At 41.0% G+C, this 129,323-nt stretch overlaps 1 protein-coding gene across 4 annotated transcripts; it reads right to left on the bottom strand.

The window, feature by feature from the left end:
* Positions 1–9,256: 9,256 nt before the first annotated feature.
* znf217 (zinc finger protein 217) lies at positions 9,257–71,094 on the bottom strand. Of its 4 annotated transcripts, none has more exons than XM_078555365.1 (7): positions 71,000–71,094; positions 60,742–60,840; positions 35,937–37,781; positions 27,133–27,258; positions 20,500–22,227; positions 15,536–15,664; positions 9,257–9,790 (listed from the first exon to the last, which is right to left on the bottom strand). In XM_078555365.1, the coding sequence occupies exons 3-6, from the start codon at positions 37,642–37,644 to the stop codon at positions 15,555–15,557; spliced, it is 3,672 nt and encodes a 1,223-aa protein (XP_078411491.1). In that variant the 5' UTR covers positions 37,645–37,781; positions 60,742–60,840; positions 71,000–71,094; the 3' UTR covers positions 9,257–9,790; positions 15,536–15,554. The 4 variants fall into 4 exon arrangements, with proteins under 4 accessions (XP_078411491.1, XP_078411492.1, XP_078411493.1 ...); XM_078555366.1 differs by lacking the exon at positions 71,000–71,094 and adding an exon at positions 70,897–70,978; XM_078555367.1 differs by lacking the exon at positions 60,742–60,840 and having other exon boundaries at positions 70,897–71,026.
* Positions 71,095–129,323: the final 58,229 nt, after the last annotated feature.

Here is a 129,323-nt window from a genome sequence, read left to right as displayed (position 1 = left end):
TACGTAGGGAAAAGAAATTCCATATTGGGTGCAGTGATCTGGGTGTAATTTGCACCAGTTTTGAGATGTGTATCTCTTCACCCACCCACCTCATCCAACCATCTACCTCACTCCAAGTTTTTATGGAAACTCATTTGCATATCACAACACACAAAAGAAATGTAAAGAGTCAGAGGTTTAGGAAGAGAATTTAAAGCTTTTTCAGTCAAAGTCATGGACTCTAATGGTGGAGCAATGGCTACAATCAGATGAATGCAGGTATCTCATGGGAAGATTATTGCAGAGATCGGGAGGGGCGAAACCATGGCAGGATTTAAAAATTTTAAAAGGTGAAGTGCTGCTTAACACAGGGGCAATGGGTGAATGGGACTTGGTGCGAGTTAGGAAACAGGCAGCAGACTTTTGGATGACCAAGTTTGCAGAGGGAAGCACATGGTAAGCCTGCCAGTTTTGCATTACAATAATCAAATCTAGAACAACAAAAGGATAGGTGAGTGTTCAGCAACAGGCAGAGATGGAGTCAGACAAAGTGGAAATAGGCCTTTGTAGTGGCAAATGTGTGGACATGCAGATGTGGTCAGAAACTCATTTCATGGTCAAATATAGGGCCAAAAAATGTTAACAGTCTGGTTCAGCCTGAAACAGTTGCCTGGGAGAGGGATGGATTCAGTGGCTCGGGAAGCGTTTGTTGTAGGGACCAAAAACAAATGGTTTCAGTCTTCCAAATATTTAATTGGAGGAAATTTCTGCACATCCAGTACTGGATGACAGACATGCAGTCTGATGATTTAGAGGCAATGGAGGTAACATGAGCACTAGTGATGTGGTAAAGCTTGTACATATGGAAATTCATGCTGTTTTTGGATGATGTTGCCAAGGAGCTTCATGTAAATACAAAAGAGGATGAGGCCAAAAACAGATCATTGAGAGGCACCAAAGGTAATGGTGTGGGAGTAGGAAGAGAAGCCAATGCAAAAACATCTCTGGCTACAATTAGATAAGAATGGAACCAGGCAAGTGGAGTCCCATCCAGTTAACAGCTGGACAACAGTAGGGGGGAGGGTGTAGTCAACCCTGACATAGATTTTAGACAGGTCATGAAGAATGAAAAGGAATCGTTTACATTTGCCGGCCACATAAGATGTCATGTGATTGTGAAGAGCAACCTTAGTGTTATTGCAGGGCAGAAACCTGTGATCTGAAAATGAAGCTCTGGGAAAGATGGGCATGGATTTGGATGAAGAGTATGCTCAAGGACTTCAGAGAAAGGGTGGTTGGAGATGGTCAGTAGTTTAAATGGACAGAAGTGAGAGAATTGTTTCTTGTGAGGGGCGATTATCGCAGATTTGGAGGAGGACTGTACAAAAAGAGAAAACTGTTAAAAATATATGTTAACATGAGAGCAAGGAAGGTAAGTTGGGTGGTTTAGGTAATTCACCCTGAGGGTGTGGCCAACTTCTAGAGCAATGTTTTAAACTGGTGCAAAAGGTCACAAATTCTATTTGCACTGAACATTAGTTGTAGTTAAAATTTTGCAATCTTTTGCATGGGTTATACTTTTTTTGGGCAAATGCACCAACAAAAATCAGCCTAATTTTGATAGGCAGAACAAGGAGATGCAATATAAGAGTTAAACTTCTAGAGGGGCTATAGGGACAGAGACATAGGGAGTATGGCCAGGAATTTTCCTACGGCAGGCAGGCTGGGCCGGACCAGATGGGAGCGGAACCGATTGCCGCCCATGATTGGCTCTGTGCCATTTTACGCAGGCGGGCCAATTAAAGCCTGCCCAGCGTAATACTTGACCGGTAGTGCTCAGCGCTACCTGTGCGGGCGTGGGGAGGGAGAGAGAGTCGGGGCCAGCGCGAAAGAATGCAGCAATCTCCCTGAGGCACGGAACTGCCTCAGGGAAATTGAATGTATATTAAAATAATGAAAGAAATGATTTAAAAATGTATTTAACATGTCCCCTCATGAGTGGGGACATGTTTTTATATTTGAGGAAATGTATTTATTTATTTAATAAAAGCTTCAGGGAACCTCATCCCACTCATGGATGAGGTTTCCTGAAAAACACGAAGGCTACTTGGGGCTTTTCGCCTGCCTGCCAACCTTAAGGTTGGACGGTCAGCGTTCACAAGTGGCTCAATTAATTTCTTAATGGTCCTCAATAGGCAGTTTACATTTCAATGGGCGTGCAGCTGACTCTGGCGTGAGCCCGCCGAACGAAATATCGTGATGCGCGCAATGATATCAGGATGCACACTGGACGTCATCGCGTGTCATTTTACACATGGGTGTGTCGGGCCCGTCCCCGCACACCGACCAGGAAATTCTGCCGTGCATGTGTAGAAATCATTGAATGTGGCATAGTAGATTGAGAAAATTGTTAAAAATGCATCAGGGATCCTGGCAGGGTGACCACTGTCAGGGAAAAAAAAAAATAAGGGACAATTTTAAGGGGCATGGACAGGGAGCAGCTGTGCCCCTCAGTTGAAGGGTCAGACACAAGGGGGCATAAGTTAAAGGTGAGGGGCAGGAGGTTTAGGGGGGATGTGAGGAAAAACATTTTTAGTCAGAGTGTGGTGACAGTTTGGAACGCGCTGCCTGGCAGGGTGATGGAGGCGGGTTGCCTCACATCCTTTAAAAGTACCTGGATGAGCACTTGGCACGTCATAACATTCAAGGCTATGGGCCAAGTACTGGTAAACGGGATTAGGCAGGTAGGTCAATTGTTTCTCACGTGTCGGTGCAGACTCGATGGGCCGAAGAGCCTCTTCTGCACTGTGTTTCTGATTCTGGCTTGGGGGAACCGTATGAGCGGGCAGGGGTTGCTGGTGAGCCTTATGAGTGTGTGGGGGGTGGGCGTGGGGGCAGTGCATATGTACGTGCTGACATGTGCAAAATTAGGAGGTCTGAAATTCAGGAAAAACAGTGCCCCAGTAACATACAACCCAGCTGGGACAATCATCTCAATTACGGGGCAATCCCATAAAATCTGGGATGGTTGGTCACCTGGATCCTGGGCTTTATAAATAGAGGCAGAGTGTGTTAAGGTGAACTTTTTATAAAGCACTGGTTTGGCCTCAACTGGAGTATTTTGACCAATTATGGGCATTATACTTTAGGATGGACGTGAAGGCTTTGGGGAGGTACAGAAAAGGTTTACTAGAATAGTTCTGGGGATGAGGGACTTCATTATTCTGGAGAAGCTGGGGTAGTTCTCCTTAGAGAAGGCTAAGAGGAGATTTGATAGAGGTGTTCAAAATCTTGAGGAGGCTAAACAGAGTAATGAAGAGAAACTTCCCATTGGCAGAAAGGTCAAGAACCAGAGCATACCGATTTAAACTGATTGGCAAAAGCACCAATAGCTACAGGAGAAAAAAACATTTGCACACAGCAAGTGGTCTCCTTCTGTACTGTAACCATTCTAAACTTTTTCTGAACTCCAACCCATAATCCAGGCTGATATTCAGTGCAGTACTGAGGGAACATGGCACTGCCTTTGGAAGAAACCTTCAAAGCCTGGTTTTGCCTCTTGGATAAACAAAATATCCAATGGTACTATTTGAAGAGGGGCAGTTGAGTTCTCCCAGTGTACTGGCAAACATTTATCCTTCAATCAGTAGGCACTATAGAAAGAACAGACTTGCAATTGCAAAATAACTGTAGTTTAAGGTGTAAGACTGTCACATGCAAGCAGAATGTTTTTTGTAATTATTATAATCTAAAAAGCTGTTAAGTCAGGCCTCTTCTGGCCCCAGTAAGAATATATTAAGCATTTTAAAGCTCTAATCCTGTTTACAAGCAGTTTTAAAAGTTAACAATTTTTAAAGTAACATCCATGCAATGCTTTTTTCTTCCTCAAACAAGCTTTTGACAATTCCTGGCAGCATATATCAAGAGCTCAGTTTCATACATCGTAACTGGACTTGAAACAAAGCCACAGAAGTTCCACTAGCATTTAAGGTGTTGTTCAAGTAACCAAGTCTCTCAATCCATATCTTTACAGTGGGTGTAGAGGGTGGGGTGGAAGAGACCAAATTAATTAAAATTATAAATTAAATCCTTCAGTGTTGAATTGATGGACCAGCACTTCTGGATCTTGGAAGCAAGCACAGCTTAAGCAGAGAATGTTGGTTATGGAAATCCCCGATGGAAGTAATTTGGGCAGTCTCAATCCAGTTCGTATTGTCCAATAGAACCTCAATTTACATTTTTTATCCAGTGAAGCTAGAAAAGGATGCTTAGCATGGAAAACGGGAAAGTAAAAAAATATCACTTGGGTAATAGACTTAAGGGTGGCCAGGTGAAGTAATAAGCATCTGCTGTCTCCGCCAGTGTTCTCTTTCAAGGGACTGTTGATGTTGTGAGTTAGTGCCAAAATCTCATTAATTTTCCAATTACTGATATTCTTAAGCTACTTCATTAGAAAAAAACAGCAAACGGAAGGGAATGCAATGTGCACAAGTATACATTGTTTTCAAAGCTCAAGATCGTTATACATGCCAGAAGTTAAATTTACATGTTCCCATTTGCATCATTGTAAAACCAGGTGGTGGTCTAAAGATGGTCTTGACTAGGAAAAGTTCACTGCAGTTTTACAATGCTTGATTCAGATGTCAATACATGAAGATCCTTATTTTCTAACGACAAGCTTCTGCAAATCCCTGCTTTGATGCACACTTCATATTACCAAAACCTGCTGTTCTAAATTTCTTTTGCAAGTATAAAAAACCTGCAACTTTGATTTTCTGATGCACCTTCCCCCCCACCGCCTTCAATTTTCTCCTCTCATGTTTCACATAATTGTCAGATACCAATGTTTTATTCAATCAGTGAAGATGGACTCTGATGTCATCAGCTCCACACAAGTGCATTTTTTCAGAAGAAACCAGTGGCTAGAAGGAACTCTCAGAGTTCCTAGCCTTACATCCAATTGCTGAATTGTTCCAGTGCAGGACGACGACATTTGGCCCCATCATGTCTGCACCAGCTCTCCGAATGAGCAATTCACCTAGTTCTATTCCCCTACCTTCTCCCCGTAACCCTGCACACACTCTTTTTGGATAACAGTCTGATTCCTTTTTGAATACTTCAATTGAACCTGCCTCCATCACACACTCAGGCAGAGCGTTCCAGACCTAAACCACTTGATGACAAAAAAGTTCTTCCTCATATTGCTTCTTTTACTAATTACTTTAAACCTGTGCCCTCTTGTTCTTGAGCCTTTCACGAGTGGGAACAGTTTCTCCCTAATCGCTTTGTCTAGATCCCACATGATTTTGAATGCCTCTCATCAGATCTCCTCTCAGCCCTCTTATCTCTAATGAAAACAGTCCTAACTTCTCCAATCTGTCTTCACGTCTACCACCCTTCTGGAAAATAGTCATTATTTAATAACTTAGATTTTATCCAGTTATGTACAAAATCAGTTGAAAAGAAAATATAATTGCATAAAATTGGCAGTTTGTAGCCACAGCTATCCGCAACATAACACAACTTTTATTCTTGTGCAATATTCAGTTTCATTGGAAAAGGGATAAATATATTAACAGACTGTGTGCGCAATAAAATGTTTCCAATTAAATGGAGTTGTTGATTGTGTGTATGAATACTTTAGTGCAAATTTATTTTTGTTGCCAAATTTCAGAGAACTGCACTATAAGGCAACAAACCTGATTAAAAATGCAGAATTATATGCTTTAGAGGTGAAGTTGTAGGAAAATGTAAGCTTTGCAAAGAGGCAAAAAAAAACAGCAATAACTTCTGGAGAGGTAAAAAAAGAACTCCAACAGAACCAGGAGATGCAAAACACCATATATATATATATATTCCAAAACTGGATGAATGTACATCAAACAACAGTACATCATAAATTAGAGACAGTTTGAAACACTATTGTATGGTTGAACATGATTTTAAGGAAATCAAAAAAGAACCAAATATGTAATAAATACAAAAAAGAAAAAACTGAATTAAATAAGATGTACCTTAATATGCATACTACAGTGTGCCCAACTACAACACAAACTTTTTTTTTCTAATATTGTAACACTGAGGGATCCAAAAAGCATGGATGAAATTCCCTATAAATTGCATTGTAAATGAATATATCCAAAATTCAATGGAATAGGAATTAATGAATACAGCATGCACCCTCCAGCAACAATTTTATATTCAGATCAAACAAGCAACTTTTAGCCCCTGTATTTGATGCATAACAATTTCAAAAATATGCATAAAAGTGCAACTATAAAACATTTTCTAGCACATGTATATATGGCTCAGTCTTCTCCGGGAAAATAAAATTAGAATCCACAGTCACAGGAGGTCAGTAGTGTCAATATTACAAACCCCAAACTAAAACACAAAATGCTCAACATATTGAGCAGTCTTTTTCTCAGAAAATTAAGAGTTTGGTTTCTTGGTAAGGCACACGTCACAATTCAGACACTCTGCTTGAAGTATTAGAGCAGACTGTAAGTCTAAAAAACATACACACACATCCTCTTGCTGCATAGCTAGTTTCTCATTTGTATATCACCAGGATGCTTAAATGGGAAATAAAAAATGCTTTTTTTATATAAACTTTAGGAGCCTAATAGTTGAAACACCACTATTAGGTACAGCAGAACTATGCAAAGTTCAGTCTTCCAATGGTTCCATTACCAAATTTATGTTAGCAGCATTTGTGGAGAGCTGATAGACCATGTACCAATGTTCTGTGCCTGCTGTGCACCAAAATGTTTTCACACATGAATACAGATTGCTTTCAACTAGTCAATTTAAAAGAAACACAAGTCAGAATGTTATCCAATTTTTTAAAAAAACTAAAGCTAGCCAAAAGCTTCATTTACTTCATAAAAACCACTTGGAATCCAACAAAAATAATCCCCTTCACCTAAAATGTTCAAAATGAATAGCAAATACTTTAGCAGCCCAACTGTACTGAAATGCAATATTAAGGTTATTGTATTTACATGTGGGAAAATCCAAGCAATTGGAGACTAAATATCCAGCCTAATTTCACAACTGAATTGAAAACAGGCTCCTTCTCCATCTCAAAACAAAATTGCCTGGAATTTTACTTTTATGTACACAATTTCTTCCTCAGGGTACAGGGCTAGTACATTAATACAGTATTCCTTTCACTAGTGCAGTATATACAAATTGCCATTCCTACTAATATCCTTGGTCAGAATTGTCTCTTGAAATTCAGGTTAGACAATGTTAAGAGAGAGAAAAGAAAATTACTAAATTCTTCCATAGTCTCACTCATTTGTTGAATTCCATTTGAACGTTACAATAATCACAGTTCTGTTCATTCTGTCCTGCCCTCAAAGAACAGTAATTTAGTGCATTTCATTATTGTAAATTTGATAATTTTGAATCAGTTGTTGCAAAAGTTTATTTGCAGCCTATTTGAAACTTCCCGGTACCCTTGGTCCCAGCCAAAACTATAAATCATAAAAAGTGAGTTGAGAAGCTCAATTGTCAGACAAAAAGGAACTACGGAAATCGGCCCTTACGAGTCAATCAAAATGCAACATCATCTTCACAGAACTAAAGTACAACGTAATGAATTTTAAAAATAGGATTTTCCCCTTCAGGATACTGCATACAAAGATGGCAAGTTCAGTAAACAGTCTTCAATAGAATTATGGATTTAATCTTTCAGCTACACAAACTGCAACACTTCTATTCAACTAAACATTTAAAATGTAGCAGATCAATGCATCAAAAGAGTTCAACTCATTGAATTTTGCCCAATGCAACAGATTTAAGCATAGCTGTGGTAAGCATTACTTATTCTGGTATATTAAAGCTTGAGCTGTTAATACACATACACTCACCAAAAAAAAAACAGGTACATCAGATGTGGTTGCAGGGCCAATATAATTGATAGATAAACTGCAGGAAAAATTGCACTGATTTTGGTAAATATTGAATATGACTATAACACAAATGCACTTGTACATCCTTCCCCCCTCTCAGTTGTCTATTGGTAAGATTCTAGCAATAACTTTACAACTAAAAAATGAACTAGTGCAAGGTGTGACTAACCAACAATTTAAGGTGTACAGCACTTGTCAATTATGCACCATTTCTTTCAGTTAAGAAAACTAAACATTATGATAAAGTGGGAATGTTCAAATTATAAAAATCAGTCCCACCACACTCTACATCCTAGTATATCGAATGTGTAGCTTTATTTTGGAAAAATAATTTGGGAATTCCTCCTTAGCTGGACCATTAAGGTTTTGTTCTTTTTCAAAACAAAACAATGAAAATGTAAACCAGCTAGAGTACTCAGTGTAGTCAGTAGCCTACACAAAAAGTGTTATTCATCCAATCTGGGCATTTTAGCTTTAATGATTAAACTTCCCATTCTTCTTTATGATTTTGCTTATTCTTAAATTAATTAAATTTGTGTTCAGTTACCATCTGCAGATAAGAACATAATTTTTCTGAATCTGTGACTCTTGAAGGGCTGTTAAAACCAGAGACACCACTATGGCACATTACTTCACTTCCTGACCTGTTACCTTGTAATTATCTAATGTTTCACCTGGGGAACGGGGAGGCCCAAAAAGCACTCTGTTTGTCTACAGTTAGTCTGCCACTTATGGCAGAATCAAGAAACTTGCATAATTAACCTAATGAAAAGTCAAGAGTGTATCCTACAACAGTGCATCGCGCCCCCCCCCATGATCTTAGGTGTATCCTATGGATAGGACATGGTCTGAAATTGAGCCAGGAAAAGAGAAACTATATACATATAGGTCACTTCAAATTATGTGAATTCAAACATGGTTTAGCATTAAATTTCCCACTTTGTGTTGTCAAATTTTATATACAAAATGCACTTCTGAATCATTAGTAGACCTGATATGACCAGCATGTGTTTTGCTGCAGTCTGCCAAGTTTGATTTTGAAAAGATTCCTGTCATATTCCAACACAATGCATTATTTGTCTACCAGGTAGCACTCATGATCTTACTAAATGATAATCCAACACTGCTGCGTAATTTCAGAGCACTGTGCAATGGACAATCATATTTAATGCACCTCATGTACACTTATGAATAAATACAACATAAAGAATCAAGGTTCTGTTGCAGAGGGCTAGTGTTCCAAATAAAAGATTTAGTAGTATTATAACGTAAGTGTAAAGGGTACCAAAGTATTGCTTGCCACAGTTGTGCTACCAAAGACCAAATGGAATATAAAGAGACTATTGGAAGACTGATGCTAGAAGCATTACCACAGGTCTTACGATTTATTGCTCATTTTTCAATGTAAAGAAAAAGGTCAATGACAGTTACACAATTTCCCAGAAATGTCAATATCAGGTACCAAAATTCATTTTCGGTTTGAAAAATTTATAAACAAAAAAAAACTAGAGCCTGGCATTGCAGAAATAATGGCCCCCAACTCATTTATTAGTGCCAAGCAATGTAGTTATTGCAAAAACAGGAACAGTTGACAATTAGAAACAGTACAATTTCAAGTTCATAGTCAAAATGGAATACAAGGCATTTTGTGTGTGTGTGTATATATAATATATACACACACAGTTTCTGCTTACAACTGTAGGTTTGAACAGACGAAAAAACGTAACCCAAAATGAATGGAATAGTAGTGTTCTATACATGTACAAATCACAGCTTATTTGAGGTGGATCTTGTATTTCAGGTGTTGTCCGATTTCACCAGTGGGTCAGCTGGCACCCCCAAAAGTCAACTCTGATGCAGAAAGAGTATTCCATTCACAGCTTTCAACAGATCTGGGGTCAAGAACATACAAAAATGTTGTTAAAAAACAGTTGGACAGCCAAGACTACATCAGCAGGCAACTAGAAAACAAATAGAAAAATGCAAGACTGAAATTGGCATTTTATAACCGTTCTGTTCTGTAAATTGGTAGCACAGAAACCTTCCTCTTCAGCAGTAACATTTGTGAAAAGTCTTTCAAGTTTGGAATTTAGAAATGGGGCACCTTTTTTCTAAAAACTGAACTGCCTTGAGGAATCATGCACTCCACTTCTTCCACCTACAACTGTTTGCTTCATTTAATCAACTCTGCAGATTAGGAGGTCTGCATCAGAAGGATCCCCTGCATAATCTTGACATTTATGCAGAGTTAAATGGGAAAAAAACATCAAGCCCCTAATGCTCTTCATACTCCAGTCCTGTAGGTACTGTACTTACTAGAAGATAAAAGTTAGCAAGCCAAATTAAAATAAATTAAAATCAAAGTCAAAAAATGTCAGATAATATTTGATGCAAGGCTTCCCCATTGAAGGTCAACTTTTAGGGAACTTTGCAGCTGTGCCCATTTTTCCCTTCGCTATCAGACAACAGTGACTGCAATCAAAATATTCCATGGTTGTTAGGTGCTTTGAGATGTCAGATGGTCATGAAAAGCACTGCATAAAAGTGCAACTCCTTTTTCCTTTTAATTTCAGTTTTGTACAACAATGCAAAAACACTAAAAAGTAAAATCTGTCCCAATCTCTTGAATGAACACAAGATCTAGAGAATACTAGTGTTGGTTAAACCTATGTGGCTGATGGGAGTGTGGTGTACTAGCTGTTCATGGCATATTTTCTGCTAGCCAGGTGACATTGTGATGTCCTGGAGTAAAGAGTGCCATAACACAAGTATATATAGTGTGCAAATTGCACCGACTGAGCACATTTTGAAAATAAGAAAAGGCAAACAAGACAAAGACATTTGAACTTAGATAGTTCAAATAAGTCAAAAACATAATGCTTAGAATGATTAGCTTTCGCTCAGTGCTAGCACTCAACTCTGATTCGGAGGACACAAGTTCAAGCCTCACTCAAAGCTTAGATTAGAACATGAGAAATAGGGCAGTGAGGGGAAGAAGTGACGACCAGTTTTGCCCTAATCTGTTCTCCCTCTCTACTGTAAGATCAAAAGAAAAAGGAGGCGGCCATTCGGCATCTCGAGCATGCTCCGACATTCAATACGATCATGGGTGATCCGACTGTGGCCTTAACTCCACTTTCCTGACAGCACCCCCATAACCCTAAACTCATTGTAAATCAAAAAACTGTCTAACTCAATCTTACACATATTCAATGACCTAGCCTCGATTGCTCTCTAGGGAAGAGAATTCCCAAGATTAACAAGCCTTAGAAGAAATTCCTCCTCATCTTAAAATAGGCGGCCCCTCATGCTGAAACTGTGCCCCTTGGTTCTAGATTCCCCCATGAGGGAAACTATTCACTCAGCATCCACCCTATCAAGCCTTCTCAGAATCTTGCATAACCTCTCATTCTTCTGAACTCCTAACAGTATAGGCTCAACCTTTTCTCATAAGACAACTCCTTCATCCCAACAATCAGCCTAGAGAACCTTCTCTGAACTGCCTCCAATGAAAGTAAGACCACCAAAACTATATGTAGTACCTTAGTCTCAACAAGATCTGAACAGTTGTAGCAAGACTTCCCTACTTTTATACTCCATCCCCTTGCCATAAAGACCGACATCCTATTTGTCTTCCTAATTACTTGCTGTTCTTGCAAGCCAACTTTTTGTGATTCATGTACAAGGACACTCAGATTCCTCTGTTTGCAACATTCTGCAGTCTCGCTCCATTTAAATAATATTCTGCTTTCCTAATCTTTCTGCTAAAGTGGACAACCTCACATTTTCCCACGCTATACTCCATCTACCATTTTTCCCCCCCATTCACTTAACTTGTCATTTTCCCTTTGCAAACTCTTTGCATCTTCCTCACAACTTGCTTTCCTACCCATATTTTTAACATCAGAAATTTGGCTACGTTACACTTGGTCCCTTAATGACTGTAAATAGTTGAGGCCCCAGCACTGACCCCTGTGACACTCTAGTTACAGTTTGTCAACCTGAAAATAACCCATTTATTCTAACTTGCTGTTTCCTGTTAGTTAGCCAATCCTCCATCCATGCTAATGTATTACCCCCAATGTCATGAGCTATGTTCCGTAGTAACCATTTATGTGGCTCCTTATTGAATGTCTTTTGGAAATCCAAATACACTATACCTACTGGTACCCCTTTATCCAACCTGTTATGTCCTCAAAGAACTCTAATAAACTGCCAAACACAATTTCCTTTTCATAAAATCATGTTGATTCTACTTAATTGCATTGATTTTCTAACTGTCCTGCTACTGCCTCGTTAATAATGGATTCTAGCATTTTCCCAATGACAGATGTTAGGCTAATTGACCGATTGTTTCCGGCTTTGTTTCCTTCCTTTCTTGAATAAATATGTTACATTTGTGGTTTTTCTATCCACGGGGACCTTTCCAGAACCCTGGTAATTTTGGAAGATTACAACCACTGTATCCGCTATCATTGCAGCCACTTCTTTTAAGAGCCTAGGATGCAGGCCATCAGGTCAAGGGTACTTGTCAGCCTTTAGTCTCATTAATTTTCTGAGCATTTTTTGCTCCAGTGATATCGTGCTTTGCCCCATGGTTTTCTCCTACGAGTATTGGGGTGCTTTTTGTGTCTTCTACCATGAAACCAGATGTAGAATAGTTGTTCAAATCCTCGTTATTTCCTTGCTTCCCATTATTAATTCCCCAGTCTCATCCTCCAAGGGACCAATGCTCACTCTAGATACTCTCTTCCTTTTTATATACTTGTTCAAATGGTCTGTTTTTTGTATTTTGTATTTCTTGCTAGTTTACTCTCTCATTCTTTTTTCTCCTATTTTTTTTAGTAATTCTTTCCTGGTCTCTTAACATTTTCCCAATCTTCTGGCCTACCAGTAATCTTCAGCATTGTACGCCTTTTCTTTCAATTTGATATCATCCTTAACTTCCTAAGTGAGCCTCAGTGCATCCTTCTCTTAGTCTTTTTCAATAGAGCATAGAACTTAGGTCGTCACCCTCGCAAAATGGAGGGAGCACTGCACTGTTGGAGAGGTGCTGGCTCTTTGATGTTAAACATCCAATCTCTCAAAATGGTCTTGAAATAACCTCATGACATTATGTGAAGACTGGTATCCTCGTAATATTAAGCCCTCATTACCAAAACAGGTTTTCTGATCTTCATTTCTGTTTATGGGACTTTGCTGTGCACAAATTGACTGCTGTTTCTCTTTACATTACAACAGAGGCCACATTTCAAAAGTACTTCTTTGTCTAGCAAGTATCTTTAGATGCCCTAGGCCAAAAATAGCACTATGCAAGTGCAAGTTCCAGCATTAGAATTGTTCAAAATCTAGTTGTGCACAACATTAAATATATGCTGCTGTAAAAAAAAATTTGAATGAAAATAGTTGTATAAGTGTATTCAAAAGACCAACAGGGTATTGATAAGGGTGCAAGAGCTCAAAGCAATCCTTGCAGGTATTCACACTGCTCAATTGATTGCTAAAACAATGATAGACAAAAGATCAAGCAATCAGGAAAGGAAAGAATTTTATCTATTCGAGAAAGGAGTAAAGAAGGCAGGGTGAGCCAGGGTGGTGCCAGCAGTGTTGAATTACAAAGTGAGGAAGCAGTAATCTTAGGCACTGGGCATGGGTGGAGAGAAGAGGTGTGGTGCAATGGAAGGGGTTACCAGCTGCCAACTACGTCTCCAGACAAAGTTTCTCAGGTGAGAAAAAAACTGAACTCAATTAAATTGTCCATCCACAATTGAAAAGTATGCTCATGAGGCAACATACTGTACAGCGAAAGTATGAGTGCAACACCAGAATAAATCGATGACTTCAGGTGGGGATAACAGGAGGGTTGGGACAAGGAGCTAAAACATGCCCTGAGTGTTAAACCACAATTACAACTGTACAGTTACCAACTAAGATATTCTGAAGTTGATAAGAAAATCAACTCCCAAAAAAAATTGCAATGAATCAATGGTCCAGATCTTCTGAGAAGTGGCAATTGCCATCAGATTGTCGCTAATTTTCTACATCATGATGGAGCTCCATATTTCTGGCCAGGTCTTCTGACCTGGCATGTGGAAGGGTCCTCCATTGAACTGCTTCCTCCTGACGTTGGATCATTGGGTGCGGGTTGGAGTGGAGAGACAAGGCCCCAGCTGTTGTATTCTATAAGTGTTCACTAACACACTGGAAAGCTTTGGGGCACTTAAACAGATTTCAGTGGGTGAGCAAATAGGTGTGGGTGGCTGGTAGATGGGTGATAGGGTGGGTGCCTGGGTAGGTGGGTGCAGGGCTGAAAGTCAGGTCAGGAGCTGTCTTCAATTCAGGGGCTAGTCAGGTCAGGTCTGGGTGGGCTGTCAAGGGTGTCAGTTGTATAGTTATCCAGGGGTTAGACTAGGGTTTTTCTGTCTAACCTTTCCTGGTTAACTACAGGCAAGTTCGTCAGGACTGTACAAAGTGTCTGACTCAGTCAGAGACTTTTGCGGAGGGTCCAGGGTAGTTGCTCATCGCAAGTTCAATTTTCCTGGCAATTCCCAGAGAGTAATTCCATCTGTTGGAATCTCTGAAAATCCGGAAACTGGAAGATCTGAGCCAATGCTTGTTTGCTACTTATTCATAAATTTAGCATGCTTTTCTACCCACAGCATTGCTCAGTTAATAGCCTGTACAGAAGGAACTCCTTACTCTGCATCATTCTTCAAGATGTAGAGGCAGAAAATTATAAACAACTGATAATTTTTGTTTGTAGCAATAAATTTATAGCATAAAATCATGTGAATAAAGTTAATAATGGTCATTTGAGGCTTAGGCAACATTCAGAAAGCATATACTTGAAAGGTAAGCAGAGTGGATGACACGCTGCACATAAGATAAAGCAAACTACTATGCTTCAAAAAATCTGTTTGCATGTTGCTCATAACTGCACCACTTAATTTCCTATAGTCATGTCCAACCTTGCCCAATGATTAGAAATTTCTATATCCACATTTATGATATATTTTGCCTATATGAATCTGTGATGCTGACAGAACAATTACAGGTAGCTACGGTCTAAATTTAGAGTTTAAAATTAAGACTTAAAGTGTTTCTTTTGGATCCTCAAATCAATAGTTTTGTATATTTAATATTTCTACTAATTTCAGCGGCTTGTTCTTGGTCTCTAATTTGCTGCCCTGTGGCCCATCCCACCAACCCTCCCCCCACCGCAGCCCCGGACTTTAACTCAACTTGACAGTACATGCAGCCTACTTTCAGATTCAGTCCCACTCCTCTCATGGCTCTTCTCCAGAATTGAATTTGTCAAATCAGTTTACTAAACAAACTTACGAAAGCTGTTGAAATACTTCCTTAAATATTTTCAATCATAGCTTCACCTCAAAAGGTGTACTTGCAATTCTTTGAATAACCCAGTCTAGCAAAAATGCAAAATCATTATGCAACTTTCTTAATTACATAAATAATAAATTTAGATGTTAGTGTCTGGTTATATGTCACTTTTATTAAAATAGATGCAGCATAACAAATTTGGTTTAATACAGCCAATTTACTGGATACAGCTACATTACAAGATGCGTGGTTTAGTTCTTTTGCAAGAAGCTAGTGCATTCCTTGTACATATTTACCTTATTCCATTGACAGGTTTCATTGGCTCATGTACTCTTTCTTATCTAAAGATCCACTGTGAGAATGATTAATGCTCCTTTTTTGCGACATACTGTTAGAGTGCTGCAGAAACTGGAAAGGCCTCTTCCCTGTGCAAATGTAAAATGAAACACAAATACATTAAAACACAACAATTTCTATTCTTAATTAGCCATCATGTACATGCTTCGATGGTACAAAATAACCCATCAAAATACTGAGACAACTGAACAAAATCTAACTTGCTTTTTGAACTTTGTTTTCTTTCTCAACCTCCCTCCCAACCCTACCCAAGAGAGATAAATAAATATGCCACAAATTCACAAACAGCAAAAATGATTACTTCACCTAGGTAGCAATAGTCACCTCATTCCAAAGTTCTTTGTTTTGTGCATGGACCACTTATTTGCAAGCAAGACATGGTAAAGGTGCTATACAAGTGCAAGTTTTTTTGGGACACAGCAAGCAAGGTAAATGGTTCAAGTAACACTAGATGAGTGCTAAACATGGCTCAGTGGCAACAATCGTGCTCAAGTCAGCTTCACTCAAGACTGCACAAAATCTAGGCTGACATTTCTGTGCAGTACTGAGGGTGGTGTTATATGACTGATGAGGTGCTAAACCTCTTTAAGGGAAGTTGTCCTAGTGTCTTAGCCAACATTTATTCCTCAACCAACTGGTGGTTTATCTCATTAATGTTTGTAGTATGTTGCTGGACACACATTTGCTGCCACAGTGGCTGCATTTCAAAAAGTATTTAATTGACACGTGCTTGGGATCTTATGTCATAATTAGGTACTAATAAATGCAAGCTCACTCTTTCATTCTGTACAACTCAACGCATTACCATTGATCCTAGTGTTCCTTTACATGAAAGCAAAGGTAATCTTTTTTAATTCAGATTGCAAACTTAATAGATTTCCTTGACTGATCCATTTATACAAAGGACCTCAAACCTAGGTTTTCCATGCGTCACAGTATAATTAGAATTACACTCATTCAATGTGCTTTCTGGCATAATCATTTCTGTTTAAAACAACTGCAAGAATCAAAGAAAAATAGAGGACAGGTGCTCATGTGGCTGTTAAATGGTAAATACCACTTCATATGGTACTGGCCTACACTGACAAGATATCTCAGACTTAATCCTAAACCTACGTATTGGTAGCTGATCTCAATCAGAGGAGTACTAGACTTCAGTTAGATGGGGAAGGGAAAAAAAAACCCATCTATCCACTGACTATCTTGCTAAAAAATTCACAAGGCAAGCACAAGAGAAAACTATGTTAGAACACCCCAATGGCTAAAAGGATTATTGGGCACTCAAATGACTAGGTTCACTTAAATATAGCCAACCAGGAATGGTATCCTGCTAGGTTCTACGGAATAATATCCCAGTATAAACAAAGAATGAAGACAAAATGAGAATGAAGAAATTCCTAAATGAACTCAAGTCCCAGGGTTGTTTGCCCGGGCTTGGAAGCAGAAAAAGTCTGGAGTGAGAGCCAAAAACTGAAAGGGCCATTAATCATGTCAGCACTGAAAGCCTGATGCTCCCTATAACCAAAAACTATTTGACCACAAAGGCCCAATTCTGTCCTCAACCAAGCACCACCCATACTCACTCTCAGCAGAGTTAACTCACCAATTCTGTCTTCCTAAATGTACTTAGTTAACTACCTGTGAACTCAACCTCACTTGATTTTCACTCTTGCTGTGCCTGTCTTCATTAAAACAATATAGGTAAATTTGCATCTTCAGTTACACCATGATGTATGAAAAATATGTGGTGGCGGGGGGGGCTTGTTCATGGTATGAATTGATCAGTCAAGGATAAATAAAAGCAAGACCAATTGGAGATTGAACAGAGGACTATCTTTGGCTCAACTATCCACAACAGTCTGAGTACCCTTTTCCTAAAATCTTAAAGTTAGAATATTGGTATTGTTAATTTTATTCCAATTTAAGGGTTACAGTTCCTTTTGAAGTTACATTTGATTATTTTTTAGGCACACTAGTGAAAAAAACTCAGATGCCCAACGCACTGTGAAACAGTAGATAATTTTTTTGTATTTTTGGCTAAAAGTTGATAGATTACTTCTTTTTGACAGCAAGGTGGCCGAGGGGTGGGAGTCTCTTGAATAAGCTGATCTGAGTGAAAGAGACAGTGAGGGGAAACTACCTTTGGCTTGTCCTTCCAATTTCTGGAAAGGAGGAGAAAACGAGGGATTAATTTGTACTCACTATTCAGCAATATCTTACTAAACCTCCAGATGTGTGGTAGTTGATCGAGGACAAGACTAGGATCAGTTGCAGGACTTCATCATAACGACACTATTTAACACCAACTCTAATGTCCTGTTAAAGAACAGGGGGATAGATTAAAGGGCCTCCTTCTGGGCCATAGGGTGACCATTATTTGGCTGCAGTGAAATCTTTTTAATGAAATGTCATAACATTAAGTGGGCATGATTACAATAATGAATCTTGTAAAATATCAAATGAATGAAAATAGGCAGGCAAGTCAGCCATCATCCCTTTAAAAAGTTGCAGATTTTGTCCCACAGACTTATCCCTGCATAACAATGATTGAGCATGTTGCTCCAGGAAGGTAGCATGCCCAAGAAACTCGACAAAAAACCCCTCAAATTCAACAAATCCCTCAGACTGCAGAACTCTTGGTGACTAATCCTTGCTCAGCTGCTGGATATAAAAAACATACCTTAAACTACGGAAATTTTGCAAACATTTTTCCAACCATGTCCTTGAAAGCTGATTTCTTATACATAATAAACATACACCTCATCAGCAAAGACACATCTACCAATGGCATTGTATGTTTTTTTTAGCCTAAAAATATCCCACTTAAGTGCCTGGAAGGTGTGAACAGTTGATGAGCAACAATAATCAGTTTTTCATTGTGTCTGACACAATCTCTATGCCCTGTATGCATCCCAAGTAACATAATGACCAGAAAACAGCCAGAGAAATGATCATGTTAAAATTCAGGACAGGAAGATATCATTAGCATTTCTGATATGCCAGGGCCCTCTCTGGCTACTATAAGCCTCGGCATGACTACTTGTCAGCCTTCATTGTCATCAGTGCTGGCAGCCCACAAAAAGTGCAAGGCTGCAAGTATGAATAAATTGCATTAAATTAAAAGCCACAAGCTTGATATGTCTCTACAGTAGCATCACACTCTTGTCAGGCATGATCCTTTAAGCAGCTGGTTTTATTTTTCAGACATCAACCAGCTTCATCAAGCAGAAAAGTCAGGCAAAATGGAACAGCATCACCTTGATAGGGGCAACTGATGCAAAAAACAACAAGGAATGAGTGGCACCAGAACTTTCATGTCTCCTCTGGGCAAAAAAAAATCAGCATGATGAACAAGCAGTGATTGGAAACATCATGGGCTAATCAAGTTTGCTGAGTGTAATGCATTTCCCATGTCACTCCTGATCTTCCATCCAACACAACACTCTGCCCCAGAGAATGCTGTCACAGACCAACAAGACCTGCTTTGTAATTCAAAGTGCTCAAAGATACTTTGGGCTCAAAGACATTTAGTATTTCCCACTGCCTACATTATCAAGTGCAAAGTGAAGGTTGGATCAGTGACACCTTCTCATTCAAAACCCATTTCCCCTGGAAAGAGTTAAAAGATTTAGCAGGGTAATTATTCCTATAGTTTACATGCTACCAAATTTTCAATCCTGTAACATTAACACATAGTATAAATTTAATCCGAATCTTCATTTAACCTGTCATATTTGCACATCGATAATTGACTTCAAACACAATTAAAGATCAGCAGTTTGTAGACAAGATCAGAAGAAATCATAATGAGGTTGCTGGTCCAAAGCAGATGGTGTTGTCAGAAGTTCAGCCCATGTAAACATTCCTTCACTCTGTGAACATGTTCTGTTTGTTCAAACAAACCTTGCCAGTGATATTTTACAAAGGTTCTAACAATAGAAGCCCAAATTGAAGTGGCTGGTATGTAGCAGGTGATTGAAGCATTTATTGTTTAAAGTCAAGTTAGTTTGCCGGAAGTGTAAAAGCACTTAGCCATTTTTCAGTTAATTATATATTCTTGTGTGTGAGTCGGTGCACGAGTCAGTGTCTGTACACGAGTCGGTGTATGTGTATAAAAGTGAAAGAATATCTAGTGAAGAGGGTTAGTGACATCATTAAAATGTATAAAAGTTATTGATCTACTAGGCAGCATTTAAACTTAAAAAATACATTTCAAAATTGTGGACTTTTGGGGAGGGACTTAAATGAACATCTGGAACCAGCAAAACATAGGCACTCATTTTATCCCCATTTTGTGAGACATAGAGCATGTCTTTGGGGATGTGGGCAGACATCTATTTGGTTCACATAACCCAACCATGTGAGCTGAATGGATGACAACCACATCTCCAAAGGCATGCTCTATGGTGAGCTTGCTACTGGCATGAGACCAGCAGGCTGGCCACATCTCTAATACAAGGATGTCTGCAAACGAGACCTCAAGTTGACCAGGATTGGAGTCGATGCACGGGGAGTCCTTGCTGTTACCCAGAGTGCCTGGAGACAAGCAGTCAGGATGTGGAAAAGCAGAGGACAAAAGAAATGACCAGACTGCAGAAAAGACAGCCCACTGGATGGTAAAAAAAAACATCAGCTGACCTTGGGGGCAATGTGCCTGCTGCAGAAGGGACCGCTACTCACAAATCAGCCTCGATAGCCAAAACAAAATGCTGTCCAATACAGAAGTGACCAACACCCTGGGCGCAGTCCATCGTCCCCCAAGATCGATGGATGCCATCATCCCTATGGATCACTATTTTAAAAATGTAAACCCTAAGCTATCAGATATGATGTAATAAAACCTTTTAAAAATACTGATCAAACTGCAAAAAATGCATTCACATTAAATTTAAAAAACACCTACCTTCTTGACCAATATTAGGATCTCTACTATTACTGGGTCCACAAGTATTATACAGCGAGGCAAGATCTTGCTGGTTGTAGGACTTCAAAAGTTTCAATACATTCCAATGCGAGTCAACTCCATTTGAATCCAAGGCTGATCCTGACTGAGATGATACCCCGGAGTTTCTTGCCTGAACAGGGGGCATCTCCTGAGATAATTTTACATTTCTTCCCTGGACACCTCTCCTAGCTCCAAATGCAAGGTGATCATTTCTTAAAGGACTGTTCATTTTCATTTTTTTAGCTGTAGGCTCATGCGAGTCCAAGCCTCCCTGATTCTCAGACACATTAGTAAGACACATTTTGCTTACATTTGGAGCCCAAAAACTGTCAAATCTAAGTAAAGGTCCCCGAGGTCCATCAGATTCATAGTCCAATCTGATACCAGGCCTTTCAAACATATTTCTTTTACTATTGCTAGCTTCTGACGATCCACTTCTTTCCATTTTTTGCACTACATCTGGTGTCTGTCTAAGTTCAGTATGCATGGATCCGTAATTATCTAGGTGTACATTAGGATTCTGGGTCATCTTAAACGCTTTAAAGTCACCTGAAGATCTGGATCCTGCTGCAGAGGGAAGGAGATTATTGCACGGAGACTGGTGTGATGATGAGGATGATGATGATTTTGCCTTCCCAAGCAGCAAGTTTGAAGCATCTGGTGAAGCTGCTGGTAGTGGTGACTTGGTCCGACGAGAAAATTCTCTGTTCGTTTCTTTGGTGGCAAGTAAAGAGGAGACATCTTGACCTAATAGTGCAGGGGGGCATCCAGTGCGTCTGCTTTTAACTGACCCACCACAAACAGCACTTCGAATTCCATTTATTGGACTTGGGTCAGCATTATATTTATGTGCCAACCTTTGGTGCATCACTAAGACCTCTGGGTACAAAGTTTTGTAAGTACAAAATGGGCATGTGCTGCTCAGTAAGGCACTCTTGGAAGTTGAGGTAGATGCTTTTCCCCAAGGAATACCATCACTACACAGGCTTTGTTGATATATCATGGTGCAGAGATTCAAGGGCTTTTCCAATAAGCTGGATTCAGATTGATCACTGAAGTCCTCTATATTAACTCTAGCACTAACATAGCATTGGTCATTTATTGAAGCAGGTTCCTGTCTTATGTTTTTAGCATTATTCTGTTGTATATCAACTTCTGACAATTCTTCCATCGAACATTCCTCCAAAATCTTGGAATTATCCAGGTCGACAGTCACCTTTGGATCAGAGTCAGTCCTGTGTAACTCACCTACCACTTTTTCGTTCTTTGATTTATCATGGTATGGCAGCACTGCATTACAGAAGATCCTGCGACTGTCATGCAAACTAGTATCCCTGCTCAAGTCTGGGAACTCTCTACTCACATTTGGAAACAAAGCATTTTGAAAAATTGAACGAGAAGAATGGATTGGTTTGTGTTTCCTCCGAGAAAAGTCTGCATCCAAATCTTTGGCACTGCTCAAAGAATCTGTAAACAACCTTTTTGAGTCCACAGGTTCCTGAACAGGTTCATCACTTCCTTTTGGTACAACTTCCAATTTTGGAGATGCCAACGAACTCTTCGGAGGATCACTCTTTTCTTCAGCCTTTTTCTGCTCGCCCTTATGGTGTCGCTCCAAGTGATATTTAAGTGAGGTCTTCTGAGCTGCAGCATAGTCACAGAGAGGACATCTATGGGGCTTTTCACCTGAAGCAAAAACACACACAAAAAAGTTTTAAATACACCATTCCAATAGTTAGAATGTACTAATTATTTGCATTATGATTCATGATCATATATACATAAAACAAATCATTTTATCACAAGTTGTACCTCCTCAGAGTAATCCTACATCATACCCATAATTGGTTGAAACGCCATTTCAGTCTTGCATACTTTTTCCCCCCTTGAGAAGGGAGGAAACGTCTCTCACTTCATAAACAAGAAACTCTCTAAAAAATGAAAATTTAACCACCAGAGCAAACCTCAAGTGGTAAAAAGTAGCATGATGGTGGTGGAGGGTAAGAGGGGGAAGAATAGATGCCCCCTTACCCTCTCTTCTCCAAGAAAAGTCCCAACTTCTCCAATCTATCCACATATATCCACTTAACTGAACTCCTTCATTCCCGAAACATTCTTGTAAATCTTTTCTGCACCCTCTCTAAAGGTTTCACATTCTTTACGTCTGCTGCTACTCCAGGTGAGAATGAACCAGTATTTTATAAAGGTTTATCATAACTGCCTTGCTTTCGTACTTGATGCCTCTATAAATACGCGCCTTTTTAAAGCCACTTTCTCAACAAGTCTCGCCACCTTCAACAATTTGCACACACATACCCCCAGGTCTCTGTTCCTGAATCTTTTTTTGTTTTAAATTATTGCCTCTCCTCATCCTTCCTACCACTCGACTCTTCTCTGTATTAAATTTCATTTGGATACATGCCCATTCCAATAGCCTGTCTATTTGTTCATGAAGTTGAATACTATCGCCCTCGCAGTTCACAGTACTTCACCGATCCCCTAGGGAACCCCACTGCGCACCTTCCTCCAGACTGAAAAGCAACGTTCACCACCCCCTGTCACTCAACCAATTTCATATCCATGCTGCCACTTTTCCTTTTATTATAGTGGCTTCAAATCTTTGCTTCTCTGATTTCCTTTTTCTGCTGAACATTAGCCTGGTTCTCACCTGTATTATCAACCTAACATCTGTTTGATGCTCCTTATTTTTGCCTGATCTTATTCTCCTGGGTTCATTATCCCAGGAGCTCTGGCTTTGATTGTTCTACCTTTCTCCTATTGTGGGAATGTAATAGATTGTAGCCAAACCAACTCATTGTTATCTTTAAGTTTTGCCTACCAACCTTTGATTCCAATTTACTTGGAACAGGTCTGTTCCATCCCACTAAAAATGGTCCTGGTTCTTTGTTTTTGCCTCTGGCTAACCTAAACCTAATGATACTATGATCGCTGATCACTAAATGTTCCCCAACTGACACCTGACCCACCTCATTCCCCAGAACTAGACCCTGAAATGCCTCCATCCTCATTGGGCCAAAAATACACTGGTCAAGAAAATTCTCCTAAATACACATGTCTGTCCTTTGTACTACTATTATCCCTGGCTATATTAGGATAATCGAAGCCTTTCCAACATATGCAGCATCAATCTTTCAGCTTAGTGTACTGAAAAACTTTAGCGATATGTATCACTATGCTGCTTCATTTTACAGTCAGTCAGTGATTTACCTCAACCAACTTCAGATCCCAATGTAAACAAGTATTAAGTCCATTATGGAGATAGGGATTAAAGTTTTCCAGATATATCATTTGATTTGACCAGCTCAGAGCTTGAAATGGGCAAGTTTCCTCTCTAGGCCATGTTGCCTTCTCAGGTGGAACTGGCTAACTGACTTCACACTAGTCTCTTCCCTCTTTTTTCCCCCGTCTGCACTTTCATAGAAAGTAGAAGGAAACCCATCTCTGACTCCTCCTCATTCAGGGATGTGCCAACAGGTCAGCCAGCCAAACTCACTACCACATTTCCCAAGTATATATTCTCAGCAGACACATCACGAATAGAATCAGCCCCATTCATACATACTTACACAGCAGGTATGAATGTTTGTTTAGATCACCCAGAACAGATAATGATTTGCTCAATATTGCCAGTCATTGGGTTAGCCTCTACAAAGCTTGGTTCGTTAACACTTTAAACCCCCTCTGCCTCAGTGGCTGCATCCGGTAGTTCTTTTAAAACCTGTGGAAATTCAGTTTGTGTTTTAAAACATAGCACTTAAAAATAAGTTTCCCAAATCCTTTTACTGGAAATAGAAAATAAAAGATTCCAAATTGTGGCATGAGGAGCAACACAGTAACTCACTAATTGAAGACTGGTTATGCAATACGAATCATGGTACTGCGGTGGTGGGTGGTGGGGGCGTGGGGTGTGCGTCAGGAAGAAAGGAAAAAATTCTTGGAGATAACTAACTTGGGTGATTCTCCATCCCTGCCTCATCATCAATGAAGACTCCTTCAGTCATCTTCACTCAATTCTGCTATTTCAACGTCCTCCCCATCTCCAAAGATAAGTTCAGTTTTCCCCTCCTTACTCTCTCATTCCCTTATTGTCCACTCAAAAAGTGCTTTGGGATGTCTCTGTGCACATTGATCATTATAAAAATGCACATGACGACTATTTCCTTGGATGCCAGGTTGAGAATACAGGCTAATGCTCAACACAGGGCAAGTGCAAAAAGAAATTGAAGAAGCAAAGGTTTGAAGCCACTATAATAAAAAGTGGCAGTGTGGATATGAAAATGGTTGAGTGGCAGGAAATGATCAATGTTTTCCCTAGATTTTCAGAAGCAGGTCAACAAAGGATCCTCAAGACACTAAAAGTTAATGCTCATAGGAATAATTAAAAACTGACCCTGGCTTAAAGAAAAGCTAGATGGAACAGATGGAAAATTCAACATGCAACTGTTTACAGATACGGAAAAGTGTGTTTGTACTAAATTGGCTAATGACACAAAGCTAAGTGGACAAGTAACAAGATGAAGAGAGAATAAGAGAGGGGGGGGGGGGGAATTAGTCCAAGAGTATAATGGGCAGTCAATCTGTGACTGCCAAGAATTAATGAGCCCTTGATTATTTTCAACAAGATTTAAGTACATAGATTGATGGGTTTTAATGTGGATAATAGTAGGGTAATGAAATATGAAAACCTAGTATCAGTAAATATACATAAGATGGAAGAGTCTTATTTTACCATTCTACTGGCAGAGGCTTTAAATAGGATTTGGGAGTAACATATAATACATTGAAAGGATCTGGTCAGCAATAAGCAAGTTGGGTACTGGATGCATCTGAAGGGTCAAAATAAGTTGTATTGAAATTTGCACAATCATGGAATATGCCACGTAGTTACGGTCACCACAGGCTAACGTTCAGCAGAGGGCAAGTAAAAAAGGAAATCGGAGAAGCAAAGATTTGAAGCCAATATAATAAAAGGAAAAAGTGGCAGCATGGATACGAAATTGGTTGGTTGAGTGGCAGGAAATGGTGAACATTGCTTTTCAGACTGGAGGACGGTATATAGTGGGGTTCCCTAGGGGGTCGGTGAAGTATTGGGAACTACGGGGGTGATAGTGCTGAACTTCACGAGCAAATAGACAGGCTAGTGGAATGGGCATATATCCAGATTAAATTTAATACAGAGAAGGGTTATGTGGTAGGAAGGATGAGGAGAGGCAATAATTTTTTTAAAAGGATACAATTTGAAAGATGTGCAGGAACAGAGGCCTGGGAGTATGTATGCGCAAATTGTTGAAGGTGGCAAGACTCATTGAGAAAGTGGCTCTATAGGGGAATCAAGTACAAAAGCAAGGAAGTTATGAAGAACCTTTATAAAACGCTGGTTCCGTCTCAACTGGAGCAGCACTGGACGTAAAGAATGAGAAGCCTTTAGAGAGGATGCAGAAAACACTTACAAGAATGTTTTGGGGATGAGGGACTTCAGTTAAGTGGATATATGTGGATAGATTGGAGAAGCTGAGACTGTTCTTCTTGGAAAAGGGAAGGTTAGGGGGAGGCTATTCTTCCTCCTCTTACCCTCCATCACCAAGTGGTGAAATTTTCCTTTTTAGCGAGTTTCTGTTTCATGGCGTGAGAGATGTTTTAATCACTGTTTCTTCCCTTCTCAGAGGGAGGAAAAAAGTATGCAAGATTGAAATGGTATTTCAACTAATTATGGGTATGATGTAGGATTACTCTGAGGGGGTTAAAACGAATATGCAAAGGGCTCAGAAGTGCCTAGAATTATTTCACGCCTTAGGAATTGAAGCCAGCAAGAAAGACTAAAGTAACTAAGGTTTACAAACAGCACAACAGAGACATATAAATGACTTTAAAAGAGACAGGATTGAAGTGTGAAAAAACTAGAGGACAGTAGCACAAAATTCACAAGTTTTGAGCAAGGTCAGATAAGTTTTACCCAATAGGACTGCACATGTGTGAAGCAGAGTTCCAGAAAAGTAGGATCAATTGACATTTAGATGGTGCTTTATCTCCCTTTTATTGAGAAAATACATTAAAGAATTTCAGCACTGCCATAGGCATACCCTAAATGAAAAATGAGATTAGAATTGTAAAATAATCAAAAATTGAATTAATTAATTAGACCTTCAGCAATTGCTCAGCATGGCAGTAAACTTAATTCATGCAGCCCTTGGCTCAAGCCATTATGATCGAGCATTTTTCAAAACTCTCCTTCTATGCAACACTGAACATTGGGGAAAGAACATTGTTCCTTAAATTAGGGCCAGGGTGGTAAAACAGAGGAAGCAGTCCATGATAAAATGATAAATGGACTCTGAGTCATGAAGCATAATGCATCCAAAGGCCTGTTTCCACTCAAGACTTAAATGTTCTTAAGCACTTAGATATTCTTTGTAGGCCTCAATCCATATAAAGCTTAAGCCTGGTTTTCATTTATGGCTCTGTAATAGACGGTGATATCTTGTATCCTGCATCAAGTCAACAATAATATTAAGCCTGTTTAAGCCACTTATAAAAGACTCAAGATTTCTTACAAGCAAAAGGCAGACACACCTGTGTGTATCCTGAGATGAATATTGAGGTAATAGTTTGAGCGAAAAGACTTTCCACAGTAACTGCATTCACCGGATGAGCCAGCCTCTCTACTTCTTCCTCGTTCTGAGCCATCTTCACTTCGATCTATGGAGAGAAAAAGCAAGAGCCATTTTAAAATGCTATTTCCCTCCATTCTCCTATACAATTCTTTTTCTGGCAATCTTACGCTATTTCACCCTAATCCAAGAGGGTGAATGATTTACCAATTATACATTAATCCACAGCAAAATTGTGCATATTCAATATGATAAAAGTACTTAAAATTGACACATTTGTATTTTAACAGGTGACAGAAATCTTTTGAAAATGGGATGCAAGAAAATTAGTGTTATTTTTAATAGCAGATGCACCTGGATCCCCAAAAATTAGTAACTGCAATGAGGCAAAAGTTTGCCAGATCACTACTCAAGGCCAAAATTCTTTTATTACCTCCGGTTTCTTTTTTTTCTCCCCACCAAACAAAGCTAAATGTGACCATCAGGATCAGTAAATTTGGAAATCTGAATGTTGATTTTAGGAATACAGCATTGTCTCAGCATAAGATATACCAGCATATAGCAACTATATATAATCAATACTTGGATTACCAACTCTACAATGCTAACCTACAGTGTCCAATTACAATTTGCCTCTCAGACCAATTACATTCATTTACCATCTGAGAAATACGTTCACTGTGGTTCATAATTTGCTTCAATTAAATTGGGAAGTGAATGAAAATGTAAAAATCATCCAAAGTCCAATTGGAAAATTCAATTTATGCATTACATAGGTCTAGATCTCATCGGTTTGAGACTTCCCAATGCTAAGAGCAAAGCTCTCCTTCTATGCACCAGTCTAAGGGACACTGACGATTTCAACAAATTCAATAAAACAAGAAAATGAGAGATGTTGCACTGAACTGAACATGGTGATCCCAGATTGAATCTCCTGTGGATGTGCCAAGATAGCCAACACAAGGCAGATGTCGTATTTTTTTAAAAATCTTTATGTACTAGGAGAGCCAGGAATGTTGCTGCTGAATGCTATCCAATGATAACTAATGGAAAAATATGAAATACATGCACACACTCCTGTGGCATTGCACATAAGAGCAAATGCAGTGATATCGGAGTTGAACTCTAGTATTGACATATAATGACATGTAAATTTCTGGGGTTCAAGGTGGCCCACTGTCATCCTAAGGGCAACTAGAGGATGGGCAATCAATGTCAGCCTCACCAGAGACATCCTATATTTCGAAAATGGAAAAAAAATCCCATTCAATTTTTCCATTTTAATTCCCATGATGCAGTTGCACATTGTGGCCACTGGATGGACCCATGGACAATTCAGAAGCTTTTTCCAAAATAAGGCATTATTCATCTGGTACATTACCTGACCCTGAATACCATTATATGTCTTTTACTAGTGTGTTAAAATAAAAAGGGTGATTACTTGAAGCTTTAAACATCAATAGAAGCCATACTAAAGGGCATTTTGCCCATAAATTGAAATATTAAGCTTCAAAAATGATCAAAATGTCCTTAAGTATGATCAGAGCTAAATGTCAGCTATTGAAATTTTCTAGTTAAAAGAAAGGAGCAAAATAATGGAACAGTGTGTGGACACTAACATCTTGGACCATGTCCATATAATGTTCTCACATGCATACATGACCTTTTTATATAAAAAGATGGCTGCAGGAAGTTAAGGCAGAAATTCCAAGGCCATGATAAGGTTCTCAAATGTCATAATAAGCCAATGAGGCTTAAGATTGACTACTGGGCCAATTTCTTTCCAAATTGGTGGGCAGGACTCTGATGTGGAAGTGCGTGAGTTGGCATGGATGGAGCACGGGGGTTGAGGTGGTGAGGGTTAGAGGGTCTCAACTGGGATGAAGTTCCAAAGAACCGAGGCAGTCCTGATTCTGTGCATACCTTAAATTTAATTTTACACTGTGCAGCAAGTCCTGATCACAGAAGGTAATGAGTCCAAATTGGGGTAAGGAAGGAAGATAGAACGGTGTGATTAGTACTAAATATGGTAATTTTCCTATGATCTGCAGTTTTCTCATGATATTCAATGTCATTCTTCACAATCCTACACATGCTAATGTGATTTTTTTTTTTAAAGTTATCAGAATAGTCTATTCACAGTAGCACACAGTCATCTCAGTAATTAGTCATAGCCAGACTTTTATTCAGTTGAAGGTCATTTTATCACATGCACACTGTAATGTCACATGCATTTCTAGGGTATCAGTAATTTAGTAAAGTGGAAAATGCTTTTACTGTAATAAAATAGCAGAGCACTAGATGGTGCAATTCTACTGTAATATCAATCTGACAATGAACATGTATTTAACTAATAAAAACTAGTTATCCATAATGAAAATTTGGAAATATGAAAAGAATGAGTCAAGACAGTGCATTGCTTAAAGGTAAGCAGTAATTTTAAAATTATGACAGGCAGCTGAATTCTGAAAATCCATTAGATCAACTTCCTTGCAGCAGCACTGGCAAATACTAGTCTGTAAGTCACACAGTAGGTGACATTTGAAGTGACTGCCTTCATAGGAATAAAGTACAAAATATACACAAGGCATTTTTAAAAACCCCAGTGTGTGCATCTTTAAGATGAAGGGAAAAAACATCAGTTTACACTCATCTATTTTCAGAACATTCTACAAAACCATTAAAAAGGAGCATACGAACAAGGAGCAGGAGAAGGCTATTCTGCCCCTCAAGCCTGCTCCGCCCTTTAATAAGATCATGGCTGATCTGATAGTAACCTCAAATCTGCATCCACCTATTCCCAATAAGCAAAGGGGTGATAAAGAATCTATCCACCTCTGCCTTAAAAATATTCAAAGACTGCTTCCACCGCCTTTTCAGGAAGAGTTTCAAAGACTCATGACCCTCAAAGGAAAAAAATTCACCTCATCCCCGTTTTAAATGGGCGGCCCCTTACTTTTAATCAGTGAGCCCAGTTCTAGATTCTCCCAAGAGGAAACATCCTCTCCACACCATTCTCAGTAGCCAAAACCAGTAAAACTGCTTTCAGAGTCATGGGCCTGATGTGAATATTTGAGTAATAAGTTGGTCAGTTTCATCAGTCATTGCAAGAAGGCTCAAGGCAGTTCCAAATTCAAACTACTGATTGAAATTAATTTCAACCCTTTCACTGTACCACTAAAAAGTCATGTCAAACAAGGCATTTCAGGCCTCTGTATATTAAACTTAGAATTAATTACCCAATCCATACCCACATAAAACAAGGGATCGTTGTCCAGTTTGAAGTAGTTGCATTGTTTAACATTGTCAGGCAGGTTTTTTTTATAAAAAACGTACTGTAAACACATGGGAAGGTGATCACATTTCATTGAATTGATGCTGTCACATGGCCATAATTAGCTTCCAGCTTCAAAACATGAAAATTGTTTTCTCAGAGTTAAGCACAGCAGCTCATACAGTAGCCCTTCAACCAGAAGTATCTCAATTACACCACAACTTCTATTATGAAATGAAATTATTCCCTCACTGGCAAGAGATGAAAACAACCAGTTATAAAAGACTTCTTGCATGGCTCTGAATCGGTTATTCAATAGAGTTTCTCCAATACGTACCATATAGAAAACCCTTCTGTCTATATCATAGATTTGATATTAAATAAGCAATACACCACCCCCATGTTGCAGGCAGGTAAAATAGTCCACTAGAAAGTTATACCATAGACACGCACATCTCCATAATTCACATCTCCTTACGAGTCATACATGTCCAACAAATAGTTATATGGCGGGGGGGTTAAATCCAATAGTCCCTGCAATTTCCTTATGTCGTTTTTCAATGCATAATTAACCCATCCCTAGTACTGCACAGGTAGAACACCAACTTTCTGCTCCCTTCACTTACTTCAGCATCTAGCCAGTGAGAACTATGCTGCTTGAATTGCAGACATACGAGAAGGGAGTCAATAATATGAATGGCTAAGACTGCTTAATAGACAGGTCCATTTTAAGCTGGAGCAGGTGCTGGAAGCAAATCGCACCTGAGAAACATTAAATAATGGCATTATGTAGGAACCAGCAGCCTCCAAGGTTTTGTGACACGGATATTAGTGGGCTGAGCTGTAATGGTGAGAACTAAGAGGGATATTCTGTGTCTGCAGGCCGGGAGTCAATCAGAAGGTAGCAGAAGCAGATAATCACGGAAGTTAGTGCCAGGAGACTCGCCCAGAGGGCCTGGATGCAGTACGGCAATGGTTCAATGACATCACACTCGTGGTTGTCAGTGAATGCATCTTCAAATGCCATAACCTACCAACTACACCACCAGCCTCAGACGTTGCTGAATTCATCACCACTCCTTACCTCGCCCACTAACAATATCAATTACAACCTGTACATAAAATGTATGTGCTTCACCGCACACTAACACACTTAGCACTACTGCAAGCCTCACAGCCACATGTCACAGCCTGCAGACAATGCCAGCTACTCAACTATGGCAGTAACACATCACCCACATAACATTGTACCACACTCACCAGACACACTATCCCCGCTCCTGCATGGAAAACACAGAAAAGTGTTGCACAACCAAAGTAACCCAATGCATGTCTGCATAATCCTTACACCCATGGAGGCAGCAGTAGCTCAATGAAGTTTGAACCTACAGTGTGCACAAAGACACCATTTATCTTCCCATCCCTGATACTCCACCAAAAACCCCAGCTGTTGTCTATCAGCCAGTCTGTTCATACTGCTGCCACCCAGGCCCAACCATCTTCAGCTGCTTCATCAATGACACTCTTTCCATCATAAGGCCAGAAGTGGGGATGTTTGCTGATGATTGCACAACGTAGTTGCACCATTCGCAACTACTCAGATACTGAAGCAGTCCATGTCCAGATGCAGCAAGACCTGGACAATATCCAGGCTTGGGCTGACATTTGGCACGTAACATTTGTGCCACACAAGTGCCAGGCAATGACCATCTCCAACAAGAGAGAATCTAACCATTGCCCCATGACATTCAATGGCATTACCATCACTGAATCCCCCACTATCAACATCCTGGGGTCTACTATTGGCCAGAAACTGAACTGGACTAGCCATATAAATACTGTGGCTACAAGAGCAGGTCAGAGGCCAGGAATCCTGCAGTGAGTAACTTACCTGACTCCCCAAAGCCTGTCCACCATCTACAAGGCACAAGTCAGGAGTGTGATGGAATGCTCTCCACTTGCCTCAATGTGTGCAGCTCCAACAACACTCAAGACAACATCCAGGACAAAGCAGCCCGTTTGATTGGCACCCCATCCACAAACATTCACTCCCTCCACCACCGATGCACAGTAGCAGCAGTGTGTACCATCTACAAGATGCACTGCAGGAATTCACAAAGGCTCCTTCGACAGCACCTTCCAAACCCACAACCACTACCATCTAGAAGGACAAAGGCAGCAGATAGATGGGAACACTCCCTCCAAGATGGGAAGTTCCCCTCCAAGCCACTCACCATCTTGACCTGGAAGTATATCGTCATTCCTTCACTGTCACCTGGTCAAAATCCTGGAACTCCCTTCTTAACAGCACTGTGGGTGTATCTACACCACCTGGACTACAGCAGTTCAAGGCAGCAGCTCACCAACACCTTCTTAAGGGCAATTAGGGATGGGCAAGAAATGCTGACCTAGCCAGCGACACCCACATCCCATAAATGAATTTTTAAAACGTTGCAGTCTGAAGCTGTGCCTTCTGGGTCCGGAGCTACTCGAGGTTGCCCTGTTAAGGCCACCTGTGGCCTCCACCCAGCCACACTGCAAACAGTGGGCTAGTACTGCATAGCAAAACCATGAAAGGCAAAAAAGGTACACAAAAGACAGGCACATAGGTTGATTATTGATTTTTGTATGGCATATGGCATGGTTCAATTCATAAATTTGCTTTGGAATTTTTATTTTGTGCTCGCTTTTACTTTTGCATTGTGGCCAAGCCAATGCTGTGGTGGAATTGAGAGGCAAGTTAAGGTGTGGAACTGCTGGTGAATGAAAATTGGGTTTGTGGTTACTGATATCACTCTTGAATGAATGAGCTCTTTATGAACAGCCCGGCCAAAAAGTCGCTGTGTAGGTTGCCTCCTCTCCCTCAATGGCTCACCATATAGCTGGTGATGAGGATTATCCATTCAATGGGGAGTTTGTGCAACTTACAGCATATCGCCATAATTCTTAACAGCTGCTCTGCAGTGTATCGTAGGACTCCTTCTAGAGCAGCCTCGGCAGTGGAAGTGTTATTGCACACCAATGGTTTCTTTATCACATTTCATATATGCATGCTGCACACAATCAGCCATGGTCAGCTGATAGGATGGCTACTGGACAATAAGCTCTGATTTACCATGGTTGCTCAAATGCAGCTGACACAGTAGACTGTCACAGAATAAAGACAACAGGATGGACGTTGACCTGCATGATGTGCTGTGTATGGGAACAAATCAGCTGAACACTGAGGAAGCCGAATCCTTTTCAGTTCCTATAGAGAGCAAGAGTTGACATGCACTGCCCATAGAGCACTGTGCACGCAAACTATGACAACCTGCATCATAGCGAAGCCTGCAATCCTGGCAAAGCCATGTGCTTACTCCACCTGCTACTCTCTGGGAAAAGAGTGAAATATAGTCAGCACTTTTTGAATAGAGAGCATTAGTGTCCTTCCTTAAGCAAGTGGTAGGCAAGCTGCAGGGTATTGCAAATATCTCTAACTCGAACCTGGAGTATTAGAGCTCATTGCCAGAGACAACTTGGCAGCCAGTGGCAATGCAACCTTAGCCCTGCTGAGATTGCACATGTGGAAACAGCAGGTGGTAGATTTCAGGGAGGACCTCTTCAGTGAAGTGCAGACGTTTCAGATCAGATCAGAAAACTGCTTCCTGAACATGCTGGGAAGATAAAAGCAAAATACTGCGGATGCTGGAAATCTAGAACAAAAACAAAAATACCTGGAAAAATTCAGCAGGTCTATTCATAAAGAGCTGGGAAGATGTTTGCTCCTTCTGAGAGCCCTTCTCCTCCCTCTTCCAGCAACTCGGCTTGCTCTGCGCAGCCACTATTCATTTCTCCCATGCCTACTAGTACACCCATATATGAGAGCAACTGGTGTGTTTGTATAGAAGTTATGAAGTCAATTAAAAACTCCTTCAACACCTGCCTGACCATTTCCTGTAGACTTCTGCACTTGAAACAGAAAGTATCAAACACTTGTGGAATCAAAGCAGCAGCCAGAAGAAATCAATGAGCAATTAACCTGTAAGTAACTGATGACCCCTTTAAATACTGCTGGTGGGGTAGAAGGAGTCCTTCCTCCTGATAAACACATATTCAACAAGATTAAGAGGAGGGGGTTAGCTGGAGTGTTGAAACCCACAATGGCACAGTTGACATCAAATCAGCATGATGCCACAATCTGCTTGCTCTGTATATTTCAAGCAGCTATCCACTGTGTGCACCAATACGTCTTCTGGGGCTATTCACCCCAAAGTCTGTGAATGTGCCTTGGATGCCATTTTGAAGGTCTAAGGGTGCTTATGGCACCCAAAAATACAGGTGCAAGCGATCCCAATTTCATGCCCATTATGTTTTTTGAAAGTTAATTTACTCTTTGCATTAGATATTGTTGGCTTGTGTTTGAATGTATATTCATGAGTTCTTGCATAGAGAGGGGGCTTTCACTTGTTCGTGTCAAGGTAAATTTGTAGCATGCCTATAGCATAAAACAGAACACATTCAGTTTATTTCAAGCGCTGTTTCATATTTCAAAGGCATCGGAATAACACAAGAGTTTGACTTTGACTTGAGTTTTGGATGGGTTTGGAATTTATTAAAAATAGCATAAAAGTTAGCAGCAGGAATGCATTTTTTGGGGGAATTGAGCTACTTCGTTGTGTAGGGCAAAAAAAAAAGTTTGCAACTGCTGTGCAAAATCTTACATAAGGTGTTCTCTTCCTTCCCTCCACCTATGGAAGAAATTTTCGTTCACTTAAGCAATACAGCTCGATAAAGGTTCACAGGACCAAACATATTTAAATAGCCTCAAATTCAGAACACACATTTGGTCAAATCCCACAAAATGGATTTGAATTGAATGGCTTGGGCCCTTCCTCAAACATGGAAAAATCAATTAAAACCTGTAATGGGATACATGATATGATTTATAAACAAAGCTGCTTTTAATCACTTACATATATCAGAAGAATGCTGTATTGCTAAGTCAATAACACAAAAAAGTGTTTAAATGAAACAAAATATAACAGTCTTATGACAATATATTCTACTGCAATTACCTGTTATGTAAATTTGAAATGAATAGTAATAAATCTTGAAAAAGGAGTCTTAAATATTGTAGCTCAATAAATTTGCCTCTTATTTATAAAAATACAACTTAAGCTTCATATATAATTGTAACCACTACCCATTTAATTGGAGAAAATCCAAACGCACATTTTAGTAAGAAACTATTTATTTCTCGGCTTATCACTTTAAAACTTATAGAACTTGGGAGACTGCTCCATTTTGTGAAACATTCCTGCATCTGACCACAGGGTCACCGAAAATTTGGGCTCTATCTTACGGCGAGATACTGTGGCAGAAGTTTGCAGATTCTTATCCAAGACATTAGGGACCTACCAGGGGCTTTCAATTTTTGAAAAATGAGAATTAACAAGAAATTTAATAGAGCATTAGATCTAAGCATCCAAACAGTTTTATAACCTTCCTACCTGATGCAAGTCCTTCTCCAAGAACTCCATCTTCTGAGCCCTCTTCAGAACCCTCCTCAGGTTTGTCAGTTCCTGGACTGCGGTCTTCAATTGCTGTAACAGAGTCAATGGGTTGAGTGCCAGCTTCACCGCCATCAACAGAAATTGGAGGATTCTCTACACTTTTCCTGCCTTTCCTGTGTACTCTGGAGTGGAGCACTAACTGGTGGTAGGTTCTAAATATCTTACCACACATTGTGCAGTTGGTCGGTTTAATTTTGTTCTGGGTCAATTTGGGGTCAATGTCCACATCGCCCATAGCAGGTGGTCCATTTTGGCCTAAACTGCTGTTTTTGATTTTAGATTTTTCAAGGTTCTCCAAGGTAGGACCATTATTGCTTTTGTCGGTGGCCCAATGTTCACTGGAATCCTCTTTGTCAGAGGGCTCCTCTTCATTCTCAGAGTTTGCTATATGCCCTGGATCTTTCACATTCTCTCGGCCAACTGCCACTTTTCCCTTAGTGGCCAGCTGCCAAGCTTGGTATGTATTGAAGGGGTCAAGTTCAGGTATCCATTTTCCCAGCTTCACAGGTTTGTTACAACTTTGTGACAAGAAGGGACTTAAATTTAGCATTTGCAGGAATGCTTCCTGCGATACTGCAACTTCTGGATTTAAAGAGTAATCAACCAGTCTATCGTCATCAGGCAGATCTTTGTTGTGGACTTTGCTATGTTCCTTCAAGCTGTCTTTATTAGGGAAAAGAAATCCACAAACCATGCACATTTTATAAGGAGAGACAACATTTCCTGAAAATGGTTCCTGCATAGTAACGTTGTTGACGGTTGCAGGGCCTTCCGAATCCTGCTGAGATTTTCCCCTAGCTTTACTTAAATGTGTTCGACTGTGATTTTTCAGAAACCAGGGTTCCTTAAAACGTCGGCCACATACATTACAGCCATAGGTAAACGAATCCTTGTGCTTCCTCATGTGTGTCTCCAGACTCAAAGCACTCTCACAGGTAAGTCCACACACTTTACAGCTGAGTTCACCATCTTCATTTTCATCATTTGCCTCCTGTTCTGGAGAGCTTACGGTAATGTGTGCCTCAACAATAGGACTCAACCCCTCCTCCACTCGGAGGACCGCGGGCTCACATAGCGTGGGTCTGTGCTGTATCACTACATGATGACGGAGTTCTTCAGAGTGTCGAAAGCCCTTATTACAAAACATACAAGGCAGAGGCAGACATTCTTCAGCTTGGACTGCAACATTTCCTTCCAAACCATCCAGGGACAAAGCAACACCATTTACCGGCTTAACATCAGCCTCATCCATTTCAATGTCATTAAGACAGACGCTGTTCGACAAAGTATTTGGGATTTCAAAGCTTGTAGGCGACAGATTAGCTTTATTTTTTCCAGTTTTTCTACCCTGCTGCAAGTGGTCTACTTTGTGCTTTTGAAGATGAATTTTCAAATTTGCTTTCTGGGAAGTTCTATGGTCACAAAATGGACGCTTTTCATTTGTATGCATGTGCATATGTTGTGTTAAAAGACCACCGAAAGGAAAATATTGGTCACAAATTGAACAATGGTGTTCAACAGAATTTTTTGCATCACCAAGTGTTAAGTTCACATCATCTCTGACATCCTCAGATGTTTTCATTATCGTGCTTTCAGTAGATTTCATCACAAATTCATGAGTAGGCTGGTCAGTAAACCAAGGCATAAGCTCTTCTTCAGCTGTTCTTGATATTGTATTCTCATCACATTATTTGAGACAACAAAGCTTTAGAATTTCAAATTCAATCTCAAAAGCTTGCTTTCCTTGTGTCCTTGTACTTACAGATGCAGGGGTTTCAATTGCTGAAAGCAGAATACACAGAGCATTCAAAATAAGATTAAAAATGTCACCATTTAACTCATTAATATTATACAACAAACAAAAATTGTTTAAACATTATGCTTAGGTGCCAAAAATAACTGAATGGAAAAAAAAGTTCAAAATTCATAAAGATACTCTGCACACAAATGTATAACTGCTTCAAACTGCAAAGCAACGCAAACGTCAAGGACATAAAGAACAATAAGAAAATCAGAAACCCAGAGGGAGTTACTCTTTGGCAGGTTTTATTGAAAACTGTCCAGCTTGAAACCGAGTAAACATTCACTTCTATACACATTTGTTTCTGCTAAATTGGAGACCTGGGTGTCTGCCTCCATTTTTCCTTTGGACTCATCAATTTAGGCTTACCACTATTTCCACGGCAAAAAGCTATCAGTGCTCGCTGTTATTCAAGTGGAAATCCTTTGGTAACCACGCACGTGTAGTTAAACTTGGAAATTATGAGGATGCCGTCTGCTACAATTCTGCTCCCTGTCTCCTGACTTCATCTCTCTCCCAGGCAAAAGTCTCAGATTGAACCAGACTGCTTGCGGCCTTGGTATCAAATTTGACCTCAAAATGCACTTCCGGCCACATACCCACACCATCACTTCGGCCAAGTTCTACCTTGGTAATGATCGCCCGACTCAGTCTCTGCTCATCTGCTGCCGAAACCCTCATCAATACTGTACTTTTGTTACTTCAAGGCTTGACAACTCCAAGCACTCCTGGATGACTTCCCACATTCTACTCCCTGTAAACTTGAGGTCACCCAAAAGTCTGCTGCTTGTGTCCTAACTTGCATCAAGTCCCATTCACCCATCACGTTTGCAAGCCACTGTCGCTCTGCGAGGGCAGTTAAGCAACGCCTACATTTTGAGACTTTCATCCTCGTTTTCAAATCCCTCCATGGCCTTGCTCTCATCTCTGGAAGCTCCTCCAGCACCAAGATTAACTGCGCTCATCTAAATTCTGGTTTCTTGAGCATCCCTTCTTTTAATTGCTCCAGCATTGGTGACTGTTCCCTCAGCTGCCAAGGTCTGGAATTCCATGCCAGTACCTCACCAAGGGATTCTCCAGTCAACGCGCATGGAGTATATGAAGTTACTGAGAGAGCAAGCGCGAGAGCGTTGCAAGAGAGAGAACATGAGTGCAAGAAAAGACAGGACACTGACTCTCTTTCACAACAGTAGTTGCCATATTCAGGTAAGTCTTTAAAGATCACAAGTCTTTCAGTGAGTGAGTGGGTGAGGTAGTTTGGGGTTGGAGGGGAATGGGGTAGTGGCGGGGTTCAGTTGTGGTCCTCAGTTCAGTTACACTGGCTAATCACCAAGTTAGTATAACATTTCCAGGGAAGTATCCTGGTATCCTCCCAAGTGAAATATATTCCAAAGAGGAAAAAAGATGGTAAGAAGGGGAAAAAGCATCCATGGCTCACAAGGAAGTTAAAGATAACATAAAGGCAAAAACTAAGGCATACCAAATTGCAAAGGTTAGCGGCAGGCTGGAAGATTGAGAAACTTTCAAAGATCAACAAAGGGTTACTAAAAAAAAAAATAAAAAGAGAAATGGTAAATTATGAAAGAAAACTAGCGTAAAATGTAAAAACTGTTAGCAAAAGCTTCTACAAGTATATAAAAGGAAAGAGAGTAGCCAAAGTGAATGTTGGTCCCTTGGAGGGTGAGACTGAGGAGTTAATAGTGGGAACGCAGAAATGGCGGAGACGCTTAATCAATATTTTGCCTCAATTTTCACGGTGGAGGACACCAGTACCACCCCAATAGTAACAGGTAGTGCAGAGGGTATATAGAAGGAGGAACTTAGAACAATCACCATCACTACTGAGCAAACTATTGGGATTAAAGACTGACAAGTCCCCAGGACCTGATGGCCTACATCCCAGGGTCTTAAAGGAAGTGGCAGTGGAGATAGTGGATGCATTGACTATAATATTCCAAAATTCCCTGGATTCTGGAAAGGTTCCAGTGGATTAGAAAAATGCTAATATAACGCCCTTATTCAAAAAGCAGGGGAGGCAGAAAGTAGGAAACTATACACCGGTTAGTTTAACGTCTGTCTTTGGGAAATTGTTGGAATCCATTATTAAGGAAGTAGTAATGGGGCATTTGGAAAGGTGAAATGCAATCCATCAGAGTCAGCATGGTTTTATGAAGAGTAAATCGTGTTGGACTAATTTGCTAGTGTTCTTTGAAGATGTGACAAGCAAAAGGGATCCTGTAGATGTAGTATATCTGGACTTCCAGAAGGCCTTTGATAAGGTGCCGCACAAAAGATTAATACACAAGATAAGATCACACGGAGTTAGGGGTAATACATTAGCTTGGATAGAGGATTGGCTAACCAACTGAAAGCAGAGAGTGGGGATAAATGGGTCTTTTTCTGGATGGCAAGCTGTAACTAGTGGGGTACCACAGGGTTCGGTCCTTGGGCCTCAACTATTTACAATGCATATTAATGACTTGGATTCAGGGATAGAAGGTACTATAGCTAAAATTGCAGATTACACCAAAATAGGTGGGAAAGTAAGTTGCAATGAAGAAATAAAAAATTTACAAATGGTTATGGACAGGTTAGGTGAATGGGCCAAAATTTGGCAGATGGAGTTTAATGTGGATTAGTGTGAGGTTATTTATGCAGTTTAGGCCTATACTCGCTAGAGTTTAGAAGGATGAGAGGAGATCTAATTGAGGTATAAGATGCTAAAGGGGACAGACAAAGTAGACATGGAGCGGATGTTTCCCCTTCTGGGGCATTCTAGAACGAGAGGCCATAGTTTTAGGCTAAGGGGTGGTAGGTTTAAAATCCAGAGGTGAGGAAGAATTACTTTTTTCAAAGGGTCGTGAATCTGTGGAATTCACTACCTCAGAGTGCAATGGATGCCGGGACGCTGAATAAATTTGAGGAGCTAGACAGATTTTTAATTAGTAATAGGTTGAAAGGTTATGGGGAGAGGGCGGGAAATTGGAGTTGAGGCCGAAATGAAATCAGCCACGATCGTATTGAATGGCGGGGCAGGCTCGGGGGGCTGAATTGCCTACTCCTGCTCCTAGTTCTTATGTTCTGCTCTTATGTAAGTCTCACATATCTGGCCCAAGTCTCTGACACTGACACGGGCAGCAGAAATCAGCCCATCAAAAGTCTGAACTTCTGAGGCAATTTCAACATGTGTGCACATGTCTGTTAGGCCTTCAGCAGGGTCCCAACACACATCTTCAACTTGCATCCAATCTCAGATAACCTGGATACCGAAGATTTGGGCCATGGAGTCTCATTCTTTCAGCTTTTACTCATTAGAGATAGTTTAAAAAAAATAGAAATATTTGTCTTTTAACTCTCTTCATACCATCTTTCTTTCCCTCACTTTCAATTCTTTCACATGATGTGATGGCGAATTAAATATGCTTAACTTACACTTCCCAGTTCAGATTCTGCATTGCTCATTAACAATGCTTCAATCTGACTTGTTAAGGAGATGCACAGTTGCTCGTCCTATTCAGAGATCCCAGTTCTCCTGTAGGGTTTCCTGTGTTTTCCAATAACAAGAAGTTTGAGTGTAAAGATCTACAGAAAATAAGTGTAATGAATGTTGGTGCCACTGACTGCAAAATCCAGCCCAATGTTTCACTGCAGGCTACTGCTAGAAAAGGCAGGCTGAGTTTCTGTAACTCAGAGGCTAAAATACATATCAAAATTTCTTAAAATGTAAGCCATTGCCCTTTACTATCCCACTTCTGGGTTCTCCAGTTTTGCCTTTGAATCGAACAGCAAAAATTGAGTTAAGGCCGTATTTCTAACAAAGGATTGATTTACTGGAGGGCACTCAGATTATCAACTGAATCTGGGGAAATACGCAATTCTCAGTTTCTTTGTAGCACTACTAAAGAACTCAATAAAATATTTGAAATATCGCGATAAGGTTAAGGTTTGCTGTCTGTCTGCAGGCTTCATTACCAATGTAATAGTTTTTATTTTCTTCCCCCACCCCCACACACAAATTACTTTACACACATACAAACATAAGAAAATTTCAAAACTTCACTGACTACTCACCGGCTGGACCACCCTAAGATGCATACAGTACTGCTTTGCTCTCTGCAACTAAATCATCCCATTAATTCCAGACAGCAGGAGAAATGACCAGGCTCATTTTCACCTCCTGAACGCACTCCGCAACTCCCACTTTAAGAAGGTGCCAGTTCTGAGGAACTAATGCCTGCATTCACAAAATTGAGGCTATGCACTCAGCTCCTCCCGTCTCCCTGGCTATTCCCAGTTCTGACTTCAACACTATACCTTGACTGACATTCCCCTCAAGCTATGCAGGCACACAGCAACCCAAAAGTCCTCCACCCAGGCCGCGTATGAGCCAGCTCCTTTGAAATAGCACGTGCCACGGCCACACAAAAACATTTAAAGGGACCGTGCACTTGAAACGAATTGCCTGTGTACCCCACAAATTAGAGGGAACGTCATCTTCACCCACTTCGCCATCTCCATTTCCACCTCATGTTTCCTCTCCCCCGACCACCCGCCCTCAAGGCGTACGCAAAAAAAGTCTCAAAATCAAATTGTTAACTTACAGTTAAAAAGGACCCCACCTCAAGAGGTCGACTTCAAGACCAGAAAATAAAACAGAACAAAAATAATGTCCAGCCACTTCCATTTCTCAAAATATTGCCACTTGGTAGCACTGTAATAAAATTCTACACCGAAGATCATTATTTTGGGATTAACTGGTTTTTCAGTGTTCACTCCATCCCACAATTTCAGCTCCCAACCTGATCATTCCACTGAAGCTGGAAAAATTGTCATTTTTATAACTTTTCTAAATTTAAAAAACTCCTGTCACTGCCCATATGCTATAGTTAACTACAGCCAAGAAATAACCAGGGGCAATGTAAATATCCTGAGAGCAATGAGTGTAAATCCATTTGATCAAGAAGAGTAGAGCAATGTAAACATTGAAATTTAGAAAAATATCAGTTTCCTTCAGTAATTGACCATGTAACTGTTGGATGTAAATACATGGGGCAGGACTTTGCCCTTGGCGGGGGTGCTCAGCAGAGGCGGTTGGGAAGCTCCGCACCGCGATTTCGCACTGGGCGAGCCAATTAAGGCTGCCTGTGCGGGCGGAGGAGGAGGAAGAGAGAGAAGAGGGGGAGTGAGCCTAGTGCAATTTTTACGCATGAAAAAGTGCTTCAATCTCCCTGAGGCACAGAGCTGCCTCAGGGAGATGAAGTGCTGTTTATATATAAAAAAAGAGGAAATAAAATGGTCATTAAAACATGCCCCCTCATGTGACTCTGTCACATGAGCTGGGACATGTTTTCAATTCAAAAATCTTTGATGTTTATTTGCTTTAGGAAATCTCATCCTGCCCATGGATGAGGTTTCCTAAAAAGTTTAAAGGCCACTCGGCCTTTTCGCCTGCCCACCAACTGTTAGGTTGGACGGTCAGCGTAAATTTGAATTTAATTAGCTTCTTAAAGGCCTTGATAGGCCTTTTAATTGTCGGCAGGTGCGCAGCTGACTCCAGCACCCATTCACCAAACAAAATATCGTGAGACTGCGCAATGACGTTGGGACGCACGCCCGACATCATCGCGTGTCATTTTACGCTCGGGCGTGCTCCCGAACGCCGAGTGTAATATTCTGCCCACAAAGATTATGTTTGGTTAAAAACTCAAAAACCAGAATTATTTTGTGAAATCTATCCATGGCGATGCAAAGAGAAAGGATTTCAGCATCTACCTGCATGCAGTGTTGGGTACTATAACCAAGCTGGTGACCAACTCTTTGGGAATAAATTAAGGGACAAGGGTGATGCTGGCAAACACGTACAACCTACCACGAGCTCTGCAACTGAAAAACCCCAAGCACAAATCAAAGCACTTGCGGAGTCAACACATGCACAAGCAGATGCAGAAGAATAATTGCAGGGCAATTACACATCCCAGGAAGGCATGAGCCAGGATGTGGAACAAAAGGCCAAATTACTGGACAACCCTAGAAAATACAGGATGGTTGGTCACCCTGATTATAACTGTCAAAGGATTCTTTTTCATATACCTTTTCAACGATCGTGACTGAAACAAGACCATCACCTACTACAAGTCACCACTTGCATTTATCCCAGAAAGAAGAAAACTCCCCTGCAGCTTACAACACTTTCAAGCCTGGAACTGCCAAGCCTTTGGCACTCTATTTTCCACAACATCTCTACAGCTGTTTATTTGTTCAACTACTCCCTCATCCACATTGGATACCTTTGCACCCAGTTGAACTAATCTCCCATCCCATTCGTTTATCATCCTATGCTACTCCGCCCCACCCACACTCAAGGCTAAGGGGTGCCAATTTGAGTATTTTGCAGACAACTGGTCTAGTCAGATCTGGTTCTGACACATAAAGCTCTACTGGGCATATGTTTTCTGCCAAAACCACACAACTCTAGAATGATTCTGGAGAGCAAGGATAATAATTCAACTTCAGTTCCCCAGTAACAATTGCCTCAAAAAAAATCCCTCTTCTCTGCCATTCTATCCTCTCTTCTAAAGAATGCAAAGTATTCATGGATTTCCTTTGTAACCATGAATAATAGCTGTAGGCCATTGGTTTCCTGCAGATTCCATTAAGTACTAAGAGAACTACACAACTATTGAATATGAAAAATGGGTGATGTCAGCTGTTGCTCAGCTGGTAGCACTCCGGCCTCTGAATCACAAGGTAGTGGGTCCAGGGTTAGAGCACAAAAATCAAGACTGACACTCCAGTGCAGTACTGAAAGCATGCAGTGCATTTGGAGGAGCTACCTTTCAAATGAGATGTTAAAACAAGGCCCTGTCTGCCAAAGGATCCCATGGCACTATTTTGAAAAGCAGGGGAATTATCCTGGCCAATAGTTCTCTATCAATTAGCATCACAAGAAACAGTTTATAAGATCTTTATCATGGTGCTGTTTATGGGCACTTGCTACGTTTTTTTTCCCCCTCATTCTTTCACAGGGTGTGGATGTCATTGGCTGGGCCAGCATTTATCATCCATCCTAACTGCCTTTCAGAAGTGGTGGTGGTGTGACACTTTCTTGAACTGTTGCAGTCCACGTGGTGTAGGTGCACCTACAATGCTGTTAGGAAGGGAGTTCCAGGATTTTGATCCAACCACAATGATGGAAGGGTGATATAGTTCCAAATCAAGATGCTGTGGGGCTTAGAGGGGAACTAGGTGTTCCCACGCAATTGCTGCCTGTCCTTCTGGGTCACAGAGGTTGCTGGTTTGGAAGGTGCTGCAATGCATCTTGTAGATGGTACACACTGTTGAAACTGTGCATCAGTGGTGGAGGGAGTGAATGTTTAAGATGGCGGATGGGATACCAATTAAGCGGGCTGCTTTGTCCTGGATAGTATTGAGCTTCAAGTGTTGTTGGAGCTGCACTCATCCAGGCAGTTGGGAATATTCATCATATTCCTGACATGTGCCTTGTTGATGGTGGACAGACTTTGGGGAGGCAGGAGGTGAGGTAGTCACTGCAGAATTCCCAGCCTCTGACCTGCTTTTGGAGCCACAGTATTTACATGGCTGGTCCAGTTCAGTTTCTAGTCAATGATATCCCCAGGATGTTGATAGTGGGGGATTCAGTAATGGTAATTCCATTGAATATCATAGAGAGATGGTTAGATTCTTGTTGGAGATGTTACAACAATGACTACATTTCAAAGTACTTCATTGGCTGTAAAGCACTTTGGGATGACCGGTAGTCATGAAAGGCCTTATATAAACACAAGTTGTTTTTTTTAAAAACCTCCTCCAGCATGCGTTGGTCAGAAATTTTGTAACCTGACCATAACCACGTCTGATTATTAAAAAGGACAGGCCTCTCCTGCTGGTGTGAACAGAAAGTGGGATCAAAATCAAAGGGAAAAAAGGTGAGGTTTAAAAAACAAAATCTGAAACGCAAAACATTTACAAATAAGTGGTCTTCAGCTTATGAATGGAGATTGCCTGTGAATATTAGACATTCTGCAATTCTCTCTGCCCTCCCCGAGATAATGGCATTTAACCAAAGGAAGTGTGTTAACATTGCAGAAGCCATTTTATAACTACTGTTGTAAACGTTAGTCTCGCTGTTAAAAAAAACTCTTTTCCTACCAAATTTTCCTAAATTTTAATCCCATTTTACTAGTACTTTTCTGTTGGTGTACAATAGTAATTAAAGAAAAATACAGAAACAGGATGAGTCCCTAATTTGAATCTCCATGCATGGTTATGTTTTTAAGGTAATTCAATTTGGGCAAATAACCCACAAAGATAGGTTACTACAATTCTGTCCACATGTACAATTAACATTTTTAAAATATTGCTGAGAAAGAAAAGACATGTTGAAGCTTTTCATCTTGCATTCATTAGGACACTTTCAAAAATAAGAGATGAGGTGTGAGATCTTTGTTGCCTACATACTGCAAAAGACCACAACCTTCATGGCCCCAAGGAGTCTTGGTTGGGGGTATTTTCTGTGCTGCAGACTGAAGCTTCAAGTGTTACACATACAACACTACAGGTCCCTGATGGAAACTCGAGCAGAGCAAACACGCTCATTTTCAAATCAGGTCAGGGTACTAATCTGCAGTGGAAATACATGACTACTGTGGAGTGAAGCTGGGGTGATGGGGGGCAGGGGGAACAAGAGAGAGAGCTGACTGTAGTATTTCCTTAATGACACATCATAGATTCATTTATGCTGGTACTGTTGGAACCTAGCTGCACACAAAGTGCTTTGTACAGCAGGTGGTACTTGTAGTTGTGCCAAGTCTACTACACAGCCCATTATTATTTTGTTGCAACATACTGGTGCTGTACTTAAAGTTTCAAAATAAGCCACTGTTCTTCTGTAGAGTTGTGTATTTAGTATCTGGCTAAAAAAAAACCACATCCACCCAATTCCACCAGAATACTAAATAAGAGCTATGGGTTGTGTGCTAAGCAATCCTACCTGTACAATACTATTCCACACCATTGCTAATACTGACACTGAGCAAGCTTTCCCAAACACTAAAAAATAATCACATGTGCCATGTATGGTTTTCAGAAATACTCATTTTTACAAAAACAATTCTAACATTATATCAATGGATGACTTAAACCCACTTCCAATCTTTTATTGCAATTGATTCTACATTTGCTATCTGTCTAGTGATAGGAATTGGTATTTTGATATAAAAACACAAAATGCTGAAAATACTCAAGTCAGGCAGCATCTGCAGAGAAATAAGAATTAACGTTTCAGGTTGATGTCCTTTCATCAAAGTGTAATGTTAACTCTGTATTGCTCACCACAGATAATTGTCTGACCTGCTGAGTATTTCTAACAGTTTCTCTTTTTATTTCAGTTTTCCAGCATCCGGAGTATTTTGCTCTTATGTTTTGGTACTGTTTTTACATAAATTGGCAACTACATCATAATCAGAAGCATCAATGTTCTCTCCTTTTGGATGCCTTGCAGTGACAGTTTGAGTTTATGTGACTACACTTCAAAAGTACTCCACTGGCTGTAAAGCACTTTTGAGATGTCTGGTGGTCATAAAAAGCGCTATATAAATGCATGTCTTTCTTTAAAAGAAATTAACGCAATGCCCTAAACTGCAATATTTTGGCTTGTGATGTATCATTATTACTTGTATTAATGCCAACAATATACCTTACAAAGGATGTTTTGGCTTCCTCCAAATCTTTAACCACTGTCATACAATTAAAACGCAATATCATGACATACACACATGCAATTTGATGATCTACAATTCCAGTATAATCTGGCCAACACAAGGTGACAAAACCTGAACATTAGGGGCTTTAATGCTGCTTTTGTGCCAAGTAAAAGATTAGAATCACCAATTCCCCCAAATGTGAGAGACCCGCATTGCTGGAGATAGCCTCCAGGTAAAATTAACAGATCCACCCAGGAAGGCCCAGTAAGCAAATTTTCTTGACAAGTACGATTTATAAATCAGTCAAGCTTAGGCCACAGTTGTAACTGGTTGTTAAAAATCCAACATGTCGAGGAGCAATGCTGCTGGTACATCTCCAAGGTCAATTTAAAAGCAGCTAAAGAACCATCCTGAAGCCCCCATTCTAACATCTGGGCAAGCAGAGTTTAGTTTTGTTTAGGAATTTCCAGATCAATAATATTCATCTGTGATATATATTAAAACAGATTTTTTGTTCCCCCCCCAGACCCCTCTAAAACCTACATGAGAAAACGAAAAACCTGAAATGAAGTATCCACATGTCATACTGTCAGTTGGAAAATCTACAGAGGACATTGCTTCCTTAAAATAAAACCTCCAGTACAAACCATTACTTTTGTAATGAGAACAATACCAAATTCAACACTGCAATCACAAATTTGTCAGGGGAAGAAGTATTGACCACACTTCCTGTAACAACCTCTCGCATAAGAGAATCAACGTGCACAATGACTATAGATGGGAAGCACTGCATTGTATTAACTGCTGCTGTATCACTTTAACAGAAATATAAACGCACGGTTAACACACTCTGGCTTACATTATAAATAGTACAATAAACATGCTTGACAAGTATCCAGTTTGAAAAAATCCTTGCCCTTAGTTGAATATTGTTCACATGTGGCTAGTTGGGAATCCAGATGTGGTTAATCGCATTTTTGATTGATATAGAAAAACAAACAACAGATATCCCTGTTGGTCTTCTGATCTCTCAACCAGAATTGCAAACTTTTGTGAAAGAGAGACTACAAAAGTCTCACACTGAACGGTGGTAAATGATTAAGTGATAATGCACTTGAAATATATTTGCTTCTATTTCATGGTGAATTTGCAACGTGGCCAAAAGAGCATCACCACAGCCATGCCTTTGGCTAGTTTGTAATTTCTGCTGGGCCATACTGTTACAGTATACAGAATTAAATACCCTATATAATTAAATTTATTTCCTCATTTCTGTTATGTGCAGAGTTGTCAGATAAACGGCACATTTAATGGCTGCCAGGCCAGGTCTTTTAAAAAAAAAATCATAGGAAATACAGTAAACCCTACACAGATTGAACATGTGTATATCAATGTCCATGCAATAGAGTACACAAGAATTTCATTAAATATTGGGGGATGGGGAAGGAGATTCCACCAATCCCCCCCATACCCCAAAACCTCCATTTGGAATGCTTTAAAAGAATAATCCAGGTTCAAAATAATTCACAGGATTAAAACTGAAGTTAAAAGCAGAAAAACAAAACAGAAAAATGTTAAACTACCAAGAATATATCTGTCTGCTGATGGCCCCAGATGCTTTTTTTAAAATTAATTACCTTTTTCTTTTTTTACTAGTTATACACAGAAACTTACAATGATTTAGAAAGAGGAAAATAAAAAAAGCTACGGCTCACACCAGCTGCTAACTACATGTAAAACTGAAAGAGGTGCACAGAAACCAAATGGCAAGATTTCAGGAAATTGCATGGAACGAGTTAATCATTAAACCTGAAAACTAAGGGATGTTACTTAGGTTGAGCATGCCCTCATTCACCATTATATGTTCACACAGCAGTGACTGAACTGTATAGTAATTGCACTAATCCCAAGCCAACATGCCCAGCATTGAGGCACTAATAACTCAAAAACTAGCTTCACTGGGCAGGATATGTCATTCGTATGCCTGACATCAGATTCCCAAAGCAACTGTTCTATTTGGAACTGTTGCAGCTGGAGACTCCTAGGAGGACAGTGGAAGCTTTAGGGATGTCCTCAAAACATCTCTGAAGAAGTCAAAACATCCCCGCTGACTCATGGGAGTCCCTGGCCCGTGACCGACCAAAATGGAGAAGGTTCACTCAGGAAGGCACCAAATACAGAAAGACTTCATCAGGAGCATGCAAAAAGGTGAAATAAAGTCATCACAGAGTACACAAACCCCCCCAAACTCCTCATCTGCCCAAACCTTCAAGATGTGGCTGACTCCACAGAACATGGATTGGACTTATCAGCCATCTCAGAACCCATCAAATCAGACTGATAGCAAATCATCCTCAATTCTGAGGGACTGCCTGAGAAGAAGAATTGCACTACCACCATTAACCAGTACATGGTATAGATTTTTTTTACATTTAACCACAGTGGAAAAATAACAAATAAAATGAAATAGCTTTACCAGTAGCCCTACTGTATGAACAGCTATCAAGTAATTCCTACTGTAAATATGGTAATTTGCAAACAAAAAGACATCCATTTTCAATTATAGATTACAATTAATACTGATTGGACAATCTAAATGAAGTGCTAATTGTCTTATCTAACGAAATCAGTTTAAAACAGAATCTCAAATTGAGGAAATTAACATTCTAGTAACTGGGAACAATAGCACCAGAGGCAATTAACAGTAAGACTAGTTACATTACCAACACACAAATATTGCAACTGTGAATGGTTCAAACTGACTAAAATACAAGTACTTGCCAGCATGACTGTGGGAGGCTCAATAATTACAAAGAGGACCCAAAGCTCCGAGTTTATAAGACTAAACTAAAGTAACGTATTAAACTCATGGCATAAAGGTGCACTTCACAATATTTGCCTGTGTTCAGCTCTTTCACAATATGAAAGCCAAACTTGGATTCTGTTCCTCTTTCCATTGCTGCAAAAGCATCTATTTATAATGTTCAATAACATGGCTGCAGTTGAGTCAATTTACAGTAATTTATGGAGACTGCATTTTCCCACAGATTGAGTTGGACTTTTTTGGTCCAACTTTACCGCTCTCACGTCAATGCAAAAAGGAAAGGGATTTACATTATTCTCCCATACCCCTTATTAAAATGATTATGAGTGAAAAACAAGATATTTAATGGAAGCTTATTTGCACATCATCCAGGGTAGACTATCAAAATTAGCTTACACTCCAATTTTCTCCCTCCTGTTTCATAGACTGAGGTATCATGAAGACCCAAGTAGCCATTATTCATATATTAACATCCATGACATAGGGAGCATTACAGTGAACCGGGATTCTGTCCTTATCTAATGCAGTCACTCCTCATCAGGGGTCCCCAGATAGACAGTGGGAACTTCAGATGCTTTTCTCTTCCCTAGCACAGGATGTGGGAATAGCACTGCAAGGCCAGTTAGCTGATCCCAGCTGCAGCAATGAGTGGGTGGGGGTCAAAGCTGGTACTTTCCTCAACTGTATGGTTCAGCCAGTAACTGAATAAACTCACTAAGCCATTACAGGGGCACCAGAGACAAGTTTGTTGAATAGACAGTGATTTAATTATCAGAGAGTTTATAGCTTGCATGCTGTTTCATTAAAATTTACTCCAAACTGAGCCTCTGATATCAGGCAGTTTGCAAAGTTTTGTAAAGGAGTAATATTAAAACCAGAAACAAAAAAAATCCAAAAATCACTTACTACATTAACCCAATGCCACCCAATACTGTCAGGCCCGCTTCTCTGTTTCCTAGTTGAGTTATTTATTTAATATCAATGGCTCAGCTTTAGCATTTTACATTCCTGCTGTAAATTTACTTCCTTCTTGGTCTTGGAACTGAATTCAACAACAACAGCTACAACAAATCTTCCTCTTTCATGTTACTTCACATCTCAAAACAGTGTACTTTGGCTCCAATCTATAAACACTGTCAAAGATTTAATTAAAAACTTCTTATGCAGTACTCTAAATTATATGCTAATGCTTTTGTTTAATCATAGTAGACAAATGTCATTATACTATAAAAGAGGGCAGTCCTACAACATTTTTAGCAGGCCATCAGCCTCTGCAACTTGCTTCCCAGGATATGGTTTGTACATTGTGGCATTCATTAGAGTTCATTCTCTTTCATCACAAGTATTGGAACTGCAGGAAGAAAACAGCTGGAATGGTGCCTGACAGAAATACTGTACACAGATGATATACAGAGAACAATAGACTGAAAGTGAATTATTCAACATATACAAAAGCACACATATCTAATTACACAATCACCCATATATAGAAACAGCACTCCAACACAGGTTTGGAAAGATGTTTTTAAAAACATCTTCCTCACTGGAAGGTAAATAACACAAGAAATCTGGGAGCATCTGCAATTGAGTCAAATGGAAATTAAATAGAAATGTGGATTTGAAGGCCTCAAAAAGGTCCACGCGGGTCAATGCACCCCATGAAGCCCCAAAAAGAATCCAATTTAGGCATTCATTATTCGCAAAATAGATATTTAGATGGCAACTTGTCTAGTAATGCAGGTTAACAAATGATTTTTTTTTTCAGTGCTACGGTCAAACATTTGTATGAAAGCCCATTCAATCTGTTTGCAATCAAAACTAGTTTTTGTACTAAAAACTTCAAAAGAGTTATCAGACAAGAATGATACTGGATAGGAGTATACTATAAATATGTTCTATGAATTCAGGTTATTCTGGCTTATATCCATCTAAGAAACAACCGTCGACATAATAAGAGTTTGAAACACTACACAGGTTCCTTCAATTCTGTTGGAAAACCATGGTTTACACCAACAGCTCCCATCAAAACAAGTGATATCATTGGCACTCCCTCAAGTGGTAGAGTGCAAATATTGCAGCAATAAAATTCTAAAATATTCTACTGATGTTATCTTCACACCAATTTTGAATAAGCTGCTGACATCATATAATGTACAATTATAAATGCACAAGATACTAAATTTTATACCACTGTGACATTTGCAATGCAGCAGTCAATGGGCCATGTCAAGCATACCAGAAAAATCCCTATGGGCAACATCAGCAACTATTTTCATGGAACAGCCACTCTGCCTACAGCAACATGATTTCCTCCATAAAGATTATTCTAAATTACAAGCTGATGGGGCACAGAGGGGGGATTGTTGTGGGGGAGGGTGGCAGTGAGGAGGAAGGAGGGATAGAAAAGACGGGAAAAAAGCCAGCTTTACATTTCAAATATAACCCACAATACCCTGTTACTTCAAATGAGTGACATCCTAGTGATACAAAAGGAGGAAAACATCAATTTTATGCTTTTTAATTATTCATGGGACGTGGGCATTATTGCTATCCCAAATTTCCCTCAAGAAGTTGGTGGTGAGCTGTATACTGTCAGTGTACCCTACTCCACAAATACTTGTTACTCTGAAAGTACAAGGCACTGGTGTAAGTTGCTCAGATGGTGGTTGCGATATTTTATTCATTGCAAAACAATATCTTATTCAATATTCTTGCATTACTAGTCCACTTTGCCCAAAGTTTCACAAAAATAACTGTTTAAAAATGTACATTGCTGATTAACAAGCTGAACTGTAACATTTACTTTGTTTCATTAAAATCTACAAAAATACAAGAATGTATAGTTTAAAGAGGCAGCCTGTTAACTGGCAATTTGATGCTTAAAAATTCTAGCCTAATGATCCTTAAACTAGATTGTTAAGAGATACACAAACGCTATATACAGGCCATCGTGCCCTACCCTAGTGCAACCTGAACAACAGGTGCGAAGCTATCAACATCAGTCCAGAATTTCTGGATGGAGTTGGCATCCTATTTGTATGTGTGTTCACTTCACAAGGGACACCCGAGAATTTAAAAAAAAACTCAACTGTGCACTCAAAGTTGTGGATCTAACCGTCTTATAAATTATTGATGCCATGGGAGAATTTTGTGTAGGATTCTAACAAAAAAAAAGTGCTCTGTAAATAAATTTAAAATCAGATTGACTGGTCTCATTATCATCTGGCAAAAATGGTCCCACTTGGAAAAAATGCAGGCAAGACTTTAACCAGTTTCAACAATCATTGAATCATACCTGTTTATAGCCCAGAAGATACCATTATATTTGTATCAGCATTTTTCTAAAATAGTTCATCATTATTCCAGTTGTCTTGCACCCCAAGGTCCTACTTTTTATGGAAAGGAAAACACAAGACCAATTTTCCCTTAGAAAATTCAATGTGCTGAGCCTCAAATCCTCAATTAATCTTTATTAGCTTTTATTCAGCCTTTGGCTGGTTCAGTATTATTTAGTGAAATCCTGGCACTGTTTGTTCCCAAGGCTCAGCGCTTACGCAAATGAACAACCACCCAAAAGTTGCTGGATTCATAAGGACTGCCACCAACAGGATCCGCTTTTTAATATAAAGAAAAACAGGTTCTCCTGGCAGCCTTAGAAACCCAGGAAGTTTACACTGAGGTCGCTACCAGATGTGAGACACTCATGCACCAGAGACCAGTGACATTAGCAGACCAACACAAAAATCAGCTTTTCATTTTTACAACTAGCAGCTGCAATGTAAATAGTCCAAGCTTTACCAGTAGTTTAAAGAGCTATTTTATTAAAATGGAAAAAATCTCAGTTTAAAGCTGTACTCGAGTTGAACATCTACGGTTCACTCAAAACCATCCGCCTTATATTACTAGTGAACATTACCGAATGGAGGGAAGCTATGAATCTCTTATTCCTTGAATTACAAATTATTAAAAAGGACCAGAATGAAACATGAACAAAGGGGTGTGGTGACGTTAGAGGAAGTGGTTAGAAATTAAAACTTTCATGCAAATTGTTTGTACTAATAACGTCTTAAAAAGATTTTCTCAGTGAATCCATTAAGATGCCAAAACTCAAAAGGTTTTGTTTTTTTTAAAAATTGCATTTTTGAAATTATTTGAAAAATATAATTCAGGGAAAGTTGCATCATTTCAGCAGCCCACTGCTCCAACTAAATGCATAGCTTGACAGAATGACCTGAAAAATAGATTTTTTTGCATATAATTGTACTGTTGTACAGTACAAATTTATTTCACAGTTTCTCTGTATCACTTCCCCTTCTCACTGATTTTAAAACCTCAACATGTTTAACAAAGTATGTGTTAGACCCAATGCATATCTGTGGAGAAAAACAGACAAAGTAACCTTTCTTATGTGGATTCTTCAACAGAACTGAAGGGTCCACACATGAAACATGAACTTGCCCATTCTTGACATGGATTCTACTTTACCGTGTGTTATCAATTTTCTGATTCTGTAGGGAATTCTATTTTGTTCTGGAACAGGAAATATCTGCACTGTTTATATATTTGTTTTATCACAAGGGGTCACTATAATGAACACAGTAGATATTTTACCTGAGTACTTGTAAAATCTCCAAGTTCCTTGGTTAGTTGCATGATAAACAAACACTTCATTGCATTACATGAGCATTTGAATATTAGATACACAAGAGAGTTATGAAGTGGTCCTAGATGACTGGCAGCTGGAGTGAACAAATAGAATAAAAAGGGGCGTCACATCATTTGGTCTTGCTTACAATGGCTGCACATTATGAGTCACAGGCCAGAATTTTCAGGTGGAGAGTAATGCAATGGGAAAGCTATGCATAGCTCTGGACCAACAAGAGCTTTTTGTTCAGCAGGAGAGCAAGATGGCTCTGTGCACAAAAAAAAAAGCAAATACAGAATAAGGAAGGAACAATATAAGGTAGTGAACGAAGTGCAGGATCAATAAAAGGAAAACGCATATGCTGGGTCAGCATTTTCATCAAAACAAAAATGAGGTATACAAGATGAAAATGACTGACAAGCACTTTGTTAATTTATAATAAAAACAAACTGAAATAGTTATTTCTAGAACTGTTGTGGAACTGAAACCTTTTTATATTTTATTTAAAAGGAACTCTGTTAGTGCTTCCCAAATAATGGTAACAAAGGCAGAAGCACCACAATGACTCTTGGGGGCCATTGATGCATCTGTTTAAATTAGTCTTGCATATCTGCATACAGTTTTGAAATATTGCCAAAAGTGCAATCCTAGGGGTTTAGAGATCACAGCTATAATATCATTTTCACTTCATTTGAAAAAAGCAATTGAGTTCAAATTGACAAACTGATTTTATATTTGTCCAACATTAATTCAAAATCTGGTAAACTACCATCTCTGTGAGCCAGCTCCCAGGCTAAATCCAGACTTCTTATTCTGCTGCCAATCTCAGATCAGCAAAACTAGCCTAAGCCTGAAAATTTACCCCAGAATAGAGGCTTGGATCCAGCAATATAATCGCCAGAGGCAGTTTATTGACACCATTTCCAGGAATCTGAATTAGAATACTAATATAAAAAGCAACTTAAAAAAAAACTCGTTTATTGAAGTAGACATAACCAGTTCAACCCCAAGAAACTTATTTCCTACTGGAATCTTCAATTTCCCCATTTGGCAAGCATTTTAGAGTGAAACTTTAGACAATGCCAGCAATAACCATTAAGCAAACAACAGAACACCTTGAAATGATTATTTTAAACATAGCCAAAGCATGATAGTTCTCTCCCTTCCTCCCCACCCAAGCTAAGACTATCACACACTTTGTACAAAAAAACAAACAGAATTGTTTTATGGCAGTTGGTAACTGGGGCTGCGTCTCTGGATATATTTTCTAGCAACGTAAAAAGGACACAATACTTAAATGTGGCACTAAGTGATGAATAGACTAGATCTTAACTATCTTTGTGAAAATTTAGTTTTAAAAAAATTGCATAAGCAATGTGACAAGAATATGACAATATTGAACAAGTTGGCTCCCATAAATAACCACTGGCATTGAGCAAAAGATTCTTCCAATGTACACAGTGCTGTTACTGCTAAATTGGTGCAGAGTGATAAAAATCATATGACCAATTAACTTGGGTTGTAAATATGCCAACTAGTTTCTTTTTTAAAGATGTTCATCTAACATTCCACAGGGCTTTGAACATGGGCTAAGAGAGAAGTGTACAATAGAGCTACAAAGATGTGTAACCTACTGCTCACTTACTAATTTATTACAAGAACAAACAATTTTAGACAAATTAAGAAACTGCATCAACGGTAGCAGACCTTATTCAGCTCAAACCCTCTGGCTGGCTGACTTGAGCTCTATTGCACCTGCCTGCACAACAAGTCAGAACACCTCTTGCCAAATGAACTCTGGACTAAACAGCACATAAACAATGCCGCTCCTTCATCTACAGTCATTTTTTAAAAAGGATAGCACACAATGCAAAGTCAGCATGCTGCATGGTGCTCCTCTAACAGATGTAGAAGTACATGAAGGATGCTCCTACACATGCAGTAATAGTTCACTGTACACTATGGCTGGTGTTTGAAAACTCAAGCAGCACAAGTCAGGGGTTCCCATCAAAAATGGAAGACTGAGTGGGGGTAGATAGCCAGGCAGCTCAAATGTAGCTTACTTGCTTCATAAGGAAATCCTCAAATCCAGGCTGATTTTGAGCAGTATAAAAATGCAAATTGTAGGAGGGTTAAATAGCAATGCAAAAATTAGGTCATAAACCTAAAATTTACTAAATGAGTGCCCCATTTTATGTAACTTAAGTGAATAAGTCTTATACAACTACCTACCAGTAAATTTAGGGTTGTTATAACTAAGTGGTGTGATATTACATTTTCTTACTGAAAACAAGTTAAATTCGAAAATCCAGCTACAATTTCAAAATTTAGCTTCAAAAGTGTAAAGATTGTACCATGCAATATCATTTTACAGATGCTTACTGCAGCTGCCTCAAAACTCCTTTGTTCACTAGTTTAACAGAAATGGTAAACTGGTTACTGGTATTTTAAAAGCATAATATCCAAGCTCAAAATGATTATATCCTGAAGGATTCAAGGCACCCAATTATCCTAGATGCAATAAAGAACAGTTCTCCGCTAAATAAATCTAATCTTTAAAAAAATAATTTGAATTAATGTCAAATTCAATTTCCAACATAAATTATTGGATCAATTAAATCTTTTAACAAGTGACTTCAAATTATCCAGAGTTTACTGCACATGAAACTAAAAGCATTGAGCCAATTTTAGTGGATTAAAACAGGAGAGTTTTTAAAACAAAAATAAAAATACCTGGAAAAACTCAGCAGGTCTGGCAGCATCTGCGGAGAGGAACACAGTAGCGCTGGATAGAGGGCCAGTGATAGGTAGAGATAGCCAAAAGATGTCATAGACAAAAGGACAAAGAGGTGTTGAAGGTGGTCTACTTGTCCCACCCCTCCCCCCTTAAACCAGCTTATATTTCACCTCTCTTCTATTTTTACTTAGTTCTGTTGAAGAGCCATACGGACTCGAAACGTTAACTGTGTTCCTCTCCGCAGATGCTGCTGAGTTTTTCCAGGTATTTTTATTTTTGTTTTGGATTTCCAGCATCCGCAGTTTTTTGCTTTTATGAGTAGAGTTTTTAAATTTGATTTCCCTTGCCCTTTATCATACATTCTTTTCTCACCACTTATTTATCACTACTTTCTGTAAAAAAAAATGTTTATTACTCACCTGGTTGCTGAGCTAGTTTTTCCAAATGACTAAGTAAGATGCAATAAGGGACTAATAATAACCTGTGTGTTCAGTATCAATATCTGATGGAAAGAAAAGTTAAGAGTTTCCACCCTGACAATGACCATTAACAGGTTACTTGGCTTTTAAAACATTTTTAATGGCATAGTTCAATCCCAGATTCACCACACTCTTATACAAAAGAAGTCACTAGCTAACAAATCACATGCGGAAATGCTGCCCAGTCTCTCTCATCCCTTCATGCAGCAGCCAAATCGGAGTTTTACAAGGGAGCCCCAACTAAGATTAACTAACCTAATACTGAAGCTATATAATTCAATACTATAACAGACGACGCACTCAACGTGAGCCATCAGGGAACTAACTTTTTTTAAAAACTTCAACACAAATATATAGTATGAACAGAAGACATTGGCAAAAAAGGCAGGATAGAGTGTAAAATCAACTCTAAACGTGAAGCACAAAAGCCATAAATTCAAGAACAGCTTGCGTCCAATTATTTTAGTACTATCCCACTCCTAAGGTTTTGAGAACTTGAAACGTTGGGCTACAGAGGTAGAGCATTTATATTTGTTTTCTGCTCACACGCGGTTCTGGAAGCTCTAAGTTTTTCAAGTCAAGCCTGGACTAATAACCTAGAGTCAAATTTCATAATGAAGTGAAAATTTTAATAAAAACTGGAAATAAAATTGATATCAAAAAAAGTGACCATGTGGCTATTGGTTTGCTGTAAAAATTCAACTAGTTAATTAATGCCCTTTGAGAAGGAAATCTGCTGGCCTTATCCAGTCTGGCCTATACGTGACTCTAGTCCCAGAGGAACATGGTTGACATGCAACAAAAACAGAAAATGCTGGATAAACTCAGCAGGTCTAGCAGCATCTGAAGAGAGAGAAACAGAGTTAACATCGAGTCCGTATGACCCTTCTTCAAAGCTGAAGAGAAGTAGAAATGTGATGAAATTTATACTGTTTAAGGGGGGTGGAGCAGGTGAAGCTGGATAGAAGGCCAGTGATAGGTGGGGGCAAAGGAGAGATTGACAAAGATGTCATGAACAAAAGGACAAAGGGAGTATTAATGGTAGTGTTAAGGGCTAAAAAAGGTGCTATAGTGGCATAAAGATAAGAAAGCAGAATGTGATAATAGCAGAACAAGGGTAAGCACTCTGTGAAAGTCTATGCTGTCAGACCTGCTGAGTTTTTCCAGCATTTTGTTTCTGTTTCAGATTTCCAGCATCTGCAGTATTTTGCTTTTATCTATGGTTGACATGCAACTTTGCGCCAAAGTGACCTAGCGAGTCATTTAGTTCACTACCCTCTCAAGAAACTAGAAATCGGCAATGCAAGCCTTGCCTGCATGAGAATAAAAAGATTGTGCTTCTACCAAGAAAAGAGGTGGCTTTAAGTCACATGATCTTCCGTCTGTTCCTGAAATTTTGGTCACAGCGGCCATTAGCATCAGGCCATCCTCTAGCTAGACTGCAAAAAGAGCTAGCCCAAACTTAATTGGAGAGCACCTACTACAAATCAAGTGTCCCAATCAAAAAAAGGAGCTACATGTACTAGGGAGTCGTCAGCTACGCTTCATCTCAGATACACCACCAAAATTATGGGGTACAAAGGTTTTGAGGTGTAAGATCAATTGGTTTCTATACACGGACATTGAAAATACTGCATATTCTTTTCGGTTGTCAAATCAAAGCCCATTAGGAACCCCCAGTGATCATCCTAAAAAAATCGAAAGTAATAAAAATAACTGAGGACTGACTTATTTAGCCAAGTTGTAAGAATGTCTCCGTCTTCAGAAAGATACGCTGCATATTGATTTGAGCATTCAGGCTTCAAACTTCCTGGTATTGCAGTTTCCTAAGAAAGTGTGAAGTACATCGAAGTCACTTCTGCTGGTACACCGTGTAACAGTATATCTGAAATCTTAACATACTAGAAATCTCTAAGCAATGTATCCATTCTTCCTGCTGACTCTTCAGCTGTCAAAGGCTCGAATTTACAAAAGCATCACATTCTGCGAGTAACCCTGAGGCATACATTTTGCTGAGGCCATAACCCTCCAGAACCCCCCTCACTCTCATGTCACTGGCTTCATCAACATCCAAAAGTTGGCAAGCTACGGAAAGGAGCCAGAAACACATGGTGCTGCATGCTGGAGAGCCTCAGCAAGTACAACTGCAACTGCCGACAGATTGAAAAATATTGGACAATTTCAAAATCAATTGCACCAAAGAATGTGAGTTATATCTTCTGTAGTTGGCCAACACAATGATGTCTAGTCTTTCAGATCAACCCCTTTACCAAAATCAAAGCTCAAGAGTCAGATGTAACTGTTACGCGTCTGCATGCCTCAAATTATTTGGGATGTGGGTGATGGGAGAAAGGAAGAAATAAAATTAATTCCTTCCTGTACTTCAAGTGCACTTCCTTGCAAATCAAACCAAAGGTGTCATGAATGCAGATATACAGACGAGGTGAGCTTTAATTCACTAAAAACAAAAACAACCACAGGAGAGAAAATAGTACTTTTGAATTGCTTTTTTAACCTTGCATAATCAGGCTCACCGATTTAAATTCTGGACTCTATTCAACTTCCGTAAGCATTCAGGGATAAGTTAACTTCAGCTGTGTGTCCATGATGTTTCCTAAACAGGCATCAATTACCTTATAAATTAAACACAGAGGACTGGTTAGACACCCTCATGCAATATACTGTAATAAGTACATCATCTAGGTTAACACAATGTTTGCATCCATGATATACATATGAATCATTGCACCGACTACACATTGCAACATAATACTATTCCATCTATTCAAAGTCAAATATACCAACAGGAAATCAGCAAAAGACTAATAAATGTTGAATGTTAGTCGAAAACAAAAATCACTGTTGTTCAATTGGCCTTCGGCAACTCATCAGAAATTTGAGAGCTCTTCACAATCCTTATGCGCACTCTTCGTTAAAATACAAAATTAATATGCTCTCATAATATAATAGCACCCATGCAATCGCAACTTAATATAGATCAACACCTTCAAGAGGGCAGTGAATAAACTGAGGGAATTTTTTTTAATATATTATTCGTTCATGGGATGTGGGCACCGTGGCTAGCCAGCAATTCCTGCACATCACTAATTGCCCCTGGTCAGAGGGCATTTAAGAATGCTGTGGTTCTGGAGTCACATTTAGGCCACACCAGGTAAGGACAGCAGATTTCCTTCCCTAAAAGGACATTAGTGAACCAGATGGGTTTTTAACGACAATCTACAATGGTTTTGTGGTCATCAGACTTTTAATTCCAGATTTTTAATGAATTCAAATTTCACCATCTGCCGTGGTGGGATTTGAACTTGGGTCCCCAGAGCATTAGCCTGGGTCTCTGGAATAACAGTCCAGTGACAATACCAATATGCCATCGCCTCGCCAAATATATAATTTGTTTATCTTATTATAGTGGCCACATTTACAATATTCTCCAAGTTATTAAAAAACCTCAATGGTGCTCCACTTTGATCATGCCTGGTATGTACCAGAAGGAGCCAACTTCTAGTTTTACACACAGTTCACAACATTAGCAAAACCATTAGCACAACTTCATCTCACTGTGGCCTATATTCATAGCAGGTATCAGAAAGCCATCAGATTGTAGGCAGGATCATAACCAAGTCCACACACACACACACACACACACACACACACACACACACACACACATCCACACCAGTCAAGAGTGAGAAACCTGCCAAATTTCCTTCTCCTCAGGAATGCAAGAGGCCAAGTTATTGTGTCTTTGTTGTAGAGAGCAGCTAACTAAATCATAGAACTGGGGTCAAACTTGGTGATCATCTTTGTATATTTTGGTACCACACCTTGTGGTGCATTCACCTTGTGAGCCAAAGACACTCCCTTATTGGATTGGCAAACTTTTAAATGCACATTCACCTTTTCAGTTTCTATACAGAATCACTCTGACCTTCACCACATTTCACAATAGATTTAGACACATGCACATTTACACAGGAGTGTGACATTCAGACAAAAACAGTTTAAAACCAAGCTAAAAGAAAAAAATTCCACTACGAAATGTAACTCCCAAAGTTGTTTCATTCAAATTTTTTTTCTTTCAGGCCTGAATTTCCACTTTGCTGTTATTTTCCTCAAATTATTAGGCAATTTCATTTGTTTTGTACTGAAGACAGCACACAAACAGCAAAGATTACAGTTATGGGAGTTTCTTGTTGAATTCAGTGTTGCCTTTATCAAGTGCCACAAACAACATTCACCTCAGGAAATAATTTCATCCATTTTTCTGTTCTCCTTCGCACTGCACCGCCCCACCCCTCCCTCAACCCCATACAATAAAAAGCCCAAGAACAGCCATTTTCTTGTAAAATCATCACAATTAGTTTTACTGCCATAATTACTTCAATGGTGAAGCAACTCTCTCTCCCCTTCTCTTTCTCCAACCCTTGTAAACGAACCAACTAGTCTGGTTACTCCCAACTCTCAATAGCAGGATGCTCTAGATAGCTGAAGATTATTAAATGAAACAGCAAAAGCTTACGAATACAAGATGTTATACTGGATCATGTTCCATTATACTTAACAATTAACAAGGATAACTGAACAGCATTAGTGTAGCTCAGAGACATAAAATAGTTTCTATGGGCGCTGGGGGAGAAAGAGGGGAATGAAATCATACCCTGGCCATAAGTAGTTTGACCACAGTTCCTTTGCATTACATCAGTGCCAGCTGTTTGTAATACTACAGCCAGCACACTATGAATGTAAGGGCAGTCCGCTACACTAATGAAAGTCTGACCAGAAGCAACATAAAAAGAATCAGCTGCCCATGAACCAGCAAACTTTGGCATTTCCACGCTAGTACCAGCATACACCACAAGTCATTAATGTGACCTTTGAGATTGAGTGCCTAGTGCAGTTCAGACAGTGTCCACACTCGTTATTACAGCCTTGCAACATATCTCAGACCATCTACCCTCTGTGACAAGCCTCTCACCGATGAATATCTTTCCAGTCAGCTTTCTCCAGGCAGGAGAAACTTTTCTACAAGAAATGCAATTTTAAAGTGCCAAGCTTAGATTTCAAGCAGCTTAACCTTGAAGTAACACTATCATTTTTTTTGCCTCTGTATCTAACTGTTGCAACTTTTGAGGCATAGCAAAAATGTAGAGATAGCTGCTTAAGTTATAAAAACTATTTAAAATGTTAGTAGCATTGATTTTTAAACCTTCTTACCTTTCAAAAACATCTATTGATTAAACTATGACAGTCAAATATCCAACTACTTTGTAATTCTGCTGATTTGTAGTTTGGAGCCTACAACACATACACTTCATCCGTGCTGGTCCAGAATGCATTGAGCGAAGTACAGCAATTAACTATAGTGAACACAGCAGCTTAATATTTGTTTGTGTAACAAATGAACATTCAGCATAAATTTATTAGGGGTGGGCATCCCATAAAAATAATTATTTTTAAAATTCCAGAATAAACCAAGATAAATGGACACGAATTACATATGTCCACAGATTGCCACAAATTCATCTCACACAAAAGGACTGAATTACTATACAGAGACAATTCAGAAAGACTGTCTTATAAGGTACAATGCTTTTCAATGCTATCCACCTATCAACTAAACTTTATGAGGAATGATATTTACGTTAGCTCAGCGAGTTTAGTCAGACAGAAGGTGATTCAACATTCAATATGCTGGTGTCTCAGCTGGTGTGGCAGGAATGTTACACTCAGCCGTAGTGCCCCTGGGCTGGATAGGGAGAAGGATTAGCCAGGGTTACAACTCCAAACTCGGATCTAGCAAGTCCTTCTGGAACTAAACATATATGAAAGCCAGGAGAGGATAGAATATAAAATCAGGCTTAGCTGTAATGCCTGCCATAAACAAATAGTCTGCCAGTATTCATGCACCCGCCTTCACAAGAAGTGAGCAAAAGAACACCTCAGGACAGAAAGTCCAAGACATTAAGGTAGAACAAGCTTGAAACTTTGGTTGGTTCTAAATCTACAAAAATAAGCAGGAACACTAAGGTTTGAAGTCCGCCAAATTAAAAAAAAATGAAAACAGGAAATGCTGGAAAAACTCAGCAAGTCTGGCAGCATCTGAGGAGAAAGAAACAGAGTTAACGTTTAGAGTCCATTTGGCTTCTTCAGAGCTTTTATTAAAAGAATAGGCATGCCTCAGAGAAATAATAGTTCAAAATAGTTTCAGCGTTGTCTACATATTATGCCAATTATTTTTTTCATTTTCCAGGAAACTACTTGTCTAAGTAAAAAACCTTACTTTAGGCATCATAATTTCTATCAGTATACTATCCTCATCAAGGTTTACAACTGATAGAAAAAAGGATTATGGCTTTTGCATATGGTTCCTGAATATCACTGAGGCTGCAAAGAGAAAGCTATCCGAGCGAGCAAGCTGCTACACTCAAGGAAAGGAAATGTTATAGTAGACAATATCTGAAGTTGAAGATCAAAGAACAGGAGAGGAAGTTGCTATCAAGGCAGCAAGGGAAGTTTAAGTACCTAAACCTACAATGTCAGTCTTATTCACTTATGATGCAAACGGATGAGATAGTGCTAAAGGTACAAAAACACTTTAGCATTTGCTGGTTTAGTGGCATTTAACTGCTGATTTGTTTTGAGAAAATCTCCTGACAACATTTACTGCAACTCTGTGGTCACATCTGCAGGTTTACTGCACATATCTATATAAAATAAAAGGAACAGTGATGGTACTCAAACAGAGGAAATACACAAAAGAAAAAAAAAATGTTTGATGCAGAATTATGCACAAAGACCATCTTGGTTTCCTTTTGTATGTTATACAATAAAGGCCATTTCAAGATCACCATTGGAGCTATTGATTTACCAGAACACTGTTTACTTAGCAGTCTATACGTTCTATTAAACATGCAAGTGCCAGCTCATGGAAGGCTTGTCCAAAACTTCACTGTGCCTATTTTTTTTTAAAAAGGCAGTGATCATGAGGGTTGCACTATAAGCTCGTAGGAGTCCATTGACATACCATTTATATAATAGCTGAATTCAGAAAGGGATAGGATTTCACTCATCAGTACAGTTTTTTTTAAACTGGACTGCTGGTGTTTACTAATGACATTACCATGACTGACTGCAGGACAGGTAAGTAATAGTGTTAATTAGGTGAGTTTTTAAAAATTCTTTCATGGGATGTCAGCATCACTGGCAAGGCCAACATTTGCTGCCCACCCTTAATTGCCCTCGAGAAGGTGGTATCATTTGTAAAGGGTGATGAGATACAATGGTCGCTGCATATCACAACACTGAAAATGGATCAAAACTATTTCACAGATATCTTCTCTCATACATTTGAAAAATTAGCAGGAAAATGAATTGGGTGCCTAAATAATACAACAGCACTACACAGCATTTGCTATTTATTTTTAGGCACACTATCCTTCACACTACCTATATTAAAAATCCACATCGCAAGTTACTGCAGTACAGAGGTTTTAGATTTCAAGTTTTTGTTTGAACTGGTTTTACTGGAAATATTTCACCCATTTCTAGGAATACTGTTTAGAATGGGAGTGAAGCATAAATGAAATTTCAGCTTGCCTACATTGCCTGCCTGCCCCCGCCCCCCACCACAACATTCCACCCTCTCCCCTCTGAAGGCATCAACTCCTGCTGGGGTGTGTTCACAGAGGAATGGTGAATGCAGGAGCAAATTGTTCAAGTATCACAGTTGTTCCTTACCTAACATCCACAAATGCATATTTTCCAGCAAGGGTCATTGGATAGCATCAGAAATATAGAACTGAGTTTATTTTCTCTTCCTTCGCCCAAGAGGCCAATTTAAGCAGCCTTACTGTCACCTTGGCTGAGATCAACTAATTCAGCACAAACTAGTGTCTAATAGAAAAAAAGACTGAACAAAAATTCTGAAAACCACAACCAGAATTGGGATTAGGCCATTCTGGTCTGTATGGCTCAACTATACAGTGGCTTTACCAAATAAGCTATTGGCAGCAGCATCAAATATCGCTATTTAACATGTTAAGAACTGCATGACATATAAAGCACTCCTTTTCTTAAAATAGAACATGTGGACCCCTACGAGAATCACTAGTTAACCTCACCCTCATTAATTAACACTCTTATCTGCACTTATATAAGCAACCTGCAAATGTTTTGGTACACTCCTATTTCACCTTCAGAAGATTCCATCACCCATAGAGAGTTCTTTGGGGGAAAACATTATAGCAAGATTTAGCATCTTTATAAAATCTCTACTATGTTAGATGAAAAAGTTATTTTAGTCCATTAGTTTAATGGGCCCCTTTTCTTGTTCAACCTGTATGGAGTTTGCACAACAGTCATTTCATTAATATAAAATAGGTGGGTGGGGCTGCTTCTTGTCTGTGATATAAATTTCCTCGTGTTGTTCGTAAAATTACAGTGCTAAAGCATAAATATGTGATCAACCATACCTTCCGAGCTTGACACTGCAGACATATTGTGCACACTGTACATTTATCAGCTGCTGTTTCAATCTGCTGGCAGCTAAAACACTAAATGGACACTTTTTTTAAATTGTTAAAGCAAGATCGACTGGAACACACAGTACAAGGTGAACTAGCACAAAGCAATAACACATCACAACCAGCCACCAACTTCCTATAAAGGGACACAATGCTACAAAACAAGATTATCTAGGGCTGTTAAAAAGGCAACCGTCTTATGTCTCTAATTTAGGGAACTGCTTAAACCCAACAACTATGTAGCACAGAATGTATGCGTAATGCAAACATTAATGCAGTCTATTACCAATAAAGACTTATCTAAATTTTCAATAAGTGTACGAAGCCATCAAGGTCACAATCCACAAGCCCAACAGGCAGTCTGACATGCCTAATGTGAAGGACAGATGTGGCTTTTAGCTTAACGGCACAACACAGGAGGCTGCCTGTATATCAAAAACAGTTCTGAAAGGAAGGGTGGGAAACAGCCACTAGCCTAGTAACCACTTCTACTTGTACAAAGCAACCCACTAAATAATAGCCTACTAAATCAGGCATTTCAGAAATTTGATATAATACATTTATATCTAACAACTTTAGATTTTAAAAGCAAGATGTCTGACAGAAAGTATCCACTTTCAAATCAAGCCTTCAACCAGAATGCACACAATATTTTCCCTTTGTAAGTATATCATCCCCATACAAATAAAGGACTGTACTTTTAACAGGCAGTAAAATTGATTCCATACATTCCTTGTTCTTTTACAAGTCTTACCTACAAGAAAAGCTGATTTCTGTATCAGGGTATTTGCTACAAGGCATCACAAAAATCAACTGTACTTGGATACAGTAACAAAGCGCAGGTTAAGTGTGTATAAAACCACACCACAGAAAGCATACTTTGTTTACCGTACTGAAATGCATCCTGCTTTATGACTCAGTCCATTTTAGAAGCCTTGACTTTTGGATTGTAAAATACTACTTCTCAGCAGGAAATCAGGATTTTATATTTACACTGAACTTAAAAGGAGCTAATATAAAAACAAACAAGGCACTTGGATATTTACTATACATTTGTTTACAGCTTACACAGAGATTAGTTGCCCTATATTACATTTAAACAAAAATGGGGACTGATCACATCATACACAGCTTTGAACAATGCAAAACATAAATGGTAAAACAAAAAAAACAAGTGGCCAACTGAATTTTATTCTGAACTGCCAAAAACAGCCAACATTTCAACTCCTGAGCATATGAGCTTCAGGTTAACCTTTTACAGAGCTTCTGCAACCATAGTGCTGCTGTGATCATTATTCTGCCTGTGGAGGATATCAGTTTCAACATCATGATAAACAAATGCAGCACTTCCTTGATCAATGAATCATACTGGAAAAAGTCTGCAAGTTTAGCATGGGGGGGGAGAAAAGAAATTATGACTATGTGCATTGACATTGTTTCTTTCCCCTGAAATATGGTTGAGAACTGATACAATTCAGTGAATGCTAGCTCACAAAATCCTGTTACCTTCTGTACATAACACTGCTTTAAAATTAGGCCATCAGAAAATAAGTGTTCAAGAACTTCCTCCACATATGTCGAAAAGGGGATATTCAGAAATGTTAAGTCATTAAAAAAGGAAATTGAAAAGCTTTACCATTTTAGGGACAAAAGGTTTTACCAATTTTTAGTTACACATGACTGAACCCACAAGATAAAGGCCGTTTTTCACTTCCTGGTATATTTTCTCACTATACAATTACGATTACTTAAAATCCTTAAAGCTGTTCATATCCAATATTTTTTAAGGTGATATCTTGCAGTATTATTAGTTACTAAGTTCTTTTGGTTATTTGTCAATAACATTTTAAATTGACACTATTCTCTTGAATAACTGGTATGCAACAAAGGGCGCAGATCAGAAGCTGAAGTTCATAGATTGCAAAACTTTATGTAAGCATTAGCAGCCAAAGGTCCTTTTAACAGCACCAAACAACTTTTTTGGGGTCTATAAAATCACTGGAAGAGCCTTCAGCATTATTTTTCCTAACTTTAAACACTAAATAAATCGATCTGGCCCATCAAGTCATTCCAGTTTTGTCTAGAGATAGAAATGTGTTAAATTTGAAAATAGAACCCTTGAATGGCCTGTCTGAGCAATTTGATAGGTCTTTCATGTGTACTGCATGTGTGTAGTCAGCAATCAAGTACAGTATTGAAATCTAGACCCACTATTTCTAAAACAAACATTTCAATTAAACACATTAAATAAGCCAATTTCAAAAAGTACACAAAAATCAACCTTGAGACATTTTTTAAAACATTCAGTCCCTGAAGGAGAGCCAGCTAGCTGCCACTGACCTTTGTTAAAAAGACTAGAAGTTCCAATCAAGGTTGCAGAGACAAAGGCAAAAAAATAAGATAAAACTACAACTTCTCTGGGAATTTTCTAGTCTCTCAATTCAGGTAAGCTTGATCAAGTGCTTTATTCCTTGCCTGTGCACATTTGTCCAGCAGCCCTGGTTTCAATCACTCAATTAGTAACTAATTATTAGTTCAATCCACAAATGTAGTCTCGTTTTTGGGTGAGATGTATTCTAAGACAGCCTGTGAATACTGTGCTTGGTGTTTTTTTTTAAATGATTCCTATTTGCAAAAAATTTGGGCACTTTTGTCTAATTCATTATTGGAATAGAAAAGTTGCAATTCAACAGGGATCTATTTAACACATCATATAAAAAAGTTAAGTTGATCACAGAACTTTAAATAAAACTGACGAAAAAAAGTTATTTTCAATAGTTCAAGATTCAAAGCAGAGTTTCTATTCTTACAAAAAGGAATCAAGAATGCATCAACAAAAGAAATATGGAGAGACTTTTTTTGCAACATAAGCATTTTGCAATAAGTTACATTCATCAGTCCTGCTTTGTGGAAAAAAAACTATAAAATGCCTCTATACATTTTTAGTCATTACGTTGAAAAAATTACAGTACAGTTCAAAAGGGACTTTCAGCACACATGTCTAAACATGGCGTGAAGGCATTCCAGCTATTGTCATGTCATTGTGCTTGATACCTTTTCTCCTAACACAACCCCCAACCATACCGTCATGGTATTAGTCAGCAAGTCACTGCCTGCTTCAAGCTGATTAAGTCTGAATAACCTTCGATTTTCAACCGAATTCTTAGATACTATTCAACACCAGCCACTTAAAAGTTCCTTTAAAAAAAAAGATCTTCACAAGATAAGTAAGCGACCAACAGTCAACACAATCCGGGGCCATGTGATCCGGGAGTTGCTGATTAGAATAAAAAAGTGTTAAGAGCGACAATCTTCTCAATCGAACTGCTTCGCGAAATAAAGTTCGACGCTATTCTGATTTATTTCACACAATAAATATCTTGATTGCCCCCCCCCCCCAAAAAAGGAGGAATATCTTACAGTAATCGTTATCATACGATATGGAAGCAATTAATAAACGGGACGTCCGTTAAATCCACCCCCCACCCCAACAAAAAAAATCTATAATTAAAAGTTGTTCGTTTGTGGTTGATGTATTGATCGCCATATACAATCTGCATCGCTCAGAAAACATCGCCCACTGAGGGCACAAGCGCAACCCAAACGAAACAAAAAGAAACTGACAGCGATCAATGAACTTTCATAATGACTAACAAGCCTTCCTCAGACCTTCAAGCCGCAGTTCACTATTAAAATTCCCTTCGTTTTAAACTCTTGCCTTTTATTATCTCTCCATATAACATTCAAACCCGGCCAAATCAAGCTGCCAGATCAGATCCAATGTTTCATTTTCTCTATTCGCAAAAAGTTCGATTTGTTTTATATACCTATTATATAATAGAAACCCGGGGGGGGGGGGGTGGGGGGAGAGAGAAATCCCAGATCATTTTTGTATCTGAGCCGAAGCTCCCGTTGACTTTTTTTTCCTCTGTTCAGAGCTGTTATTGATGTGTTTGCATTCAGTAACTGCATGAAAGTGCTCATTTCGTAATACGGGGTCGACCTTTCCAATAAGAGCGGCTTACAACAACAAAAAGCCGCACTTTAATAGATACGAAAACAAGTTTAAATAAATCCATGTATTCTCCAAGTGCAAAAAAACAAGAACACACATAGACACACACACCCAGTTCCCTTCCTGTGACTGACCTGCCTTTCTCTCTCTCTCTTGTGGTGTTTGGACTCATCCCCTGAAGCTCTTTATTCCAACCTATCTGATTATTGATTGACTCCGCTTGCGCTGCCCTCCTACCTGACGCTGCCTGTGGCTCTAGGTGCAGCCTCCGTGCAGTTGCCGGCTTAATTCCGCGATAATGTTCCAGCACTCGCGCTGGCCCCGCCTCCTCCTTCGCCTTTTGGCGTCACGTGCCCCTCGCCGCTCGTGTACGCGCTCCAAGGATGGAAAGCGGGTGCGCGTGCTGCCGCGCCGGCACGCGACCAGGAATCCATCGCGCGCGCTTCTCTCTCTCTGCTGTCACATTTCTCCCTGCTTCGGAGAGACAACCCCATGAAATAATATGATGTATGACATGAGCCAAAACCTGAGATCACAACTTTTTGTTTCTTTCCCCTCTTCACAGGAACTTGTTTTGAATCTTTGCCCTCTACAAAATGCGTGAGCAAAGAATGGCAAAGGGCAGGGTTACTAGCCTATTCACCAATCAGCAATGGTGGTATTAATATCACATTTTTAGCCTGTGTTTCTTTGAAATCTATGTTATATATACCAAAGTTTTTTAATTGAATTCACTTTTCATTGCTTCTTCTCGGTAAAGATTTTGGATTTTCCTATTCCATTTCCCCTTATTCCAAAATTTGCCTCTTTCCACCTTCACTTTTGGATGTGGGCAAAGCTTTTTGTTCTTGACTGCTTACTCTGAAAACTCATGCAGCTGCCTAGGCCTTACTATGAAAAATCTATGAACCATGACAGCACAGGTGATATCCAGCAGATATATGGGAATTATTGCCAAAGCAATTGGGAGGCGTACAGTATATTAGCTTGTATTAAACATGCACTTATGTAACAACAATTACATGAATTCTTGGAGCAAGTGAACAATATTCCACCATTACATGAATGGACAATGCATGCAAAAAATGATTAAGCTGCAAAACTGATTAAATCATAATCAGACCATTTTAAATTTTGTTTATACACAAAGGTGGCAGAATACCATTCAACTCATCTACTTCACTATTTCACAGAATTCTATAATTCTCTCTTTGAGGATACAACTGCTTATGCCATAAAAAATGTTTCCCATCCCGTCAGAGGTTGCTGGACATAGTCTTGCTGAGACATGTTACAATAAATGTCACAGGGAGTTAGACAAACACAATTATTCTGGCTGGTTCCCTGCTCCCAATTACATAGAAAGTCCTGCAAAATAAACAGGCCATTCAGCCCAATAAGTCCATATATGGATTTATGCTTCATACAAGCCTCTTCCCAACCTTCTTCATTTTACCATCAGCCTAACCTTCTAATCCTTTCTCCCTCATGTGTTTATCTAACTTCCCTTTGAATACATCTGTTAACTTTTTAATGCTGTGTAACATAAAACTTATTCAATGCTTAGGACATATAGAATAATAAATAATTGTGCTTCCCTACAACTCAGTGAGTTTAATTCAGTGAGTAACTGAACCTGTACAGGCTCCATTCATTGTTCATGCTGAATTAGAGCATCTCAGCTAGAGAGGTGTTTAAATTAGTTTCAGCGCCCCTGTATGAGGGAAGGGAAAATCGTGGGAGTTCAAGGCATTGATTCCAATGTTATAACTTCTGTTGGAAGCACAGATGTGGGGTATTAGACTTGGTTGTGATGATCCTGCAGCCGATTTGCCTGATGACATTCATTTGGTTGACATAGCGAAGGATAATTTTCAATAGAATCCTGTTGTATAACAGCCTTGAATTAGTTTCCAGCGATTTATTTTACAGATGAAACAATTTTAAGAATAATTTTGAAAATAAGTTTTCTTTTCTGATAGAAAACTACTAAGCAGTTTCATCTTAAGACTATGGGTATTAGCAGTCTATTGTGAGATGGACTTTAAAAGTTTATGTTACCTTATGAGAGGTTCTATAGCATTAAAAGACTTATTCTTCCAAAGCATTTGCTAACTTGTAAGCTAACGAATGCATATTTATATATATATGTGTAGATTATGAAGTACCTGAAAATGTGCTATATCATGTACGCATGTCTGCTTTCTATCATGGGTGTAGCTGAAGTACCTTATAGTGTCACCTAAACCCCAGAAGTCTGTTACATGTGTCACACTCTCATCCAGATTTTAATATTCATAATAATCTTTTAATTCTGTTTTCTATTGAGTATACTAATTTGAATTTTGCTGTTGGAGCTTGCATCTTCCATTGCTGCTATCGGCCCTTCCTTAGCATTGCAAACCACTGTCATTATGACTACAAATCAGATGTATAGAGCTTGTCTACTAAAGCATACTATAAAGTAGACTTGGTATTCTCTTAATTTCATGGATAGAAGTTTATGAGGTTTCTCTTTTTGAATCAATGCTCAATCCCTTGCCCTGGGATATTAGGTAGGCTGGAGAGGGCATCAAAATCAGAAAGAGTTTGCTTGATTGGGCAAATGCCCTTTTCTAATTCAATGGCTTCTTATGTTATTTTACACTTTGCTGGTCACACAGCAAGATGTGGGGGAGGGGCATGATTATGGACCATCACAATCATAATGTGTGACTGTCTCACATGACAAGAACTGCAGAGAGGGAATTTTCCCTGGGAATACATTATTTTCTCTCTGCATTTCATGAAGTGAACTTGAAAAATAACTTGAACTTTTTAAATGAATTTATGGTTGCACTGTACATAGCGCTTAGAGGGAATTTTTACAATAACTCAGGGTTGCAATTTATAATGTAATATAATTATGATATGCACAAAAACCATTTCAATGAAATCTTGCAGTGATGTCTTTACAGTCTGTTGGTTTAAATTATATCCTATTATAACTATACTGTCTATATATCTGGGATATGCCTTTAATAGACTTAAGAAAAACATTTAAATGCTTCCACACTGACTTTTCCTGGCAAGACATTACTGCATCTAGTTGGTGTGAAATTATTTTTTTCTGCAGCATCTGTAGTACATGTAAACACATTGATGCACTACAGATGCTGTGTCTATCGTACACACATGTGTATGTTTATGGATTTGCGAGGCCAGTTTCTGTCAGCCAATTTAACTGTGACTTAAAGCAGGCCCTTGTAAAATGGGTTTGATGATCAGTACCAACAATCCATTTCATGTATGCCAACAGACTATATGAAGTTGTACTATTGATTTTCCATTACAAAGGGAAAATAGCAGAAGTAATAAGAGATTTTTGTTCTTCCTCCTTTATATATTTCCTGAAAGCATTCTAAATATACATAAATATTCACATTCATACACAATCAACAAAACATAGTTTTATAATCTGTATTTTGTTTCACTCCTTAAAAAGATCCAACTAATTCCTTTGTGACAAACATTTATGAGGATGTTTTACTCGCTGATAAAAGCCACATTACACCTTGTCTTGGTCACTTTTAAAACTGTAATAATACAATCATCGTTGCTGAATGAAAGCAAAACATAAATTAAACAGGTGCTAGGAGTTTTGAATAAAGGAAAGTCTGAAATTTCAGTAGAAAGCTTCAATCAATTTTATTTTCCTTTTTATATATTGCCAACCCTTCCAAAGGTAGATGAAAAAGTTACAGGACAAATCTCCATTCTGAGCTGCTTGTGCTGTACTCTCATATCATTCCAGGCCAGATTGACACAGGTAGCATTAGAACCTAATTTTTGTATGTCCTCAGGCTTTTCATGAGTAAATATATATATAGAGTCAGATAGAGTGGCACAGGTAATGCAACTGAGTTGCTCTTGCAGAAAGCCAGCATGGATACGATGGGGTGAAGTACCACCATCCGTGATGTAGCCATTCTATGATATAAAGTACAAAAACAAAATATCGTAGGTAGTGGAACTGCGAAATAAAAACAGAAAATGTTGGAAATACTCAGGTCATGCAGCATATGTGGAGAGAGAAACAGAGGGTCAATGACCTTTGGTTAGTATCATGTGTTTCCAGGGAAACAGAGAGAGTCAAGTTGGAACTGGATGAATAACTGCTGGTCATCCAGGTGCCAGTAATCAAAATGATAGTCTGCCTGCCTTTCATCTGCCACATTCCTGTGCTATTCACCTTAAACCATTTAGTCCGCCTCTGGACCCATCTTTTGTTCCTTAATTAGTCCCATTATCACCCTCTTTCTGAGCTGCTTGTGCTGTACTCTCATATCATTCCAGGCCAGATTGACACAGGTAGCATTAGAACCTAATTTTTGTATGTCCTCAGCCCTTTTGGAACTGCAAAATAAAAACAGAAAATGTTGGAAATACTCAGCAGGTCATGCAGCATATGTGGAGAGAGAAACAGAGGGTCAATGACCTTTGGTTAGTATCATGTGTTTCCAGGGAAACAGAGAGAGTCAAATTGGAACTTGATGAATAACTGCTGGTCATCCAGGTGCCAGTAATCAAAATGATAGTCTGCCTGCCTTTCATCTGCCACCTTCCTGTGCCACTTAACTCTCTCTGCTATTCATCTTAAACCATTTAGTCTGCCTCTGGACCCATCTTTCGTTCCTTAATTTGTCCCATTATCATCCCCTTTAGTCTTGCACCATCATCTCTTTTGTCATTTAGTCACAACTGCCTTCCATGCTAACATAGACCTTTTCTTTTATTCCTTCTCTGACCGACTCCCTTCTTCCCTGCAACTTTATTTGCCTAAAATCAAAAGCAAAGTTCATCTCCAGCATCTTCCAGTTCTGATAAAAGGTAATCAACATAAATTGTTACAAAAGCAAAATACTCTGATACAGGAAATTTGAAATAAAAATAGAAAATGCTGGAAATACTCAGCAGGTCAGGCATCTTCTATAAAGAGGGAAACAAAGTTAATGTTTCAGATTGATAACCTTGCATCAGAACCCTGATTTTTGTCTTCCTCATTTATATATTTCCAGAAATCATTGTAAATATACACAAATATTCACATTCATACACAATCAACAAAACATAGTTTTATAATCTGTATTTTGTTTCACTCCTTAAAAAGATCCAACTAATTCCTTTGTGACAAGCATTTATGAGCATAATATTTTACTCGCTGATAAAAGCCACATTACACCTTGTCTTGGTCACTTTTAAAACTAATAATACAATCATCGTTGCTGAATGAAAGCAAAACATAAATTAAACAGGTGCTAGGAGTTTTGAATAAAGGAAAGTCTGAAATTTCAGTAGAAAGCTTCAATCAATTTTATTTTCCTTTTTATATATTGCCAACCCTTCCAAAGGTAGATGAAAAAGTTACAGGATAAATCTCCATTCTGAGCTGCTTGTGCTGTACTCTCATATCATTCCAGGCCAGATTGACACAGGTAGCATTAGAACCTAATTTTTGTATGTCCTCAGCCCTTTCATGAGTAAATATATATATAGAGAAAGTAAGGTAGAGTGGCACAGGTAATGCAACTGAGTTGCTCTTGCAGAAAGCCAGCATGGATACGATGGGGTGAAGTACCACCATCCATGGTGTAACCATTCTATGATATAAAGTACAAAAACAAAATATTGTAGGTAGTGGAACTGCGATATAAAAACAGAAAATGTTGGAAATACTCAGGTCATGCAGCATATGTGGAGAGAGAAACAGAGGGTCAATGACCTTTGGTTAGTATCATGTGTTTCCAGGGAAACAGAGAGAGTCAAGTTGGAACTGGATGAATAACTGCTGGTCATCCAGGTGCCAGTAATCAAAATGATAGTCTGCCTGCCTTTCATCTGCCACATTCCTGTGCTATTCACCTTAAACCATTTAGTCCGCCTCTGGACCCATCTTTTGTTCCTTAATTAGTCCCATTATCACCCTCTTTCTGAGCTGCTTGTGCTGTACTCTCATATCATTCCAGGCCAGATTGACACAGGTAGCATTAGAACCTAATTTTTGTATGTCCTCAGCCCTTTTGGAACTGCAAAATAAAAACAGAAAACGTTGGAAATACTCAGCAGGTCATGCAGCATATGTGGAGAGAGAAACAGAGGGTCAATGACCTTTGGTTAGTATCATGTGTTTCCAGGGAAACAGAGAGAGTCAAATTGGAACTTGATGAATAACTGCTGGTCATCCAGGTGCCAGTAATCAAAATGATAGTCTGCCTGCCTTTCATCTGCCACCTTCCTGTGCCACTTAACTCTCTCTGCTATTCATCTTAAACCATTTAGTCTGCCTCTGGACCCATCTTTTGTTCCTTAATTTGTCCCATTATCATCCCCTTTAGTCTTGCACCATCATCTCTTTTGTCATTTAGTCACAACTGCCTTCCATGCTAACATAGACCTTTTCTTTTATTCCTTCTCTGACCTTCTTCCCTGCAACTTTATTTGCCTAAAATCAAAAGCAAAGTTCATCTCCAGCATCTTCCAGTTCTGATAAAAGGTAATCAACATAAATTGTTACAAAAGCAAAATACTCTGATACAGGAAATTTGAAATAAAAATAGAAAATGCTGGAAATACTCAGCAGGTCAGGCATCTTCTATAAAGAGGGAAACAAAGTTAATATTTCAGATTGATAACCTTTCATCAGAACCCTGGAATGTTAGCTTTTTTTCTCTCAACAGATGCTGCCTGACCTTCTGAGTGTATCTGTTTATAAAAATGCCGGCCCAGACGGACTGAATGGAGCAGTACTCAACAAACTTGAAGTCCTTGTCTCTTAATGCATTGCCAGCAATATCTGGAGAGCCTTGGGCCTCACCATTCAGGTGCAAGGGGTGCAAACACTATGCACTGCCCCCACCCCCCCCCAACCCCCCCCACCCCCCTACCCCCATTCAGGTGCAAGGGGTGCAAACACTATGCACTGCCCCCCGCCCCCCCACCCACCCCACCCACCCCCCCCAACCCCCCCACCCCCACCCCCCCCACCCCCCCCCCCCACCCACCATAGTGGTATTGTCGCTGGACTAGTGTCGATTGTTGTAAAAACCCATCTGGCTCACTAATGCGCTTTAGGGAAGGAAATCTGCCGTCCTTACCTACATGTGACTCCAGACCCACAGCAATGTGATTGACTCTTGAATGCCCTCTGAAATAGCCTAGCCAGCCACGCAGTTGTAACAAACCACTATAAAGTCACAAAAAAGGAATGAAACCGGGTGTACCACCTGGCATCTACCTAGGCACTGGAAACAACAACAGCAATCTCAAACCTGTCGACACTGCAAAGCACTCCTTACTTATATCTGGGGGCTAGAGCCAAAATTGGGAGAGCTGTCTCACAGATTAGTCAAGCAACAGCCTGACATAGTCATCCTCACAAAATCATACCTTACAGATAATGTCTCAGACTCCGACATCACCATCCCTGGGTGTGTCCTGTCCCACTGGCAGGACAGAGACCGGCAGCAAAGGTGGCGGCACAGTGGTATACAGTTGGCAGGGAGTTGCTCTAGGAGTCTTCAAAATCGACTTCAGACCCCATGAAGTCTCATGGCATCAGGTCAAACATGGGCAAAGAAACCTCCTGCTGATTACCATGTACCGCCCTCCCTCAGCTGATGAATCAGTGCTCCCCCATGTACTCTGGGTCGGGGACTTCAATGTCCATCACCAAGAGTGGCTCGGTAGCACCACTACTGACTGAGCTGGTCAAGTCCTAAAGGACATAGCTGCTAGACTGGGTCTGCAGCAGGTGGTGAGGAAACCAACAAGAGGAAAAAACACACTTGACCTCACCCTCACCAACCTGCCGGCCGCAGATGCATCTGTCCATGACAGTATCAGTAGGAGTGACCACCGCACATTGTGGAGACGAAGTCCTGCCTTCACATTGAGGATATCCTCCATTGTGTTGTGTGGCACTACCACCGTGCTAAATGGGTTGGATTTCGAACAGATCTGGCAACTCAAGACTGGGCATCCATGAGGGGCTGTGGGCCATCAGCAGCAGCAGAATTGTGCTCAAACACAATCTGTGACCTCATGGCCCGACATATCACCCACTCTGCCATGACCATCAAGCCAGGGGATCAACCCTGGTTCAATGAAGAGTGCAGGAGGGCATGCCAGTAGCAGCACCAGGCATACCTAAAAATGAGGCGTCAACTTGGTGAAGCTATAACATAGGACTACTTGCGTGCCAAACAGCATAAGCAGCAAGTGATAGACAGAGCTAAGCGATCCCACAACCAACGGATCAGATCTAAGCTCTGCAGCCCTGCCTGCCACATTCAGCTGTGAATGGCAGTCGATAATTAAACAACTCACAGGAGGAGGAGGCTCCACAAATATCCCCATCCTCAATGATGGAGGAGCCCAGCACATCAGTGTGAAAGATAAGGCTGAAGCATTCGCAACAATCTTCAGCCAGAAGTGCCAAGTGGATGATCCATCTCAGCCACCTCTGGAGGTCCCCAGCATCACAGATGCAGTCGTCAGCCAATTCGATTCACTCCACGTGATATCAAGAAACGGCTGAAGGCACTAGATACTGCAAAGGCTTTGGGTCCTGACAGTGTTCTGGCAATAGTACTGAAGCCCTGTGCTCCAGAACTTGCCATGCCCCTAGCCAAGCTGTTCGACCACAGCTACAATGCTTGCATCTTCCTGGCTATGTGGATAATTGCCCACGTGTGTCCTGTACACAAAAAGCCAACTACTGCCCCATCAGTCTACTCTCGATCACCAGTAAAGTAATAGAAGGGGTCGTCAACAGTGCTACCGAGCGGCACTTGCTGAGCAATAACCTGCTCACTGATGCCCATTTTGGGTCCCGCCAGGGCTACTCAGTTCCTGACCTCATTACAGCCTTGGTTCAAACATGGACAAAAGAGCTAAACTCCCGAGGTGAGGTGAGAGTGACTGCCCTTGACAAGAAGGCCGCATTTGATTGAGTGTGGCATCAAGGAGCCCTAGCAAAACTGGAGTCAATGGGAATCAGGGGGAAAACTCTCCACTGGTTGGAGTCATATCTAGCACAAAGGAAGATGGTTGTGGTTGTTGGAAGTCAGTCATCTCAGTTCCAGGACATCACTGCAGGAGTTCCTTCGGGTAGTGTCCTCATTCCGATCATCTTCAGCTACTTCATCAATGACCTTCCTTCCATCATAAGGTCAGAAGTGAGGATGTTCGCTGATGATTGCACAATGTTCAGCACTATTCACGACTCATCAGATACTGAAGCAGTCCATGTCCAAATGCAGCAAGACCTGGACAATATCCAGACTTGGGCTGATAAGTGGCAAGTAACCTTCATGCCATACAAGTGTCAGGTAATGACCATCTCCAACAACAGAATCCAACCATCGCCTCTTGATATTCAATGGCATTACCATCACTGAATCCCCCACTATCAACATCCTGGGGGTTGCCATTGACCCGAAACTTAACTAGACTAGCCATATAAATACTGTGGCTACAAGAGCAGATCAAAGGCTAGGAATTGTGCAACGGGTAACTCACCTCCTGACTCCCCAAAGCCTGTCCACCATCTACAAGGCATAAGTCAGGAGTTTGATGGAATGTTCCCCACTTGCCTGGATGACTGCAGCTCCCACAACACTGAAGAAGCTGGACACCGTCTAGGCCAAAGCAGTCTACTTGATTGGCACCACTTCCACAAACATTCACTCCCTCCACCACCGATGCACAGTCGCAGCAGTGTATACCATTTACAAGATGCACTGCAGAAATTCAGCACCTTCCAAACCCACAACCGCTACCATAAAGAAGGATAAGGGCAGCAGATAGATGGGAACACCACCATCTCAAAGCTCCCCTCCAAGTCACTCACTATCCTGACTTGGGAATATATCACCGTTCCTTCACTGTCGTTGGGTCAAAATCTTGGAACGCCCTTCCTACCAGCACTGTGGGTGTACCTACACCACATGGACTGCAGCGGTTCAAGAAGGCAGCTCACCACCACCTTCTCAAGGGCAACTAGGGATGGGCAATAAATGCTGGCCCAGCCAGCGAAGCCCACATCCCGTGAATGCATTAAAAAAAAAGGCACCAAGAGGAGTTCTATACCAATGAAACGGTTTCTCTACAAGGACTCATCTCTTCAGGAGATGATGGGAAGAAGGAAAAATTGGCAAGAGGAAAATAAGTTATAAAAGTAGTGTCGGATTAGCTTACATTAAGTAATTTGAAATGTTAATTCCAAAATGATAATTAACTTTGTCTAAATACATATACGGCTTTATATCGTTGCTGCTATGTGGTACATCTGTTGGCATACAAACTATATTAATCCATACAGTGATGGTCAGACCAGTTCTTCCTATAACCGTTTACATTAAGACAACAAAGTGCTATTATGTTACTGATTGTGTCGTGAGTAACAAGGTCTGATGTAATTTTTTTTTGATAAATCTCCACTCCTGCTTCAATTGTTATTTTATATTTTATTTTTCCATCAATGTTACAGATATGTTTTGGAAAGTCTTTGTGGCAAGGGCAGGTTTACATTACTCACCAGAGTAGAAAACAAAAATACTTCCACTTGATACTGGGACTGCAGTCATGATACAGCAAGTTACAGTGCAAACTTAAATTATCCCACCAGTGATTTTATTAGGCACACTGCATTTAGACACCAGTAAAGTCTATAAAACAGCCACCCTTACCTACTGTGTACAGTTCAGATTGAGCCCAGATATGCAGAGGTGGCATAATCTCTGCAGTCACACACACTGCAGCTCATTATCTAATGCCATACACATTTTAAATGCAGTACACATTTTCTTTGCCTCTTCCATGCTGTCTTAATGATTAACTCTTAACACTCACATTGAATTTCAACTGCTATCATCAGAGCAAGTCTTTTGAGCATCTGTGCAGATCTCACCTGACTAACATTTGGAATGCACTCTGCTGAATCAGATGTTTTCCTAAGCATGTGGAAAAAGCATATTAGCAGCACCTATATTACAAAGAATGCATCATGTCAATAATCATGTACATTTTAGGAGGTTTGGCAAGCACTGCATAAGAACAGAGAAACAATAGTTGCACAATCAAATTGAAACAGATCAGCTGCTTTACCTTTGGCCTATTTAATAAGTTTGCCAATAGCTGCACACATTGTAAGTATGCAACTTGTACATTCAGAAAATGCTGGAAAATGCTCAGAACATCAGTCAGCACCTGTGGAGAGAACAGATGTCTTAACATTTCATGTGTGGACCGTTTATCAGAAGCACACTAAAGCATCTATTTCCACCTCTGTAGTATGGCCGGACTTCACCCCTGTCTCAACTCATCAGCTACTGAAAGCTTCATTCATGCCTTTGTTACCTCTAGACTTGACTATTCCAATGTACTCCTGACAACCTCCCACATTCTATCCTCTGTAAACTTGAAGTCATCCAAAATCTTGCTGCCTTATGTCTTGGGCTAAGTCACTTTCACGTATCACCCCTGTGCTTGCTGACCTACATTGGCTCCCGGTCAAGCAACATCTTGATTTTAAAATTCTTATCCCTTGTCATCAAATCCCTCCATGGCCTTGGATATCTCTGTAATCTCCTCCAGCCCCACAACCCCCTGAGATATCTGCATTCCTCTAATTCTGGCCTCTTGAGCATCACTGATTTTAATCGCTCCAGCTTTGGTGGTTGCACCTTTAGTCACCTAGGCCTCAAGCTCTGGAATACCCTCCTTACACGTCTCCACCTCTCTACCTTGCTTTCCTCCTTTATGACACCCTTAAAACCAACCACTTTGGCCAAGCTTTTGGTCATCTGACCTATTATCTCTGAATGCGGCTTGGTGTCATATTTTGTTTTATAATGCTCCTGTGAAGTGCCTTGGGACATTTTGTTATGTCAAAAGTACAATGTAAATGTAAATTGTTGCTGTTATCTAGATTATAGTAGGGAAAGTATTTAGATTCACACTAGCCACAAGTTGCATTAATTATTTTCATTTATTTTTATGCTGGGACTATTTCCTTTGTGCTCTTGTTCATAGATTCTTTAGACGTCACCTCTGAGTTAACTTCAACATTCCATGATATATTTTCTGCTGAGCCACCAAACTATTTATGCTCATATAATCACTGTATCAATGAAGACTGGGGTCAAACAAGGCTGTGTCAGTGCACCAATCCTCTTCTCCATTTTCTCACTGCAATACTGTACCTCACCCCCAGAAAACTAACCACAGGCGTGGAGATAATTTACAGACAGACAGGAAATTGTTCAACCTACACTATCTTCAATCCAAAATCAAAATCACTCCAACTTCAGTCATCAACTCCAGCATGCAGATGATGCTTGTGAGTGCCCTCACTCAGAAACTGGGCTCCAGGTCATTATCGATTTCTCCTCCAAAGCATGTGTGAAAACGGGCCTTTCACTAAACACCCAGAGAACTAAGGTCCTCTTCAAACTAGCTCCCACAGCAAAACAATTCCCCCCATTGATTAAAATCAATGGCAAGATCTTGGGAAATGTAGATTCCTGGGAAATGTGCACGCAGTATACGAAATAAGGTAAATGAGCTTGTGGCGCAGATTGAAATTGGCAGGTATGATGTGGTGGGCATCACGGAGACATGGCTGCAAGGGGATCAGGACTGGGAGCTAAATATCCAAGGACATACATCCTATCGAAAAGATAGGCAGGTTGGCAGAGGGGGTGGGGTTGCTTTGTTAGTAAGAAATGAAATTAAATCGATAGCAAGAAATAGCGTAGGGTCAGATGATGTAGAATCTGTGTGGGTAGAGTTGAGGAACCGCAAAGGTAAAAAAACCATAATGGGAGTTATGTACAGGCCTCCCAACAGCAGTCAGGATGTGGGGCACAAGATACACCAGGAGATAGAAAAGGCGTGTAAGAAAGGCAAGGTTACAGTGATCATGTGTGATCAATATGCAGGCAGACTGGGAAAATCAGGTTGGTAGCGGATCCCAAGAAAGGGAATTTGTAGAATGTCTACGAGATAGCTTTTTGGAGCAGCTTGTGGTGGAGACCACTAGGGAACAGGCAATTCTGGATTTAGTGATGTGTAATGGGGCAGATTTGATAAGGGAGCTTAAGGTGAAGGAACCCTTAGGAGGAAGTGACCATAATATGATAGAATTTACCCTGCAATTTGAGAGGAAAAAGCTGGAATCAGATGTAACGGTACTACAGTTGAATAAAGGCAACTACAGAGGCATGAGGGAGGAGCTGGCCAGAATTGACTGGGAGATAAGCCTAGCAGGAAAGACAGTGGAACAGCAATGGCAGGAGTTTCTGGGAGTAATTTGGGAGACACAGCAAAAATTCATCCCTAGGAAGAAGAAGCATACTAAAGGGAGGACGTGGCAACCATGGCTGACAAAGAAGTCAGGGGCAGCATAAAAGCTAAAGAGAAAGCATTCAATGTGGCAAAGAGCAGTGGGAAACCAGGGGATTGGGAAGCCTACAAAGACCAACAGAGGACAACTAAAAAAGAAATAAGGAGGGAGAAGATTAAATATGAGGGTAAACTAGCCAGTAATATAAAAGAAGATTGCAAGAGTTTTTTTTAGATATATAAAGGGTAAGAGAGAGGCAAAAGTGGACATTGGGCCGCTGGAAAATGACGCTGGAGAAGTAGTGGGGAACAAAGAAATGGTGGAGGAACTGAATAGGTACTTTGCGTCAGTCTTCACGGTGGAAGACACGAGTAACATCCCCAAAGTTCAAGAGAGTCGGGGGGCAGAGCTGAGTATGGTGGTCATTACCAAGGAGAAGGTGCTAGGAAAACTGAAAGGTCTGAAGGTGGATAAATCACCTGGGCCAGATGGATTATACCCCAGAGTTCTGAAGGAGATAGCGGAAGAGTTAGTGGAGGCATTAGTGGCGATCTTTCAGGAATCACTGGAGTCAGGGAGGGTCCCAGAGGACTGGAAAATCACTAATGTAACCACCCTGTTTAAGAAAGGAGTGAAGCAAAAGACGGGAAATTACAGGCCGATTAGCCTGACCTCGGTCGTTGGTAAGATTTTAGAGTCCATTATTAAGGATGAGATTTCAGAATACTTGGAAGTGCATGGTAAAATAGGGCAAAGTCAGCATGGTTTCATCAAGGGGAGGTCATGCCTGACAAATCTGTTAGAATTCTTTGAGGAGGTAACGAGTAGGTTAGACAAAAGAGAGCCAATGGATGTTATCTACTTGGACTTCCAGAAGGCCTTTGACAAGGTGCCGCACAGGAGGCTGCTCAGTAAGATAAGAGCCCATGGTGTTAGAGGCAAGGTACTAGCATGGATAGAAGATTGGCTGTCTGGCAGGAGGCAGAGAGTGGGGATAAGGGGGTCCTTCTCAGGATGGCGGCCGGTGACTAATGGAGTTCCGCAGGGGTCAGTGTTGGGACCACAACTTTTCACTTTATACATTAATGATCTGGATGAAGGAACTGAGGGCATCCTGGCTAAGTTTGCAGATGATACAAAGATAGGTGGAGGGACAGGTAGTATTGAGGAGGTGGGGAGGTTGCAGAAGGATTTGGACAGGTTAGGAGAATGGGCAAAGAAGTGGCAGATGGAATACAAGGTGGGAAAGTGTGAGGTCATGCACTTTGGTAGGAAGAATAAAGGCATAGACTATTTTCTAAATGCGGAGAGAATTCAGAAATCTGGAGTGCAAAGGGACTTGGGATTCCTAGCCCAGGATTCTCTTAAGGTTAACTTGCAGGTTGAATTGGTAGTTAGGAAGGCAAATGCAATGTTGGCATTTATTTCGAGAGGACTAGAATATAAAAGCAGGGATGCGCTGCTGAGGCTTTATAAGGCTCTGGTCAGACCACGTTTAAAATATTGTGAGCAATTTTGGGCCCCGTACCTCAGGAAGGATGTGCTGGCCCTGGAGAGGGTCCAGAGGAGGTTCACGAGAACGATCCCAGGAATGAAAGAATGAAGAACGTTTGAGGACTCTGGGTCTATACTCGATGGAGTTTAGAAGGATGAGGGGGGATCTGATTGAAACTTACAGAATACTGAAAGGCCTGGATAGAATGGACGTGGGGAAGATGTTTCCATTAGTAGACTAGGATTCTGGGTCTATACTCGATGGAGTTTAGAAGGATGAGGGGGGATCTGATTGAAACTTACAGAATACTGAAAGGCCTGGATAGAGTGGACATGGGGAAGATGTTTCCATTAGAGACTAGGACCGAGGGCACAGCCTCAGAGTAAAGGGAAGACCTTTTAGAACAGAGATGAGGAGAAACTTCTTTAGCCAGAGAGTGGTGAATCATTGCCACAGAAGGCTGTGGAGGCCAGGTCATTGAGTGTATTTAAGACGGAGATAGATAGGTTCTTGATTGGTAAGGGGATCAAAGGTTACAGGGAGAAGGCGGGAGAATGGGGTTGAGAAACTTATCAGCCGTGATTGAATGGCGGAGCAGACTCGATGGGCCGAATGCCTAATTTCTGCTCCTATGTCTGACGGTCTTATGGTCTTATGGATCATTTTCTGCAAAGGCAAAATACTGCGGAGGCTGGAAACCTGAAACAAAAACAAAAAGTGCTGGAAAAACTCAGCAGGTCTGACAGCATCTGTGGACAGAAAGACAGAGTTAACGTTTCGAGTCCGTATGACTCATATGGACTTGAAACGTTAACTCTGGCCAGAAATTTCTCCCCAACGGGGGGGTTGTGCGGGAGCGGGCAGGCGGGCATGAACCTGATTGGTCCTCCCGATCAGGGACGCCGCCATTTTATGTGGGCGAGCCAATTAAGGCCCGCCCAGCGTGATGCTGAGGTGCCTCAGGGAGATTTGTTTCGGTGCTAAAGTTTTAAATAAGGGTTTTTAACAGTTTTAAAACATGTCCCCTCATGTGACACTATCACATGAGCTGGGACAAGTCAAAGAATAAATGTACACAGTTTTATTAGATTTTAAAACACTTCATGAAACCTTATCCTGCCCATGGATGAGGTTTCATGAAAAATGCAAAGGCCCCCTCGGCTCTTCGCCTGCCCGCCAACTTTAAGGGTGGACGGGCAGCTTATTAAATTTAATTAATTAGGTTTTAAATAGCCTTAATAGGCCTTTGACAGTTTGGCGGCTGCGTGCCTGCCGAACTGAAAATCTAAATGACACGTGGTGACGTCGGGACACCCACCCAACGTCACCGGGCGTCATTTTACACATCGGCGAGCGGGCCCGACTGAAGAATTCTGCCCTCGTCTTTCTCTCCACAGATGCTGTCAGACCTGCTGAGTTTTTCCAGCACTTTTTGTTTTTGTATCATTTTCTGTAACTTGGGATGTCTCGATGAAGGCAGACGTAGATGACAAAAGTCATCATTGCCTCCAATATGCCAGCTCAGGCCAAATGAGGAATAGAGTATTTTAGGACCAGGATCTTAAGGTCATGATTTAATAGGCAGCGGTGATCTCCACCCTCCTATATGCTTCAGACTTGGACAACCTACAACAGACACCTCAAAACACTGGAGAAGTACCACCAGTAGTACCTTTGCCAGGCCCCGCAAATCAGGTGGCAAGAAAGGTGGTCCAACAGCAGCATCCTCTCCCAAACTAACATGCCCAGCATCAAGGCGCTAATCACTCAAAACCAGCTCCGCTGGGCGGGACATGTTGTTCATATGCCTTACACCAGATTCCTGAAGCAACTGTTCTACTTGGAACTTGGTCACAGCGGAAGACTCCCAGGGGGACAGAGGAAATGCTTTAGTGATGTCGTCAAATCATCCCTGAAGGGGTCAAACATCCCCACCAACTTATGAGAGTCCCTGGCCTGTGACTGACAAAAATAAAGGTTCATTCGGGAAGGCACCAAATGCATCAAGAGACTTCACCAGAAACACACAGAGGTGAAGTCGCGGTGTCGGAGAGAGTACACAAACCTCCAAACAACTCAACTACCTGACCCTTTAGGCACCACCTTCCCTGCTTGTGGCAGAATCTGCAGATCGCACATTGGAGTTATCCATTGAGGCATCTCAGAACCTATTGAATCGGAGTGGAATCAAGCCATCCTTGATCCTGAGGGACTACCTAAGAAGAAGATGGATTCTGCCAAATAAACAGGAACTTCTCGAATTTTGTACACCTGTGCTATAATATACACGTTCAGGATTAACTGTATGAAGTAATAGTACTCGTGTGCTTGGCAGCAATATCTATTATATACATATTACTATGTTCTGAGGATTTACTTTTGGCTATTGCTAGGTACATGGATTTTTAAAATTCAGTTATTGAGGGATCATTGCTCGGATGACTTCGAGGTTGACCATTTATAAAGAGCCTGATGATTGGGCGTGCCTTGCAGAATTTTGAGGAAATCTAATGAGGAATTTTAATCAGGGGTGAAAAATTGGCTTGTTTCGTAATTATGTAAAATGTGGCCTCTATGTGTAGTTCTTCGGCTTTGTGGCCCTGAAATTCATGTGGAGGCCTCTCAGGATGGGGTTTGGCAGTTGTGAGGAGAGCGAGAAACTTCTGCTTGACCACTGTGGAGAGCATTGACCCTGTCAGATATTTCGAGGTCAGGCTACTTAACAAACTCTGTATGATCTTTCCTTCTAAGAGGCACTGAAACCCATCATCATCCCCAGTCTAACTGGGGCACAACCTAAAGGCATGATACTACAGTGTCAATGGTCTCTGCGACTGGAGATTTGTGGCTGAAGATGAGACAAAAAATGGTTCTGTTTTTGTGTGAAATGCAATCAATTGCTTTGTTATTGAGCACACTACAAAACTGCCCTGGACATTCTGTAATTCCGCACTCCATGTCTTCGCAATGTTTGATACGAGAAACTCATAAGTGCCCCTTACATTCAACAATGCTAAAGGTGCAAATAAGGGAAATGCATCATGTGATGTATTTCTCTCATTAAGACTGGGTTATGATACATATAAGTTGGTATGTGTAGGTAGGGTATCACCCTAAGGTGCCATTTTCCATGGGGCTGGAAAGGGGTGGAACCCTAACAATTCTGAGTTCCACCTCTCCCACAACTATTATACATCAAAAGCACCTTGCCCAGCAGCTCCCAGAGTTTCAGGGACAATGCTCAGAGCTTGCAGGTGGGTAAATTAAATTGAAGTGGTGATGCATGGACAGAGTATTTTGGAAGCCCATTGTGCAATGTCATATGAAATGTTCAGACAAAAACCCTCTCAGATGTTAAGTTTCAAATCATCAGTGTGTCATGCAAGACACCTTTACAAGACCAGGCCTTCAACTCCTCCGTGTAGAGAGTCTCATGGAATCAAATGAAATATTACCATAGGTTGCTCTCATGTTCCTATTAGTGGTCATTTTCAGAGTAACAATTTTTATCTCTGTCAATTTTCTCCATGCCCTATCCCTTGCTGGAATGGATGGACTTCTTGCTGAGGTAAAAGGGCATCGGTTCCCATTTGGCTTGACTGGCCATTGCGTATGTGTGAGCTGAGACAATTACATGCTGGAAACTGCATAAGGTGCCAGTCAACCCTAGTCCTCTCCATACATGCACATTTCCAACTGGTTAATGAGCAGGAGTGGGAACTCTGTACATTTCTCTCTTTTTATGACTAAGGAAAAACAGAGATCTCTTGTAGCACTCCTCGCCCTCATAGCCCTTGTAACACTCATAGCCACCGAGGCTATGATCAGCCAACTCAGCACAGACTGGAGATTGAACTTGTTATGTTCTAGGCTGTATGCATTCATTGCATAAACTCATAAAGTCACTGGGGGAGTAAATAGCATGTAAAATGCCCTTGGCCTGTTATTGTTGTGATACGCACAGGTCTGTTGTTGTAGATAATAAATATTTAGTATCTGGAGAATGAGCAAATTTCCATGAACCTAAAATTAGTCATCTAGGCTTTCTTTTGTATGCCGTACACAATTGCTTTATTCTGTCTTTCATTGTGGTAATCTAGAAGGAAGCTGGATAATTCTTGGAACTCACTTCACTTCAATTTTATAGTGTACAGTTGCCATTTTTTTAAAGTAAGACACTTCTTTTGTGAAACTAGGCAGGCAATTATGTTTTTGATGTTTAATAGTAGCAGACTGATAACAATTCCAACATTCCTGATCACTAGGAAGAAGTCCAGATGGTTCCTTAAGGGCCTGATTTCATGATTTTAAATTACAGTACCAAATATGCAGGTTGTAAACATCACAAGAGTTTACATATGCAAGTATAGTAAAGAGCATTTGGCAAAATATTTATACTTGTATTTAGCTAATAAACATCAGAGCAAGTCTCTTCAAAGCAAAAAGCATTTTTTTTTAACTTTCACTTCAGCATCTTAGTTTTCATATTATACGATAGTTAGCCTTGCATAAGCAAAAATTTTTCCTCCTCAAAAGTAAGTCATTAAGGTTCCCATAATATTTAGATCAAAAGTGTTATCTTAATGTTGATTTAACAAAGACACATATGGAAAATTACATTAATATGATCAGGAATGATAACCTAAATAGAAACAGCAAATCATTAGTAAACTAGGTAGTCCAGTAATATCAGGTTATAATAGCATTTAATATGAACATACGAACATACAAACACACGAATTAGGAGCAGGAGTAGGCTCCTTGAACATGCTCTGCCATTCAATAAGACCATGGCTGGTCTAATTGTAACCTCAGGCCCACATTACCGCCTGTCCCAATACATTTTCACACCCTTGCTTATCAAGAAGGTAGCTACCTCTGCCTTAAAAATATTCAAAGACTCTGCTCCCACCACCTTTTGAGGAAGAGGGTTCCAAAGACTCACGACTCTCTGAGAGAAAAAATATCTCCTCAACCATTGTTTCCAGGACTGTCACTGACCTCATCTCCTCTGGAGATCTTCCCTCCACAACTTCCAATCTCATATTCTCCCAACCTCAGACTGCCCGCTTCTACCTCCTAGCCAAAATCCACAAACAGGACTGTCCCGGCAGACCGATCGTGTCAGCCTGTTCCTGCTCCACGGAACTCGTTTCTTGCTATCTTGACTCCATTCTCTCTACCCTTGTCCAGTGTCTTCCCACCTACATCCGCGATTCCTCTGATACCCTACATCATCTCAACAATTTGGCCCCAACCGCCTCCTCTTCACCATGGACGTCCAATCCCTCTACACCTCCATCCCCCACCGGGATGGTCTGAGGGCTCTCCGCTTCATCCTTGAACAGAGGCCCGAACAATCCCCATCAACCACCACTCTCCTCCCTCTGGCTGAACTTGTTCCCTCACTGAATAATTTCTCCTTAAACTCGTCTCATTTCCTCCAAATAAAAGGTGTGGCCATGGGTACACACATGGGCCCCAGTTATGCCTGTCTCTTTATGGGGTATGTGGAACATTCCTTCTTCCAGTGCTACTCAGGCCCCCTCTCACAACTCTTTCTCCGGTACATCGATGACTGCTTCAGCGCCGCTTCACGCTCTCATCAGGACCTGGAACAATTTATTAATTTTGCTTCCAATTTCCACCCCTCCATCACTTTCACATGGTCCATCACTGACACTTCCCTTTCCTTCCTTGACCTCTCTGTCTCAATTTCTGATGATAGTCTATCCAACAATATTCATTACAAGCCCACTGACTCCCACAGCTACCTTGACTACAGCTCCTCACACCCCGATTCCTGTAAGGACCCCATCCCATTCTCTCAGTTCCTTCACCTCCGTCGCATCTGTTCCAATTATGCCACTTTCCAAAACAGTTCTTCTCACATGTCTTCCTTCTTCCTTAACCGAGGTTTTCCACCCATGGTGGTTGACAGGGCCCTCAACCGTGTCCTGCTCATCTCCCGCGCATCCGCCCTCACACCTTCCTCTCCCTCCCAGAACCATGATAGGGTCCCCCTTGTCCTCACTTATCACCCCGCCAGTCTCCGCATTCAAAGGATCATCCTCCGCCATTTCCGCCAACTCCAGCATGATGCCACCACTAAACACATCTTCCCTTCACCCTCCCTGTCGGCATTCCATAGGGACCCTTCCCTCTGGGACACCCTGGCCCACTCCTTCATCACTCCCTACACCTCAACCCCCTCCCATGGCACCTTCCCGTGCAACCGCAGAAGGTGCAACGCCTGCCCCTTTACTCCCCCCTCCATTGCTCCCAATGCGGTCTCCTCTACATTGGAGAGACCAAACACAGACTGGGTGACCTCTTTGCGGAACATCTTCAGTCTGTCCGCAAGCATGACCCAGAACTTCCTGTCGCTTGCCATTTTCACACTCCAACCTGCTCTCATGCCCACATGTCCATCCTTGGCCTGCTGCAATGTTCTAGTGAAGCTCAACGCAAACTGGAGGAATAGGCACTTTACAGCCTTCTGGACTTAACATTGAGTTCAACAACTTTAGATAATGAACTTTCTCCTCCATCCTCACTCCCCTTTTTGACCCCCTTCTTTCTAATTATTATTATATATTTTTAAAAATATATTTTTCATTTCCCATTTTCTATTATTATTTTTAAATTTATTTCCATCCATTGTTTTATCTCCACCTTTTAGCCTATTTCTATCCTTTCCCCCCACCCCACCCCCACTAGGGCCATCCCCTGCTGAGTTTTTCCAATTATTTTTATTTTTGTTTTGGATTTCCAGCATCCACAGTTTTTTGCTTTTATCTTAGTGTTTAATTGACTGCTACTTCTTTTCAAGGAATGCCTACCTTGAAGAAATATTGCTCTTCTCTCAGACGGGATTTCCGTCTCTCTCTTTTGCCTTGTTCTATCCAGCTCTACTTGTCCCACCCCCTCCTTAAACCAGCTTATATTTCACCTCTCTTCTATTTTTCCTTAGTTCTGTTGAAGAGTCATACGGACTCGAAACGTTAACTGTGTTCCTCTCCGCAGATGCTGTCAGACCTGCTGAGTTTTTCCAGGTACTTTTATTTTTGTTTTGCCATTTGCTTATCTTGCTTTCTACCCTTAATGTCACCATTAGCACATCCTTTAGCTAATATCACCATCGTTAACACCCCTTTGTCCTTTTGTTTACGACATCTTTGGCTATCTCTCCTTTGCCTCCACCTATCACTGGCCCACTTTCTAGCTCCACCTGTCCCACCCCGCTTAATCAGTTTATATTTCACCACATTTCTGTTTCTCTTTAGTTCTGTTAATGAGTCATACGGACGCAAAACGTTAACTCTGTCTTCCTCTCCACGGATGCTGTCAGATCTGCTGAGATTTTCCAGCTATTTTCTTTTTTGTCTCCTCAAGTCTGTCTTAAATGGGTGACCCATTATTTTTAAACAGTGAGCCCCCTTCCCCCACCCCCCCACAGCTCTAGATCCTCCCACAGGAAGAAACATCCTTTCCACGTCCCCTCAGGATCTTAGGTGTTTCAATCAAGTTGCCTCTTACTCTTCTAAAGACCAGCACATACAAGCCTAGCCTGTCCAACCTTTCCTCATAAGACAGTCTGCCAATCCAGGTATTAGTCTAGTAAACCTTCTCTGAACTGCTTCCAGCGCATTTATATCCTTCCTTAAGTAAGGTGACCAATACTGTACATAATACTCCAGATGTGGTCTCACCAATGCCCTAGATAATTGAAGCATAGCCTCCCTACTTTTGTATTCAATTCCCCTTGCAATAAATGATAACATTCTATTAGCTTTCCTAATTACTTGCTGTACCTGCGTACTTATCTTTTTTGCGATTCGTGCACTAGACCAGATCCCTCTGCATCTCAGAGCACTGCAGAGCTCTAATAGTTGTGAACTAACAATCCTATGAACATGGCAACCACTAATCAGGCTTTCAGGATAAGTGAAATGAATGTTCTAAAGTATTGTTGCTGGAATGATAGACTGTCAGTTCTCTCTCTCACTTCCCCAGTTAAAGATCATTATGGGACTCTGAAGGGGCTAAGTCACCACTTGTTTTTTAGCCTCTGATGACATTTATTTTCTTCTTTGTAAGTTAGGGAATAGAAACAATCCAAAATGACATTTCTGTTGTTGAGCATTTGTGTCACCGATAGTAATAGTTTGTGTTTATATAATGCCTTTAACATAGAAAAAAAATCCCTAGCTGCTTCACAAAAGTCATTATGAGAAATTAATGCAGGCAGAGCCAAAGAAGAAGTAATTTGGAGGGGTAACCAAAAAGCTTGATCAAAGAAGTGGAAATTAAGAAGGGTTTTAAATGAGGCAGAGAAGCTTAAGCATGGGGTCTAGATAGATAAAGGCCAGAATTTCTCCCTTACTGGGCAGGCTTGGCGGGAGTGGGTGGGGGCGGCCAGGATCGCGCTGCCCGCGATCAGCTCCGCACCGTGATTTCACGCGGGCAGACCAATCGCGTGGATTGCGAGCGGCAGTGCTGAGCGCTGCCTGTGCGGGCTGGGGGGCTGCAGGAGGGACAGTGGGCCTGGCACGCAGTTCGCGCATGCGCGCAAAAGAGCGCTTCAACCTCCTTGAAGCACGGAGCTACCTCAGGGAGATTGATGCGCTTTTGAAAAAAACTAATAAAGACAATAAAAATTTAATAAAACATGTCCCCTCATGTGACTGTGTCACATGAAATGGGACATGCTTTTAATTTCAAAATAAAGTTTTTATGTAATTTGTATTTGCTTTAGGAAACCTCATCCCGTTCGTGGATGAGGTTTACTAAAAAATGTAAAGGCTGCTTGGCCTTTTTGCCTGCCCATCAACTGTAAGGTTGAACGGGCAGCGTAAATTTCAAGTTAATGGCCTTAATAGGCCTTTCAATTATCGGCGGGCGTGCAGCTGACTGTGACACGCTCCCGCCGAACGAATATCGCGTGAGTGTGCAATGACGTCGGGACACACGCCTGACGTCATCGTGCGTTATATTCGATTCCGGCATCCCTGGCATGCGCCTGCACGCCGAAGATAAAATTCTGGCCAAAGAGACAGCCCCTATTTGGAGTGATGGGAAATGGGGAGGCACAGAAGTGAATTCAGTGGCAGAGGATTTGTCAGGCTGGAGGAGTGCACAGTGCAAAGGAGAGACAAGGCCATGAAAGATATTTCAACACAAGATTGAACATTTTAACTTTTAGCCGTTGGTGCTCGGAAAACAACGTGGGCCAGCAACAGGTTGCGACAGATGAACGGGGCTTGGAGTAGGCTAGGATTTGGTCAGCAGAGTTTTGGATGAGCTGAAGTCTGCAGAAGGTGGAAGGTGGATGGTTATCCAGGAAAGAATTTGAATCGACAAGTTTGGAGGTGACATAAGTGAGGGTTTCAATAGGAGATAGACTAAGGTAGCAGAAGTAGGGAACACTACGCACGTAGAAGTAGGCAGCCTTTGTAATGGAGAGGATGTGGAGTGGAAGATCAGCTTGGGGTTAAATAAGCCTCATTCAACCTGAGACTATGGCCACAGAGGAAAATGGATTCAGTGGTAAAAGTACGGCATTTGTGGTGGAAACTGAAGAGAAAGGTCTCAGTGTTTCCAATGTTTAATGAAGGAAATTACTGGATATTGGAAACACAGTTTGAAAACAGAGACAGAGGAGGATTCAAGAGAGGCACTAGTGGGCTATCGCTAGCATAACTATGGAAGCTGGTCCCTTGACTGTGGATGATGACTTCAAGGGGCAGCATATAGTTGAGGAAAAGGAGGGGGCGCAAGGATAGATCCTTGGGTGACTTTAGGGGTAACTACTGGAGTCAAAAGAAAAGCCATTACTCGAGTTGTTGTGGCTGTGATTAGATAAAGTGTGATACAAGGAAGATGTGCAGACAGCCATATCAAAGGCTGCAGAAAGGCTGAGGATCTCAAGGAAGGATGATGCACTATAGCCGTAGTCACTTATCATTTGACTTTAATTAGGTCCATTTGAATGCTGGGGCAGGAGTGGAAACCTGAATGGACCGATTCAAGCTGCATTGCAGGAAAGCTGAGTATAGATTTGGGAGACAAGTTCGTTTGTGCGGGTGTCCAATAGTACAGCTGTAAAATGAGTGATGTAGTTTTGGGCGAAGTTGCTACTGGAGACAATGGAGTCTCTGCAGGTTATACTAGACATTAAAGAATTGCCTGAGCTAGCAACCATGACCAAATGACACAGTCTTTAGAGTGGAGCCCAAACTTCTTAAATTCTTGCGTTGTGTCATGTAAATATATTTGTATGGACATAACGGGCAGGATTTTGGGACTGCCATGTTGGGGGTCAAATGGGGGTCACAACCCCGCACTGTGGAAAACAGTCACCCGCCAGTAATTTTCCCCGAATTGTCCAATTAGTAGCCAGATGGTGGGTTTGATGAACTGGAGGACCAATAGGAGGCCCTACAGCTCAGAAGGAGATGAAACCTGCTGTTCAGGTAAGGGAAAGAGAGGGCACGTTTATCTTGCATGTCAGCCAGCAATGGCTCAGTCAGTAGCAATCTTGCCTCTGGGCTCAAGTCCCAGTACAAAAATCAAAGCTGACACTCCAGTGCAGTAACTGAGGGAGTGCTGCCCTGTCGGTATTTTGGATGAGACGTTAAACTGAGGTCACTCTGCCTGGTTATTATCATATTACTATTTGTGGGAGTTTGCTGTGCCTAACAGCACTGTGGGTGTACCTACACCACAAGGATTGCAGCGGTTCAAGAAGACAACTCACCACCACGTTCTCAAGGGCAGCTAGGGATGGGCAATAAACGCTGGCCCAGCCAGCAAAGCCCACCTCCCCTGAATGAATAAAAAAAAAATGACTGTCACGCTTCCTATATTGCAAAAGTGACTACACTTCAAAAAGTACTACATTGGCTGAAAAATGCTTTTGAAAGGTCTGGTCGTTGTGAGAAGTGCTATATAAATGCAATTCTTTCTTTTCTTTCTCTCCAACTTTTAAACCTTTAAATTAAAATTGCCTTCAACAGCTTGGCCAGCATTGTGGAGGGGGAGCTAGTTAAGCGGGATGGGCCTCAAAATCTTAAGTGGCCATTTAACCCCCTAAGTGCCTACCAGCAGCTTGTGAGGAGGTACCCCTGTCGATCCTATCCCATCTCCAGGAAAATGCCCAAGGGCAGGATGGTGCTGGCAAACCGGCATGCTGGTCAGCAGTATGAATTTTTGCACCTGCCCATCCTCCCACCAGGCCCCATTCGGGGGCCAAAATCATGCCTGATGTCTTTTAATTTCTATTTCAAATAATTTTGTACAATGTGTTATTTTTGTACTGCTGTAACTGTTTTGTGGGCAAACATAGGGTGCAACACAGGCCAGTGAGCCTGACGTCAGTAGTAGGTAAATTATTGGAAGGTGTTCTGAGAGATCGGATATATAATTATTTGGACAGCCAAGGGCTGATTAAGGATAGTCAGCATGGCTTTGTGCGTGGTAGGTCGTGTTTAACGAACCTTGTAGAGTTTTTCGAGGAGGTTACCAAGAAAGTAGATGAAGGAAAGGCTGTGGATGTGTTCTACATGGACTTTAGTAAGGCCTTTGACAAGGTCCCACATGGGAGGTTAGTTCAGAAGGTTCAGACACTTGGTATTCATGGAGAGGTTGTAAACTGGATTCGAAATTGGCTGTGTGGGAGAAGACAGAGAGTGGTAGTGGATGATTGCTTCTCAGACTGGAGGTCTGTGGCTAGTGGTGTGCCTCAGGGATCTGTACTGGGACCATTGTTGTTTGTTGTCTGTATCAATGATTTGGATGATAATGTGGTGAATTGGATCAGCAAGTTTGCTGATGACACTAAGATTGGAGGCGTTGTGGACAGCGAGGAAGGCTTTCAAAGCTTGCAGAGAGATCTGGACCAACTGGAAAAATGGGCCAGAAAATGGCAGATGGAATTTAATGTGGAAAAGTGTGAGGTGCTACATTTTGGAAGGTCAAACCAAGGTAGGACATACACAGTAAATGGTAGGGCACTGAGGAGTGCAGAGGAACAAAGGGATCTGGGAATTCAGATACATAATTCCCTGAAAGTGGTGTCACAGGTAGACAAGGTTTTTGGCACACTGGCCTTCATAAATCAAAGTATTGAGTATAGGAGTGGGGATGTTATGGTGAGGTTGTATAAGACATTGGTGAGGCCAACTTTGGAGTATTGTGTGCAGTTCTGGTCGCCTAACTACAGGAAGGATATCAGTAAGATTGAGAGAGTGCAGAGAAGATTTACTAGGATGTTGCCGGGTCTTAAGGAGTTGAGTTACAGGGAAAGCTTAAACAGGTTAGGACTTTATTCCTTGGAGTGTAGAAGAATGAGGGGAGATTTGATAGAAGTTTACAAAATTGTGAGGGGTATAGACAGAGTAAATGCGAGTAGGCTCTTTCCACTTAGATTAGGAGAAATAAACATGAGAGGACATGGCTTTAGGGTGAAAGGGGAAAGGTTTAGGGGGAACATTAGGGGTAACTTCTTCACTCAGAGAGTGGTGAGAGTGTGGAACGAGCTACCATCTGACGTGGTAAATGCGGGCTCACTCTTAAGTTTTAAGAATAAATTAGATAGATACATGGATGGGAGAGGTCTGGAGGGTTATGGACTAGGTGCAGGTCAATGGGACTAGCGGAATAATATTTCAGCACAGATTAGAAGGGCTGAATGGCCTGTTTTCTGTGCTGTAGTGTTCTATGGTTCTAACATAATATAAAATTAAAGGACAGATTTTCCTATGGAATGGAAAATCTGGGCAGGATCCTATGGACGGACACACAGTACTCCCTACCTGTTTATTTACACCCAAGCATAACAGAGCAAAATTTATCAAATATGTCTTTAAATTGAGTTACTTTGTGGCAGACCATAGTGAAGTCTGCCTAATGCTGCTGTGGGTCTTGAGCAGCAAATAGATTTCCAGTTTTAGCGTGGAGTCTGCATACGGCACTGCACATACAATCCACATGCTTACGCTCTATTGTTACCTTGCTAACTAATGGAATTCACCAGCACAATTACTACATGTGACAAAGGGGAGGCGGTGGCATAATGCTATTGTCACCAGACTAGGATTGGTCTCAAACCAATAACCAAATTTTTATAACGCATTTTGTGTCAGCTGTATTTCAGTTGGCATCACTCTCACCTCTGAGTCGGGAGATTGTGGGTTCAAATCCCAGAGACTTGAGTGCAAAAGCGTAGGCTGAGGGAGTGCTGCACTGTAGGAGGTGCTTTCTTTCAGATGAGAAATTAAACTGAGGCTCCCTTTCGGGTGGGTGTAAAAGATCCCACAACACTACTTCAAAGTAGAGTAGACTTATCCTGGTATCCCGGCCATATTTAACCCTCAATCAATATCAATAAAACAAATTATCTCATCATTGTCATATTGTTGTCTGTGGGAGCTTCCAGGGTGTAAATTGGCCGCCATGTTTGCTAAATTTCAACAGTAACTACACTTGAAATAAAGTACTTTATTGGCTGTAAAGCTCTTTGAAAGGTCCTGAGGTCATGGAAGACACTATGTAAATACAAACCTTTATTGGAGGGAGGCGGTGGTGTAGTGATAATATCACTGGACAAGCAATCCAGAGGCCTAGGCTAAGGCACTGGGGACACAGGTTCAAACCCCTCCATGGCAGCTGGTGGAATTTGAGTACAATTAATAAATCTGGAATTGAAAGCTAGCCTCGGTAATGATGACCATGAAACCATTGTCAATTGTTGTAAAAACCCATCTGGTTCACTAATGTTCTGGGAATGCCATCCTTATCTGGTCTGGCCGACACGTGACTCCAGACCCACAACAATGTGTTTGACTCTGAAATGGCCTAGCAAACCACTCAGTTGTATCAAACTGCTATAGAAAAGCCAATAAGGAATGAAACCAGACAATCTCCTGGCATTGACCTAGGCACCAGAAATGGCAATGGCACACCCAGACCTGTCAACCCTGCAAATTCTTCCTTACCGGGGGGGCTTGTGCCAAAATTAGGAGAGCTGTCCCACAAACTAGGCAAGCTATAGTCAGACACAATGCTCACTATCCCTGTGCCCATTCCTACTGCCAGGAATGACCCATCAGAGGTGGCAGCACAGCAGTACATAGTTGGGAAGAGGTGAGTTACCCTGGGAGTCTTCAACATTGACCCATGCATCAGGTCAAAAGTGGCCCAGGAAACCTCCTGCTGATTATCACCTACTGCCTCCCACCCCTCATCAGTTTTTGAATCAGTACTTCTCCATGTTGAATACCACTTGGAAGAAGCTCTAAGGGTGGAGAGAATGTACTCTGGGTAGGGGACTTCAATGTCCACCACCAAGAGTGGCTCAGTAGTAATCAAACTGATCGAGCCCCCCCAGTTAGCTGTTTAATTGTCCACCTCCATTCACAACTGAATATGGCAGGACTTTTGCTAGACTGGGTCTGCGGCAGCTGGTGAGGGATCACTGATCTACCTGTCACAGGTGCATTTGTTCATGACGTTATTGGTAAGAGTGACCACCACATAGCCTTTGTGGAGATGAAGTCACATCTTCACATGGAGGATATCCTCCATTGTATTGTGTGGCGCTACCATTGTGCTAAATGAGATAAAATTTTAACATATTTAGCAACTCAAAACTTGGCATTCATGAGACACTGTGGGCCATCAGAAGCAGCAGAATTGTATTCAATAACAACCTGTAACCGCATACCCCAGCACATCCCCCACTCTACCATTACCACCAAGCCAGGGGAACCCTGGTTCAATGAAGAGTGCAGGAGGGCATGGCAGGAGCAGCACCAGGCATTCCTAAAAATGAGGTGTCAAACTGGTGAAGCTACAACACAGAACTACTTGCATTCCAAGCAGTGTAAACAGCATATGATAGACAGAGATAAGCAATCCCATGACCCACGGGTCACATCCAAACTCCCAAGGCCTGCCACATTCAGTTGTGAATAGTGGTGGACAATTAAGTAACTAACTGGAGGAGGACGAGGCTCCACAAATATCCTCACCCTCAAGGATGGTAGATCCCAGGACATCAATGCAAAAGACTAGGCTGAAGCATTTGCAACCATCTTCAACCAGAAGTGCCAAGTGGATGATACATCTTGGCCTCCTCCAGAGGTCCCCAGCCTTCAGCCAATTTGATTCACTTCATGTGATATCAAGAAACAGTTGAAGGCACTGGATGCTGCAAAGGCCAAGGGCCCTGACAATATTTCTGTAATAGCACTGAAGACTTGTGCTCTAGAATTAGCTGTGTCCCTAACCAAGCTGTTTCAGTACAGCATCTACCCAGCAATGTGGAGAATTGCCCAGGTATTTCCTGTCCACAGAAAACAGGATAAATCAAACCTGGCCAATTACTGTCCATCAACCTACTCTTGATCATCAGTAAAGTGATGGAAGGTGTTGTCGACAGTGTTATCAAGCAGCACTTACTCAGCAATAACCTGCTCATTGATATTTAGTTTGGATTCCACCAGGACCACTCAGCTCCTGACATTTTTTTTTATTCATTCATTGGATGTGGGCAACACTGGCTATGCAAGCATTTATTGCCCATCTCTAATTGCCCTTGTTCAGAGGGCATTTAAGAGCCAAACACATTGCTGTGGGTCCAGAGTCACATGTAAGCCAGACCAGGTAAGGACAGCAGATTTCCTTCCCTAAATGATATTAGTGAACCAGATGGGTTTTTACAACAATCAACAATGGTTTCATGGTCATTATTAGACTTTTAATTCCAGATTTTTATTGAACTCAAATTCCACCATGGCAGGATTCAAACATAGATCCCCAGAGCATTATCATGGGTATCTGGATTATTAGCCCAGCGACAATACCACTATGCCATCACCTCCCCCTTATACGGCCTTGGTCCAAACATGGACAAAAGAGCTGAACTCAAGAGGTGAGGTGAGAGTGACTGGGCTTGACATCAAGGCAGCATTTGACCAAGTGTGGCATCAAAGAGTCAATGGGAATCAGGGGGAAAGCTATTCGTTGATTGGAGTCATACCCAGCACGAAGGAAGATGGTTGCAATTGTTGGAGGTCAGCTATCTCAGTCCCAAGGCATCGTTGCAGGAGTTCCTCAGGGAAGTGTTTTAGGCCCAGTTATCTTCAGCTACTTCATCAGTGACCTCCCCTCCACCATAAGGTCAGAAGTGGGGACGTTCATTGATGTTTGCACAATGTTCAGCATCAATCACGACTCTTTAGATGCTGCAGCAGTCTGTGTCCATATGCAGCAAGACCTGGACAATATTCAGGCTTCGGCTGATGAGTGGCAAGCAACATTATTGCCACACAAGTGCCAGGCAATGATCATCTCCAACAAAAGAGAATCTAACCATCTCCTCTTGACATTCAATGGCATTACCATTGCTGAAACCCTCACTATCAACATCCTGAGGGTTACCACTGACGAGAATCTGAACTGCACCTGCCATATAAATACTCTGGCCACAAGAGCAGGTCAGGGGCTAGGAATCCTGTGACGAGTAACTCACCTCCTGACTCCCCAAAGCCTGTCCACCATCTATAAGCCACAAGTCAGGAGTGTGATGGAATACTCTCCACTTTCCTGGATAAGTACAGCTCCAAAAATACTCAAGATGCTCGGCACCATCCAGGACAAAGGAGCCGTCTTGAATGGGACCCCATCTGCCACCTTAGACACTCAATCCCTCTACCACCAACACACATTAGCAGCAGTGTGTACTATCTACAAGATGCACTGCAGCAACTCACCAAGGTTCCTTAGATCGCACCTTTCAAACGCACAACCTCTACCATCCAGAAGGACAAGGGCAGCATATGCATGGGAGCACCACCACCTGCAAGTCCCCCTCCAAGCTGCACACTACCCTGACTTGGAAATATATCACCGTTCCTTCACTGTCGCAAGGTGAAAATCCTGGAACTCCCTCCTGGCAGCACTGTGGATGTACCTACACCACATGGACTGCAGCGGTTCAAAAAGATGGCTCACTACCACCTTCTCAAGGGCAGTTAGGGATGGGCAACAAATGCTGTCTTGGCCAGTGATGCCTACAACCCGTGAAAGAATAAATTTTAAAAATTCAAGTCTTTCTCTATCTGTGACATATTAGGAGGTTACCGCAAAGATAGATAGAATGAGAAAGGCTTATCCATCCATAGGCACTATAATCCTCCACCCAATTATTCTATCATCCAGCTGCTCCATGGAGAACAACATCTACAATGAAGGACTCCCTTGCTGCTGCACCACAGTGTCAGCATAGGCAGCCTAGCTTAGGAAGTTAAGCTTCCAACTTGAAGCTCCTCTACTCCACCTCAAAAAATATTCCAAGCACTGGTCACTTTTATGTGAAGAAGTGTTTTCTGAGCTTGTCTTTTACCAGTTTGTGCACTTGTATCCTTGCCTATCCATGATCTAACTTCAAATTGTTCACTAAGTTAGCTTTTCCTACATCATTCATACCTTTCACACATTTCTGTGAAGAATTCCAGCTTTTGTTATAGTTTCTCAAACCCAGCCCTCTGACATGAGGGTTCAGCCTTATCATCCTTCTTTAGACCAGGTGTACATTGCACTTTTGAAGCAAATCCTTTCATCATGCTGAAGCTGAGGGTCCATTAGAACTTTTCGTAAAAAGAATAACTAACCCTATGTTTGTAGAATTTTCAGATTGCCAACCATGAAATAGTAATTGGTATGAAGAGGATGCAGAAGTAATTCACTAATCTGATACCAACATTCCTCCCCATTGCACTCCTGAATGCATTGACTCATTGCTAGGTTATCATTTCACAGGTGCTAGATATCCTCTGTTCATGTAAGTGTTGACAGGCAATTCATTCTCAATGGGCGACACAGCCATACCTGGTCTGTCCTCACTTGGTGACCACAGCATACATTTCCCATTATGAAAAGTAGTTCGTAATCTCAGACGATGAACCTTGTGAATTTACTCCTACCCAACTCTGAGTGCTGAAAGCAACACAGCACAAAATAAGAATTCACTCTGGCCTTTCTGCTTCCACTATTCACTGTTTTAGTCAGTTCAACCTTCAGGAAGCTGATATGAGATATTCAACATTTTGTTTTCTAATTTCTTTTCTTTTTCTGGCTTCTGTTCTGAAGATCCTGACTCACGCTCAAACCTTGCTCCCCAATTTGTGATGTCAATTCCAATCCTCGCTGTGATTATTTTCTTGTAATCACTCCACTTCACTCATTATTCTATGTGTGACATGACGTTTACCCTAGATATCAGATATAAGCTAACCTTTTATTTCAGTACTTCATGTACTGTAGCTCAAAAGAAAAGAGGAGGAAATGAGATAGGACTCCTTAGTTTGTTGTCACAGCACAAACCAGCAGCCTCAGAGATTGTTCTATTTAGTTATTTTCTATAAGTAACATATTGTAAGATTTATTTGTTTATTGGGGGAGGAAAAGCTGTGATTTACAGCTGAGTGCTTCCAAACTTTGGAAAGTATGATTGACAATACAGCTCAATGCATCGTCTTTGAATAATGGACTTTAAACTGAAGCATTATCTGCTCCTGATGGATATTTAACACTTTGGGCTACATTTTACACTCCCCCACTGGGCATGTTTTTGGCAGGGGCTGGGACATATGTAAACTATGACAGGTGGGTTGCCTGCCACCTTCTTACCCACCCCTAGCCCATTCCACATAATACGCGGTGTGGGTAAGGTGCCCACGAGGTTGCCTACACTGCAGCTGATTGAGGCCCTTTACTGGCCAATTAATGGTCACCTTAGGGCCTTAATATGCCTCCACTGCCATAATATGCTGGGCAGGGGAAGCCAGGTGAGAGTGGGAAGGCTGTATTTTCATCAATGTTTGTGAAAGAATTGGAAGGAAGGGTGGGTACACCTTTGCGGCTGCTGAGCGCATTGGGGCAGCTTCCCTATGATCGTAACCCCCTTTGTGCCATCCCAACTGGCCTCCAAAACTTGCCCCCCCCCCAACTCCCCTGCCCCAGTCCCCCACCCCTGCCCCAGTCCCCCATTCCCCTGCCCCCATCATCCCCACCACCGCAATGCCCACCACCCGCCCCAACTGCCCAGGGTGTCTGATTCCTCCAGGCCCATAAAGCCCGGGACTTACCTCAGTCCAGTCGCCATTGTTCTTTTTTGTGGAAATCCTCCAGCAGTGCCCACTACTGAGTTCTGGCGCTGCTGGGACCACAACAGCTGTCAGCCAATCAGATTGGCTGGCAGCTCTTGTGGATAGGACTTGTTTTCTCTGTGGGACAGAAGGCCCACTCTCTGCTTGTTAAGGCCATCCACAGTGTAATATTGCTGCAGGGCAGCCTTTTGTAAACCTGATCGCCTTTTTGAACAGGAGGTGAGCAATAAGGACAACACCTACAGCAATTCAGCATTCTTTCAGTATTGCATTGGAAAGTCAGCCTAATTTAGGAGCTCAAGCTTCTGGGCTCAAAGCTATAACTTTCTGATCCAGATGCAAAAGTACTAAAAGCTGAGCCATGCTCCGATATGCTGTGAACAAAGAATTTTAAACATACCTCTACAGGAATTACCATTAAACTTAGTTTCCATAAATGCCTCATTTTCACATGTGGACTTTGCTGCATTATATTGATTTTTTTTGCCTTTCCATAATGTTCTTTATCAAGTCACGAAACTTATTCTCATCCTTCCTTCAGCGCTTCATACTTGTGTCTAAAAGACGTGTATGGGCTTCTGTGTTACATTTAAACATCCTTCCATTGACATGTTGTATTAGAACATCCAAAGCCCACAGTAAAATGGTATCAATTAAGTGACGCACTAGCTACTTGACCAATGTGAAAGAAACACTAGTAGATGGGTTTCAATTGGTTGCCATTCGGTTGTAACCCTCTGCACCCACAGGTCTGGTGAACTTCCCACAGGCCTGGCCACTAGCCTGGCAGCACCGCCCTCCACTCCCCCCACACCCTGCACCCTTGGGACTGGCAGATCCACACGCTCTCAGGCCTGCTGGATTCCTCCATTGCTCCCTCCGGACCCCCATCTAGCCAAGCCTCTCAGACACCTGACCATTCCTTCCGTACCGGACAGCAATCCAAATTCTGGGATAATTTTGTAAAATACAGGATGGTTGGTCACCTTGGGTGGAGGCTCAGGAAAGAGTCTGTGCAATCTGACAGCACAGAACTACCTGGCAAAATTTGATAACCAGCACATGGGCAAGGGTATACAAATTCTGTCTAATCTGATAACACACAAGAATGGGGAATGCTAGTCTGATATCAGACATGTGTGACAATGCAGGGGACCATATGAAGAGTAACAATGCCTAGGCTTCAGCCAGTCAGCTCACTGGGAGGATGAGGCCCCACAGCTTTGACGATCCCTTCTACTGCCAGGAGATGAGAATCATGAGAGGGCCGTAAATCTTGACAGTACCAGGTGATGTGTGCTATTATATTTCAGACAACATGGCTGGGTGAGAAAGTAGGCATAAATTGAGAAAATGTGCATTTGCCGTTGACTGCAATGGTGGGGCTATATAATGAACTTCACTTGGTTTCAGCAAGGAAATTGGTGGAGTGATGCAAAAGTTCCAAGAAAATACAGTGCAATATAAATAATGGTATAACTCATTTAAGCTAATTCCTGGAAATTCTATTTTGGAATAATGTGTCGATGAACTTTAGTGTAATTTTCCAGGAAATTTCAGCCTGATATTGATTCACTATTGAGTTCAATGGCACCAGTAAGGTTTAATTTACAAATTATGTAGTGGCTTTACCCAGTACTAGTGATAAATCAATCAAGGTATATGCATATTAGAAGCAATCCACTCCATGTACCAAATTTAAAACGGTCATGTTTGGGATTTCATGTCCAGGGCATATAGCCTACTCCTGCTCTTATTTCTTATGTTTTTTTCATTCTGTTATGGGATGTGGGCATCACTGGCAAGGCCAGCACTTGTTGCCCATCCCTAATTGCCCTTGAGAAAGTGGTGGTTATCCACCTTCTTGAACTGCTGCAGTCCATCTGGTGCAGATACATCCAGTGTTGCTGGGAAGGGAGTTAAATTCTGTAAGCAGCATTGATTTAACACCCAAATATTTGAACTGCCATAGGCTTAGTGGTACTTGTGATAATCACATGTACAAACCTGTTAATTTAAAGAAAGAAGTACTTGCATTTATATAGCGCTTTTCACAACACTGGATATCTCAATGTGCCTTACAGCCAATGAAGTACTTTTTGGAGTGTACTTACTGTTATAATGTAGAAAACATTGTAAGAAACATTGAAATATTCAAACAATGTTGTATTCCTCATTGCATTACATCCACCTATAGAATAATGGCTATTTATGTCATCATAAATGACATTGCCCACTGGAGAGCCGAGACTTATTAGACCAGGAAAACTCTATAGGTTCAATCCTTGGTCATGCTGAGTTAACTGATCTTAGTTGAGTGGCACATTTTGGTAAGTGTTTGTGAGACATTTTAACAAATGCTTTCTGAAAAGCCATATACTCTACATCCATTCCATTACCTTTCCAATCCAACCTGGCATTAACAAATCATTTGGATGTTCCACGATATTCTAAATAATTTGATCTTCAGTTATGGATTCAAAGGAGTTTGGCTACAACTGAGGTTAGGCAAAACTGATTGATCGTGACCATTTATCCTTCTTTGCCTTTTTGAACACACGTGTTACTCTCCAACACAGTTTCTATATTAAAGGAGAATCCACAGCTTCTGTTATCTTCTCTTTGACTTCCTCCAACCATCAGAACCTAGTGACTTATTCACTTTCAGTTTTGCTCTTCTTTCAGAACCAAAGGGAAAAAAATGAACTCACTTTAATATAACACCTTTTACAAACTCAGGAAGTCGAATCCACTTCACAGACAATTATTTTGAAGTGTAGTCACTGTTGTAATGGTGGGAAACCAAATGCTTTTCCATAGTTATCTCTAACAATTTTCCCACATTCTCCTTTAGTGCACCTACATTTTCCCTTCTGCCATCATTTGTACATTACCTCTACTTTAAATTAATCTCCCACTACTCGATTGCCTGTCTTTAGCTTGGAGTAATTCTATCCTTTTATTTTTTAGAAAGAAAGAGCTTGAACTTATATAGGACCCTTTACTACTTCAGGACATCTCAAAATGGTTCACAGCCAATTCTGAATTCATATTTATGGAATTCTTTAAAGTTAATCACTGTTATAGAGAAACATGGCAGTCAATTTGTACCAATCAAGGCTCTGAGAGCAGAAATGAGATGAATGAAAAGGATAATCTGTTTTAGTGAAGTTGGCTGAGGGATAAATATTGACCAGGATACTTGGAAAATGCCCCTGCTCTTTTTTTTCCATGGAATCCTTTCTGCCACTTAATAGGGAAGACTGGACTTCAGTTTAATATCTCATCTGAAAGGTGACCATTCAGACAGTGCAGCATTCCCTCAGCAGTACACTGAAATGTCAGCCTAGCTTTAAGTAGTAAAACTTCTGGAATGTTGCTTGAGCCCACAACCTTCTGACTCAGAGGCAATAGTGCTATGACAAGCTAAAGCTGACACATTTAATATGCATATATAATCCCCTTGCCGCTTTCTTTTATATTATGTGCTGGAGTGTTTTTGTGCTTCCTTTGTGCCTTTCTATTTTCCCTTTTTACCTTTCACCACACTTTTCACATTTTTTATGATTTTCTTTCATGTGGTTATTCCTTATTTTATAATATCTCTCCCTTTATATCTCAGTTTAGTTTTTTACTATAAATATTCATAGTTCTATGCTTTGATACATATGTGCCCTTTTCACTTGTTGAACAACTTCCATCCTGTTTATCACTTTTCTGTTCAGTTAATTTGGGCTTGATCCCTTGTTATCTCATATTTTTCTTTTCCCAGTCCAACACCCTGATCTTTGATTGTTTACTCTGGGGTCTATTTTACTTTGCCCCCAACTTACAGGTGGAAAAATTGGTCAATACCTCGCTAATACACTGGGGCAGCCTTAACGATTTGAGAGTGGGACTTTGACCCCTCAGGGACAGGAAGCCCGTCCACGAAAGCTGCCGACCAATCAGATTGGCCAGCAGCTCTCTGGTCCCACAATGCCAAAACATAGTAGTGGCCACTGCTGGGACTACAAGGAATCACGAGAAGACATGAAGATGCCTTCTGGACTTAATGTAAGTCTGGGCATTTTGCTCGGACAGAGATTAGAGTCTCCAGCGTGAGGGGCAGGGAGTTGTGGATTGGGTTTTAGAGTCCACAAAGGGAGGGGGGAACCATCTTGAGGGGTGCCCAGGTAGGCACAGGGGCCCCCCACAAATGTGGTACCCCTTCCTGCCCACCTTTAGCCCGTGCAGTGATACCAGCCAGGCGGATTGCCTTGCTTCTGCCTTCCCCAGCTGCATGTGTTATATTGGTGGAGGCGAGATGAGATCCTCAATTGCTCATTAATTGCCTCAATAGGCCTAAGGGCAAGTGGGCTGCTTGACTCCTTACCTGCCCCTGTAATAAGAGGGATAGGTCAGAGGTGAACGGGAAGGTGGTGGGATGGCCGCCTGCTTTATTTTATGTGCTTCCCTGCCTTCAAATACACTGGCAGGGGTCCGTAAAATTCACCTCTATGTTTTTCTAATTTCACATTAACTCTAACATTTCTCAATTGTTCTTCTATTCTTATATTGGTTATTCATGCCAGTTTGTTTCTCAAACAATGCTTCTCTTCATGTTGGACTAGAAATATACTTGGGGTGGGGGGCTGGGGTTAGTGAGGGGGGTTAAAAGAAAAAAAGTTAAATACTGCAGATACTGGAAACACTCAGCAGGCCAGGCAGCATATGCGGAGAGAGAAATGCAGTGTTAAAATTTCATGTTGATGTCCTTTTGTCAGAACTGAAAATGCCAAAGATAAACAGCTTTAAAGCAAGTATGTATTACAGAAATAAACTGTTCAAGGAAGCAGGGCAAGAAGCAAATTATTTTCAGCTGTGACAACCCCCACGCTCAGGGTCCTTGCCAGTGAATTCAGGAAGGGAGAAAATGGAAAAAAAAATAAAAGGAATTCTTGATAACAAGACTTCCTCTGTATGATGGTTCAATACAGTAGTGCCCACACAATATGAGGTAATATATATAAACATGCAGAGAAAGCTTATAGTTAATGAAAGAGAGCCCTATTTGCCACTTCAATACTTGTATTTGAAGCCAATTGATTATTTATAATTTCCTACAGCAAACAAAAAGATTTGAGGATTTTACAGTAGTAGTTTAGGAACTCTGTATTCTCTGCTGCTGCTTGTCATGCAGTACTGCGTAACTGTAATACCTTAGCATTCAGCTTCCCAGGAATCTTCTAATTGCAGTTTGTCTGAAATATTGCTTCTCTACATAAACTGTATTTTGTAGAAATTGTTTTAAAGCAAGAACTTTTCTGAATTGCAATTAATAAGAAACCAGACACAAAAAAATAGCAATGCATATTTATATAATTGCCACCAAGTCTCCTGTGGTTTTGTTCCTGGGAAATCTGAGGATGTGCCATAGTATACTGGAATATACCATGTAGCGTACAATGTATAATTCTGTTGCTAAAATAGTTTTTGTGCACAAATAGCCTATCCCTTAAAGGTCACTGTAACTTGCTACTATAGATATATTCCAAGGTTAACTAGAGGTGAATTGCTAAGGCAATTAGAGGATTTTTTTTACTGTTAGGAAGGTTTCCATTGAATCAACAGGACATTACTGGCTTTCATTCCTTTTTTTTTATTCTTTAAGTGCAATACCACAAATGCATCCCAAAGCTTTTATTTATAAATATAATTATTTATTGCCAATTTCACTTGTTCTAGTTCTCTTAGATTTTGGCTTCTGTTGCATGACTGTTCCATGGGCATTGTTTTCTCTCCCGTACATTACCCAAGTGATTATTCTTCACGTGTGAGCTCAGGTAGTGAGTGTCAAATAGCTATTCAACCATGTATCGTAGATGAGTTCAATGGTATCTACACTCAGCATCAACATATATGCAGTTTCCCACAGGGCTCACTGGATAGTTATCGAGAATAGGAACCTTTGCCATCCCTAGGGTGTTAACTCGCACTTCTGCCTTGGCTGAGATAAGCTAACTTATCTTTGAGAGCCTGCACACCATCCTTAATTGGTTGGTACAAATGAGGAATCAAACCTGAAAGTTATAGTTATCAACTTACTCTCTCATTCCAACTTGAATGAAACTATACTCTCGTTTTGACAGTGTGCCTGAAATTCATCATCTAAAGGGTAGTATATAAATTATAATCAACCTGAAGTAGATTAATTGAGAAAATGCACAGTGGCAAACATGCACATACAGATAATTTAGCAGGTACACCACTCATCAGTTGCGATCTCCTGAGAAAAAAGACAGCAAACAGATTACTCCCATTCCAGTTTACACTCGATAAAGTGTGATGTATCAACAGAAAATATTCAGTGTTTTTTCATTAAAGTCAAGCACAAACAAATGCCTTTTCAGTTTAAGTTGAGTAGAAAAAGCTATCAGAATTTATTGACATTATCCAACATTTTGTAATGTTGTTTGACACACACCATTATAAACATCAAGGTCACCTTATATTCAAACACCGCAGGTGCTGACTCCCCAGGAGTCTGTGTTTTTCTGAAATTTTGTTTGGATGAATTTTTTGTTCAGCGAGATGCTGGAAAGCAAAACGCTTCTTCACTGTTTGTCACCAGGCTGCAGCATCAAGCATTCACAGGTCTGGTACAGCATAGTAAGCAAATTTGACTCTGCCCCCAACAGTTCAAACCAGAGTACCTGTAGAGGACCCAGTACTGCACAGGTGCAAATTGTTTCACTTTTCACAGCAACTGGCTACTTTGCCCCTCAGAATGGTAGTGTGAATTAATGTTGAAGCTCAGTCACTCATCTGCAGGAGTCCTATGCCAGTTAGGGATTCAATTGAAGCAAAATACTGTGGATGCTGGAAATCTGAAACAAAAACAAAAATACCTGGAAAAACTCAGCAGGTCTGACAGCATCTGTGGAGAGGAATACAGTTAATGTTTTGAGTCTGTATGACTCTTCGTCAGAACCGAGGGAACTAGGCACTTTGCAGCCTTCCGGACTTAACACTGATTTCAACAACTTCAGATCATGAACTCTCTCCTCCATCCCCACCCCCTTTCCGATCCCCCTTTTTCCAATAATTTATATTTTTAAAATATATTTTTCTTTTCCCACCTATTTACATTATTTTAAAATGTATTTCCATCCATTGTTTCATCTCCACCTTTTATCCTATTTCTATCCCTTCCACCCACCCCACCCCCACTAGGGCTATCTGTTACTTGCTCGTCCTGCTTTCTACCCTTAATGTCACCATTAGCACATTTATTAGCTAATATCACCACCGTTAACACCCCTTTGTCCCTTTGTCTATGACATCTTTGGCAATCTCTCCTTTGCCTCCACCTATCACTGGCTCTCTACCCAGCTCTACCTGTCCCACCCTCCTCAACCAGCTTATATTTCACCTCATTTCTTATTCCCTCAGTTCTGATGAAGAGTCATATGGACTCGAAACGTTAACTGTATTCCTCTCCGCAGACGCTGTCAGGCCTGCTGAGTTTTTCCAGGGATGAAATTGAAGCTGCCCAACCAACTCTTTTCTTATTCATTCACAGGATGTGGGCATCGCTGGCTGGGCCAGCATTTATTGCCCATCCCTAGTTGCCTTTGAGAAGGTGGTGGTGAGCTAACTTCTTGAACTGCTGCAGTCCATGTGGTGTAGGTACACCCACAGTGCTGTTAGGAAGGGAGTTCCAGGATTTTAACCCAGCGACAGTGAAGGAACGGCGATATATTTCCAAGTCAGGATGGTGAGTGACTTGGAGGGGAACTTCCAGACGGTGGTGTTCCCACCTATCTGCCGCCCTTGTCCTTCTAGATGGTAGTGGTCGTGGGTTTGGAAGGTGCTGTTGAAGGAGCCTTGGTGAATTCCTGCAGTGCATCTTGTAGATGGTGCACACTGCTGCTACTGTGCATCGGTGGTGGAGGGAGTGAATGTTTGTTGATGGAGTGCCAATCAAGTGGGCTGCTTTGTCCGGGATGGTGTCCAGCTTCTTCAGTGCTGTGGGAGCTGCACTCATCCAGGCAAGTGAGGAGTATTCCATCACACTCCTGACTTGTGCCTTGTAAGTGATGGACAGGCTTTGGGGAGTCAGGAGGTGAGTTACTCGTTGCAAGCCTCTGACCTGTTCTTGTAGCCACAGTATTTATATGGCTAGTCCAGTTCAGTTTCTGGTCAATGGTAATCCCCAGGATGTTGATAGTGAGGGATTCAGTGATGGTAATGCCATTGAACATCAAGGGGCGATGGTTGGATTCTCTCTTGTTGGAGATGGTCATTGCCTGGCACTTGTGTAGTGCGAATGTTACTTATCACTTGTCAGCCCAAGCCTGGATATTGTCCAATTCTTGCTGCATTTGGACATGGACTGCTTCAGTATCAGGATGGTGCTGAACATTGTGCAATCATTAGCGAACATTCCCACTTCAGACCTTATGATGGAAGGAAGGTCATTGATGAAGCAGCTGAAGATGGTTGGGCTGAGGACGCTACCCTGAGGAACTCCTGCAGTGATGTCCTGGAGCTGGGATGACTGACCTCAAACAACCACAACCATCTTTCTTTGTGCCAGGTATGACTCCAACCTGTGGAGAGTTTTCCCCCTGATTCCCATTGACTCCAGTTTTGCTAGGGCTCCTTGATGCCACACTCTGTCAAATGCAGCCTTGATGTCAAGGGCAGTCAATCTCACCTCACCTTGGGAGTTCAGCTCCTTTGTCCATGTTGGAATCAAGGCTGTAATAAGGCCAGGAGCTGAATGGCCCTGGCGGAACCCAAACAGGGCATCAGTGAGCAGGTTATTGCTAAGCAAGTGCCACTAGTAGCACTGTTGATGACCCCTTCCATTACTTTACTGATGACTGAGAGTAGACTGATGGGGCGGTAATTGGCCAGGTTGGATTTGTCCTGCCTTTTGTGTACAGGACATACCTGGGCACATAGCCAGGCAGATGCCAGTGTTAGCTGTACTGGAACAGCTTGGGTAGGGGTGTGGCAAGCTCTGGAGCACAAGTCTTCAGTACTATTGCTGGAATATTGTCAGGGCCCATAGCCTTTGCAGTATCCAGTGCCTTCAGCTGTTTCTTGATATCACATGGAGTGAATCAATTTGGCTGAAGACTGGCATCTATGACACTGGGGATCTCCAGAGGAGGCCGAGATGGATCATCCTCTCGGCACTTCTAGCTGAAGATGGTAGCAAATGCTTCAGCCTTATCTTTTGCACTGATGTGCTGGGCTCCTCCATCATTGAGGATGTGGATATTTATGGAGCCTCCTCCTCCAGTGAGTCGTTTAATTGTCCACCACCATTCACGACTAGAAGTGGCAGGACTGCAGAGCTTAGATCTGATCTGTTGATTGTGGGATCGCTTAGCTCTGTCTATCACTTGTTGCTTATGCTGTTTGGCATTCAAGTAGTCCTGTGTTATAGCTTCACCGGGTTGACACCTCATTTTTAGGTATGCCTGGTGCTGCTCCTGGCCTGCCCTCCTGCACTCTTTATTGAACGAAGGTTGATCCCCTGGCTTGATGGTAATGGTAGAGTGAAGGATATGCCGGCCCATAAGGTTACAGATTATGGTTGAGTATGATTCTGCTGCTGCTGATGGCCCACATCGCCTTATGCATGCCCAGTCTCGAGTTGCTAGATTTGTTTGAAATCCATCCCATTTAGCACAGTGGTAGTGCCACACAACACGATGGAGGGTATCCTCAATGTGAAGGCGGGACTTCGTCTCCATAACGACTGTGCGGTGGTCACTCCTATCAATATTGTCATGGACAGATGCAGCTGCAGCAGGTAGAGTGGTGAGGATGATGTCAATGGATGATTTTCCTTCTTGTTGGTTCCCTCACCACCTGCTGCAGACAAAGTCTAGCAGCTATGTCATTTAGGACGCAGCCAGCTCAGTCAGCAGTGGTGATACCGAGCCACTCTTGGTGATGGACATTGAAATCCCCCACCCAGAGTACATTCTGCACCCTTGCCACCCTTAGTGCTTCCTCGAAGTGGTGTTCAACATGGAGGAGCACTGATTCATTAGCTGAGGGAGGGCGGTATGTGGTAATCAGCAGGTGGCTTCCTTGCCATGTTTGACCTGATGCTACGAGATGTAATGGGGTTCGGAGTCGATGTTGAGGACTCTTAGAGCAACTCCTTCCCAGCTGTATTCCCCTGTGCCGCCACCTCTGCTGGGTCTGTCCTGCCAGTGAGACAGGACATACCCAGGGATGGTGATGGTGGAGTCTGGGACATTATCTGTAAGATATGATTCCGTGAGGACGACCATGTCAGGCTGTTGCTTGACTAGCCGTGATACAGCTCTCCCAATTTTGGCACAAGCCTCCAGATGTTAGTATGTAGGACTTTGCAGTGCTGACAGGGCTGAGATTGCCGTTGTTGTTTCTGGTGCCTAGGTCGATGCCGGGTGGTCCGTCCAGTTTCATTCCTTTTTTGTGTCTTTGTAGCGGTTTGATACAACTCAATGGCTTGCTCGGCCACTTCAGAGAGCGTTTAAGAGTCAACCACATTGCTGTGGGTCTGGAGTCACAGGTAGGCCAGACCAGGTAAGGACAATAGGTTTCCTTCCCTAAAGGACACTATCGAACCAGATGGGTTTTTACAACAATCGACAATAGTTTCATCATCACATTAGACTTTTAATTCCAGATTTTTATTGAACTTGAATTCCACCATCTGCCGAGGCAGGATTCAAACCCAGGTCCCCAGAGTATTAAGACCATAAGACCATAAGAAGTAGGAGCAGAAGTAGGCTATTCGGCCCATCGAGACTTCACTGCCATTCAATGAGATCTTGGCTGATCTGATAATCCTCAACTCCACTTCTCTGCCTTTTCTCCACAACCCTTGATTTCCTTACTGATTAAAAATCTATCTATCTCAGCCTTGAATATACTTAATGACCCAGCCTTTACAGTCCTCTGCGGTAAAGAATTCCACAGATTGACTAACCTCTGAGAGAAGAAATTCCTCCTCATCTCTGTTTTAAATGAGTGCCCCCTTACTCTGAGATTATTCCCTCTAGTCCTAGACTCTCCCACAAGGGGAAACAACCTCTCAGCATCTACCCTGTCAAGCCCCCTAAGAATCTTGTTTGTTTCAATAAGGTCACCTCTCATTTTCTTAATTCCAATGAGTACAGGCCAAACCCACTCAACCTCTCCTATTAAGAAAATCCTTCCATACCTGGGATCAGCCTAGTAAACCTTTTCTGGATTGCCTCCAATGCCAGTATATCTTTCCTTAGATAAGGGGACAAAAACTGTTCACTGTATTCTAGATATGGTCTAACTAGTGTCTTGTATAGTTTTAGCAAGGCTTCCCTATTTTTATACTCCATTCCCTTTGAAATAAAGGCCAACATTGCATTGGCCTTCCCTATTACCTGTTGAACTTGTATGTTAGTTATTTGGGATTCATGCACAAGGACTTCCAAATCCCTCGGTGCTGCAGTCTTTCTCCATTTAAATAATAATCAGCTCCTCTATTCTTCCTGCCAAAGTGCATAACCTCACATTTTCTCACATTATATTCCGCCTGCCAAGTTTTTGCCCACTCACTTAACCTGTCTATATCTCTCTGTAGACTCCTTGTGTCATCCTCACCAATTGCCTTCCCACCTATTTTTGTGTCATTCGCAAACTTGGCGGTAGTACATTCACTTCCCTCATCTAAGTCATTAATATATATATTGTAAATAATTGAGGCCCCAGCACTGATCCCTGTGGCATTCCACTCGTAACCTGTTGTCACCCTGAAAATGCTCCTCTTATCCCAACTCTCTGTCTTCTATTAGGTAGCCAATCCTCTATCCATGCTAATGTACTACCCCCAACACCATGGGTTCTTATCTTATTAAGTAGCCTATGTGTGGTACCTTATCGAATGCCTTTTGGAAATCCAAATATATTACATCTACTGGTTACCCCTTATCTATCATGCTTACCTCCTCAAAGTATTCTAATAAATTTGTTAGGTCTGATTTCCCCTTCAGGAAGCCATGCTGACTCTGCTTGATTAGATTATGTATTTTTAAATGCTCTGCTATTACATCCTTTATAATAGACTCTAACATTTTCCCAATGATAGATGTTAAGCTAACTGGCCTATAGTTACCTGCTTTTTGTCTCCCTCCCTTTTTGAATAAGGGTGTTACATTGGCTGTTCTCCAATCCTCTGGGACTTTTCCAGAATCTAAGGATTCTTGGAAGATTACTACTAGTGCATCCATTATCTCTGTAGCTACTTCCTTTCATATCCTCTCGCCTGATCTGTTGGGTATTGCCAGAATTTTTGGTCTTATTTCAGGTTTCCAACACCCACAGTATTTCAACTTTTTTTTGTTCCTATACTTGTCTCATCATCACCACATTTTGGCTTGCATCATCATCCCTCCATCACAGATCTTTCACCTTGTTTTTCCACAACCCACCAACTGCTCCCCTCCCCCGCCACTGCACCCCCTCCTGGCTCTGTATTTACAGAAAAACTGATCTATAACTTTTTCCAGTTCTGATCAACCTGAAACATTAACTCCATTTCTCTCTCGACAGATGCTGCCAAACCTGCTGAGCATTTCCAGCATTTTCTGTTTTTATTTCAGACTTCCAGCATCTGTAACACTTCTCTTTTGCATTAATTAAAAACATTACCAATTGATCCTGCAACAACAGCTTACATTGCCAACTGGAATCAATCCCTCAGAAGCTGTGAATAAATAAATGTGATAAATTGATAAACTTTAGCGCCAGTCAGTCCGCAATGGTACACCTGTAATTATCTACGCAGTATTTGTACAGGACTCTGGTTGTAGCAAAGTATTTGCCACTCATCTCTCTTTTCGCTCCTTTCAGAAAATCTCACCTTTGAATCTGAAGATTATTGTTTCAAGACCCACTCCAGGACTTGAGATATACTCCAGGCTGACATTTTTATGCAGTACTGAGGGAGTGTTAAATTGTTGAATGGGCAGACTTTCTGATGAGACTGTAAACCAATCTGCCTGTTCAGCTAAGAGATTCCATGGCAAAGTTCCAAGAAGAGCTAAGAGTTTTCCGAGTGTCCTGGCCAATATTCTTCTCTCAACCAACAGTAGAAAAAACAATTTAACTTGTCATTCATGTCAATAGTTGCTCATTTACATGGCTCTATACAACTGTCTGCTGCCTGTACAACAGAATAATTACACTTAAAAAAATAATTAATTGGCTGTGAAGTTTCTCCCGAAGACATAAGTTGATATATCCATTCAAATTCTTTCTTTAATATAGAAATACTGTACACAATGTAGAATCTGCCTTATATTATTAAGTTCAAGTCTGTTCTATATCCGATTAGATATCCAAAATACCTGCTGAGTTTTTCCAGCTATTTTTGTTTTTGTTCCAAAATATTACTATCTGGCGACATTTATAGAATGACTTTTTACAGTTATATCAACTTTATTAATCATCTTTTGTTAACTCCAAACCCAACTGTTCCAGTGCTGCTCTTGCTCCCACCTCCCACCCTCTGTAACCTTGACCTCAGAAAAACACTTCTGCCCACATCCTAATTCACAGCAAGCCCTGTTTAACCATCACCCCTATGCTCACTGACCTATATTGGCTTTTGGTCCACCAATGTAACGATTTTAAAATTCTCACATTAGTTTTCAAATCTTTCCATTGCCTCAACCCTCCCCAACTCCATAATCTCCTCCATCAAAGAATTTTGCGTACCTCCAATGTTCATCTCTTCTGCATCCCCGATTTCCTTCACCCTACCATTGTATGCCATGCCTTCAGCTGTCTAGTCCCTGAGCTCTGGAATTATCACCCTAAACCTCTCCAGCTTTCTCTTCCGATCCTTAAAGACACTTCTTCTTTGATCAACAGTGCTTCTTAAGTGGTTGTGTCTGATAAGGCTCCTGTAAATTGCGTTGGCTTGTTTTGTTATGTTAAAGGTGCTATAAAAAAATACAAACTGTTGATGTTGTTACTAGCCTACTCACATTAATAGTAAGGACTTGGGTATTCAATATACAGCAGATATTCCTATTCCTGTTTTGATGGTTATTGGGTTATGTGGGTGCAGCAAATACAGGAAAATGAGAGAGGGAATAATGTCCACCACAAATGGAGCACACCTTATTTTCTGCCTAGTAACTCAAATAGATAGCAAAATCAGACAGAATCCCTTATGGACATGCACTGCTCTCTGCCGGACTTTCCTGCATTCACTGTGCCCAGGTAATCCAATAGGCCTCAACCATGACAACAATAATGATTTACATTTATATAGCACCTATAACAAAATAAAATGTCCCAAGGCACTTCACAGGAGCATTTTAAAGCAAAATTAGATACCAAACCATTTAAGGTGATATTAGGGAAGATGGCCGAAAACCTGGTCAAAGATTTTAAGAAGCAGTCTGAAGGAACAAAGAAAGGTGGAGAGTTGGAGAGGTTTAGGGCCAGAAATTACAGAGTTTAAGAGCCTAGAAAGCTAAAGGCACAGCCACAAATGGTGGAGCAAGTAAAATCTGGGATGCTCAAGAGGCTAAAATTAGTAAATGCAGATATCTTGGAGGGTTGTGGGACTGGAGGAGATTACAGAGATAGGACAGAAGCTGACTGCTGCCCACGATTGGCCCCTGACAACAATTTCATGCTGGCTGGCTAATTAACGTGGGTGCATGCAGTGATAGCTCCCTGAGGAACAGAGCTGCCTCAGGGAGCTGAAGATTTTTAACAATAAAAATAAAGGTATTAAAAAAGAATGAAAACATTTCCCCTAAGTCACATGAGCAGGTGCATGTTAAATATGAATTTTAAAAGTTTTTACTTTTTTTTAAATCACTGATCGAAACCTCATCCCGCCCGTGGATGAGGTTTCGCCAAAAATGCAAAGGCTGCTTGGCCTATTTGGCCAATTGACTGGTTAGATGGGCAGCAAAAGATTTGACTCAATGAATTGATTAAGGGCCTTAGTAGGTCGCTTAATTGTCGGCAGGTGCGCTGCTGCCTCTTGCGCGCGCCCGCCAACCGAAATATTGCGAGAGTGCGCAATGAGGTGCGGATGCTTGCCTGACATCATCGCACCCTATTTTACTTTCTTTCGGGCTGGGTGCGCCCAATGAGAGAAAAATTCAGCCCATAGGAAATGGTGATGGAATGGAGGGATCTGAAAACAGGGATGAGAATTTCAAAATCAAGGGCAGAATTTTTTGGCCACTTCGCAGCAGGGGCGGGGATAGAAAATGCGGCAAGCCTTCAAAAGCCCTTTGACTTCAGCAGGACTGGAAAATCCCACCAACGGGACTGGCCATAAAGTTCCACTCCGTCGCGGTGGGGATGGGGCCGTAAAATGGGGCAAGCCATTCAAAAGTCCATTGACTTTGGTGGGGTTGAAAACTCCCATGGCTGGAGGGTCCATAAAATTCTGACCCAAGACTTTCCTTGACTGAAAGTCAATGTAGGTCAGTGGGCTCAAGGGTGATAGGTGAATGGGACTTGGTATGAGTAAGGATATGGGTAGCAGAGCTCTGTAAACCTTAAGTTTACAGAAAGTGGAATGTGGGAGACCAACCAGAAGGGCATTGGAATAGTCAAGTCCAGATGTAATAAAAAGCATGAATGAGGTTTACAGATATGAGAGTTCTTTCTGCACTGACTAATATGCCAAACTTCCCTGGAAATGATTCAGAGGACAGCTGCAGGTCTACTAGTTACTACAGAAAGGAATAAAGATTCGAGATGTTTTATTAATGTTATTTGGAATTTAGGCACTGCCAGCAAACTTACATTATTGCCTATCCCTAGTTCAAGAGTCAATCATATAAAGTCATGTGTATGTTGAACCAGATAGGAGTGGCAGATTCCATTCCCTGAAGGCTATTAGTAAACCAATTGTGTTCTTATGACAATTTGGCAGCTTTCATAATTTTTCTTCCTGTAGTTGCCCACAAATTACCAGATATATTGAATTGAATAAAAGAGATTTTTTGACATTCTGTTACTAGATATCACTACCAATTTATTAAAGTAGTTGATCATAATATCTGCGAGGCCAACTAAAGATGACTCAGGGCTGACCATAATTACTGCATTAATTCTTTCTCTTCCCAAGACCTTGAAGCCAATATCAGATTCCTGTAAATTGGGTGTGGAAGTCTGAATGAACGCCTAAATTCAGAATGATCAGTTCAACACTGTAATCAATCAAGAAAAATGCTGTGAGCTGTTCACATAGTTCCATATACTTTCCCATCCTTTGGGGGTCACATCACAGCATTACATAGCAAGAGAGAGCAAAACTAAATGAAACATTCCATTGCATTTTAAAGAATTCATAATTGCTTTTTGTTTTCTTAGATAATGCAAAAATAATGTTTTTATTCCATTGTGGAAGAAATCTACTTGATGGCACTAAAATGTTATGTGTCTTAGTTCAGGAGAAAAATGTTGCTTACAAGCAGAATTACAAATGACATGAATTTTCATACCAATCTAAAATAACAAGAAGATAGGGGCATGTATCACTATGACTGATCAGAGAGAGCGTAATTTAATCTGAAATTTAATCTATTTATTCTACATATAAAGCACACATTTTCGTTTCTTATGTTGAACACGTCACGGTTTAATTACCACACAGACAATAGTATCTAGAGAAGCACATGCAAATGGATGAATAAATGAGTTTCCATCAACTACTAAATTTTATTTGTCAAAAGTTAAAGCAACTGAATCACATTTGATTCCCAGTGCAGTTTAATGAGATAGCCAGTGAATCTAATCAGTGTTGTAAATTTGCCATTCAGTCCAGGTGCACCTAAACAAATAATAATGTACTAGGGGTTCCTTTCAGTAGGTAGCAGATATTTTATCAGGGGTGTGATAATTTAAATGCAATAAGTCCTCTTGATCCAATAAAGCTTGGGAGGTGCCCAAACCTGTTCTGTGAATGAGGTTCACTCCCACTTAAAAAAAGAATCAGGCAGGAAAAATAAAATTGTTAACCTTGATAAGGCATTTAGCTAGCTCAATGCTAAGTGCTACTTCCTGCATTCCCATATTGAATTGCAGCTGTTTGCACCCTGTTAAGTGCATTGTTCCTTGATGATGCCTGCACAAAACTTCCTCCTTCAGAACTAATGTGTTGCTGCTATGGAATTTGACTCTAGTTTACTCTTTGTCTGTGAGAAGATCTGCTTATACATGATTTATTATCAGATCTAGTTTAGGAATAATAGTAACAAGGGCACCAGCGGTGGACTGGTTTGATGGTAGATTTTTTGAATAGCCTTATAACTGGTTCTGTAGCACTGTGTTATTGGCTCCCTTTCCCCCTCTTTTACCAAGATAATTCCAAAGAATACTGCATTCTTTCAGAGCAGCTAGTCCACTCCAGAGGGACACTGCTCCCACATCTATAAGAGATTTGATATTCAATGGGACTTTAGGTTTTATACTGATGTTAACTCCAGGAAACTGGCAATAATATTTTTTAAAAGTTCAATAGTTAATAGTTTAATAGTTAAGTAGTCCCCTGGTGGTTAAACTCTGTGGAGCATTTTAGGAGCACTAAGGATGTAAATGTAAACTCCTTCTTTGGCACTCATGATGAAATGCTATCTCCAACCTACTAAGTACCTTGTTTTTGCAATTAGCTGATATCATACTTTTTCCACTTCCTACACCCCTGACTACCTGTCTCTTTTGTCCATTTCTTTTTCTTTCACTCTCACTGCTGTTTTTTCTTAGCTTTTTACATTTTCCATTTTTCTCTTCCCCTTTCTTATTTTTCTGATTTTACTTCTCCTTCCTGTTTGTAATTATGGAGGTGCAGCTGCATTGCGACTCGAGTGATTTAGATACAGCAGCATCAGGGGCCACTGAGTCTTGGGCTTGTTGGGAAGAAGCGCTGGAGACTTTGCCATTGCTTGGGATGGGGAATAAGATGTAGTATGAGATTTTCCCAGACAGTGTTCCTCCATGGGGTGTATCCCCCATGGGGTGTAGGGGTGGTCGAAGTCTGTTAGTTGGGAACAAGTGATGGCATTTTAAGAGTTAGTTTGCATTGCCCCAAGATGGGCTAGCCAAACCTTAGCAATAATGCTCCAAACAGCTCCCAATGCTGAGTCACAGCTGAACAAGGTGTATACTTTGAATAAAATGCACTCACCTCTGAAAAGCCCATGGGATGAACAGCTGATCTTCTGGCAGAAAATAAAAATAACAGTTATACACACAGCACTGCTAATTGTCATAATGGAAATGCATTGGACCAGCACACATATTTCTGCCCCTAGCAGGATTGTGTTCCCTTTGCACTGAACCTGCAGTGAGGTGGATTTGATTGGGGAGCGAGAGCAGCTCTGTTGGTGCAGGACTACAGTGGGCTATTGTTGTAACAAGCAGCAGAGTTGCTGGCTTTTCCAGCAGGCTTTTCCTCAACCCAAAGTTGCAAAGCATTTCTAACTAAGAAGGCTGAATATAACCCCAGCCAATAGTGGGGTTATTGAGTCAACCTTCTTGAGTCACCCTACTCAGGATTTGAACACTAGAGGAAGAATATGAAAACTGATGTTAACAATACATATTAGTGGATTAATTGCCTCAATAACTATCTCTATATATATTATTATACCTTGGATATTTGAACATGAATTGGATTATAATCCTAGCCCCTTTTTGGGACTACTTGGATCAGGCATACTCCTCGGATGATCACTCTTACTAAAGGTTGAGAAAAACAGAGCTCACAGACACTTACATAGGTCTGAAGAAATGATCAAACTCTTCCCAGAGGAAAGGAACCGTCAAAGAATATTAGCTTCCTCCAGCGAGCCTTTTTAGCATGTTTTAGCTAAATTATAACAAGCGGGATATTAGAAGGGTCGGCATCTCTCTTTGATAATGTACCTTTGCACTGAAGAGTGCATGGAGATGGGTTTTCTCGTTTGGGTTCAGAAGACTATATGCGAATGTACTTTCTAAATTATGTAAAAGTTTATTAAAGAACCAAACATGCAATCCACTTTTGATGGTAATCACAACATTGATAGTTCTTGGAAAAGTAAGTATAATCTTGTTTCTATTAGAGAATCCAAATCTTATTAATGTTACAGGGAGATATTTAAAATATCCATCAATATTTAAAGTCGTATTTGCTTTAAATCCCCGAGTAGAAAGCTACCGACCTAGCAAGATACCTCTATCCCAATTAAGGGGAGAACTATCATCACTCTTCTTCTTCTCAGCAAGACCCTCGGGATCGAGGATGACTTACTTCCACACTAAAAGTGAGTTCTCAGGTGACTGAAGAGTCCAATGCGAGACCTACAGTCTCTGTCACAGGCGAGGCAGACAGTTGTAAGGGAAACGGGTGGGTGGGGCGCCCGGGCTGCTGCGCACTCCTTTCGCTGTCGACACTTGGTTTCAGCTAGCTCTTGGCGATGAGACTCGAGGTGTTCAGCTCCCTCCTGGATGCTTTCCCTCCACTTTGGGCAGGCTTGGGTCAGAGATTCCAAGACGTTGGTGGGGATGTTGCACGTTTTCCAGGAGGCTTTGAGGGTGTCCTTGAAGCATTTCCTCTGCCCTCCTGGGGCTCGCTTGCCATGTTGAAGCTCCAAGTAGGGCGCTTGTTTCGTGAGTCTCATGTCAGGCATGTGGACGATATGGCCCGCCCAGCAGAATTGATCAAGTGTGGTTAATGTTTCGGTGCTGGGAATGTTGGCCTGAGCGAGAACACTGATGTTGGTGCACCTATCTTGCCAATGGATTTGCAGGATCTTGCAGAGGCAATGCTGCTGGTACTTATCCAGAGTTTTGAGGTGCCTGCTGTACATAGTCGACATCTCTGAGCCATATAAGAGGGCGGGTATCACGACTTCTCTGTAGACAATGAGCTTGGTGCTAGGTTTGAGGTCCTGGTCTTCAAACACTCTTCTTCAGGCAGCCGAGGGCTGCACTGACACACTGAACGCGGTGTTGAACCTTGTCATTAATGTCTGCCCTTGTTAACAGTAGGCTGTCAAGATATGGAAAGTGGTCCACGTTGGCCTTGTCATGGATTTTGATAACCGGGGGCAATAAGGTGTGGAGGGGACAGGTTAGTGGAGGACCTTTGTCTTACGGATGTTTAGTGTAAGGCCCATGCTTTCGTATGCCTCAGTGAAGGTGTTGCCGATGGCTTGGAGCTAGACCTCTGAGTGTGTGCAGATGCAAGCAACATCTGTATACTGTACATATCAGCACAACCCAAACCCGGTACGAGGTAGAAAGGGCCATTCGACAGCTAAAGAGCAACAAGGCATCAGGAGTAGATGGAATCCCCGTCAAAGCACTAAAACATGGCAGAGAAGCATTATTGGTGCGAATACATGGCCTCATCTCCCTTATCTGGAAGGAGGAGAGCATGCCAGGAGATCTCAGAGATGCTGTAGTCGTGACCATCTTCAAGAAAGGTGACAAGTCTGACTGTGGTAACTATAGAGGAATCTCCCTGCTGTCGGCCACAGGGAGGTCATCACAAGAATCCTCCTCAGTCACCTTCTCCCTGTGGCTGAAGAGCTTCTCCCAGAGTCGCAATGTTGATTCCGCCCACTAAGGGGCACAACGAACATGATCTTCACCGCGCAACAACTGCAAGAGAAACGCAGGGAACAGCACCAACCCTTGTACATAGCCTTCTTTAACCTCACAAAAGACTTTGACACTGTCAACTGCAAAGGATAATGGAGCATCCTATTTCGTTTCAGCTGCCCCCAAAAGTTTGTCACCATCCTCTGCCTGCTCCACGAAGACATGCAAGCCATGATCCTGACCAATGGATCCACCACTGACCCAATTTATGTTTGGAATGGGGTCAAGCAAGGCTGTGTCATTGCACCGATGCTCTTCTCGATCTCCCTTGGCGCAATGCTCCAGCTCACCCTCAGCAAGCTCCCCACTGGAGTGGAGCTAAACTACAGAACAAGCAGGAACCTGTTCAACCTCCACTGCCTGCAGGCCAGATCCAAGGTGGTCCCATCCTCTGTTATTGCACTATACTATTATCATTACTATGCTACAGCAGCTATGCCTTTACCTTGAGAGACGCTGGAGTGAATTCAACAAATTTAAAAATCCCACTGTGCAGTTCCTTTATTTATACCATAAAAGAACTGAACTAACAGGAAGCATATTGAGCACGTGTGCTGGACACCATCCTTTATTTTTGTCAACATCCTCCATTTCAGTCATTATTCTTCAAGCAAACAGGATACTGAGGTACAGATACTGTTCACCACACTCAGTTTCCAGGACTCAGTTAACAATTTATTTAGGCTAATCATTAAGGTTGTACATAGTTAGATTGTAGTATCTTACAGTTTATCAATGCCTTGCTGAGGAGATGACACCAGTTCCTGTTTTTTTCAGGACTGCCTTGTGTTAAAGTATATACCATATACTATGCTACAGGATGTTGGTACCCTTGAGCACACAATTATGCCCAGGCATATTTATGAACTTATAACTCCTTATTTATAGCTGGACTCTCTTGTAATTTCATATTTATAACTACATTTCTTCACAAAGACTCAAGGAATTTTGTGACTTTTTTGAGTTTTATAAAAAATCTTGGGGATTACCTCAAAAGTCCACTCTTTGTCACTAATTTTCAAAGAGTATTACAACAGCTACAGAAACTTGACTTCCAGTTATTCATATATTGTTACAGATTTAGTTTGGACTGTGGGATAGCAACATCTGTGCACTTACACCCTGCACTTACACTGTTAACATCCAAACAACAGACTGGACTGTTTTATTAAAGAGGACTTATGGTTTATCCTAGCACCCTTCTGTAAATACTTTTGATCTTTAAGCTCGGAGTACTTTATGAGTCAAACATGTTGATTCAGGTCTGTGCAATTGGGGCAGATCTTATTTTGAAATGCTACGCATTTTAATTTATTGGGAGTAATGTGATGGATGTTGTGATTTAGCTGGTAACTGCTCACAAAATAAATGTCTTACACTTCTTGATGTTTTTACTCACTTCAATGTGGTTTAGTGTTTATTGAAACTTCACCAAGAGCAGTTCTCCCATCATTGGAATTAAACAAGACCCGACATAAAAGTACCTTTCGCTTGTCTCCGTGACTGAGACAGGTTTCCCTGCTTTCAGTAGTAGCTAGTGTTGAGGGTTTAAAAGCAAGCTAAAAACAAACACAACTTACTAGTAAGTCCCTAAAACACAGGTTTCAACTGGGAGGTTAACCATCATGATGTATAAAAATATCTTCATTTAATAATATATTTTTAGATGGAACATGGATAAGGATAAGGCCTTTTAAAAAAGAAATTACATATTACACATCTGGTTAATGTTTGACTCATCCCAGTCACTTTATTTCTGTTGTTTCTCTTTTTCTTTCCCAATTCTCCCCTCTCTCCTGGAGGCGATGATCTTTCTGCGGAACAGGATGCCTGCTGTTACCCCAGTGAGTGGCCATTTCTCACATTTGAACCTAAATAGTGAGTGGTAAATGCAATTTCATCTGGTGCACCACAATTAAGACGATAATTTGAAATTTACACGCATGCATTTTCCACTAGGCATCTCTGGAGACTGGTCAGGAACAGAAGAAGACAACAAACAACAACACTTACATTTATATAGAAAAATATATGACAATTAATATAGAAAAATGTTCCTAGGCTATTCATAGAGGCGTAATCAAATAAAATAGACACTGAGCCAAGGAAAGAGTAATCAGAACAATTAACCGAAAGCTTGTTCAAAGAGGTAGGTTTGAAGTAGCAATTTAAAGGAAGAGGGTGGGGTTGAGAGGCCTAAAGATTTATGCAGGCAATTATGGAACTTAGAGCTTAGATGCTGGAAGGCATGCCAGCTAACGCTGGGGCAAAGGAATGGGGAATGTTAAGAAAGAAGAATTGGAGAATTGCAGAATACTCGGAGGGTTGTAGTGTTGTGGAAATTAGAGATGATAGAGAAGATTTTGGGGAGACAGTGGCCTGGTGGTAACATCACTGGGTTAGTAATCCAGAGACCCAGGCTAATGCTCATGGAATACGGGTTCAAATCCCACCATGGCAGCTGGTGGAATTTAAATTCAATTAATACATCTGTTATATAAAGCTGGTTAGTAATGGCATCATAAAACTATCACCGATTGTTGTAAAAACCTATCCACTAATGCCCTTTAGGGAAGGAGACCTGGTCTGGCCTACGTGTGACTCCAGGTCCACAGCAATGTCATTGACTCTTAACTGCCCTCTGAAATGGCCTAGCAAGCCATTCAATTCAAGGGCAATTAGGGGTGGGTAACAAATGTTGGCCTTAACCGACACCCACATCCCATGAAAGAATAAAGATAAAAATAAGAAGAGACAAAACTATGGGAGGGAATTCATATGAGGATATGAGAATTTTTGAATGGGTGGACAAGAGACAATTTAGATCAGTGAGTACAGGGGTGATGAATGAACGGGACTTGGTGCAATTAGGATACAGGCTCCAGTATTTTGGATGAGCTTACATTTATGCAGGGTGGAAGATGAGAGGCTAAAGGAGAATATTGATATGGTCGGATCTGTGAGCAACTAAAGCATGGTTGAGGGTTTCAGCAGCAGATGGCTGAGGCAGGGGGGAGTTAGAGACATTATGGAGATGAAAGGAGTGGGCTTGGTGTGGATATGATATTGTCAAGGAAAGAATTTGAGAATGTTTGCCCAGGTAATTGAATACATGCCTGATAACCATGAAGTGAAGGGGATGCAAGGCAGGATGGCATCAGAGGAATAGTTAGTCCAGAAGGATGGTGCTGTAGCACCGGAGGAGTTTACAGAAATAGTGAGGTGAGGCCATGGAGGCATTTAGACAGGGGAATGAACTGTTAAATTTGGGCTGTTAGGAGATTGAGAGCTCATGCAGATCAATAAAAGCAGGGTGACTATAGCTCCATTAGCCTGACATCAAGGGAAAATGCTAGAATCCAGTATTAAAGATGTGGTACTTCAAAATCATAATATAATTAGGCAGAGTCAACACAGTTTTATAAAAGGGAATTTGTGTTTGTTATTTCTATTAGAATTTTTTGAGAGTGTAACCGGCAGAGCAGGTAAGGGGGACCAGCAGATGTAGTATTTTGAAGAAAAGTCATACGGACTCGAAACATTAACTCTGTTTCTCTCTCCGCAGATGCTGCCAGTCCTGCTGAGTTTTTCCAGCATTTTCTATTTTTATTTCAGATTTCCGGCATCCACAGTATTTTGTTTTTATTGTAGGATATTTGGATTTTTGCAAGGCATTCAATATGGTGCCAAAAGACAGGCTGTTACACATGATGAGGGTTTATTGGATAGGGGGTAATAATTAGCATGGATAGAGAATTTATTAACTGTCAGAAAACAGACTAGGAATAAATGGCTCATTTTTGGGGTGGTAGGTGTAACTACTAGAATGCCAGAAGAATCAGTGCTTGG

This window comes from Cetorhinus maximus, chromosome 13 (genome assembly GCF_964194155.1).
Source record: "Cetorhinus maximus chromosome 13, sCetMax3.hap1.1, whole genome shotgun sequence".
NCBI classification, from domain to species: domain Eukaryota; kingdom Metazoa; phylum Chordata; class Chondrichthyes; order Lamniformes; family Cetorhinidae; genus Cetorhinus; species Cetorhinus maximus.
This window is presented reverse-complemented; position numbering and strand designations above follow the sequence as displayed.

Excerpts from the sequence above, each read along its gene's own strand:
- znf217 (XM_078555365.1), bottom strand. The coding sequence starts at position 37,644 with ATGCCTTGGTTTACTGACCAGCCTACTCATGAATTTGTGATGAAATCT. Across the intron at positions 27,259-35,936 it reads TGGAGAAGGACTTGCATCAG|ATCGAAGTGAAGATGGCTCA; the intron begins GTAGGAAGGTTA and ends TTCTCTCCATAG. Across the intron at positions 15,665-20,499 it reads TCCTAATATTGGTCAAGAAG|GGAAGAGGCCTTTCCAGTTT; the intron begins GTAGGTGTTTTT and ends ACATTTGCACAG.